We start from the raw sequence: 144,179 nt of genomic DNA on the forward strand, positions 1-144,179 counted from the left end.
ATTTATTTATGGGTGGAGAAGCACATATCAGGATGGGGGACCAGGACAGGGGAGCGTATAGCAGGATTGGGGAGCATGGACCAGGATGAGGGGGAAGCATATACCAGAATAGGGGACCAGGATGGGGGGGAAGCATATACCAGGATAGGGGACCAAGATGGGGAGGAGCATATACCAGAATAGGGGACCAGGATGGGGGGGAGCATATACCAGGATAGGGGACCAGGATGGGGGGGGAGCAAATACCATGATAGGGGGCCAGGATGGGGGGGAAGCACATACCAGGAGGGTATCAGCATAGGGGAGCATATACCAGGATAGGGGACCAAGATGGGGGAGCATATACCAGGATGGGGGGAATGGGGGGAAGCATGGACCAGGATGGGGGAGCATATACTAGGATGGGGCAGGGGGAAGCATGGACCAGGATGGGGGCGCATATACCAAAATGGGGTAGTATATACCAGGATGGGGGAGCAGATAACAGGATAGGGGGCCAGAATGGGGGATCATATACCAATAAAAAAGCTAGCCACCCGGGCGTAGAACGAGTACAATAGCTAGTACGCTATACTGTGATACAGACATCAGACGTTATATACTATACACATTGTTATATCCCATCTGATGTCTGTACCACAGTATACAGTAATCTGTATACTGGATGACATTTTTTGTGCAGGGATATACACTGTACTGATCACACCTGGACCTGCACACAGGACCTCACATATTATATATGGAGCAGTATAGTATGTGATGTCCTGCAGGTTCAGGGTTGATCAGTCAGTGTAGGATCCTGTATGCTGATGTCTGTGGTCACTCTGCTGGGGCTCAGTGTGATTTATTGCAGCACTCTGAATTTTTCTGCAGATCTGCAGCAATAAGTCACATTGAGCCCCAGCAGAGCGGCTGCGGACCTGACACTAAGGGATCCATGTGAACTCCTCAGGAGGGGAGCAGCGTCCTGCAGCCTCCTCCTCACTCCAAACATCCTCCCCAGACCTCATATTTACCGCCATTCACTGAGGCCTGATCCGCCAGCTCCTCACCGGCAGGATGATGAGCTCCAGGCGCCGCTGTGTGACGTCAGCTCTGGAGACGCAGCACACAGCATGTAGGGGGCGTGTCTGCCTCCCTGTGATGCGGCAGGCCGGCGTCTAAGGCACAGTGCGGTCCTTCTGCCTCTGGAAAACATTATAATGAGGGCAATCTGGCCATGGGCCCCCCAGGAGCCTCGGGCCCCGGGCGGTAGCCCAGATTGCCCTCATTATAATCCACCTATGCTTAGCTGGCATTAACATCCTAAGTCAGTCTGGTGTCAAACAGCCCGGATAGGGTACAGTAGACCGGATTAATTAAGAATGGGTTGTAGGAGAGATGGCTATAGGCAATGGCAACAAAGGAGTCAAAATCAATTTGTATCAGACAGGGTAAAACAAGGAGCTGGAGATTCAGGATGGTAGGTAAGAAGGTTGGTAACAGAGGTCAAACAGAATCAAGATGCAGTACAGATTAAAGTCTAAAGAGTTCTCAGAAATGTTTGATCACAATCTTCAGGGTAATATCACCAACCAAATCAGGGTAATAGCACTGATATGTGGGACACAGATGAAAATGAGGCTGGTTTAAATAAGCTACCATTGATTTTAGTTGGCCAGATGGCATTGCAACCTTTTTCCAGAACCATCCAGCATCCCTATGAGCTCCATGAGACTCACTGTGCTGGGAGCCGGGAAAGAGAAGATGCCACTCTGGGTTCTAGGGAGGTTAGCTTGTGACAACTTGCTATTAGCAGTGCCAGATATTGTGCAGGTTTAGCTTCCCTACTGGAAGCCAGAAAAGATTCCCTTATTAAGCTTTTATAGCAAGAGCTCAATAGAGTAGTCATCTCTATTTTTTATAGCTGCAATATTCTTATCACTATGCAAGTAGGCAAGTAGACTGCTGAAAGTTACAAGGGCATAAAAGTGATCCTCATTCTAGTATTTCCTCCTCTTTGTTCTTCTGATTTCAGCTTTTGCCTGTGATAGAAATGTACTTGTGAATTTTCATTCTCTAGTGAAGCACATTTAATTGCACTAAGTGAATTACCGTACTCTTCTTTTTTAGGCAAAAAACCTCCTCGGTTAAACAGATTCTTGAATCAGCTTACTTATAGGAACAATCAGAGAAAAGGTATAATAGAAACAAGTGCACCAATTGTGCATTTATAACCACTCCTGGTTTTGGCTCCCACTCCTGAGAAAAAATACTGACCGAATACTGACCAAATACTGATAGTGGGGCCGTGGCCTATTACTGAGTATCATCTTGTATAAAAGACTTCCTCTCCCTTAGGAGTCGCTGAAGCAACAGCTTTAATTAGTATGTAGTTTCCCCTACTAGTGAGTTGTTATGTCCTCTGGTCCCGGTGTGGCCAGCGTCCTGAATCCGAATCCCTGGTCCCCGTGAGGCCAGTGTCCTGAACCCGAAATCCTTGGTCCTGGTGTGGCCAGTGTCCTAAACCCGAATCCCTGGTTCCGGTGTGACCAGGTCCTTAACAAATATCCCTGGTCTGTGTGCGGCCAGTGCCTAAACATTGTCCCCTGTTCCTGGTGCAGCCAGTCCTGTCCCCAAAGTCCCCTGGTCCCGGTGCGGCAAGTGTCTGAACATTGTCCTCTGGTCCTGGTGTGGCCAGTCCTGTCCCCAAAGTCCCCTGGTCCCGGTGTGGCCAGTGCCTGAATATTGTCCCCAATCCTGGTGCAGCCAGTCCTGTTTCCTAAGTCCCCTGGTCCCGGAGCGGCCAGTATCTGAACGTTTCCCTATCTGAATCTCTGTGTCAGTAACCGTTCTGCAGTGATCCTGAACTGAACCTATTAGTCTGAATGGAGCTCTAGTCTGTGTCAGCTAACCTGACCCCTGTGGTCAGCTGCTGCAGTACTGGCATCTGCCTAGGAGTTGTACCTGGCGGCTACCTGCAGCCCAGTCTGTCTCCACCATCTGGAGCTGCAGTGAACACCAGGTAGCCGCTTAGCTATGTCCATACCTAGCAATGCGCACCACTGTCTTCCTGCTCACTGCCGCGGAGCATGTGCACATGTAAAAAGAAGCTGGGGACGTACACCCAGACTCAGTGCGCATGCCTGGAAAGCTGATGGGCAGTGCGCAAGCGCCGGATTTCCGAGGCTGATGCTGTGACTAACAACACACAGGGAGCAATGTAAAACAGGACATAAGAGGTTCCCTTTAAGTATAGATGAGCTCACGTGGCACTGAGAAGTGTAACTTAGTGCATAAATATATTAATCTCTTTTACTGTGGGAACAAAAGGATAATTATGCGGTGGGAAAATTGGAGATTGTGATTAAAGGAGGTGAAAGTCTGATTTTATGTACAATTATTTATACAACATGTTAAATGGCAAAAAGAAAAACCTAAAATTTTTTCCTTGCCGCATTTCCACCCCCCCAAAAAAATTGAATTCACGGCTAGCAAAGGGTGTCAATAAAAACAACAACTTGGCGTGCAAAAAAAAAAGTCCTCCATTGAAGAATTAAAAAGTTACAGATCTCAGAAAGTAACAACACAAACTAATACTTGTTAAACAAAAACCCAAAGTTTAGAATTTTTTAACCCCTAAAAAATTATCTTTTTGGTGCTGCAACAATCATAATGACCTGGAGAATCATACTGCCAGATCGAGTTTTATAGCTCAATAAGAACAAAACTGAAAAAACAATGGCAGCATAGCGGTTTTTTTTCCCCATTTCATCCCACTTGGATTTTTTTTTCCTGTTTTTGAGTATGTTATATGTTAAAATGAGTGATGTCCACTCCAATTTGTCTCCCATAGATCAAGCCCTCTTATAGCTATGTCGACAGAAAAATTAAGAGAGTTATGGCTCTTGAAAGAAGAGGAGGAAAAGTCTGGTCATCAAGGGGTTAAACAATGGGCATTTTTCAGATCTTGTTTGTTCAATGCATAGCTGACATAACTCTTCATGGTAAACACTAGTCAGTCTAGTTTTGCACTTTATTTATTGTAAGACACTTCCTGATTTCTCCTAAAAGAGACAAGAAAATCAAACAACTAAAATTCATACTGTTGCGATGAGCTACGGTCAGGTTTCATGTCTTCTAAATGACTGCATCATTCATGGTGAAAATGATGAATTACAGCACCGGGGTGAAACAGGCAACTGAACACCTCCTGGAGCCGTTTCCCAATCTTCTTCCTTGTACCATGCCCTTTTATGAAGCCACAGACCTCGCTGATTACTGCTGGCCTCCTGACCCCTTATGCAGGCTTACAAGACTTACATGACCACCTGTAATATCCATGACCCAATCCAGCATTTGATACGCTATGGACTTGACTTCCATTGTGTTGTTGTCCAAGCCTCGAAGTAAAGCAATCTCCCCATCGAGCCTGTATTCAGCAATATCAAATGTTTCCAGAAGTGAGACTTCTGAACCTGAAGAGCTGCCAATGATACTGCACCCCCCAAATACATCCATGGTAAAGGAGAAAAGAGATGCTTAGATACAGCAGAATGAAAGCACCACTCCGGTGGTTTTTAATTTTACTGTTGTAGTGGTGTTGCTAATGTCTGTTTCCTGTCCCTAGTAAAATACTTACCAGCCACCGTCTTCAGCCCTTCCCAGCGCCGCTACAGTCCCGTTCTGCCATTATGGGACCGCAACTCCTGACTGACCAGAAGTCACAGTTAACAGTCACAAGTTCCAAATGTAAGTCTATGAGACACTGGTTCTGTCTCTCATAAACATACATTGAGAAGTGACTTCCGAGTCGCTCAGCAAACACTAGAGCAGTGATGGCGAACCTTTTAGAGACCGAGTGCCCAAACTGTAATCCAAAACCCACTTATTTATCGCCAAGTGCCAACACGGCAATTTAACCTAAATATTGAGGTTTTAGTTTAGAAAAAACAACTGATACAAAGAGCAGGCGAGCGCAGCATAGAGCAGCCACAGAAAGGAGCAGCGGTATGACACTGCAGAAATAAAAAATGTGCTCAGCCCCATCATGGTATATGCCCCCATCCTTGTATATATGCTGGCCTCCCCCCATCCTTGTATATATTGCTGCCCTCCCCCATCCTTGTATATATGCTACCCTCCCCCATCCTTGTATATATGCTGGCCTCCCCCCATCCTTGTATATATTGCTTGCCTCCCCCATCCTTGTATATATGCTACCCTCCCCCATCCTTGTATATATGCTGCCCCCCCATCCTTGTATATATGCTGCCCTCCCCTCATCCTTGTATCTATGCTGCCCTCCCCCAATCCTTGTATATATGCCCCCCCAATCCATGTATATATGCTGCCTTCCCCCAATCCTTGTATATATGCTCCCCGTCCATGTCTATGCTTCCTCCCCCAGTCCATGTCTATATGCTCCACCATCCTTGTATATATGCTACCCTTCCACCATCCTTGTATATATGCTACCCCCCATACTTGTATATATGCTGCACTCCCCTCATCCTTGTATATATGCTGCCCTCCCCATCCTAGTATATATGCTGCCCTCCCCATCCTTGTATATATGCTGCCCTCCCCTCATCCTTGTATATATGCTGCCCTCCCCCCATCCCTGTATATATGCTGCCCTCCCCCCATCCTTGTATATATGCTGCCCTCCCCATCCTTGTATATATGCTGCCCTCCCCTCATCCTTGTATATATATGCTGCCCTACCCCCATCCTTGTATATATGCTGCCCTCCATCATCCTTGCATATATGCTGCCCTCCCCTCATCCTTGTATATATGCTGCCCCCATCCTTGTATATATGCTGCCCTACCCCGATCCTTGCATATATGCTGCCCTCCCCTCATCCTTGTATATATGCTGCCCTACCCCCATCCTTGTATATATTCTGCCCCATCGTTGTATATATGCTGCCCTCCGCCCATCCTTGTATATATGCTGCCCTCCCCCCATCCTTGCATATATGCTGCCCTCCCCCCATCCTTGTATATATGCCCCCCCAATCCATGTATATATGCTGCATTCCCCCAATCCTTGTATATATGCTGCCCTCCCCCAATCCATGTATATATGCTCCCCCCGTCCATGTCTATGCTCCCTTCCCCAGTCCATGTCTATATGCTCCCTCCCCCAGTCCATGTCTATATTCTCCCTCCCCCAGTCCATGTCTATATGCTCCCTCCCCCAGTCCATGTCTATATGCTCCCTCCCCCAGTCCATGTCTATATGCTCCCTCCCCCAGTCCATGTCTATATGCTCCCTCCCCCAGTCCATGTATATATGCTCCCTCCCCCAGTCCATGTATATATGCTCCCTCCCCCAGTCCATGTATCTGGGGGTGTATATGCTTCCTCCCCCAGTCCATGTATATATGCTCCCTCCCCCAGTCCATGTATCTGGGGGTGTATATGCTTCCTCCCCCAGTCCATGTATATATGCTTCCCCCCCCAGTCCATGTATATATGCTCCCCACAGCCTGCTAGCGCCGCTGTTCATCGCATATAAAAAAAAAAACATAATAAACACTCCTACTCACCTTCCTTCTTTTCCCGCGCAGCGTCCTCTCCTGTAGCCGGCAGCTGATTCCAGCGTCCTAGCCACGGGGGCGCTTGACATCACAGCTATGCGCCCAGTCACTTGTATGCTGACGTCAGCTGCTAGGTGCTGGCCTCTGATTGGCCAGCAGCGTGTATTGCGGCGCACGGGCCTGGCAAGTTCATGTGCTACAATACACAAGTAGCGGGGCTGGAGTCGGCACTCGGCGGGCTCAGAGTACGCACCCACCGGGCCCGATCCAGTAGATCTAGTGCGGCGGCAATGGGGCGCGCGCCCACCGGGAGGGCTCTGCGTGCCCCCTCTGGCACGCGTGTCATAGGTTCGCCAGCACTGCACTAGAGTGATCCGACAGGTCAAAACTAGCAGAAGACGACTGGAGCAGTGCCGAGAACAGAAGAAGACGGCGAGTAAGTATTTTACTTTTGGCAGGGAACTTTTATTAGTGACACCACTCCAGCAGTGAAATAAAATAAACAACGTCGGAGTGGTGATTTAACACGCGGGACAGAGAAGAAGAAACTACTGCTCTATAGAGAAAATAATAAAAAGCAAAATCTTCACAAAAATATCGAGGACAGATAAACCACTGCTGCGTTGGAGAGACTCCACCTGTTTATCCATAGGTTTCTTTGTCCTTGCAGGTGGAGCCTTTCTAGAGATGAGCGAACATGCTTGGAAAACGTTCGGTAATTTTCAAATTCAGAACATTGCACATTCGGATTCGTGTTCTTGCTCATCTTGCTCAAAATCGCCAAAAGTCGGCCGAGCCCGAACACGAATATCCCTGGGCTCTGATTGGCGGTAACAGAGCACTGCGGGATCACGCTGTCAGATGTCAGCTTGATCCCGCAGTTGTGACTGTGAACTTTCAGGTTACCTGAGTTCAAGCCACTGGGTCTCACGGTAGCTCAAGTGCCTGACTTTTGAATGCTAGAGTGCCGAGTGTCGGGTACTGAGTGCAGCTCAAAATCATAGTCACCTGGTCTCCCTGAGATCAGCGCGACCAGGCAACAATGATGGGAGTTGTAGTCAGCACCCACAGTGTACATTAGGTCTAAAATAAAGAATTTAATAAAAAACAGCTTGAGTTCCCACGTGGTTTTCAAAACCAGCAGAGTGAAAGTCGACCACTGGGGCTGATATTACAAGCCAATGTCCTGCTATAAAATCTAATCTGGTTATGAACCCCAATCATGTAACTGACAGCACCACGAGGCACTGAGCTGTGCTAGCATGCATAGTTCAGTGTCTCTGCTGACTGACAGGCTGAACGCTAGCATCATGCCAGCATTCAGCCTGTCAAGCGGATGTAGCAGAGCTCTGCTGGACACGCCACAGGGCACAAATGGATTATTATCTGAACGTGGGAAAGGTGTGGAATATGGTTGTTTATTTTTTTTAACTCATTTACAGGGGACAAGGGCAACTGGAGGATTATTTTCACGTCGGGAACAGGTGAGCATTATGTTGCTTTATTATTTTAATTTTGTTACAGGAGACGTGGGCTTCAATGGAATGGTCATATAGGCGAGTATAAGTATTTTTTTTTTTTAAAAAAAGGAGTCTGTCATTATTTAAAATAAAGTACTTTATTCTGTGTGTTTTTTGTTTTTTTACAATTTGACTATGGGGTTAGCAACTACTCCATTACTAACCTGGGCTTCATGTTAGCTTCCAAAACAAGGCTGACATGAATCCCAACTCTGTTACCTCACTTGCCACCGCATCAGGACAAGTGGGAAAAGAAGAGGCTAAGCACCAGAATTATCGCATCTTATGGATGCGACATTTCTGGGGAGGCTGAGAGCTTATGTTTTTAGCCTCGGAGGGGGCCAATATCCATGGCCCCTTCCTAGGCTATTAATATCAGCCCGCAGCTGTCTGCCTATCCTTCGCTGGTTATTAATTATAGGGGGGCCCCACATCAATTTCTTTTTAGGTCCCCCATTTTAATAACCAGTAAAGGCTAAGTATACAGCTGTGAGATGATATTAACCCCTTTACCCACCCAAGATGGTTTGCACGTTAATGACCAGGCCAATTTTTACAATTCTGACCACTGTCACTTTATGAGGTAAGAACTCTGGTACGCTTCAACGGATCCCCCTGATTCTGAGCTTATTTTTCGTGACATATTGTACTTCATGATAGTGGTAAAATTTCTTCGATATTAGTGGCGTTCATTTGTAAAAAAAATTGTCGAAAATTTTGAAAATTTTGCAATTTTCAAACTTTGAATTTTCATGCCCTTAAATCAGAGAGCCATGACACACAAAATAGTTAATAAATAACATTTCCCACATGTCTACTTTACATCAGCACAATTTTGGAACCAAAATTTTTTCATTTTCCATTTTTCCAACAAAATTTACAAAACCATTTTTTAGGGACTACATCACATTTGAAGTGACTTTGAGGGGCCTTTATGACAGAAAATACCCAAAAGTGACACAATTCTAAAAACTGCATCCCTCAATGTGCTCAAAATAACATTCAAGAAGTTTATTAACCCTTCACGCGCTTCACAGGAATTTTTGGAATGTGGAAGAAAAAAAATGAACATTTAACTTTTTTGACAAAAATGTTACTTTAGATCCCATTTTTTTTTTTTTTGCAAGGGTAACAGGAAAAAATGGACCCCAAAATTTGTTGTGCAATTTCTCCTGAGCACGCAGATACCCAATATGTGGAGGAAAACCACCTGTTTGGGAGTACGGCAGGGTTCGGAAGGGAAGGAGCGCCATTTGACTTTTTGAATGTAAAATTTGCTTGAATAAGTAGCGGATGCCATGTTGCATTTGGAGAGCCCCTGATATGCCTAAACAATGGAAGCCCCCACAAGTTTTGGAAAATAGACCCCTCAAGGATTTTATCAAGGGCTATAGTGGACATTTTGAACTCAGAGGTACGACACAGAATTTGATAACATTAGGTCATCATATTGAATAAGTTTCATTAGTCTTGAGCGCAAGTGCTCACTACTTGAATTTGCATTGGGTACTTGGGTATGCACCAAGTATCGTGGGTGCTCGAGTGACATGCTCAAGTCACCGCCCCGCATGTTTCACGGTTATTAGACACCCAAAAAAAACCATGCGGGGATCGCTCGTGCATGGCAATCCATGCAACTTTTTTTGGCCATGAAGCATATGGGGCGGAGAGTCGAGCATGTCACTCCAGCACCCGTGATACTTCGTGCATACCCGAGTACCCGATGCAAACTCAAGTAGCGAGCACATGCGCTCAACACTGGTCGCCATATTGTCATCATTTTTTTTCTTTACTTTTTAAAAAATCCCAACCCTAACACAACCCTAAACCTAACCATAGCACAACCCTAATCCTAGCACAACCCTAACCCTAGCATAACCCTAATTTATTTTCTCTTTCCCCATGACGGCACCACGGAGAGAGGGGATCCGGCCTTCAAGGACAGGAAACCTACAGATAAAAAGGGCGGCACCTCTCTCCCGCATCAGTTGGTTTCCTGTCCTTGACGGGGACCTACAGATGAGAAGAAAGAAAGAAAAGAAAAGAAAAGATGGACTTACCAGGCCCGGCCAGACCGGCTCAGGCAGCGGGGGTTCCCTGCCTCGGCTGGTGCGGTAGCCTGTAGCACCACCGCTGGGGTCAGTGGGCCTCTAGGGTGGCAGGGAGACGTGACGCAGGGATTGGACTGCCGCGGTCTCCAGTGGTGTCGGGGCCGAGGTTGGTAAGTATGGCGGGGCTTCCGGGGCTCAGGTTGGTGAGTAATGAACAAATAAAGTAGCACACTGTAACACTGAGTATATAGATGTGAAATATGAAATATGAATAGCATAACTGCTGTAAAAAATAGAAATAAATGAAAAATTTTTTGAAAATTTTTTTTAGCGCATGAAATATGAAGTATGGAAAATGAATAGCATTACTGCTGTAAATAAATGAGAAATCTTAGCGCATAAATTGGCCAATTCATGTGTACCTGACAGCCGCGGTAAGGCGTTTCTCGATGTCAGGACCTACCAATGTGAATACCTCTCTAAGAGACCTCCATCTGCTTATGTGTGGGAAAGACAGATCCTGATGCATTTAAAACCACCTGCGGCATGGGGGTGGGGGTGGAGTGCTCAGTCAACGCTAAATCTAGTAACAAAGAGAATGACGGCACTTCCACTACAAAAACTAGGTGTGAACAGGTGCTTACTAAGAGCAGCTACCTCCATATATAATGAACAAATAAAGTAGCACACTGTAACACTGAGTATATAGATGTGAAATATGAAATATGAATAGCATAACTGCTGTAAAAAATAGAAATAAATGAAAAATTTTTTGAAATTTTTTTTTAGCGCATGAAATATGAAGTATGGAAAATGAATAGCATTACTGCTGTAAATAAATGAGAAATCTTAGCGCATAAATTGGCCAATTCATGTGTACCTGACAGCCGCGGTAAGGCGTTTCTCGATGTCAGGACCTACCAATGTGAATATGACGCGCCCCCTGGGCCAGTGTTGTTGGGGATACCCGGAGCCGGATCAGATGGGGGTTGTAGTCTCCGAGTGGCTGTGACCCGGTCCGTGCCCAGGGTGTCAAGCTCAGTGTGTGGCAGTCCTTACTGATGTTACTAAAGTTCTTTATGTCGACTACGCCACCCGTTGAATTGCGGTCACTACGGCCGCCGCTGCAGCAGGGTCCGCTGAGGCTGATGGTGTTTGTGCAGCTTAGGTAGTATAACCCCCAACGGGAGGGGTATAGCCTCAGGGGGTCAGTTGCAGAGGATGGGGGTTGTGGTGGCGCAGCGGGGATGGAAATGAGAGTCAGAGTCGGGCTGTGCAGTTCAGGGTTTGTTTACTTACTGCAGTTGTTCTGGTCACTCCGGCCTTGAGTGACCACCCGAGCCGTGCTGCGTCCACCAGGTCCTGGACTCGGCCAACCCCCAGGTGATTCTGGAGCGTGGTCCTGAGCTCCCTTTCTGTCCTGTCCTCTTCTCTGGCCTTCCCCACCAGGGATCCACCTATGTCCGGCTCCCTCGGGCCTCTTGGTGGTAAACCCTTGTCTCTGGGTTCCCTGACCCTATTCCTGGTCTGCCTTCCGGGTGGATTTGGTGGGTGATCGTGGCAGATCGATCCTGCCCACGACCTCCAGTTCCTGGCTAAGGTGTGCTGTAGCCTCTGCCAGCTTGGGATCCGGTACCCTGTTGCCAACTCTTCACCCTCTGATCTAATTTGGGCTCTTGGAGTTCCTTCTTTCTCCCCCTCTGGGTCTTTCTTTCTCCTCTCTCTCACTGGGCCTTGGAGCTGCTCTTCTCCTCTGCTTTCCTCCACTGCTCTGCAAAAGACTGACAGACTGACCAGCCTTCTACAAAAGACTCCTCTGCAAAGACTTACTGACTGACCCTGATCTAAGATGGTTCCCACCTTATATACTCCCTCTATGTGTGAGCTCAGGTGACCAGCACCCAATGAGCTCCTAGCATTACCCAGACTGCTCCCCCTATCTGCACCTACACTACTGGGATCTTCCACCCCCCTCCCACTCCAGCCAAGGACAGACTCGGTCGTACCTGCACATTATTAAGTGGGAGTACCATTGGTCTGTCCTCCGGAAATGGGATGTGTGTAGTGCATGCAGCTAACTGAGCTCAGTTCCACACTCCATCCTTACCCGGGAGTGGAATACCACACCTCTGGGTTGAGGTGCAATACCCCTGTAGCAGCCGAATCCTCAGGGTGCTACATTCCCCCCTGGTAAATCACAGCACGTCCTCGGGCTGTAAGATATAAAAACATCCACAAACATACATTTTTTTTTTTTTTTCATAAAACATCAACATATAAAACTTTTCATAAAAACTTTTCATTAGAAACATTCTTGTCTTCTGGTTCCTCCGGTCACTGTGCAACTTGTGACCGGGTAAAGTGCGACAGTCTCTTGAAGAAACACGGTTTCCTATAAAACCGGTAGGGGGCGCCTTAGGAAGCGCAACTATATACAAGGGAATTATGGCCGCTCTCAGTCCTCGGCCAGGTATTAGGAACTAGGGACACACGGGGTTAACAGTTCACTTTGCTGGTCCCAACGGGGACTATATTTTAACTAGAACAGTTCTTATACCCTGACGGGCAACTATATACAGTCTCTCTCTACCGTACTTCAACGACGGCGTCCTCCTGCTCTTTCTTTGTGGACAGTTTCAGTTTCAGACCCGTCCGGGTCCTCTTGCTCCTCCTCACACCGCAGCTCCTCCTCCGTCAGGCGATGCACATGGAGGGCGTAGGGTCCTTTGGCACACTTGTGCCGGGTGAAGGTGACCTCGTCCCCTAAATACAGGTCACGACCTCTGTGTCCCTCCGGTAGGTGGGACTCAACGTCTCTCCTGGTCACGAAGACGTCGCCTGGGGTGCGGTGATCCCTGATGAAACCCCACCCATGCTGCAGATTGAACTTTATCACAGTCCCGATGGTACGGGGACCATGCGCTGCACGGGGGTCTCTCCTGGTCCGGCTCTTCTGCTCCGCGCTCCTTATTTGGGCTTGTTGTTCCCGGACCCGCCTCTCTCTCCGCTCCCTCTCAAAGACCTCGAGCTGCTGGCGGCAGCACTCTGCACGCTCCGCTGCGGCTGCCCGAGTCTCCTGAGTGAACCCCATGAGGTCTTCTCCGGTGGGATCCCACTCAAACTGGGTCCCTTCTAGCGGGGGCGAGATCCTCTTTATGGGCTTTGGAGCCGGGATCAGGGGTTCGCACATGGCCCTTGCTTTTTGCAGCTCCAGCTGGATGTATTCCTGGGGCCATACGAAGGGCTGCCCATCCGGGCACATATGCTGGGCGAACAGGTCCTCACCCAGGTGCGGTACTTTAGGTGTTATGGGCGCCGTGGTGGTAGCGGCGCCCGGGTTAACCAGGCCTTGCGACCAGGCCTGGGGCACCTTGAAAGTAAAGGGCACCGTAAGAACGGCGGCGCCCTGTGTTACTTGGCCCTGCGACCAGGCCGGGGGCTCCACGGAGGTAGGGGGCGCTGTTGGTATTGCGTCGCCCGGGGGTACTAGGCCTTGCGACCAGGCCGATGGTACTTCCTGCTTGGCCACACTCGGGGTCGAGGCGTGTGACGTCACAGGGGTCGCGGCTTCCGTTTGAGGCCTAGTCTGCGGCGGTGACGTTGCAGCGACGGGCACGGCAGGGGGTACTTCGGGCTCTGCGACGGGGAGCTGGGGCAGGCACGCGGTTTCCCGGCTCGGGGTAGTGACGTCCCCTTTACCTGCCTCCATTCGTTCGGCTCCCTTCTCGGCGCCGTCTCCGGCCTTCAGTCCTCCTGCGCCATCCTCAGAGGCGGTCTGTCTCCTCGTCTCGGGTGGCGTGCTCCGCTGACGAGTCTCGGTCTGCTGGGCCATCTCTCGGCTCCACTCCGCCAACGTCTCTCGTTGCACCCGGGCCAACCTCTGTGCGAGGCCCTCCAGCGCAGTCTGTGCACACTCCCGATCTCGGGGGAGCTGTGTTAGGATCTCCAGCAGGCCTTCTGGAGTGGCGACCTGCAACAGGCTCCTGACCACTGGGTCGGTGCTGCCTGGAGTGGCGGCCCGCATCAGGCTCCTGACCACTGGGTCGGTGCTGCCTGGCTCTCCCTCCATCTCCGGGTGTGCTTTCTCTGGACTCTCTTCCAGACGTCTTGTCTCCGGGTGCGCTCTCTCCAGACTACTCCAGGCTGCACCCATCTTCGTTCTCTTCTTCTGTCTCCGCCCACATTGAGGGTGGTCCCGGGGCAACTTTGTGATTGTCAGTTCCAGGGGCAGTTCTCTTACGCTGATGGACACTTCCAGCATCACAGTCTCTGTTGGTGGGCGCGGTTTCCGCTTTTGGCGCCATTCTTCGACCTGGCCCACGATGGGAGGTGGTCTCTTGCCACCCTCTGGCATGCCCATAATGGCGTCCGCTCTTCCAAGGCGGGAAATCTTCAGAAATGGCGGGAATCGTCTCCCAGTGGCGGGAAACTCCATGGATGGCGGGAAAAAGCTGCAAATGGCGGACAACCGGCGGGAAACGACCTGTGATGGGGCCCGATGGCGGGGACCCTCCGGAACCGGCAGGAGACTTCTTTTTAAGGTAACGATGTACTTTTCTTCAGGCACGCAGTACCCGGTTGTTGCGGGCACGTTATCCTGCCAACTACGCCAAAGTTGACGCGCCCCCTGGGCCAGTGTTGTTGGGGATACCCGGAGCCGGATCAGATGGGGGTTGTAGTCTCCGAGTGGCTGTGACCCGGTCCGTGCCCAGGGTGTCAAGCTCAGTGTGTGGCAGTCCTTACTGATGTTACTAAAGTTCTTTATGTCGACTACGCCACCCGTTGAATTGCGGTCACTACGGCCGCCGCTGCAGCAGGGTCCGCTGAGGCTGATGGTGTTTGTGCAGCTTAGGTAGTATAACCCCCAACGGGAGGGGTATAGCCTCAGGGGGTCAGTTGCAGAGGATGGGGGTTGTGGTGGCGCAGCGGGGATGGAAATGAGAGTCAGAGTCGGGCTGTGCAGTTCAGGGTTTGTTTACTTACTGCAGTTGTTCTGGTCACTCCGGCCTTGAGTGACCACCCGAGCCGTGCTGCGTCCACCAGGTCCTGGACTCGGCCAACCCCCAGGTGATTCTGGAGCGTGGTCCTGAGCTCCCTTTCTGTCCTGTCCTCTTCTCTGGCCTTCCCCACCAGGGATCCACCTATGTCCGGCTCCCTCGGGCCTCTTGGTGGTAAACCCTTGTCTCTGGGTTCCCTGACCCTATTCCTGGTCTGCCTTCCGGGTGGATTTGGTGGGTGATCGTGGCAGATCGATCCTGCCCACGACCTCCGGTTCCTGGCTAAGGTGTGCTGTAGCCTCTGCCAGCTTGGGATCCGGTACCCTGTTGCCAACTCTTCACCCTCTGATCTAATTTGGGCTCTTGGAGTTCCTTCTTTCTCCCCCTCTGGGTCTTTCTTTCTCCTCTCTCTCACTGGGCCTTGGAGCTGCTCTTCTCCTCTGCTTTCCTCCACTGCTCTGCAAAAGACTGACAGACTGACCAGCCTTCTACAAAAGACTCCTCTGCAAAGACTTACTGACTGACCCTGATCTAAGATGGTTCCCACCTTATATACTCCCTCTATGTGTGAGCTCAGGTGACCAGCACCCAATGAGCTCCTAGCATTACCCAGACTGCTCCCCCTATCTGCCCCTACACTACTGGGATCTTCCACCCCCCTCCCACTCCAGCCAAGGACAGACTCGGTCGTACCTGCACATTATTAAGTGGGAGTACCATTGGTCTGTCCTCCGGAAATGGGATGTGTGTAGTGCATGCAGCTAACTGAGCTCAGTTCCACACTCCATCCTTACCCGGGAGTGGAATACCACACCTCTGGGTTGAGGTGCAATACCCCTGTAGCAGCCGAATCCTCAGGGTGCTACAAATACCTCTCTAAGAGACCTCCGTCTGCTTATGTGTGGGAAAGACAGATCCTGATGCATTTAAAACCACCTGCGGCATGGGGGTGGGGGTGGAGTGCTCAGTCAACGCTAAATCTAGTAACAAAGAGAATGACGGCACTTCCACTACAAAAACTAGGTGTGAACAGGTGCTTACTAAGAGCAGCTACCTCCATATATAATGAACAAATAAAGTAGCACACTGTAACACTGAGTATATAGATGTGAAATATGAAATATGAATAGCATAACTGCTGTAAAAAATATAAATGAAAAATTTTTTGAAAATTTTTTTTAGCGCATGAAATATGAAGTATGGAAAATGAATAGCATTACTGCTGTAAATAAATGAGAAATCTTAGCGCATAAATTGGCCAATTAAGCAGACGGAGGTCTCTTAGGAGGTATTCACATTGGTAGGTCCTGACATCGAGAAACGCCTTACCGCGGCTGTCAGGTACACATGAATTGGCCAATTTATGCGCTAAGATTTCTCATTTATTTACAGCAGTAATGCTATTCATTTGCCATACTTCATATTTCATGCGCTAAAAAAAATTTTTCATTTATTTCTATTTTTTACAGCAGTTATGCTATTCATATTTCATATTTCACATCTATATACTCAGTGTTACAGTGTGCTACTTTATTTGTTCATTATATATGGAGGTAGCTGCTCTTAGTAAGCACCTGTTCACACCTAGTTTTTGTAGTGGAAGTGCCGTCATTCTCTTTGTTACCAGGTTGGTGAGTAGGCCTGAGCTCTGGGGCCCAGGTCGGATGCTTGCCTGGGCTTCCGGGGGAGCACTCCCCTCTGACACGGCTGGGGCACGCTCCGGAAGTTCCGTGTGCCGCGGGTCCCTCTGGGAGCGGCGTTTGAACGTGCGCGCGGGAAACCGAGGGACGGCGCGCACGAGGGGTGGGGGGCGTCCCCCACGCTGGAGGTGCACAGCGGTGGCCTAGCCAAGGGGGGGGCGCTCCTCATGGCTCAGAGGTGGCAGGCCAGAGGGGGGGCAGACCCCTATAGAGATTAAATTGCCAGGGAAGCACAGGGGAAGTGCTTCCTGGCAGACTCTGGCACTCTTCAGCTATGAGCGAGCAGGAGCTACAGGAGGTGCAGCCCCTGCACCCCCACTAACCATCACCATCACCTCAGAGACGCGGGAAGCGTACAAAAGGACCCTCCAGTGACCTTTCACGCCAACACAGCCAAGGTGATGGCGGGAGCTGACGGTCTGGCAGGTCTTCACAACGCGGCAAGGACTCCAGCGTGGCGTCAACCTTGAAGAAAGACCCAGCTACTGGAACGGGTTCCTGTTCAAATCCGGTATTCCCTCTTACAACGGGTCGGTAAGTGATCTTCGTGAAAGCTCACTTGTAACTTGGGGGCCCCCCTCTCTTTTCTTATCAGGGAAGGAAGAGTACGGGCAAGTCCAAGCACAGGACCTGCGCACTTTGCGCAGAGGATCTGCCCACCACGTGGCAAAAAAGACTGTGAACCTCAAGCATCGAACAGACAATCTGTGAGGAGACCCCTAAGTTCGCTTCAGAACTCAGATCCCTGATTAAGTCTCAGGTTGAGGATACCTTTAAGTCCCTGCAGAAGGGGGGGAAGAAACAAGGGAAAACCAGACACCTATCCCCGGTGTCAGAATCTAGTAGTTCAGACGAGGAGGGAGTAGTATCCGATTCAGCCTGCTCATCGTCTTCGTCATCTTCGGGGGATGGGGGTCGTAGCTGTTTCCCTATAGATGGAACCGATAGCTTGATTAAAGCAGTTAGGTCCACTATGGGGTTCGTAGATCCTCGCCCTAAAAAATCAGTCCAGGATATAATGTTTAGTGGCCTGGAACAGAAGAAAAGGAGATCCTTCCCTCTTAATGATAAAGTACACTCTCTGATTAAGAGGGAATGGAAAAAAACAGAGAGGAAAGGATTGTTGTCGCCCAAAAGGAAATACCCCTTTGAGGACCCAGTATGCTCCTTCTGGAGGAAGGCGCCTAAAATAGACGTAGCAATAGCCAAGGCCTCTAAAAAAATTTTCCCTGCCGTTCGAAGACATGGGGGTGCTGAAAGACCCAATTACAAAAAAGCAGACTCCTTTCTGAAAGGAGCTTGGGAGGCGGCAGGGGGGGGGGGCTAAAACCCGCGGTGGCAGCCACATGCACAGCCAGATCTTTAATGATCTGGGTGGATCAGCTGGAAACGCAATTAAAAAGTAAAACATCAAGGGATAACATAATAGGCTCCATCCCAGTAATGAAGGGCGCAGCAGCTTTTCTGGCTGACGCCTCAGCCGACTCCGTCAGACTGGCAGCCAGGGCTGAGAGTTTTTTCTAACGCAGCTAGACGGGCCCTCTGGCTCAAATGCTGGCCGGGCGACCTCCAAAGTCTAGGCTGTGCTCCATCCCTTGCGAGGGGGAGTTCCTATTCGGATCTACCCTGGACGATATCCTTGACAAAGCCGGGGTTAACAAAAAACGCTTCCCGGTCCTCTCCGGTACTTCATTTAGGAAATCCTTTCAGAGCAGGAAATTCATGCGGAGAAAACCCCCCAAAGACCAGGACAGGTGGGAGGACAGGAGACAAAAAAAGGCTAAGGGGTTTATGTTTAACAGGCCCCCCAGTGACAATTGGAAACCCGCCCAATGAAAGGCAGCCCCAGGTGGGGGGGGAGACTTCTCCATTTCCTCCCGGCCTGGGAAAAAAATTCAGTTGGTGGATTTTAGACCTGATAAAATCAGGACTAAGATTCCAGTTCCTCTCCATTCCCGGTCCAAATTTCGTCATAACCCCCGTGAGGTCTTCAGGGGTAGAACAACTGGCTCTAGAACAGGAGGTTCTAGGCCTAGTAAGCAAAGCAGTCCTTCAGGAAGTCCCAGCTCAGGAGGAAGGCGAAGGATTCTACTCCCCTCTGTTCCTCAGGAAAAAAACGGACGGAATATTCAGGAATATTGTGAACCAAAAAAAATTTAACAGATTTCTAAAGGTACAATCATTCAAGATGGAATCAATAAAAACATCAGTGAAATTGTTGTTCCCAGACTGTTTTATGGCTGTCCTGGATCTGAAGGACGCCTATTATCATGTTCCCATACACAGAGACTACCGGAAATTCCTGAGTAGCGATACCGCTGAGTTGCATAATCAAACACTACCAATATGCGGCTCTTCCCTTCGGGTTAGCGATAGCCCCAAGGGTCTTCACAAAGATAGTGGCAGAGGTTATGGCCCATCTGAGGGAGCAGAACATCCTGATAATCCCGTACCTGGACGATCTGCTTATAATAGGCAACTCGTTCAACCATTGCAAGGACCATCTAGCAAGAGTCATGGGTTCCTTGTCGAATTTAGGCTGGCTTCTGAATCTAAAAAAATCCAGGTTGGAGCCGGATCAAGTGCAAGAGTACTTGGGTATCCTATTAGATTCGAGGAATCAGGAATGCCGTCTCCCGGCAGGAAAAATCCAGAGTATGATGACCCGAGTATCCCATGTAAAGAGCCATCCCTATATGACTGCGGGGAGCAATGTCCCTCCTAGGTTCCATGACTGCCTGCATCCCGGGGGTCCGCTGGGCTCAGTTGCACACCAAGGACTTACAATGGGAAATCTTGGGGGCGGAAAGGTCACTAAGAGGGCACTTAGAAGGTCGGCTGACTTTATCATCAAAAACCTTGCTTTCCCAGACATGGTGGACAGATGGGGACAATTTAGCCAGAGAAGTTCCATGGACAATATCAGTGTCACAGGTCCTAACGACAGATGCAAGCCCCAAGGGGTGGGGGGCTCATCTAAACAACCAGGTAGCTCAGGGAGTCTGGTCAAAGAATTCGGAAGGTGTATCTTCCAACATGAGGGAACTTCTGGCGGTAAAATATGCCCTCTTAGAATTCTTAAACACTCTACAGGGGCATCATGTAAGAGTTTTTTCGGACAACAAGGTAGTGGTGGCATACTTAAATCGCCAGGGGGGGACTCGGTCACATTCGCTTCTACAAGTGTCAAGTTCCATCCTCCAGGTAGCAGAGAACAATCTAGAGTCCCTATCGGCACTCCACATAAAAGGGACAGAGAATATCACGGCAGACTTCCTGAGCAGAACCCAGCTGAAACAGGGCGAGTGGGAGCTGAATCAGCTAGTGTTCAACCAAATCACGAGGGCTTGGGGGAACCCCTCCATAGACCTATTCGCCAACTAGCAAAACAAAAAAGTGGACATGTTCTGTTCAATCGACCCCAAGGGGAACCCAGCAGCACTAGATGCCTTCTCAATCCCATGGAACCACCAGCTAGAGTATGCCTTTCCTCCGATTGCTCTCATCCCGGCGGTTCTGAGGAAAATCAGGGAAGACGAGGCAAACATAATTCTGATCGCCCCCTTCTGGCCAAAGAGGCCTTGGTTTTCCTGGCTGAGGATAATGTCCACCACCGGCCCCTGGGTCCTTCCGGAAGTTCCGGATCTCCTGTGTCAGGGACCAGTCCTTCACCCTCAGGTAGCAAACCTGCACCGGACAGCCAGGAGTTTGAGAGGGCACTCTTAAGGGATAGAGGGTTTTCCCCCAATTTAATCTCCACCCTACTGCAGAGTAGGAAACCCGTAACCACCAGACTCTACGGTAAAACCTGGGGAAAATTCCTCTCATTTACGGGTTTGAAAGTATTAGGGGATGCCGACGTTACTGCCATCTTGGAGTTCCTTCAAAAGGGGTTGGAGCGGGGGTTGGCCACAAGCACTTTAAAGGTTCAGGTGGCGGCACTGGGAGCTCTATATAACTGCGACCTGGCCAGGGATAGGTGGATCTCCAGATTCATCAGGACATCTCATAGGTCCAGGCCCATCCCCCTCCCGGAATGCTCCTCCTTGGGACTTAAATTTAGTTCTTTCAGCCCTGACCAAGCGTCCCTTTGAACCTCTAGCGGATGCATCCCTTAAAATCCTATCTCTTAACACGTCCTTTCAAGTAGCCCTCACATCGGCTCGTAGGGTTAGCGACATACAAGCCTTATCAGCGGGGCCCCCCTTTACGCAAATTCTAGACGACAGGGTGACACTTAGGACTGACCCAGCATACCTTCCTAAGGTGGGATCACTTTTCCACAGGTCGCAGGAGGTCACCCTCCCTTCCTTTTGCTCAAACCCAAAAAACAAGGGGGAAGAAGCCCTTCACACCTTAGATGTCAGGAGGTGCATCATCCAGTACTTAGAGGCCACACGGGAGTGTAGGAAGTATAGGTCTCTTTTTGTGTGCTTCCAGGGATCTCGGAAGGGACGGAAGGCTTCCAAGAGCACCCTGGCTTACTCCTCAAGTGGGGAAACCGCGCCAGAGGATTTAAAGGCTCACTCGACTAGGGCAGTGGCAGCCTCCTGGGCAGAGAAAGCTGGGGCTTCAATCGAGCAGATATGTAGAGCTGCAACCTGGTCTTCCCCTTCTACATTCTTTAAGCACTATCGGCTGGATCTAACCTATTCCTCGGACCTTACCTTTGGCAGAAGAGTTCTGGAGGCGGTGGTCCCTCCCTAGACAGCACTTCTCTGCAAATCTCTCCGTGGTGCCATCATGGGGAAAGAGAAAGACGTAGTTACTTACCGGTAACGGGATTTATCGGAACCAATGACGGCACCCGTACATTCCCTCCCTTCACACATGGGTGTGCACATTTACTTATTACCTACGTTTAGTCACAGGATGTGTCTGGCAAGCTCCTTTTTAAGAAAAATGTTAAAATTTGTGATACTCTCTGTGCTCTGAAAACAACTGATGCGGTAGAGAGGTGCCGCCCTTTTTATCTGTAGGTTTCCTGTCCTTGAAGGGCGGATCCCCTCTCTCCGTGGTGCCGTCATGGGCTCCGAGAAATCCCGTTACTGGTAAGTAACTACGTCTTTTTACTCCGTTCCTCGTGCGGTATATGTGATTAGACGACTTTATTCTTCAGGTCGGTGCGATTACAGTGATACCAGATTCATATCGTGTTTTTATGATTGACATCTATCATACACTAAGGCTGTGTGCCCACGATGCGTTTTTTAAGCGTTTCTGCAGCGGCAAAAACTCTGCAGAAATGCTTAAAAAACGCATGGTAGAAGGCCTGCCATGTCCCCCAATGATAATCCGCATGTGCTGTGCACATGCTGCGGAAATTCCCGCTGTGGATTATCATTGCGGAAAAAAACGCAACACTACCAATTATTTTGCGGAAGTGCTGCGTTTTCGCCACCATTGACTTGCATTAGAAGGCGCCAATTCAGCAAGACTGCATCTGTACTTGCATAATTGGCGCGTTCTAAAGCGCGGATGGTACCCGGGTGTGGAGGAGAGGAGACTCTCCTCCACACCCAGGTACCATTAAAAAAGCTGTAAAAAAAGAATAAAATAAAAAATAAATGTATACGTACCTTCTGGCGGCCCGCGCTGCGCTCCTCCTTGCTTCCCGGCACTTCGCGATGGAATGAAGAACCTGCGCCGAGGTCAAAGTCATGTGACGGATCACGCGACGCTGACGTCGGCAGGTCCTTCACTCTACCGATGCCGGCAGCTGGGACCGAGCGAAGCAAGACAGCACGGGCCATCGGAGGGTAAGTATATATTTATTTTTTTACATTCTCTCGGTCACAGTATATAAATCCATTCCTTTTGCATGAATTTATATAGTGTGACCAAGTTGTCAAGCACTTTCCAAGTGATGCTAAAATTGCTTGGAAAGCGCTTGACAACTCGCATGCGGAAATGCAAGTGAAGCACGCTTCACTTCCGCATGTCCCTGGCAGGAAAACGCATGTACAATCCGCATGCGTTTTTTTCTGCCAGGGAGAGTCTTTTAGGCTATGTGCCCTCGATGCAGAAATATCATTTTTCCATATTTCGGTCGACAGAGTCATGTGATGGCTTGTTTTTGCGGGGCAAGTTGACGTTTTTATTGGTACCATTTTTGAGCACATGACATTTTCTGATCGCTTTCTATTCTGATTTTTGGGAGGCAGAATAAACAAAAACCAACAATTCAGGAATTGTTTTTATTTTTATTTTTTTATGCCGTGTGGTAAAATTGATAAGGTAGCTTTATTCTAAGGGTCAGTACGTTTACAGCGGTTCCACATTTATATTGTTTTTTTATGTTTTGGCGCTTTTACACAAAAACTATTTTATAGAAAAAAAATAATTTGTATCGCTTTATTCTGAGAGCTATAACTTTTTTATTTTTCGGATGATGGAGCTGTATGGCAGCTTGTTTTTTGCGGGACAAGATGACGTTTTCAGCGGTACCATTTTTATTTACATTCATCTTTTTGATCGCGTGTTATTCCATTTTTTGTTTGGCAGTATGATGATAAAGCATTTTTTTCTGCTTCATTTTTTATATATTATTTTTTTCCGTGTTCACTAAAGGGGTGAACTAGTCAGACTATTTTATAGGTCAGGTCGTTCCAAATGCGGCGATACCAAATATGTGTACTTTTATTGGTTTATTTATTTTTTTCATAATAAATAAATATTATGGGTACAATATATTTTATTTTTGGGGGATTTTTTTTTCTTCATTTTTTAAAATATTTTTACAATTTTTTTTCACTTTCTGGCACTTTTTTTTTTTACTTTTAAACTTTATGGAACTTTCATTTTTTGCAGCCTGATCGGCTGTATAGCATAGAGAGCAGCAGCTCCCTATGCTATGCAGCCTGTCAGCGCTGCACAGGGAGAAGGTACTTTGGTCATGCACTGCGCATGACCAAAGTAACTTCCTACTCCCTGGTGACCCGGATCTTGTCATGACGACATCGGGTCACCATGACAACATAAGGAAGACGCCGCAGACAGCGCGGGACACCGGCACAGGAGCTAATTATCGGCGCTTACCTCCTCTTGCCACCGCAATGCTGCTATCAACTTAGATCGCAGCATTTCGGGGGTTAATGTGTCAGCAGGACCGCTCCTGGCACATAGCACCGGTGTCAGCTGTGACAATCAGCTGACACCCGGCGGCGATCGCCCTACACCACGTAATATCACGTATCTGGTCCATAAGGCCCAGGGCGCAGCTATGTATTATTACTGACAGGGTCGTAAAGGGGTTAATAGCTTGGGAAGCTCCATGGGTATTACCCTCTTCCTGGGCTATAAACATCAGCCCCAGCTGTCCGCTTACCCTCTGCTGGTTTATAAAATTTAGGGGGATCCCACGCAATTTTTTTTCTGAAATGTAATCATTTATTAATAAATAACATGTACAGTAAGCTACAAACACAAAGCACTGAATATATATCTCACTCACATATTTCTATCTATCTATATATCTATTTATCCATATATCTATTGTGGTAAAGCGACTTGCTCGGCTCTCCGGAGGCAGACACAGGACACACGGGTTGGGTAAACTTCCTGCGGGTTTATTGTGCGGCATAAACTCCAGCAGCGTCCAATAAAAATAAACAGTCCCTCTTGGGGTTAACAGGAAAACAGAAGATGAAATATAACAGAGTCCTCTAGCCAGCAAGGCCTTTGCCGGCTGCAGATTGTCCTGTGAAGTTCAGCAACACCAGTCCTTCGGTGTTGCTCTCTGGCGTCAGTCACACACAGCCTGGAGACTTCAATCTCTAGACCACACACTCCACACAAGAAAACAAACTCACTGAACATTTAAACCTTGTTCAGTCACACCCTGAGGTGGAGGTATGGGGAATGACTTCCCTCCCATCTCTACATCATTCCCATAAAACCACACCCTTTAAAAGAGTTAACCTTCAGCATATAACGTGCTGGCAAAAATTCAGTAGGTCTTAGTTCACACAGGAGAGCATCCGAGTGACACATGCCTCCCCTTGCATATAATACCAGTGACTCTGTCACACTATCTATCTGTCTATCCATCTATCTATGCATGGTTATTAAAAAGGGGGTCCCCAAAAAAAAATTGACGTACCCCGCCCTCCTGCAATTAACAACCAGCAAAGGCTAGGCGGACAACTGCGGGCTGATATTAATAGCTGTGGTAGAGTTGCTCGCTCTGCTGGAGTCGAAGGTAGACACAGGACACTGTCTCTTTAAATGACTTGGTGGGATATTATAAGAAGCAGTATAAACCACGGTCAAGTGCATAACATAAACATGGCCTTTCTGGCATAACAGGAAACAAGAAAAAAGGTACAGAACAGTTCTTACTTCGGCCGAGGTCCGGCCACTTAGGGTTATAAATAGCACACGGTCTAGTTTAGCCCACAAACACAAGCTCCTCTCTCAGGAGCTAGCGTCCACACACTGAAGAACACCTGAGTGAAAAGGCTGGCTATTTAAAGCTCAGACCACATCCTGGGGCGGAGATATGGGTAATGACTTCCCGCCCGCCCTATGTTCATTCACCTATAAAACATACCCTTTTAAATGACTGATTAACCCTCTCTGCACCTGCTATGCAGGAAAAGACTTCCATGTTTCACATCACTGAAGCTAACAGCCAGTGGCAGCATTCTGCCCGTGACTTTGTCACATGGCCCCCTCCGAGGCTAAAAACATTAGCTCTCAGCCGCCTCAGAAATGTTACATCAAAAAGATGCGCCAATTCTAGCACTTAGCCTCCGCTCTTCCCACATGCCCTGATGTGGGGGCAAGTGGGGCAACAGGGTTGGGGTTCATGTCAGTTTTGTATTGCCAGCTGACATGAAGTCCAGGTTAGTAATGGAGAGGCGTCTATAAGACGCCCCCATTACTAACCCAATAGTAAAATTGTAAGTAAAAAAAAACCCAAACACCCAGAATAAAGTACTTTATTTGAAATAATGACAGACTTCTTTATTTATGGTTCTTAATTTACCAAAAACAATTATACTTACCTAACGCCTAATCCACCTAAGCCCATGTCTCCTGTAACAAAAATAAAATAATAAAGCAACATAACACTCACCTGTCTCCGACGTGATGAAATAATCATTGATAGAACAGCCACATCCGGAGATCTGACTGCTCTATCTGGCAGCAGGCGATAGATACACTGACAGGAGCGTCATCGCTACCGTAGTGTATCACGATGAGCTGCCGTGAGAGGTCACACGAGTTCATCAGCTGTGACTTCAATTATGGCACCATCGCTGCATGAGAAAATTCTCCGGATGTGGCTGTTCTATCAATGATCCAATTGCTGTGGGACAATCTGGATTACGGCGGATAGGTGAAGATTATTGGAGTTTATTATTTTTTCTTTATGACAGGTGGCATGGTCATCGGGGTTAGGCGTTAAGGTGAGTATATGGTATTTTTTTATTTTTTACAGGGGACATGGGCATTGGCGATTAGGTGTAAGTGAGTAGAATGTGTTTTTTATTTTTATTTAAATAGTTATAACTTTTTTTTTATTTTCAGCACAGGCACGGCTGATAAGAGACTACGCCTCTCATCAGCGGCGCTTGTGCTCACTGTTAACAGTGAGAGCAGGTGCCGGTTGATGGGAGCATTCACATCAGCTGGCGCCTGTGACCTGCGGTAAGCTTTTTACCATGGGTCACTGCCACAGCTGCGGGATCACGCTGCCATCTGACAGCATGATCCTGCAGCACTCTGACTGGTGGTAACCATGTTACCGTCGATCAAAGCTCTTGTTTCCCGCGATGTCACGCAGAGGACAGCATGGGAAACTACTGATGTTTAGGCCACCGTTCGGGTTCGTGTTCAGGTTTGGGTGCCCAAACACAAACCTGTTTTGATGTTCGGGTTTAGTCGACGAACCCGAACATCAAAACGTTCACTCATCTCTAATCCTTTCTTCTCTGTTGCTGCCATGGGTGAAAGGAAAAACTAGCGTACAGGCATCAATAAAGATACCTACTCACAAACTGAATGGGGCACATCGACCAAGACTTGTGCTAACCATAAACATGCAACTATGAATAAGTGAGCCATGGTGTCCGTAAACTGCAACACAACTCACACATATCCTACATGCTCCTGCACTGCCAAGTACCCCCCTGTAAAATAAAAAACTACCTGTCCTCTCTGCTGACTTGTGTGTTTTAGTAAATACTAGTATTTTTCATGAAATAACAATTATGAGGCATTTTTCCCTAGAAATTTGCACTGTGCTGTTCCTCTGCTACTCCTTCAGGAAATGTATGTATATAGTTCACATGTTCAGCATTTGGTCAGTATTTTACCTCAGTATTTGTAAGCCAAAACCAGGAGAGGAACAATCAAAGGAAAAGTATAATAGAAACACGTCACTGCCTCTGTATTTTTTACTCACTCCTGGTTTTGGCTTACAAATACTGATGTGAAATACTGACCAAATACTGAATGTGCGAACGTGGCCTAAATTGAGAATTGGGTGATACCAGCTGTGGGTGTGTCTCTGCACAACCTGTGGCTGCGTTAAAACGTTGCAGTCACGTTCAGGATTTTTTTTTTCCACAAAAAAAAACTGCATGGCGTCTGGAAGGTTTGCAGCTTTACACTTTTTAATAAAATTAATGAATGCACTGAAATTCAAGTTCAATGCGAATCAAATGTGCTTTATTATACTCTGAGGCATAATAAACTTTTTTTTTTTAAATCTAAAAAAACATTTATACTCACCTCTTCTAGGCCCCCTCTGTTCTGGTTTTTCATCTTCAGAGTGCTCTTCAGTGCACACTAGACCTCACGTGATGTCTTCAGATGTGCCAAAAAGCTCTGTGAAGATGGAAGACCAGATTTTAAGACACTAGTCACACAAAGGTTCAGGCAGGGAGCTGGGGGGCGGGGGCGGTGGGGAAGTACAATTTTTTTTAACCTTTTCCCAGCTCTAAATTGTTTAATGTTGCTCGGTAGCCATGGGTGAGGTACTCGTGCTTCACGCCCTGGCCCCCTACATGAAAATGGGGGTCCTGGCTAGGTGTGCGAACCTTAGCTATAGGGGTGCTACGCCCTTGCAGAGCACATGATGCTGGTGACTTCGGCTTGCCAGGACCAGATGTACAGTTCTATGAGGGAGACCACCACTCAGAAATAAAAACAGTCTTTTACTCAACATTAACTTGGTGGGAACTATCTACAATAGATAGCGGGTGCATAACTTCACAAAAGGTTCTTTCAAAATACGGAGCTTCTTCACACAGTCTCTCTACCTCTTCAAGTTTCTTGTTCCAGCCTCAAGTTTCTCTGTCTTCACCACCACCCAGCACACTACTATAGTCCAGTTAGTGACAATCCCATTCCATGTCCTCTTCCCTCTTAAGGGAACTAGTTTGCCAATATGCCCGGCCCTTACCTTTTCAGCTTGCTGACATCTTGGAACTCCCGCCCAGGGGACTCTTCATTTCATGTTCACTGTACCCTCCCGGCCTGTTACCTCTCTGAGTTATAAACTTGGGGCTGTACTGCTAGGCGTCCTGTCCATGTACCCATCTCAGTGCAACAATCTGTCCTTCTGTCACTTTTCCTTTCTCTTCTCAGGATCACGCTATCCACTGCCTCGGTCTCCACTCACTTTGGGAACAACCAACTTATGTGGCTCTGCTGAGTACTCAGACCTAAGGTCTGCTCTAGCTGCAAGCTAGGCCCTGTCTGACTCACTATCAGGAAGTTCTCTCCAATTATGCTTCATAGCCGCTCCCTCTCTGGGCTAGTCCCAACTCTTAAATCTATCGATACCTACTCACTACCTGTTGCCGGGCAGATTACGACTCCAATACTAATAACGCATACCACAATACGCATTATAATAGTACTCGTGTCTTCAAGGGGGAACGTGAGCAGTATGTTCATTTTCTTACAATTGAACCCAACAAAATGGCAAATGTCTGGCCATGGTTTTACTGGATTCTTAATTTCTTGTGAAATTCAAAGTGAAATTGATTTGTTAAGTCAATTCATACATCTCTAATGTACAATAATTGCTTATGCTATCAGACTCTTTACAGACAATCCCCTTTGATTAAGGAGAATACTGACACCCAGGTGTCAATTTATTCATAGAGTTCCTAAAGGAATAACAGAGGAAGGACATAACACAGAGATTTGATAAGAGATGATCCAGAATTATTATTTCAGTGGGAATAAAATAGTTTAGTGAAACAGACATGTCATGAGTGCTTAGATAATAGCAGCTGTGCGTCCTGGCTCCTCTTAGATACCCACAGAATAGGTGTGAAGTGTATGTACATATGTATGTCGGCTGAGCATGCACATGTCCAAGTGGGGAAAAAGGCATAAGCCTCAGCCAGACACCACCTTCTGTGAGAACAAAGGCTCAGTCATTTGGGAAAAGTAGGGTCACCTTTAGGCCACGGCCCCACTATCAGTATTTTTCTCATGAGTGGCAGCCAAAACCAGGTGAGGAACAATCAGAGAAAAGGTATAATAGAAACAAGTCACCAATTCTGCATTTATCACCCACTCCTGGTTTTGGCTCCCACTCCTGAGAAAAGAATTCCCTAATAACATTCCCAGTTGTTCAATGCGGTGTTTGATTCGCCGGCCTGCTGTGACATCATCTCTGCGCAGTGCGGCACAAGGTGATGACGCCAGCACAGCAAGACATAAAACGAGCCTGGGATCCCGGAAGATCAGGAAATTTTCACAGATCCTGTCTACAGCCAAAGAGCACTGACCTGGACCGTGGTTGCGTAAAGCAATCCACTCATCTTTAGTCCCAATAACTGCTTGGAGGCCAAAAGTGTGTTCTTTCAACCTCCATCTGGCAGATATGGGTCTGTATACAGTTTGTTTTACTGTATAGGAAAGCCCAGTTGACTGCATTGTTGTATACACTGGGCCACAGTAAAGAAAAGTATACCATGCACTATACGTTTTTAATAAGGAGTCTGTAATGTGAACAGATGCTTAGACATCCATCCCGACTGGCCATTGTAGAGCATGTGCCCAAAAGTGGGTACAAAAGCAGTGTGTGTACCTAACCTAAGAGAGACTTTTTTAAAAACTCTATGTTGCGTTGTCACATTCACTCATAGTATCTGCTAGAGCAGGGAACATTTTTTGCATAGCGCATAACATATACTGCATTCATTTTTCTTTTTCAGACCATTCCTATCAATAAATAAGTAACCATCTTGGTCGATATAACAAGCTATTATCATACATGGGTGACTGACATGGAATTAAACTGGATGATCTGTAAAAGTCACTGTATGATGAAAACATTAAAAAAAAGATTAGAAAGTCAAATTAGTTTAAAAAGCAAACCTTTTATTAACATATTTTCACGTATTTTCCATTTCAAACAAGTGCAATATATTGATTTCGCTTCACCTGAAAAATTCTATGAATGAACAAATGAGGAATGACAAACTGAATGAAGACATAAAATCACACCCAAAACCCTTGAAATCGTTCCAGAAAATGAAGTATTTCTCCTAGCAAATTATTGCACCATGTTTTGCTATACATGTTTATTTCCTTTTCCAACAGAAATAAAAGAGGAAAAAAGGCAAATTAAACATATCACACAAAACTCCAAAAATGGGCCAGACAAAAATTGTTGGCACTCTCAACTTAATATTCGGTTGCACACCCTTTGGAATAAATAACTGAAATCAGTCACTTCCTATAACCATCAACAAGCTTCTTATGATGTATGTAGTTATAGGAGAATGATATGTTTTGACATTACAGGATTGTTTACCTCCGCAGTTCGGTATAAAATTTGGCAAGTTGACCCGTGTTCCCTGAGCCTCCTAATCCTCAGGTATTGTTGGCGGCGTCTTTCTTGCTCCTATAGAAACATGAGGTAAATGTAAGTCTTTGAGACTTCGTAAAATACCAGATATTTAATCCCTTAGTGATGGAGCTAATTATGTTCTTAAAGGGAACCTGTCACGTCCTAGTTGCTATGTACACTGCCCCCACTGGGGCGGCGCCAGCACTGACTGAATGCGGCGCCCGCCCATGACTGAATATGAGAATCACACCCCTATGACTGAATACAAGCAAGTAGGATAAAGTATATAAAACGTTATAAAATCATTATACTACCACCGATATTCATGAAAACAGCTTGTTAGTGATGCACATAGCAACTAGGACGTGACAGGTTCCCTTTAATGACCAGGCCAAATTTTACAATTCTGACCAGTGTCACTTTATGGGGTAATTACTCTGGAACACGTCAACGGATCCCACTGATTCTGAGATTGTTTTTTCATGACATATTGTACTTCATGATAGTAGTAAAATTTATTCAATACGACTTGCATTTATTTGTGAAAAAAAAGGCAAAAATTTTGAAAATTTTGCAATTTCTTATGCCCTTAAATCACAGAATTATGTCACACAAAATAGTTAATAAATAACATTTCCCACATGTCTACTTCACATCAGCACAATTTTTGAAACAAATTTTTTTTTGTTAGGAAGTTAAGTGTTAAAAGTTGACCAGCGATTTCTCATTTTTCCAACAAAATTTTAGGGACCACATCACATTTGCAGTGACTTTAAGGGGTCTATATTACAGAACATACCCCAAACTGACACCATTCTAAAAACTGCAACCCTCAAGGTGCTCAAAACCACATTTAAGAAGTTTATTCACAGGAACTGAAGCAACGTCGAAGAAAAAAATGAACTTTTAACTTTTTTTCACAAAATATTTTTTATTTTCACAAGGGTAACGAGAGAAAATGGACCATGAAATTTGTTGTGCAATTAATCCTGAGCACGCCGATAACCCATATGTGGGGGAAAACCACTGTTTAGGCGCACGGCAGGGCTCGGAAGGGAAGGAGAACCATTTGACTTTTTGAACGCAAAATTGGCTGGAATCGAGAGCGGACGCCATATTGTGTTTGGAGAGCCCCTGATGCATCTAAACAGTGGAAACCCCCCACAAGTGATCCCATTTTGGAAACTAGACCCCTCAAGGAATGTATCTAGATATCTGGTGAGCACCTTGAACCCCCAAGTGCTTCACAGAAGTTTATAAGGTAGAGCCATGAAAATAAAAAATCAATTTTTTTTTCCACAAAAATGTATTTTTAGCTCCAATTTTTTTTTATTTTCACAAGGGTAACAGGAGAAAATGGCCCCCAAAATTTGTTGTGCAATTGCCCCCGAGTACGAAGATACCCCATATGTAGGGGAACACTATTGTTTGGGCGCACGGCAGGGTTTGGAAAGGAAGGAGTGACGTTTGGAATGCAGACTTTGATGGAATGGTCTGCGGGTGTCATATCACGTTTGGAGAGCCCCTGATGTGCCTAAACAGTGGAAAACCCTGACAAGTGACACCATTTGGAAACTACACCCCTCAAGGATTTTATCCAGGGGTATAGTGAGCATTTTGAACCCACAGGTACTACACAGAATTTGATAACATTAAGTCGTCATATTGAAAATTTTCATTTTTCTCATGAAAATTTAGTTTTAGCCCCAAATTTGGAATTTTTACAATGGATAAGAGGAGAAAATGGACCCTATAATTTGTTATGCTATTTCTCCTGAACGCGATGATGCCGCACATGTCTTCAGAAGTTACTGTTAGGCCACACGCCAGGGCTGAGAAGGAAGGAGCACTATTTGTCTTTTGGAGAAAAGATTTTGGTAGAATGCTTTGTGGGTGACATTTGCAGAGCCCCAAAGGAGCTAGAACAGCAAAAAAAAAAAAGCCCAAAAATGACCCCATTGTAGAAATTGCACATCTCAATGAGTTCATCTACTGCTGCAGTGACTATTACAGTGCATTGTGAAAGTATTTGGCCCCCTTGAACTTTTCTACCTTTTGCCACATTTCTGGCTTCAAACAAAGATATAAAATTCTAATTTTTTTGGGAAAGAATCAACAACAAGTGGGACACAATCGTGAAGTGGAACGAAATTTATTGGATATTTTAAACTTTTTTAACAAATTAAAAACTGAAAAGTGGGGCGTGCAATATTATTCAGCCCCTTTACTTTCAGTGCAGAAGTTCAGTGAGGATCTCTGAATGATCCAATGTTGTCCTAAATGACTGGTAATGATAAATAGAATCCACCTGTGTGTAATCAAGTCTCTGTATAAATGCACCTGCTCTGTGATAGTCTCAGGGTTCTGTTTCAAGTGCAGAGAGCATCATGAAGACCAAGGAACACACCAGGCAGGTCCGAGATACTGTTGTGGTGAAGTTTAAAGCCGGATTTGGATACAAAAAGATTTCCCAAGTTTTAAACATCTCAAGGTGCACTGTGCAAGCGATCATATTGAAATGGAAGGAGTATCAGACCACTGCAAATCTACCAAGACCCGGCCGTCCCTCTAAACTTTCATCTCGAACAAGGAGAAGACTTATCAGAGATGCAGCCAAAAGGCCCAAGATCACTCTGGATGAACTGCAGAGATCTACAGCTGAGGTGGGAGTCTGTCCATAGGGCAACAATCAGTCGTACACTGCACAAATCTGGCCTTTATGGAAGAGTGTCAAGAAGAAAGCCATTTCTCAAGATATCCATAAAAAGTCACGTTTGAAGTTTGCCACAAGCCACCTGAGAGACACACCAAACATGTGGAATAAGGTGCTCTGGTCAGATGAAACCAAAATCGAACTTTTTGGCTACAATGCAAAACGATATGTTTGGCGTAAAAGCAACACAGCTCATCACCCTCAAAACACCATCCCCACTGTCAAACATGGTGGTGGCAGCATCATGGTATGGGCCTGCTTTTCTTCAGCAGGGACAGGGAAGATGGTTAAAATTGATGGGAAGATGGATGGAGCCAAATACAGAACCATTCTGGAAGAAAACCTGTTGGAGTCTGCAAAAGATCTGAGACAGGGACGGAGATTTATCTTCCAACAAGATAATGATCCCAAACATAAAGCAAAATCTACAATGGAATAGTTCAAAAATAAACATATCCAGGTGTTAGAATGGCCAAGTCAAAGTTCAGACCTGAATCCAATTGAGAATCTGTGGAAAGAGCTGAAAACAGCTGTTCACAAACGCCCTCCATCCAACCTCAATGAGCTCGAGCTGTTTTGCAAGGAAGAATGGGTAAGAATTTCAGCCTCTCGATGTGCAAAACTGATAGAGACATACCCCAAGCGACTTGCAGCTGTAATCGCAGCAAAAGGTGGCGCTACAAAGTATTAACTCAAGGGGCCGAATAATATTGCATGCCCCACTTTTCAGTTTTTAATTTGTTTAAAGTTTAAAATATCTATAAAGTTCGTTCCACTTCACAATTGTGTCCCACTTGTTGTTGATTGTTCCCCAAAAAATTTGAATTTTATATCTTTATGCTTGAAGCCAGAAATGTGGCAAAAGGTAGAAAAGTTCAGCTGGGGAGTTCTGCTGGGGAGAGCAGCAATAGAGAGGCGCCAGTGATATTCACATGACCCCTTGTGAAGGCTTGGAGCAAGTGCAGTTCTTACTTCCTCTCTGGTGCTAAGAGGACGTGTGTGCAATCTGTCTGAAGTCGACTCAAGCTAAGCTACTTCCCCTGTGTCTGTCTCCCCTGGTTGTCTTTAGTGTTAGTGGGGACTGACTAGCGCTCATCACCCACCCCTCCTCCCACCATTCCCTAGCCAGACCCTACCTCTAGGGAGAGACAGGGTTTTAGGCTCCTGCTCGGTGATTGGTGAGCAACCAATATAGGGACGGTAGGGAAGGACAGGGTGATATCAGATCAGCCTAGGAGGTCTCCACCCCCTCTGTCCTAAGTGTCTGGGCTCCCTTCCTCTCATCCCTTTGTGTTTCACTTTGTCTTTCCTACACTGTGAGTGACAGCGCCTCCATAGTAAGTCTATCAGCCCATACTGTAACTCTCAGAGCGGCTCCATAGTAAGTATCAGTCCATACAGTAAGGCTATGTGCCCATGATGCAGAAATGCTCCGGATGTTTCCTGAGCGTTTCTGCATCTCCCTGGCAGAAAAAACGCATGCGGATTGTACATGCGTTTTTCCTGCCAGGGACAAGCGTTTGTCACGCGTTTTGCACATGCGATTTCCAAGCGATTTTAGCATCACTTGGAAAGTGCTTGACAACTTGGGCACACGGCATGGATTTTATATAGTGTGACCAAGTCAGTTAAAAAAAAAAGAATAAAAATGGTAAAAAATAAAAAAATTATACTCACCTTCCGATGGCCCCCGGTCTCCTTCTCCGATACGTCCGGTCTTACTGGTGTCTCGTGGTTGTGTAAAAGGACCTTCCATGACGTCAGTCATGTCACCGGTCGCGTGACCCGTCACATGACTGAATGACGTCATGGAAGGTCCTTTTACTACTCCATCGCGAGCCACCGGGGTGCCAAGACGTACCGGAAAGAAGACCAGGGGACACCAGAAGGGGAGTATAATGTGTTTTTTTATTTTAATTATTTTTTTTTTTTTACAGGTTCTATGGGAGTCTCCTCTTCTCTAGACCTGGGTACCATCTGCACATTGAATCGCTTAATATCTGCATGTGCACATGTAGTCATTCGGATATTAAGCGATTCAATGCAAGTCAGTGGCGGCGAAAACGTCACGATTACGCAAAATAATTGGTAGTGCTGTGGATTTTTCCGCAATGATAATCCGAAGCGGAAATTTCCGCAGCATGTGCACAGCACATGCGGATTATCATTGGGGAACATGGCAGGCCTTCTACCAAGCGTTTTTTAAGCGTTTCTGCAGCAGAATTGCCGCTACGAAAATGCTTAAAAAACGCATCGTGGGCACACAGCCTTAGGGTGAAAAACCGCTGAAAAAGGTGACACGCTCTATTGTCCAAAAAAAAACAACCAAGGCACAAAACACTGAACAAAAAAGAAACAGTGTGACGAGAGAATTCTGGTTTCTCATAGACTTTGCTGGTACTGCAAAACGCAGCTGAAAACTTGCATAAAAAACTGCTGGAAAAAACATGTGTGAACATAGCCTTACTCTATAGAGTAAGACCTGCGTGTGAACAACGCCAGTCAGACGACACGGGGCCAAGACTAAATACAAGCCACAGCCATGCACACACAACCAGAAGCGAACACCCAGGGAACCCTTCACAGCTGCCACCGCCCCATAGTTCATTTTTGTAAAGCCACTGTTAAGCCCTTTGCATTTCTCCCATGTGGACAGCCCCTTTAAGCCCGTTAGCGCCAGCCACAGGTGGGAGGAGGCCGCCTCCCCTCAGCGCTCTCCCGGCTGCTAGTGATGGGTAGCTCCTGAACGAGCCGGCTCTAAGAGCCGGCTCTTTATAGTGAATCATATGAGTCGGCTCCTGGCAGGGAGCCAATTTAAATTTAAACGGCTCTTTGCCAGTTCACGTTCCACAGTCAGTCCCCTCTGGCCCCGCCCCTCCCCTCTGGCCCCGCCCCACCCTCCCCCTCCCCTCCCGGCAGTAGTCACTCTGATCTTATCCAGGAGACTGAGAATGCCTGCTCCTCCTGCTGCCGCACATAGCACTGACTCACAGCCCCGCCCCCCTCCAATCTGTGACAAGCAAGCAGCAGTCAGGCACTTTATTAAAGGAACACTGACATCTGGATTTAGCCTGATTATAGTTATTTACCGCCAGCTTGTAAATCCTCGCTGAGCGAGGGAGAAACAGCGGATGTAAATGTGCGTCCCTTGTTCTCTCTCATTCACTTGAATGGAAGAGAACAAATGATCCAGCGATGCATATGGGCAGGGCAGATAAGGATCTCCTCTGCAAACATACCATCGCTGGATTGAGCATCACTGGATCGCAGGCTCGGGTGCTGCATGGTCCATGCGGTCAGTCAGCGAGCGCTGGCCGACAACATGGTCGCATCCTGTGTGTCTTTTGCTGAATAGGGCTCCGGCACAGGACAACTTCCATGGAAACCCATGTAAACAGTTACATAGGTTTTTATGGAATACCAGCAGGATTGAAGCAGAATTTTTAAAATAAGTATATGGAGAATATACCTATTTTAAAAAGTTCTCTTCAATTAATGGCACTAATGCCCATGTGATCCAACCCCTTTAACCCCTTAAGCCCCGCGGGTGGTTTGCACGTTAATGACCGGGCCAATTTTTACAATTCTGACCACTGTCACTTTATGAGGTAATTACTCTGGAACGCTTCAACGGATCCCCCTGATTCTGAGAATGTTTTTTCGTGACATATTGTACTTCATGATTGTGGAAAAATTTCTTCGATATCACTTGCGTTTATTTGTGAAAAAAACGGAAATTTGGTGAAAATTTTGAAAATTTTGCAATTTTCAAAATTTGAATTTTTAAGCCCTGAAATCAGAGCGATATATCACACAAAAGAGTTAATAAATAACATTTCCCACATGTCTACTTTACATCAGCACAATTTTGGAACCAAAATTTTTTTTTGTTAGGGAGCTATAAGGGTTAAAAGTTGACCAGCGATTTCTCATTTTTCCAACAAAATTTACAAAACCATTTTTTTAGGGACCACATCACATTTGAAGTCACTTTGAGAGGTCTTTATGACAGAAAATACCCAAAAGTGACACCATTATAAAAACTGCACCCCTCAAGGTGCTCAAAACCACATTCAAGAACTTTATTAACCCTTCAGGTGCTTCACAGGAATTTTTTGAATGTGGAAGAAAAAAATGAACATTTAACTTTTTTCACAAAAATGTTACTTTAGACCCAATTTTTTTTATTTTCTCAGGGGTAACAAGAAAAAATGGACCGCAAAATTTGTTGTGCAATTTCCCCTGGGCACGCAGATACCCAATATTTGGGGAAAAAATACTGTTTGGGCGCACGGCAGGGCTCGGAAGGGAAGGAGCGCCATTTGACTTTTTGATTGTAAAATTTGCTTGAATAATTAGCGGACGCCATGTTGTGTTTGGAGAGCCCATGTGTGCCCAAACTTTGGAGCTCCCCCACAAGTGACCCCATTTTGGAAACTAGACCCCCCAAGGCACCTTTCTAGATGCATAGTGAGCACTTGGAACCCCCAGGTGCTTCACAAATTGATTCGTAACAATGAAAAAGTGAAAAAAAAAAACACTTTTTCATTTTTATGAATCAATTTGTGAAGCACCTGAGGGTTCCAAGTGCTCACAATGCATCTAGATAGGTGCCTTGTGGGGTCTAGTTTCCAAAATGGGGTCACTTGTGGGGGAGCTCCAATGTTTGGGCACACAGCGGCTCTCCAAACGCAACATGGTGTCGCTAACAATTTGAGCCGATTTTCCGTTAAATTTGTTAGAGGACACCATGTTGCATTTAGAGAGTCCCTGTGTGCCCAAACATTGGAGCTCCCCCACAAGTGACCCCATTTTGGAAACTAGACCCCCCAAGGCACCTATCTAGATGCATAGTGAGCACTTGGAACCCCCAGGTGCTTCACAAATTGATTCGTAACAATGAAAAAGTGAAAAAAAAAAACACTTTTTCATTTGTATGAATCAATTTGTGAAGCACCTGAGGGTTCCAAGTGCTCACTATGCATCTAGATAGGTGCCTTGGGTGGTCTAGTTTCCAAAATGGGGTCACTTGTGGGGGAGCTCCAATATTTGGGCACACAGCGGCTCTCTAAATGCAACATGGTGTCCGCTAACAAATTTAACGCAAAATTGGCTCAAATTGTTAGCGACACCAAGTTGCGTTTGGAGAGCTGCTGTGTGCCCAAACATTGGAGCTCCCCCACAAGTGACCCCATTTTGGAAACTAGACCCCCCGAGGCACCTATCTAGATGCATAGTGAGCACTTGGAACCCCCAGGTGCTTCACAAATTGATTCGTAACAATGAAAAAGTGAAAAAAAAAAACACTTTTTCATTTTTATGAATCAATTTGTGAAGCACCTGGGGGTTCCAACTGCTCACTATGCATCTAGATAGGTGCCTTGGGGGGTCTAGTTTCCAAAATGGGGTCACTTGTGGGAGAGCTCCAATGTTTGGGCACACAGGGACTCTCTAAATGCAACATGGTATCCGCTAACAAATTGAATGGAAAATCGGCTCAAATTGTTAGCGGACACCACATTGCGTTTGGAGAGCCCCTCTGTGCCCAAACTTTGGAGCTCCCCCACAAGTGACCCCATTTTGGAAACTAGACCCCCCAAGGCACCTTTCTAGATGCATAGTGAGCACTTGGAACCCCCAGGTGCTTCACAAATTGATTCGTAATAATGAAAAAGTGAAAAAAAAAACACTTTTTCATTTTTACGAATCAATTTGTGAAGCACCTAGGGGTTCCAAGTGCTCACTATGCATCTAGATAGGTGCCTTGGGGGGTCTAGTTTCCAAAATGGGGTCACTTGTGGGGGAGCTCCAATGTTTGGGCACACAGGGACTCTCTAAATGCAACATGGTATCCGCTAACAAATTGAATGGAAAATCGGCTCAAATTGTTAGCGGACGTCACATTGCGTTTGGAGAGCCCCTCTGTGCCCAAACTTTGGAGCTCCCCCACAAGTGACCCCATTTTGGAAACTAGACCCCCCAAGGCACCTTTCTAGATGCATAGTGAGCACTTGGAACCCCCAGGTGCTTCACAAATTGATTCGTAATAATGAAAAAGTGAAAAAAAAAACACTTTTTCATTTTTACGAATTAATTTGTGAAGCACCTAGGGGTTCCAAGTGCTCACTATGCATCTAGATAGGTGCCTTTGGGGGTCTAGTTTCCAAAATGGGGTCACTTGTGGAGGAGCTCCAATGTTTGGGCACACAGGGACTCTCCAAATGCAACATGATATCCGCTAACCATTTGAGCCGACAATTTGTTAGCGGATATCATGTTGCATTTGGAGAGTCCCTGTGTGCCCAAACATTGGAGCTCCCCCACAAGTGACCCCATTTTGGAAACTAGACCCCCCAAGGCACCTATCTAGATTCATAGTGAGCACTTGGAACCCCAGGTGCTTCACAAATTGATTCATAAAAATGAAAAAGTGTTTTTTTTTTCACTTTTTCATTTTTACGAATCAATTTGTGAAGCACCTGTGGGTTCCAAGTGCTCACTATGCATCTAGAAAGGTGCCTTGGGGGGTCTAGTTTCCAAAATGGGGTCACTTGTGGGGGAGCTCCAAAGTTTGGGCACAGAGGGGCTCTCCAAACGCAATGTGGTGTCCGCTAACAATTTGAGCCGATTTTCCATTCAATTTGTTAGCGGATACCATGTTGCATTTATCGAGTCCCTGTGTGCCCAAACATTGGAGCTCCCCCACAAGTGACCCCATTTTGGAAACTAGACCCCCAAGGCACCTATCTAGATTCATAGTGAGCACTTGGAACCCCAGGTGCTTCACAAATTGATTCATAAAAATGAAAAAGTGTTTTATTTTCACTTTTTCATTTTTACGAATCAATTTGTGAAGCACCTGGGGGTTCTAAGTGCTCACTATGCATCTAGATAGGTGCCTTGGGGGGTGTAGTTTCCAAAATGGGGTCACTTGTGGGGGAGCTCCAATGTTTGGGCACACAGGGGCTCTCCAAACGCAACATGGCGTCCGCTAACAATTTGAGCCGATTTTCCATTCAATTTGTTAGCGGACACCATGTCGCGTTTGGAGAGCCCGTGATGTGCCTAAACAGTGGAGCTCCCCCACAAGTGTCCCCATTTTGGAAACTATACCCCTCAAAGATTTTATTAAGGTGTATAGTGAACATTTTGAACCCAGAGGTACGGCACATTATTTGTTTACATTAGGTCATCATATTGAATAAGTTGTCATTATTCTTGAGCGCAAGTGCTCGCTACTTGAGTTTGCATCGGGTACTCAGGTATGCACCATGTACAGCGTGTGCTCGAGTGACATGCTCGAGTCCCTGCTCCGCATGTTTCACGGTTATTATACACCCAAAAAAAAACATGCGGGGATCGCTCGTGCATGGCAGGCAATCCCCGTAAAGTTTTTTGGCCGCGAAGCATATGGGGCAGAGACTCGAGCATGTCACTCAAATACCCACGATACTAAATGCATACCAGAGCACCCGATGCAAACTCAAGTAGCGAGCACTTGCTCTCAACACTAGTCGCCATATCGTCATCTTTTTTTCTTACTTTTGAAAAAAATCCCAACCCCAGCCCTAACCCTAGCACAACCCTAGCCCCAGCACAACCCTAGCCCCAGCACAACCCTAGCCCCAGCACAACCCTAGCCCCAGCACAACCCTAGCCCCAGCACAACCCTAGCCCCAAACCCAGCCCTAACCCTAGCCCAATCCTAACTCAAGAGTTTATTTTTGACGCCGTTCCTTGTGCGGTATAAGTGATTAGACGACTTTATTCTTCGGGTCGGTGTGATTACAGCAATGCCAGAATCATATGGGGTTTTTATGACTGACAGCTGTCACACACTAAAAGACGCATTTTTTGTAAAATCTAGTTTTTGCATCGCCATATTTTGAGAGCTATAATTTTTCCAGATTTTGGCAGACAGTCATGTGACGGCTCGTTTTTTGGGGGATGACTTGACATTGTTATTGGTGCCATTTTCAGGCACGTGACATTTTTTGATCGCTTTCTATTCCGATTTTTGGGAGGCAGAATAAACAAAAACCAACAATTCAGGAATTGTTTTTTTTTTTTTTTTTTATTCTGTTCCGCGTGTGGTAAAATTGATGAGGCAGCTTTACTCTTCGGGTCAGTACGTTTACAGCGGTACCACATTTGTATCATTTTTCTATGTTTTGGCGCTTATACACAATAAAAGCTTTTATAGAAAAAAATATTTTTTAGTATCGCTTTATTCTGAGAGCTATAACTTTTTTATTTTTCGGCTGATGGAGCTATATGGCGGCTTGTTTTTTGCGGGACGAGATGACGTTTTCAGCGGTATCATTTTTATTTATATGCGTCTTTTTGATCGCGTGTTATTCCACTTTTTGTTTGGCGGTATGGTGATAAAGCATTGTTTTTTGCTTGTTTTTTTTTTTTTTTTTTTTTACCGTGTTCACTGAAGGGGTTAACTAGTGGGACAGTTTTATAGGTCAGGTTGTTCCGGACGCGGCGATACCAAATATGTGTACTTTTATTGTTTTTTTTTTTTTTTTTTATAATAATATTTATTGATGGGTACATTATATTTTTATTTTTGGTGTATTATTTTTTTTATAATATTTTTGCACATTTTTTTTTTTTTTTTTCCCACTTTCACACAGTTTATACACTTTATTACTTTGTCCCACTCTGGGACTTTCACTTTTTTTTTTCTGATCGCCTGCATGGCACAGGAATGGAGCACCATCCCTATGCCATGAAGGCTGTCAGAAGTGCACAGTGTGAAGATTGCTTGGAGATGCACTGCGCATGTCCAAGCAATCTTCCTGCTCTCTGGTGACCCGGATGTTGTCATGACGACATCGGGTCGTCATGGCAACACCCGGGAAGCCTTTGCAGACTGCGCTGGAAGCCGGAAGAGGAGGTGAGTATCGCCGATCACCTCCCCTTGCCCCCGCAATGCCGCGATCGACTTCGATCGACTTCGATCGCAGCATCGCGGGGGTTAATGTGCTGGGAGCGGTGCGTGACCGCTCCCTGCACATAGTACCGGGTGTCAGCTGTGACAATCAGCTGACACCCGGCGGCGATCGCGCCCGCACAGCCTGTGTGCGCGCGCGATCGCGATGACGTACTAATACGGGTCTGGCTCTTAAGTCCCAGGGCACAGACGCGTATTAGTACGTCAGATGTTATTAAGGGGTTAATGACATTATATTAGTGATGGCAAAAGACATTGGTCCTTGATGGGACACCAAAAAAACAGTCTTTTCCAAAACAGATAATAACAGAAGAAATAAACTGAATCAGTCCATCCAAGCTATGGCACTTAGTTTATCTATCCAATGGGCCCTAAAGACAATTTTAGGCTGCCTTCACACTTTGTGGATTTGCAGCGGAGTTTCCATGCAGATCATCAGCGTGGAAATTCCATGGCATTTACAGAAGCCAACAGTGGCAATGGTTTTTATCCAAAACACATTCTCACTTCGTGGAAAAATTCAGAATCTGACAGGAGGTGTGAAATTGGCTTCAGCAGCAGCATGTGAATATGTGCAGAATATCCGATATGCGAAATTCATTGCAGTCAATGGACGGGTGAATTCCGCAGCAAATTCCTTATCTAAATCCGCCTGGATGCAGATGCGACATTTGACACTGCAGTTTTTCTGCAGACTGTTTGCAGCAGACAGCCCACAGCGAACTCGCCAAGTGTGAAGGTAGCTTTAAAATGTGGCACTGATAATTAGTAGCTTGTTGGTATTTTGCATCTTCATTTTGTGTTTGTTAAAGTTTTTACAGCAAATAATATAAAATCTGGTTATTCTGGAAACTATTCTGTTTTATGTCATAAATTGGCACATGTGTAGATTTTTACTAAAAGGTATACAATCATGGGTTAAAACATACCAGAATTTGGCTTCAAATTTAAAGCCAAAGGCAATAGAAAATGAAGAGCCATTTTCGGATCCAAAAGAGCCGGCTCACCAAAAAATCGCATTTTACCCATCACTACCGGCTGCAGCCCTGGCAGGAGAAGAGACACAGCGCAGTTCGTACCTGCCCGGTCACTGCCGGAACGCAGAGTGGGCGGGGCGATAACTGGAGGGCGGGGCTACGTGCGCGGGCAGTGTGATGGTATGCGCCGACGTGTGCGCGCGCACAGCCTGTTTTCCGCGTTACGTCACGTGACAGGTCTTGCCTGCCTCCTGCTTGTTCCGTCGTCCGCTCCGAATCGGTGCTATAGTGGCCCCAGGCCGGAGCGGCCAGATAGCGGAATAGAGGTCCGCGTCTCGGAAGGGAATGGAGCGCGGTGACAGCTGAGAGAGGGCCGATACCGTTAGACGACACGGCGACACGCGGGGGCCAGGTGCGGGCAGACTCCCCCGGTGATGGCCTCCGGGTGTCGGTGACACGCCCGGACGCCTGTAAGGAGGACTGCGGCCTGGGAGCTCAGGCTCTGCACGGTACTTCGGCTCCTCCTTCCTCCGTGCACACAGGCGGAGACTGCTGCTGGTGGAGGATGTCGGGCCGCCGCTGTGCCGGGGCCTCTGGCTCCGCTGCAGTCAACGGAGACACCGGAGGAAGCGGGGAGCCGGCCCGCGAGCTGTTCGAGGCCTGCAGGAACGGGGACGTGGAGCGGGTGAGGAAGCTGGTGACGGCCGACAACGTGAACAGCAGGGACATCGCGGGCAGGAAATCCACCCCCCTGCACTTCGCTGCAGGTAAAAGGACCGGGGGCGTGTATATAAGGGGGACACACACGGGGGAGCGTATATGAGGGGAGGGGGACGCGTGGGGGGAGGGGGAGGGGGCGCAGAGTGTATATGGGGGACACACACGGGGGAGCGTATGTGGGGGGAGGGGGTGCAGAGTGTATATGGGGGACACACACGGGGGGAGCGTATATGTGGGGAGGGGGACACACACGGGGGAGCGTATATGAGGGGAGGGGCCGCGTAGGGGGAGGGGGCGCAGAGTGTATATGGGGGACACACACGGGGGAGCGTATGTGGGGGGAGGGGGAGGGGGCGCAGAGTGTATATGGGGGACACACGGGGGGAGCGTATATGAGGGGAGGGGGACACACACGGGGGGAGCGTATATGAGGGGAGGGGGCCGCGTGGGGGGAGGGGGAGGGGGCGCAGAGTGTATATGGGGGACACACACGGGGGGAGCGTATATGTGGGGAGGGGGACACACACGGGGGAGCGTATATGAGGGGAGGGGGCCGCGTGGGGGGAGGGGGAGGGGGCGCAGAGTGTATATGGGGGACACACACGGGGGGAGCGTATATGTGGGGAGGGGGACGCGTGGGGGGAGGGGGCGCAGAGTGTATAAGGGGGACACACATGGGGGGAGCGTATATAAGGGGAGGGGGACGCGTGGGGGGAGCGTATATGAGGGGAGGGGGCGTGGGGGACACGGGGGTGTATATGGGGGACATAGGGGGGGTGTATATGGGGGGAGGAGGACACGGGGGGAGTGTATATGGGGGAGGGGGACACGGGGGTGGGGAGTGTATATAGGGAATTGTGTGTAATAGGGTATGACATGGGAAAGTACAAATGCGGTGGTGGTGGCACATGGAACTACAAAAATCAGGCCTTGAATTGTTGACTTTCATATAGTGTTCCTAATTTCCCAAACGTGTGTGACGAATATGTGGGTGGAGAAGTATTTATGAGGAATGATATGGGGGATGTATATATATGGGGGGTATGACGGGAGTATACTGTACTGTATATATATGTGTGTGTGTGTGTATGTATATGTATTTGGGGCTCTTGGGATTATGGTGGGGACTTAATCTGAGAAGGATACAGTATATGGGGGGAAATAGAGGCGGAGCGTGTGTATGTAAGCTGGAGGGGGGATAAGGCTGACTATTTTCACAACTGAGAAGAGATGTTTGGGGTTAGGACATGTCACTTCCTGCAGACTCGCCTGTCACCCTCGCATTAGGCCTGGGCTGCACATTACAGCAGTGTGCTCCTATTAAGTGCTTGTTAACAGATGCGATTGGCAGTTTGTCAACAGAAATCGGGTTGCCCTGGGCAGCAGTGTAAAGTGAGGTTTCACCTTTATATCCATTTAATAATATTCTCAGCCAGATCTTTTCCCAGGAAGCTGGGTGACATCTGTAATAGAAGCTGCAGGCATAGGTGTGTGACTGTGCACTTGGCTTTTCCCAAAATCCAGCCTACGGTTTTGGCTGTGCACGGACCCATTCCTGACATTTGGGCTTCTCTTAAACCTGCTGTACATTGCTGTGTCAGTGAGGCATACTGTCCGTTCAGATGTAATGGCTGCTATGGGCTGTGTTTCATCGTTCGTGTTCTTTGCTTTTCGATAACAAAAATGTTCCCTGCAGCTCTGTTTCTACTATTAAATGAGCAGAGAAGTCAATGAAGAATTTCAGGTTTTGTTGAAATCCATTGAAACTGTTATGTCTATCCTTAGGGTAATAATATTTAATTAAATTGATTACTAATTACTAAACTGCTGTAGATGTTGGCATCATTTTAATAAAGGTGTGGGGGTGGGGTGGCTGATTCTAATACAAATCCTAAAATCTGTTCTTATGTAGTAGGGTTGAAAACAGATGTAGGTCCATCAAGATCAGCAGCGTTCTTTTCTGGGTTTGTAAATACCGTATTTTTCGGACTATAAGGCTGTGTGCCCACGTATCATTTTTCAAGCGTATATGCTGCGGAATTTCCGCAGCGTAAACGCTTGAAAAACGCATGTATATCCGCACCCCATGGTCCCCAATGGGATTCCGCAAGTTCTATGCACATGCTGCGGATTTTTCCGCAGCGTTTATGCCGCGTTCAAAAATCCGCAGCATGTCATTTAATTTTGCGTTTCCGCAAGCGGAATTGCCTTTGTCCAATGCATAAAAAACGCAAGGCAATTCCGCATGTGGAAAACGCGTGATAAACGCGCGAAAAATGCGCGATAAACGCGTGCGGAATTCCGCATGCGTTTTTCCGGGAGAGGACTTGCATTTATGCAGCAGAAATTTTCTGCTTCATAAATGCAACGTGGGCACATAGCCTAAGAAGCACCGGACCATAAGACGCACCTAGGTTTTAGAGGAGGAAAAAAATAAATAAATAAAAAATTAAGCAAAAAATGTGGTCATGATGCACTTTTAAGGGGGGGGGGGGGGTCTTCTGCTGACACTGGTATAGGGGTAATATCTCCCAAGTCTGACAATATCCCCCATCCTGGTATATATATGCCCCCCCCCCCTTCCTTTTATACGTTTTCCCCGTCCCCATCCTGGTATGCATGGCACCCCTCATCCCTGTCCTGGTATGCATGGCACCCCTCATCGCTGTCCTGGTATGCATGGCACCCCTCATCCCTGTCCTGGTATGCATGGCACCCCTCATCCCTGTCCTGGTATGCATGGCACCCCTCATCCCTGTCCTGGTATGCATGGCACCCCTCATCCCTGTCCTGGTATGCATGGCACCCCTCATCCCTGTCCTGGTATGCATGGCACCCCTCATCCCTGTCCTGGTATGCATGGCACCCCTCATCCCCCATCATGCTGCACATAAAAAAAAAATAAACACTCCTACTCATCTCTCTTCTCTCCTCCAGCGCTGCGTCCTGTCTGCCTGCACTGATCTCTCCATGTGAGCCGCGCATGACATCACTGCCATGCGCGGCTCACAAGGAGAGATCAGCTGCCGGAAGTCACTGCTCCCCACGCCGGGTCTGTGTGTGCGGGGAGCAGTGACTTCACTCTCCTTCATAACCGGCGCACAGCGGAGCCGCGCTGCGGCTGCTGCTGCCGGCTATCTCCTGTGCCCGCTCATTAAAGGGCATGAATATTCACACCCTCCCCATGCCTATGGGCGTGGAGAGAGGTTGAATATTCATACCCTTTAACAGCGGGCACAGGCGATTCCGGCAGTAGCGGCAGCGCTGTGGCTCCGCTGTGTGCCGCTATTAAGGAGCATGAATATTCAGTGCTCCCCACGCCCAATGGGCGTGGGGAGCAGTGAATATTCATTTTCTTTAGCAGCGGGGACAGTGTAGGCTGCAGCGGGCGGCTGCTGCCTCCTGTGCCCCGCTCCTCCACAGCTCCCCCCACAACCCATATATATATACCCCCCCCAACATTCGGACTATAAGACTCACCCCCCATTTTCCTCCAAAATTTTGGAGGAAAAAAGTGCGTCTTATAGTCCGAAAAATACGGCAAGTTTAAAATCATTACCTGGGTGGTTTTAGAAGAATCGTGCGGGGCTGTGGAGTGGGTAAGCCAAAACTCCAACTCCTCAATTTCCATGAATCCAACTTCGACTCCCTCATACATGGCTCATGTTTAAGGCTGTGTGCCCACGATGCTTTTTTCAAGCGTTTTTGCTGCGGAATTTCCGCAGTGGAAACGCTTGGTAATACGTGCCCCATGGTCCCCAATGAAAATCTACATGTTCTGTGCACATGCTGTGGAATTTTCCGCAGCGGATTTTCTGTGCGGAAAAATCCGCAGCATGTCCATTATTTGTGCGTTTCCGCATGCGGATTTGACTACTCAATGCATTTGAAAAACGCAAGTCAAATCCGCATGCGTTTTTACTGCCAAGGACATGCAGAAATGCTGCGGAAATTTTCTGCTTCAATTCTGCATCGTGGGCACATAGCCTCAGTGATAAATTTACTGTACCACAGATTCATCTCAGCTAAAAGTCTAGACCCTTAGATCAGGAATAGGACAGACATTTATAGGACATTTCATAACTTTCCCAAATTCTTATGAAAAAATATTCCCCACAAACTGCATTGAACTACTGTACCCAATTTATTATATATTTTAGGAGTCGGAGTTGGTCCATTTTATACTGACCTGACTCCACAAAATGGGCTCCGACTCCACAGCCCTGGAATCGTGCATCATAAGATTCACAGTGTTGCCAAATAGTTGTAAACACAGTGTAAACCTGACACATTTGTAGACATTCATTGCATTTGAGACTACATTGATATTTGGGGAACGTTCAAAACTTTCTTTTTAAGCAAAATCCATTCCAAAATCTGCTTAAAAAACCTTTGCCCTCAGCTATAGCCAGGCTCTCAATTCAGTTGTCTGGGTCAAAACTCCTTCTATTAGGGGCTGTGCACACGTTGCAGATTTGTCACAAAACCTGAAACCTTGTTTCCTGATGCCAGCAAAGTGAATGAGAATCCTGAAGTCTCATGCAAACTTTGCTTATTTGTGACTTGCAAGTTTGGAGCAGATTTAGACCTGCAGGATGTCAAGTTTTTCAGTGTTTTTGCTGCAGATTTCACCCAGTACTAATGAGTCGGGAAAAATCTGCACCAAAACCACTCTTTTTTCCTGCCAAGAAATGCAGAAATTTCAGCGCCAAATACTTTACGTGTGCACATAATCTTACCGTCCTTTTAGCCATTTATAGATATCTTGGCTGCATTTGTGTTCGACCACCACATGCTTCATTTTGATGTGAAAATCTGAGTTAAATCCGACTTTTAAACAGACCCTTTAGGGAGTGAACATCTGCATTGGGAGCTCAGTTGCACATATTTATAAAAAAAAAATAAAAAATAACACGCTTTCTTTGGGAAATGGATGGAAATCAATGAACTCCGTAATTTATTGTTGTCGGAGTCTTAGTTATAAAGTGCAGGCAAATAGAGATGGCTTGCAGATGGTGGATTGCTCAGTAATCCAACTGTGCAATGTGAGTTTTTATGACTAAGGAAAATGAAGCTTTGCAGACAAAAGTGGTTATGGCAATAAAGCAATTAATAGCTAATAATAGTTGTAGCTGTGTATTCAGTCATTGCCCACTGTAAGTGATGTAGGCCTTAATTACATTAGGCAATTTATCTCCAAATGAAATGTTTCCCATTGCCCAGCTAATTGGGGCATTTGTTCCAGTAGTGTGGTCTGTGGTCATACACTTTGGACTGGTCCAAACGGCCTGAAAGACGCCCCTAGTGAACGCTGGAGCCGTCGTGTTTACAATGAGACTGATTGGGAGTGAACGTTATACAATCAGCCTGTATAAACGGGTCTTTATGTGTATTGGGTTCTTACCGCTGGGAGGTTGCTGTGTCCTACACCTCTGGCTTTGTGATACTTTACTGAAGTGTCATTTTACAATAGAGGTAAATGCTTCTTTAAAATTAGCTGTGAAGACTTTGATTCTAAGGATGATTGATTAGACTTGGATATGAATCTGTTTTTCATGGGATGTAGTTGTCTCCCTATACCCATCACAAGGTATCACCTCTCTATATAACCAGCGTTTTTAACCATATCTGACTTTTGAAGTGTTTTTAATGGCCAAAGCAATGATCTTGGACTAGATTGGTATATATGGCTTGCTATGAAGAAGGCTAACAATGGGATTTTTTTATACTTAATCAGTTCCCATTAGGAATACGCTACAACTAACTGCTGTGAAACTTGTACCAACTGCTATCCGAGTTAGTCTTGGTTCAGTATACCCTTCATTGCATGCAGATGTTTTGAGCCCATTAAGTGCCCTTCCCAAAGAGCAAAAAATAAGAGGGCAAGCTGAAACATCACTTGTTCATGAGATTTGACTTTAAAGGAAGTTAGAGTATTGTGTGACCTGACCACTTTTGTCCTAGTCTCTATGATTCAGGTTTTGTTGCTGGCTATGTTAGGTGCCAGCCACAACCAGGGCTGTGGAGTCAGTAAGCCAAACCTCCGACTCCCTCATACATGGCTCATGTTTTAGTGATAAATTTACTGTAGCACAGATTCATCTCAGCTAAAAGTCTAGACCCTGAGATCAGGAATAGGACAGACATTTATAGGACACTTCATAACTTTCCCAAATTCTTATGAAAAAATATTCCCCACAAACTGCATTGAACTACTGCACCCAATTTATTATATATTTTAGTAGTCGGTCCATTTTATACCGACTCCGACTCCACAGCCCTGGCCATAACATACTGGGTTCAGGCAAACCAGAAAAGGAGCAGATTCAACCCATTAATCAGTAGTTTGAAAGGGTGCATTGACGGAAGAGATGGGTCTGATTTTTGAAAGCGTTTTTCTTAAATGAAACAATATCATCTTCACATTGGATAACGTACTGATTGCTTGGAGTCTGACTGCTGGAAGCTGCTGGTGACTGGTCCTGAGGATGTGGCTCAGTGGTTAGCAGCACTGTAGCTTTACAGCACTGGGGTCCTGGATTCAGATCCAACCTAGGACAACATCTGTAAGGAGTTTGTGTGGGTTACCTCCCAAACTCCTAAGACATACTGATGGGGAATTTAGATTGTGAGCCCCAATGGGGACAGTGATCATGTCTGTAAAGCTCTGTGGAACTATTGTTGCTAGATATATAAACGAATAAATGTGCCATCAATATGTGCATGCTTAATGGTTTAATTTAGTCCTGAACAAATCTACCAAGAAACTGTACTAAAAGTTAACATCTGGCAGAGATGCTAGATGCTTTTTTTCCCCCAAAAAATTATATTTTGATCAATAAGGTGTAAAATGACCCTGTTTTGTACAAGGCTAAAAAATGAATAAGTAGAATTAGCCTATGTGCCATGAATTGATGCTGTGACCCCCCCCCCCTCCCTAATCTTACAGTAACTGGTGCCCCCTGTTTGCCCCAGTCACAGGCAGGGCTTGTTCCCCACCCACAGTTGTACCATCTGCTGACAAGTTATCTTCTGTTAGTCAAGTGAATATAGATCTCTGTTCATTTACTCACAGACCACTAAAATCAATAGCCATGATTTTATTTCTTTGTACAAAGGACTGTTTCAGTTTATTGTTTCTCATTGATTTTTCTAGGTTTTTTTTTTTTATATTCCCTCTTGGATTATCCTTTCACCCTGTTAGCTGTTCTGTACCAAGTAACCGATTTAGTATGTTATTACAGTGTACAAGATTGTAATACATTGTGCATATTCATTTAGATGTGGAAGAGGTGATTTAGAATGACATCAGGGCTCTAGAGTTCGGCTATGTTCACACGTTGCGTTTTTTTTTCTGCGGGCAAAACATGCTCTCTTGGCAGTAAAGAAGCTGCATACAAAAGCAGGTTTTGCTGTTGTCTCTTGTGCATAGTAAAAAAAAAAAAAAAGTTTAATGCCACCCCCCCCCCAAAAAAAAACGATGCAACTTCCTTAGGTATTTACACCAAAAACGCAACGAAATGTGATACCTGCGTTTTTACACTTACTCATTGCTTTCTATGGGAGAAAAAATGCTGAAAGTGACATGCTGCAGATTGCAGAAACGCAGCCGTTTTCCAAATCAGTCAGGAAAAAAGTCAATATGTGTATGCATGAAATGTCTGAAATCTCATAGCTTTTGCTGGTACTGTAAAACACAGCTTAAAAGTTGCATAAAAAAACTCAACATGTGAACATAGCCTTCACAATGATCCTGGACCTGAAGTAAATAAAATAAAAGCTCCTGTTGTGCATTAACACCTGGAGGAGGCACTGCGTTCTGCCAGATATGGCCGCACCAGGGAGAAGCTTTGTTTTTTATCGCTTACTTTTGGGCTACAGTGTATTGGAAAACTATTTTAATGGACAGGGACAGATGAAGACCAAACCATTTTGAAATTGTGTTTTAGACTGGGTGCCCACGTAGCGTTTTTCAAGCGTTTATGCTGCGGAATTTCCACAGCCTAAACGCTTGTGAAACGCTAGGTAATCTGCACCCCATGGTCCCCAAGGGCATTCCGCATGTTCTATGCACATGCTGCGGATTTTTCCGCAGCGTTTATGCTGCGTACAAAAATCTGCAGCATGTCAATTAATTTTGCGGAAGCGCGGCGGAACTCCCGCCATTGACTTGCATTGAAACGCATAGAAACCGCGACTGTACATTTGTACAAGCGACTTCTATGCGTCTCTATGTGCGGATGGTACCCAGTTCTGGAGGAGAGGAGACTCTCATCCAGACCTGGGTACCATTGTACCTGTAAAAAAAGAATAAAATAACAAATAAAGTTTATACTTACCTGTCCGGCGTCATCTCTCTGAATGCCGGCATCGCTTGAGGACCTGCGGTGACGTCACAGTCATGTGACCGCAGGCCCTTCACCGCTCTGTCTCGCGATATGCCGGCAGCCGGGAACCAGACAGGAACGAGCGCTGCTGCACACACCGGGGCCTCGGGGGTGAGTATAGGTTTATTTGTTTTCATTTTTACGGTTCACACTGTATAAATCCATGCCGTTTGCATGGATTTATACAGTGTGACCTAGTTGTCAAGCACTTTCCAAGTGATGCTATCGCCTGGAAAGTGCTTGTCAATCTGCATGCGGAAACACATGTGGATCCGCATGTATTCTGCAGGAAAAACACATGCACAATCTGCATGCGTTTTTTCTGCCAGGGAGATGCAGAAATGCTGCAGAAATTTTCTGCTTCATTTCTGCATCGTGGGCACATAACCTTAGATGTAGATTTTATTTTTTTTGTGTCGATGTGATTATGGTGTTGCTAAATTTTAATAGCTATTGTATAATAAAAAGAATTGTTTGTTTGCGCCGTATTCTGAGAGCCGTAACTTTAATTTTCCTGCTAACGAAACTGCGAGAGGACTTTGTTGCAAGATGTGCAATAGTTTTGATTGCTATCCAATATGACTTTGACCCCTTCACGCCACGGCCAATGTCCGTGTTTTGTTTTTTCGTTGCCTTCTTCCAAGAGCAATAACTATTTTACTTTTCCGCCCACATAGCCATATGAGAGCTTGTTTTTTGTGGGATAAGTTGTACTTTTGAATGACACCATTCATTTTATCATATGATGCACTTGAAAGTGGGAAAAAATTCTGAGTGTGTTGAAATTGAAAAAAAAGTGCAATTACATTAATTGTTTTTTAGTTTTTTTATTTACCATGTAAAGATTGAAACTGATCTGGCCAGATAGTTCTCCAAGTCAGTTTGAAGCGTGTGTGTGAGATAGATATATACAGATATAGATGTTTATTTGAATACTTAAGAAAATTTTATATATATATATTACATACACCTTCCCACCTGCTTGGTTTCCATCTATCTACGCCTTTCCCTGGCAGAACTGTCCATTAAAGAAGAGGGGGGTGCAGATGGATGCTGACAGTCCCTATAACTGGGGTTAAACTGCCAGGGTCCAAATTCTCTGATCCCACCTGTTAACAGCTGAGGGACATCTGTGGCGTACAGCCATCACCCACTTACAGATAGAGCAGACGCATTTCCTGCACTTTCTCTGCTCTATACATTTTCATTATTTGGCACTAACTACATAGAGCCAGTGCCATTAAATGCAGTGCAAAGTGTTGAAGGTGTTAATATACCACATATTTGCTCTTATACTATACTAGATGGGCACCCTCACTGCTTAGACGCATTGCAAGCAGTGTTGACAGAAGCCTGATATCACTGGGCACAAATATCAAGTGGTGGCTGAAGTGGCGTATAGCACGTCATCGCTAATCACTCACTTCACTCTCTGGCAAACAAATCTGGGTTTGGTAATTACCAACGTGATGCAAGTGCCAATGTAAACTTTGGTGGGAGAGGAATAATAGCCTGGGGCTGTTTAATGTTTGGCATGAGACCGTAATCCCCTATCACTGGAAATAAGTTATTGTGTACAATGATAACTTAGAGCATTTTGTGGCACTTGGTTGGTAGACATACTTGTCTCTGCATTGTGGCTTAGTGGTTGTGTAAACCTCAGATATAACCTGTGTTCTGGTCCTAGTGATCAGGGCTTTCCCCTCTGGGTAAATTAGATGGGTGCTGCATGGTGGGGGCCTGTGGTAGTGGGACCTTCCATGGTTTTTTGTCCATGCAAGGTGGATAAAGCCATGTATTTGTTGAGTAATGTAACATATTTTAATCATCTTTAACCACATTTCATACTTTTAAATATAGCAAAATATTAAGTGTTTTTTTTTTTCTTACATTCCAGGATTTGGACGCAAAGATGTTGTGGAGTATTTACTGCAGAGTGGTGCCAATGTCCACGCTCGTGACGACGGTGGTCTTATTCCGCTCCACAATGCCTGCTCTTTTGGTCATGCTGAAGTTGTCAATCTCCTGTTGAGACATGGCGCTGATCCAAATGCCCGTGACAATTGGAATTATACCCCTCTCCATGAGGCCGCCATTAAAGGCAAAATAGATGTCTGCATAGGTATGCTAATCTCACTCTAGTACCACAGGGTAAAGGGTGAATTCCCAGCCGCAGATTTTAACACAAATGCCTGTTATGATTTTCCTTTAAATCTAATATTGTACATTGGAAAATATAGATGCTATAGTATGAATAAAGACAAGTTTGCATTAATAAAAACTTGGGTAGAATTTATATAATTTCCCCATGACTGGAATTGCAAATATTTTAATTATCCACAAATAAAATATAAGAAGTATGATTCTATAATATAATATCAAACCATCCAACAAGCTCATTATACATATTTTCTTCTTGTGTTCATAGTGCTGCTTCAGCATGGAGCAGATCCAACTATCCGCAATACAGACAGCCGGACAGCTTTGGATTTGTCGGACCCATCGGCAAAAGCAGTGCTGACAGGTAATAGTTTCAAGTGACTTGAGTGTCTTAATTTGCAGATTATGTCCGCTGATCTTCAGTCTTGCAAGTCAGGGGTCATTTGTAATCTGTTTAGAGTGCTTAAAGGCATCTTGGCAGCTGGTTTTCACCTCCTAAAGTGCCACCGCTCTCTGTTACTTCACCATTAGTATTTTAAGGACCCCCCTATACTTTAGACAGCTGTCAGCTCTCAGCCAAACCAATCTTTCAGCTATCTTTCCCCACTCGCGCATACAGCAGAGCGATCATACCTGTGTTCTCTATGAGAGAGCTGCTACCCAAAACAGTCTGAAATTGGACATAACTGATCCTTATCTCCTCATGACATCATGTTATGGGGCCACAATACGCATTAGACTGTCAGTCAAATTTGGCTTTTATCGGAGAGTTCATCCAATGTTAGTGTAATGTCTATGGGTGGCTTAATGGGGTAGATCGAAGCACAAATTAATTTAATTTTCATTCTAAATGCCTGTCTATTTAATCTCATCAAATCTATTTTCTAATATACTGTAAAGTCCCTAACTACACTACACTTTATTTTTTATTTTTTACTACTTCCTTTTTGGTGACACTTCTTTTGAGTATCCCAGTGCATGCTGGGATACTCGAAAAAGCGTCATTAGGGGGTCGAGGCTGTGGTCACTGCCACAGCCTCTGCCCCCACCCTGAAGTGTCATCAGTGACCTTTGTTTCAGGGGCTGGGCTAGTCCCTGCTCTGCTGAAAATGCTTCGGTTTTCAATTCCGACGGATACTCCATTATTAGCAATATGCACAGTGACAGTGTGCTGTATTAGCGACTCTGATAAGAAGTAAGGAGCCAGCAACAGAGCGCACGGTCAGTGTATGTTGTAAGACGAATACGCAGCTTGCAGAGACCATCGGCACCCCACCAAAAAGTGACGTCACTGCACGCTGGGTAATCCTACAATGTGCACTGACAGTCCGCTCTGTTGCCTGCTCATTGCACAATGGCAAGAATATACTGTGCATCTGTCGTAATTGACAACTGATGCATGCTCAGTAGAGCAGGGACTAGCCCAGCCCCTGAAATGGATGACGCTTCCGTTCAAGAAGGGGGCAGGGGCTGCGGCATGCACTGGGATTCTCAAACTAAGCGTTATCAAAAAGGAAGTAATAGATAAGAAAAAGCCATTCGGTAGTGTAGTTAGGGAAGGATGTGGACTTTTTGAGTAAAGTATATTAGAAAATGGATTAGATTTTGGCATTAAATAGATATTAATTTTCACTATAAATGTCTGTGTTTTGGACCACCCCTTTAAAGATTCTTTCATATTCTAATCATGCTTTCATATGTAATAGCAGGATTGATTTAAAAAAAGGCTTTTAAGCCAAAGTGAAACTAGCTCTACTTGCCGTAACGTAATCCACTGACTGTGCACCAGACATCTCCATCCTCTCAGAATTTCTCATGCAGTTACACCCACATTCACTGCACAGTTGACAACGACACTTGAACATGATTTCGGATGGGCGTGACATGGCACTCAAGGACTCAATTAAGGCAGATTGGGTGGGTTTTGGGTATGGCCACTCTTCACTATTTTATCGAGGAGCTCCACCTTCTTGTAGATACTCTACATATGATTTTTTTTTCTTTAACCCCTTTACAGCTGTATTAGTACGCACAGGCTGTAATCCCCCGGTTCAGTGAGGGCTCCGGCGCTGAGCCCGCACTGAACCGGGCACATGTCAGCTGATTATTACAGCTGACATGTGCCCGCAACAGCCGCGGGTGGAATTGCGATCCACCCGTGGCTGTTAACATGTTAAATGCCGCTGTCAATCTCTGACAGCGGCATTTAACAGCGCCGCTCCGGAAGCGCGTCACTTACCCCGCCCATCGGTGACCCCTTCACATGATCCCGGGTCACCGATGGGTGGGCATGGCAACCCAGGGTCTGCAGCAGATGCCTGTGGTTGTCATGAGCTGGTCGCTATGAGCGCCACCTAGTGGTCGGCGCTCATAGCACAGGACCATTTCTGCTACGTACAGGTGATCTGCTGATCATCTGTATGTAGCAGAGGCGATCGGACAGTTGCTGCTTCTAGTTTTCTATGAAGACTATAGAAGCAAGCAAAGAGTGAAAAAAAAAATTACCCCCCTTTTGCCCCATTCAAAATAAAATAATAAAAAAAAACTACATACACATATTTGCTATCGCCGCGTTCAGAATCGCCCGATCTATCGCAAAATTGCAATAATGGGCGATCAAAACATCGGATCTACCCAAAATGTTATCAATAAAAACTTCAGCTCGGTGCACAAAAAATAAGCCCTCAACCGGCCCCAGATTCCGAAAAATGGAGACGCTACAGGTCTTAGAAAATGGCACTATATATATATATATTTTTTTTTTTTACCAAATTTTGGAATTTTTTTCACCACTTAAATAAAAAAGAACCTATACATGTTTGGTGTCTACGAACTCGTAATGACCTGGAAAATAATAATGGCAAGTCAGTTTTAGCATTCAGTGAATGTGGTAAAAAAATAAATAAAAAACTGGTATTGCACTTTTTTTTGCAATTTCACCGCACTTGGAATTTTTTTCCCGTACACGATATGGTAAAACTAGTAATGGCGTTGAAAAGTACAATTCGTCCCGCAAAAAATAAGCCCTCACACTGCCATATTGACCAAAAAATAAAAATGCTATGGCTCTGGGAACAAGGGGAGCAAAAAACGCTACCCAGTGTTCGGGCTGCATGAATCAGCCATCCTATTCCATTTTATCAATCCTCTTCCTACTGTTACATATCAGGACACCTTTTGAATGAAAAAAGAGGTGAATTTACAGGCAGTAGTTGTGGTTTAGCAGGAAATACCTCTCAGGTGAAATGTACACTTTAATGGGCTTTTTTGTTGTATGTTGTAAGATTTGAAATAAATATTGTAATATATGCAGTATTTTCCGTAAAGTAAATTACAGTCATGGCCACCAGTCAGAAGTTGCAGCAACTATTACCATTCTGATAAGATAAAACTACATTTGACTTCACCTCTTTTGGAAGTTATTTTAAATAAAAAATAGGCTTACACTGTGGCATTGGCCAGAGTTACATTACAGGGAACCTGCCAGCCCATTGTTTACATATGGAAATAGTGCTAGATGCTAGTCCCCCCCCCCCCAATAAAACAATGCCTTTTTTTCTTTTTTTTCTGTCACCCATGACGGCACGACGAGAGAGGGGATCCGCCCTTCAAGGACAGGAAACCTTCAAGATAAAAAGGGCGGCGCCACTCCCCGCTTCAGTGGTTTCCTGTCCTTGATGGGGGACCTTCCTTCCCGTCGGGCGCAAGGATGACAGAATCAGGATCGTCTTACCGGGGCCGGTCGGGTTTGGCAGGGCACAGTCTCTGCTGCGGCCGGTCCCGTGTATCCTGGAAGCGCCGCGGGGGGCGCCAACATGTGGTCTCCCCGCGTGCGGGCGGTGGTTTTGCGGCACCTGCGCAGCATGGTGGCCGGCAACCCCGCGTCCCGGATGTGACGTCACGGGGCACGACGGAAGATGACGAAACCGGAAGTCGCGCCCCGATGACGCGCGCCGGGACCTCCTGAACCCCGGCGGGGGCGGTACCGGAAGCTGCGGGGACGCCGGCGGTGATCTCCCTGGCACAATGAGGTACTTAAGGGTAGATCACCGGCCAGGCAGCGGCGCAGTGCAGCGTAATGGCCTCACAGCAGCCCTCCCCACCACATCAGCAGCAAGAGCAGACCATGCTGCAGCAGCACGAGGAGACGGAGCAGCCTCGGCGCCAGAGGCGTACCCAGGAGCAGCGTCCAGCGCAGAGTAGGAGCAGTGGACGTTCTGGGACATGCAGCGCCAAGGATTCCAGATCCAGCCGGCATAGCTCCAGCAGGGTTGATGATTCCGCGGTCTCCAGAGGAGAAGTATCGGATACCGTCCTGCTTCCCATTCCGGTACCTTGTCTTTATCTACTGGGTGGTGAGTGAGCTACATGAAAGTCGACGTATTAATGTAGACTTTTTCTGTTTTGTCTCTCTCTCTCTCCCTCTCCTTCCTCCGGTAATGGGCAGGATGTCCCTAAGAAGTGTAAAGAGAAGTCCAAACATAGAGTATGTGCCCTGTGTGAATGGGGCCTAACGAGTGATTGGCCCAAGAGGTTATGCCAGTCCTCTATTGAAGAGACAATTGCGGAGGAAGCCCCAACTTTTTCTTCAAATTTAAGGACTTTGATTAGGTCTGAGGTAGAGAGATCGTTAAAATCCCTTTCCCAACCATCCCAGGCCCATAGAGCAAAAACTCCACCCCCACTTTCAGAATCTGAGTCCGACGAGGGAATGTTGGATGACTCCACTGACTCTTCCTCCTCGGATAGCGGAGCAGGGCCAGGTCATTGTTTTCCCCTGGAAAGTGTGGATGGCTTAGTTAAAGCCGTCAGATCCACAATGGGGTTGGTTGACCAGAAAACAAAGAAGTCAGTGCAGGATATTATGTTTGGCACCTTGGATCACAAGAGACAACGAGTTTTTCCTGTTAATGATAAGGTGCAGGGTCTTATCAGGAAAGAGTGGGATAGGCCGGATAAAAAGGGCCCTTTCCTTCCTCCTTCAAAAGGAAATATCCGTTTAGTGAGGAGGATACCGCTTCCTGGAGTAAGGCCCCGAAGCTGGATGTGGCAGTATTCAAAGCTTCTAGGAGATCTTCCCTCCCTTTTGAGGACTCGGGGATGCTGAGAGACCCGCTGGACCGGAAGGTAGATACCTTCCTTAAGGGTACTTGGGAGTCGGCGGCGGGGGCATTGAAGCCAGCCATAGCGGCAACTTGTACAGCGAGGTCCCTTATGGTATGGTTGGATAGGTTGGAGGACCAGATTAAAAACAATGAGTCACAGGACTCCATTCTGGCCTCTCTGCCGGTATTGAAGGGAGCGGCGGCCGCCTTACCAGACGCCTCGGCAGATTCCGCCAGACTAGCGGCAAGATCTGCGGCCCTGTCTAACGCCGGTCGTAGAGCGGTCTGGCTGAAGTGTTGCCCAGGGGACATACAGGCAAAAGGAAGACTATGCTCTCTTCATTGTGAGGGGGATTTTCTGTTTGGTACCTCTCTGGACTCAATCCTAGAGAAAGCGGGGTACAGTAAGAAAGGGTTCCCTAAGCCTTCCATCCCATCCTTCAAGCAGTCCTTTCGGAGGAAGAAATTTGGCCGCAGGAGGGCGTCCGGGGAACAACCTAGATGGGAGGATCGTTCCAGGAAAGGGAAAGGATTTTTGTTCGGCGGGCCCTCCCAGGATAGTCGCAAGCCGCCGAAGTGACACTCTATCCCAGGTGGGGGGGAGGCTCTCTCTCTTCCTTCCAGCCTGGGAAAAGATCTCTTCCAGCAGGTGGATCCTCAACTTAGTGAAATCAGGACTAAAGCTAGAGTTTCGGAGGAATCCACCAAACAAGTTTATTCTGACTGCCCTAAGATCCTCTCTACCAGAACAACGGGCACTAGAGGAAGAAATATCAGTTCTCCTACAAAAGAATGTCCTGCTAGAGGTGTCTCCACAAGAAGAAAGAGGGGGGTTTTATTCCCCCTTATTCCTTATAAAAAAGCCGGACAAGTCATACAGAGTCATCCTCAATCTGAGAAGGCTAAATGCATTCAAGATGGAGACAATAAAATCAGCTATAACCCTTCTATTTCCCGGCTGCTACATGGCAGTATTGGACCTAAAGGACGCATACCATCATGTGCTGATCCATCGCAATTTTCAGAAATACCTCAGGGTAGCCGTAAATATGCAGGGAATTATCAAGCACTTCCAATACAGAGCGCTTCCCTTTGGACTGGCAGTGGCGCCCCGCATATTCACAAAACTGATAGCGTAGGTTACAGCCCATCTCAGGGAGGAAGACAGACTGGTCATTCCGTATCTGGACGACTTCCTGATAGTGGGCAGAACATACGATCACTGTCTGGGCCAGGTCGATGCACCAGGTATGCACCATCTTAAAAGACTTGGGATGGTGTTTAAACCTAGAAAAATCCAAATTGATCCCTCTCACTACTCAGATCTTTTTGGGCCTTACGCTGGATTCGATTCGGCAAGAATGCCGCCTCCCCGACCAAAAGAGGGAGAAAATAGAGTCTAGTGTCAGCAGCAATAGCGGACCCAGTCATGACTCTCAGGGGGGCAATGTCTCTGTTGGGATCCCTCACCTCCTGCATCCCCGCGGTACCCTGGGCCCAATATCATTCAAGAGAGTTTCAATGGGACCTACTAAGAAACGAAGTGATCCTGAGGGGACATCTAGAAAGCAGGCTAATTCTCCCCCCTGAATGTGATTCAGTCTCTGTATTGGTGGTTGGAGACAAGCACGTTCCAGACAGGCGTTTCTTGGGTTCCCCAATTCACCAGGGGGATTACTACAGACGCCAGCCCCAGGGGGTGGGGGGCGCACTTGGACAACCGCCCGATACAGTGAACTTGGTCTACTAGGAGGTCATCACGTGAAGATTCTGTCCGACAACCTGGTTGCGGTGGCTTATGTGAACCATCAGGGGGGAACCCGTTCAAGGTCACTAATGCAGGTTGCGGGGAGAATATTTTCTCTGGTAGAGGGCAAAGTTCTCTCGTTAAGGGCCCTTCATATCAGAGGAGATGACAACATGAAGGCAGACTTTCTAAGTCGCAGGCCATTATTACAGGGAGAATGGGCTTTAAAATCTCTCGATCTTCCGCCAGCTAGTAGCCATGTGGGGGTCTCCAGAGGTCGACCTGTTTGCAACCCGTCAGAACAGCAAGGCAAAGAAGTTCTGCTCGCTGAATCCCTTAGAGAACCCGCTAGTAGTAGACGCCTTCCAGTGCAGGTGGGATTTCAGTCTGGCCTATGCCTTTCCCCCAACGTGCCTAATTCCAGCGGTGTTGAGGAAAATTCGGGAGGATCAGGCTCTAGTGGTCCTCATAGCCCCCTTCTGGCCCAAGAGGCCGTGGTTTTTCTGGCTAAGAAACATGTCCATCATGAACCCCTGGATTCTTCCAGAGATTCCCGACCTTCTTGCTCAAGGGCCTATATTCCATCCTCAGGTGAAAGGATTGCACTTAGCGGCCTGGAACTTGAGAGGTCGTTGCTAGAAGGTCGGGGTTTCTCATCAAATTTAGTCACTACTCTTCTAAAGAGTAGGAAGCCAATCACTACCAAGATTTACAGTAGAGTCTGGAAGAAGTTTTTGTCGTCATCTCAGGGAGTTTCCCTGGGGGGGGGGGAGGGTTCCCATTACAGCCATTTTAGAGTTTCTCCAAAAGGGGCTAGAAAAGGGTCTAGCGGTGAGCACCTTAAAGGTCCAAATCTCTGCCTTGGGAGCCTTACACCGTTATAATCTGGCTGGTAACAAGTGGATTTCCAGGTTCGTGAGGGCATGCAGTAGAGCCAATCCAGTCCCTACAGTAAGGGTCCCTTCTTGGGATTTAAACTTGGTGCTAAACGCATTAACAGGTTCTCCCTTTGAGCCCCTTAGCTTAGGGTCCATAAAACTACTTACCCTAAAAACAATACTTCTGGTGGCCTTAACATCAGCACGGAGGGTTAGTGAGTTACAGGCTTTGTCGGCAGATCCACCTTTTACTCTAGTACTAGACGATATGGTAGTTTTGAGACCAGACCCTGCATACCTACCTAAAGTGGTTTCTAGGTTTCATATGTCTCAGGAGATAACCCTACCATCCTTCTGTCCTGAACCCAAAAATAGCAAGGAGGAAAGGTTTCATACCTTGGATGTCAGGAGATGCCTTATACATTATTTAGCATCCACAAGCTCATGGAGGAAGGATAGGTCTCTCTTTATCTCCTTCCAGGGCTCCCGAAAGGGATTGAGGGTCTCAAAAGGCACTCTGTCAAGGTGGATCCGGGAAGCCATTGCGAGGGCCTACACGGGGTCAGGCAGAGATACCCCTGACAATTTGAAAGCCCACTCTACTCGGGGCATGGCTGCTTCCTGGGCAGAAAGGGCGGATGTGCCCATTGAGCAAATATGTAAGGCGGCCACATGGTCATCTCCGTCCACTTTCTATAATCACTATAGACTTGACCTTTCTGCCTCCTCTGATCTCACATTTGGGAGAAAGGTTCTGCAGGCTGTGGTCCCTCCCTCACATACTTAGTTCTCTGTAATTCTCTCGTGCCGTCATGGGTGACAGAAAAACACGTATATTACTTACCGGTAATGTGTTTTTTCGGAACCCATGACTGCACCTTTATATTCCCTCCCTGTCACTGTGGTGTACACCTTCCGGTGGGTGGGTGTTGAGTGTTCACATGGGTGAAATTCGTTATAGTTATTAAAATTATGTGCTCTAACCGGAGAGTCCTCTCATGCTCTGTAATCCACTGAAGCGGGGAGTGGCGCCGCCCTTTTTATCTTGAAAGTTTCCTGTCCTTGAAGGGCGGATCCCCTCTCTCGTTGTGCCGTCATGAGTTCCGAAAAAACACATTACCGGTAAGTAATATACATGTTTTTTATTTTTTTCCCATTGATACTCGATGTGCCAGTCATGAGAAATCTAGTGTAGAAGCCAAATAAAAATCGGACTGGATGGCCTCTTCAGGCCCAGTGATGACCCCGGTGCACTCTAAGCCTGATCTGCATATAGCTTCTACGCCAGATCTCTCATTGCCGGCACATCTCATCTCTACAAAATAAAATAATTTTAACTGGGGAACAAGCGCCATACCACTGTTTCTATATGTGAAAGCTTGGTGACGGGTTACATTTACGTTACTGTCCTGAGCAGGGCTGTGGAGTCAGTAAGCCAAACCTTCGACGACTCAATTTCCATGACACCGACTCCACGACTCCCTCATAGATGGCTCATGTTTAAGTGATAAATTTACTGTAGCACAGATTCATCTCAGCTAAAAGTCTAGACCCTTAGATCAGGAATAGGACATTTCATAACTTTATGAAAAATTATTCCCCATAAACTACATTGAATTACTGTACCAAATTTTAGGAGTCGGTCCATTTTATTCCGACTCCACAGCCCTGGTCCTGAAATATAGTGCTTATTGATTATAACAATTATGTCTTTATTTTTTGGTTCATTTTTTTTATAATTTTTTTTTTTTTTTTTAGGGGAATACAAGAAAGACGAGCTGTTGGAAAGTGCTAGGTGTGTAAGCTTGCATGATTTATTCAGAATGAATACCCACTTTCTATATACACTCCTAGAATAATCAGCCTATTAGCTAGGGCTTTTCCCTGAACCACAGGGGTGAGCCATTAACTAAAGATGTTGTCTACTACTTTTACATTGATGGCCTATCCTTAGGACAAGGTCATCAATGTCTGATCGCCCAGAGCCTGACACCCGGCACCCCTGCCGATCAGCTGTTATCTGTGGCGGCAGGCAAATGTGCAGTACCCTGCGGCGGTCACTACAAGTAGACCGCCAGCTCCTCAAGTAAGTACTTCCGGCTGGCGGCCGCAGACATCGATGACAGCTGATCGTCAGGGGTGCTGGGTGTCGGACCCCAACCGATCAGACATTGATGACCTATCTTAAGGATAGGCCATCAATGTAAACGTAGTGGACAACCTCTTTAAAAACTCTATATGAATGGCTGCCTGTGGACACCGCTACAGGCTCCGTTTCAGACAAGCCAAAATAAGGATATAGGTCTGGGCCCAACAGCTAGTGTAATACCCCGAATACCCATGAACTGCATCATAAAGATTTATAGTTCTGTAATTAGACCCACCATAATGTCTGGAGTTGGGCATACTCTTCCAAAAATGCGGCCTTATTACACTTATGCGAAACTGTCCAAGGGAAATAAGATCAAAATAACTTCACTTTGCAAATTCATCTGTTTACTGGGGTCTCCGTAGATAGTGGCATCTTTGTTAATAGTGTTGTCTATGATACACTGCCACTGACTTTTTTTTCCCTCAATCTTTTTTCTAAAACTTTGTTTTTGTAGAAGTGGAAATGATGAGAAAATGATGTCTCTGCTGACGCCCCTTAATGTTAACTCCCATGCCAGCGATGGAAGAAAGGTAATGGTTTATACATTATCACTGATGTCTCTAGTTATTGCACTGCCATCTGCAGCCAAATCTCAGGATGTTTATACATACATGCATTAGATAAAGATTTTACACTTTTTTTTTTCTTTTTTTTTTTTTTTTTTGCAGTCAACCCCGCTTCATTTAGCTGCTGGCTACAATCGTGTCAAAATCGTACAGCTGTTACTTCAGCACGGAGCAGATGTACACGCCAAGGATAAAGGGTAGGGGCTCACTCATTACTACTTATTGGGGTTCTTATCCAGGCACGATAGTTATAGTCTGGGATTTGTTATCAAATGTTGTTCCTTATTACATTTTGGATGCTATAATTTACATCTTTTTTTGTTATTTCTAATAATTTTATAATGGCACATGCTGTAACTAGCCATTGTCAGATGATAAATGGTATTAAAATGGTTATTCTACCAAAAATATTACTAAGAAATGTCAATATCATTTGAAGAGAAGTAATTCATTGGTTTAAAATTATTGCTTTTGATTGCACAAATTGTCCACTACTGGGACAACCCCTTCTCATACTCCACGTTTTGGCCCCGATTTAAAATAAAAAAAATATTAATTTTCACGTGCCATCACCATTCCTGCGGTGTCGGCACTCATTCTCCCTGACGCCGCTATCCCTGCCTTCATACGAATTGAATGAACGATCATGAAGAGGACGGCAGGGCTGCGCTACTCTCGCTTCCTCTTCATGTTGAATTCATTCAAAGGCGGGGACAGTGATGCCAGGGCTGATTGGGCGCAAGGCTCATGTGTCATAACAACCGCACGAGAGCCCCGGGAGAATGAGTGCCGACACCGCTGGAACGGTGCCGGCACGGGAAGGGAGTATGACCTTTTTTATTTTATCAGGGCCAAACATTTAGATCAAGACGGGGTTGTCCTAGTAGTGGAAAACCCCTTTTAAAGGACATTCCAATCTCCAAGCTCCTATCCCAACATTTAGTAGGTGTAATAATATTAGCAAATACCTCCAATTGCAAATGTAGTATAGTTTTTAAGATTCACTATGTCGCTTACCACATGTGCAGGGCATTGCAGTAGCTTAGGTATCTATGGTTATGACCACTAACAGCTAACTAAGTAACTGTCACTTTGAGTGGTAGCAACCATGGATACCTAAGCTACTGCAATGCCCTGCACATGTGGTAAGCGACACAGCGAGTCTTAAAAACTATACTACAGTTGCAATTGGAGGTATTTGCTAATATTATTATTACACCTACTACATATTGGGATATGATCTTGGAGATGGGAACACCCCTTTAATCAGTTGCCATTAGGAATACACTACAAGTAACCAGGGCTGTGGAGTCGGAGTCGTGGAGTCGGAGCCCATTTTGGTGCAATCGGTATAAAATGGACCAACTCCGACTCCTAAAATATATAATAAATTGGGTACAGTATTTCAATGTAGTTTGTGGGGAATATTTTTTCATAAGAATTTAGGAAAGTTATGAAATGTCCTATAAATGTCTGTCCTATTCCTGATCTAAGGGTCTAGACTTTTAGCTGAGATGAAGCTGGGCTACAGTAAATTTATCACTTAAACATGAGCCATGTATGAGGGAGTCGTGGAGTTGGAGTTGGTGTCATGGAAATTGAGGAGGTTTGGCTTACCGACTCCACAGCCCTGCTAGTAACTGCTGTGAAACTTGTACCAACTGCTATCCGAGTTAGTCTTGGTTCAGTAAATGTCTATACCCTTCATTGCATGCAGATGTTTTGCCCCCATTAAGTGCCCTTCCCAAAGAGCAAAAAATAAGAGGGCAAGCTGAAACTTAGCTTGTTCATGAGGTATAATATTATTTAAAGGGAATCTGTCACCTCTTTGGAGTTATCAGACCTCTAATATGGCCATACAGGTTATAGAAATGTAAATCTATACATACCTGTATGGCCCATATTACAAGTCTAATTGCAGAGAAATCCGTCTTTCTAGGCTTGGTGTCCGGGGGACGGCAAGAAATGCCCACCTATATGCCTAATTTAAATATTCCCCCTACCCGGAGGAAAAAAGGGCCTACAGCTATAGGCGCATGCGCGGGATGTTCAGCTCTAGACTGCACGTCACAGAGCCCTGTGCCATGCAGGGGAGGGGGGAATATTTAAATTAAGCGTATTGGCGAGCATTTCTTGGCGTCAAGCCTAGAAAAACGGATTGCATAAAAAGATTTCTCTGCAATCAGACCTGAATATGGGCCATACAGGTATGTATAGATTTACATTTCTATCACCTGTATACCCATATTAGAGGTCTGATAACTCCAAAGGGGTGACAGGTTCCCTTTAAATTATAATAATGGTTTATAGGGTAAAATCAAAAGATTATTCTGTATTCACGTGGATGGCAGCTCTTGAGCTCCAGCCTGGCTTTCATTGTTCTATGTAGAACTATACTGGTACAAATCTAATGTTTTTGCAAAATTCCTCTGCGTTTTTTTATCAAGATCATGGTAATTCTGGCAAAATTGCAAGATTTTGCTGTGATTATGGCAAACTTTTCATTTTCCATTGGACTATGTGACTTAGTAGCTGCATGTGGGAGGCTCCAATGGCTTTTAGAGCTGTTAGATGTTTTGCCAACCCTGAGGGTATAAAAAGGTAGATCTTCCTATTAACACTATCAGTTGTTATAAAAACCATTGAAAAACATCTGTATACAGGATGTCATTGAAAGCAGACTAGTCAAGGCTTAGGCATCTTTAGCAAGAAATGACTGAGAAATTAGTGTCTAGACTAGATTTCTTGGCAGATCTAAGATTACAATTTATTTTTTTTTAATTCTCAGGGTTCATATTCCCACATTTAGCTAGTGATGGATACATCTCCTTTTTTGCTGCTTCCAAAAGTGCAATAATCTGTTAGATTCATAAATAAGTTGTCAAGTTGCCATTTAGTGATGGACGGCGCGATCTCTCTGCTAACATAATGGGAATTGTTCACATCTTCCCTGATAGTTCCTTTATAAAAAGATTCTCTTCAGCTTCATCTTTGCATGTGGTTCACTGCTGCTATTGGATCACAGAATAAATTTGACATTTGGTTAGCACTGCGGCCTCATGTCAATCACCTAGTATAGGGGCGGAGTCAGGCTGCGGATGGAGCTGGGAGCGAAGCAGTGCATGTGCTCTGTCCCGCCCAGAGCACTTCCAGCCTCATTTACATAACACTTCTAAAGTCAGTTTCTCTACAATGGAGCAAGGTTTTTATTTTCTAAAGATGTTAATTCACTTTTGTTCTTGTAACATACACTCATGTAAGTGGTTTGAGGGGCTAGAATGAGCTGAGTTTTACCCTTTCATATGTAATAATGGAAACCCCCTTTAATATCGTAACCAAGTTGCATCATATACTTCATCTGAAATCTTGCCTCATTGCTATCCAGCTTGAACAAAATATACCCCTTGTAGACACAGATAATTTGAGCATCTTGTAGTGAACACGACATGTATGGACTAAGAATGTGCCGTGTTTCGTGCTGATTATAGGGATACAGGACCACCCTTTTTCCCACAGGGAGCTCCGATTGGGGTCAGCTGTAAATGTGTGATGTCCCTGTAGAAATGGACACCGCAGCTAATTTCACCATCTGTTTATTTCAGCATTTTCTGAAATGATTGTAGTTTAACACAAACTTTACACATGAATAAAGATTAGGGCTTCGTGGTTAGGAGTATGAAATGGCAGAAAATATTAGTGTTACAGACAACTTGTACTATGAGAGAATACATCACTTGTCTCTGGAAAGTGCAGCATTACAATTGTTGTATGCATTTAATTGTACTATGCTCAGACCATTCTTTGTTTCTCTGCTTTTTATAGGGATTTGGTGCCTCTTCACAATGCTTGTTCGTACGGCCACTATGAAGTGACAGAACTTCTTGTTAAGGTAAAGGTGATTTATTGTTTGTTACATTAAGGCAAGGGTGGGCAACCATTTTCTACAGAGGGCCATTTGATTATTTCGACAATATATCGGGGGCCGTATCAACTTAAAAATGATCCTGCTATATTTGATCAGGTAATTACCTCCCCCCTAATGTGATAGCTGGAGCTGCTTCTTTTAGGTGAGACTGATGTTAGGTGGTGTTGAGGATGTCGCTACTCGGAACTGATTTTCCAGGTTTGCGTCAGTCTGGAGCGCAGTTGACTCTTTACAAGTTTTGTAAAGAACAGCTTGCAGCCATAAAGTGCTCCGAACACAGAGATACAGTGGGTATGGAAAGTATTCAGACCCCTTTAAATTTTTCACTGTTTCATTGCAGCCATTTGGTAAATTCTAAAAAGTTCATTTTTTTTCTCATTAAAGTACACTCTGCACCCCATCTTGACTGAAAAAAAAAAACAGAAATGTAGAAATTTTTGCAAATTTATTAAAAAAGCAAAATATCACATGGTCATAAGTATTCAGACCCTTTGCTCAGTATTGAGTAGAAGCCCCCTTTTGAGCTAGTACAGCCATGAGTCTTCTTGGGAATCATGCAACAAGTTTTTCACACTTGGATTTGGGGATCCTCTGCCATTGCAGATCCTCTCCAGTTCATGTTGGATGGTGAACAGCAATTTTCAGGTCTCTCTAGAGATGCTCAATTGGGTTTAGGTCAGGGCTCTGGCTGGGCCAGTCAACAATGGTCAAGAGCTGTTCTGAAGTAGGAGATACTGAGCCTCTAGCATATGCATCACAGAGGAGACGCTGAAGCATGTACATCACGTAGGAGACTGGGGCTGGAGCTTATACATTTCATAAGAGACGCTGGGGCTGGAGCATCACATAGGAGATGCTGGGGCTGCTGTCTTTAATGGAAAGGGAGTGCAGCACTCGCTGACACCTCCTGCAAAGTACGTCCTAATACTGGCCAGGATCAGGGTATAATCCTTCATTGCATGCGCTGCAGTGTTCAGTAGTGAACGTTGTTTGTGTGCTCACAGTGTAAGGAATATTTAAAGGGCCGGCAAAACGGGGCCGTCAGCCCAAGCACTGCAGTCCCTGGGAGTCTGCCTAGGAGCCGGAGAAAAGGTCTATTTCGGTTCGCGGACCAGAGGTTCCCCACCCCCTGCTTTAAGGGAACATGTCATGGTGGAAATGGTATCTTAACCGCAGGCAGGATGGTACTGAGCAGGAGCTGATCAGATTTGAAAACATTTTTGTGGAAAAAGCTGCAATAAAACTTGAATTTTGTTCATTTAAATCTCCATTTTTTTATGCACGAGTCCAGTGGGTGGTCCTATCAGTGATCGACAGTCTTCCCTCTTTGACTGTGCATGCAGAGATAACTGTCGATCGCTAGTAGGACCACAACTGGACAAGCTAATACAGACGCCAGCGATTTCAATGAATAAGATAAGTTATATTGAATCTATTCCAACAAACCTATATATCATTCTTCTCAGTTTCTCTTCTCTTTGCTATGTTGTCCTCAGATGGGATGGCATGTACAACGTGGCAGGTTCCCTTTTAAAAATGTTGTCCTATCAATAGAGAAAGCGAAGTGATGTATGTATTGTTTTCTAGCAGTCCTACAGGCTGTGAATGGAGTAGACATGCACGCGTCCACCCCCTGTTGGAGTAGACATGCACGCGTCCACCCCCTGTTGGAGTAGACATGCACACGTCCACCCCCTGTTGGAGTAGACATGCACGCGCCCACCCCCTGTTGGAGTAGACATGCACGCGCCCACCCCCTGTTGGAGTAGACATGCACACGCCCACCCCCTGTTGGAGTAGAGGTAAACGTGCCCACCCATTGTTCCTCTCACACAGGACACTTCAGGGCTGCGTTCTTTGGACCTCCTGTGATCAGCATCTTGTCACCTATCCTGTGGATAGGTAATAGCTTGTGAAGTTGAGACCACCACTTTAACAGAATACTGAACGATGAAGTGGTTGTCAGAGTTTATGAAATAAAATGTAGTATAGGAATATAAAATGAAAAACACATTACTCACATGTAAAATGCCCAGGTTTTCTGACTGCCTTTGCTTACTTCCTTGTAGTGACAATATGTAGTGACAACTTGTGACTTCTGTAGCCAATTACCAGTTTCACTGGTGATGCTGGTATGTACATCATGGGATTTCTAAGACCAGTGACTGGCAGCAGGGGTCACATGGATGCGCAGCATGTCACCGCATTTTTTGTGGCGGTGGGAAAAAAGGGCACATATTCTGTAGTCTATTTCCCTCTTGAACTCTCAGACAACCCCATCAGACCCCTTTAAAGTCAGTGCTTCCCTCAGTGCGTATGTGGGATAGTGTGATGGCTTCTGTTACAGCTGCTGGTTGTGTTCCCCCTTTCAGTAAATCATTGCCATAACCAGCCATATAGATGTCAATAGACTTTATCTTACAGCATGGAGCCTGTGTAAATGCCATGGACCTGTGGCAGTTTACTCCTCTTCATGAAGCTTCCTCCAAGAACCGTGTGGAGGTGTGCTCCCTCCTGCTCAGCTATGGAGCCGACCCCCACATGCTCAACTGCCACAATAAAAGCGCCGTGGATTTGGCCCCAACACCACAGCTAAAGGAGCGACTAGCATGTGAGTCCTGATGTTTTCAACCTTACCTCACTATAGATTTACCTTATAGATTTTATATGGCTAATGGGACTATAGGTTGTTATTCCTGGGGAAAGTGTGGTGGCATGAAGTCACTGGCAAAATCTCTGCCTGGTAAGGTAAAAGTGGCAGTCCTCAGAGTCCTAGAACTAGTAGGTTTACTAGGAGTTATCACAAATGTGTATGTATTATGATGAAGGTGCTGGTTACAGACCTTTCTAAGAACTCTAATATGACCGTCTAGCCCAGCACTTAGTGTCCCTCTTGGCATATATTGAAGGCAGATCTGACATCAAACATGTAGTAAGGACCCTGCCTGCTGGGTGGGACACACAGTGACTGGCTAATATTGTTCTTTGGTCTTATACTGCAGTGACGTACACTTTAATACACTGCTACATAGGCATGTATTGCTCATCTTGGTGGCTCACTATATCCAGTTGCTCACACTTTTATTTTTGTTTAATCCATTTTCTGTTTTTTTTCAATTTAGATGAATTTAAGGGTCATTCTTTGCTACTAGCAGCGAGGGAAGCCGATGTCGCCCGCATGAAGAAACATCTATCGTTGGAAATAGTTAACTTCAAACATCCTCAGACTCACGAGACTGCACTGGTAAATTTCTCAATCAGATTATTTGTTCTTCTAAGTGAGCAGAACAGATATTAAAAGTAATTTCTGTACTTCTCAGGGTACATTGCTTTTAGCAATCTCACTGTTTTAATACTCATTTTCTGGTTGATAGTATAGAATAATATCAATTGGTCACCTATTCACATTGGAGAGGGGAAGAGAGTCTTAGGAAATATTAGACTGTTTCTCCCTAGGATCTGGAGGCATACAGGAAAACCTTTGTCTACAAATGTGTTGTGAATGGGGCATTATGGAAGAAATTGAGCCACCATTAATTGCATCCTTTTGGAATTTTTGTTTATTAACATTGCGATAATTGCTTGAATTTATTAGAACTAAGTTTTTGTTTGCTAACTGTAAGGGAATTTTTTTTTTCCATGTGCCGTCTAACAAGTAGTTAAACGTTTCCCTTAAAGCACCTCAATTGCGTTTTTGTTTTTTTTAAACTTTCCCATGAGAGAATTTCCTAACGCCTCTGCTAAGCCTGGAAAATCGATGTATGTCAGTCTGTAAAAAGAAAAAACACACATTCAACATTTCTCTCCAGTAAGCTATTCACAGGTCATCTGTCTGACCTCACTTCCCAGTAAACCAAGCCTTTAGGGAAAACATGCTTATCTTCAGTCATTTCTAAAATAAAATTTAAGTGTTCAAGAAGGAAACTTTTGGGAGAAGTTCTATTCATTTTTGTTACAGTTTTAAATGTAATTATAATAATCCACAGTATATACTACTTCTCATCTTGCATAAAAAAAAACTGCTGAGTGACGTATTTGCCTTCACTTTGCGAAAAGTGCCCCTTACTGATTGACCTGTACTAAATAGACTAAAAAAAGGAAATTGTTGAAGATCCTCTGTTTGATTATTCGCTTGATTGAGACTTTGAAAGCTTTTTTTTTTTAATTCATGAGTTGTAAGCTCCCCCAGATTGACAGCTTTCAATAATAAGACTATGTTCACACGTTGTGTTTTTGCTGCTTTTTTTTTTCTGCAGGCTAAGCCTTCTCACTTGGCAGTGAAGAATCTGCTTAAAAAAAGCAGGTTTTTCTGCGTTTTTCCCGTGGTTCTTGCTGCGTTTTTTGCTGCGTTTTTCAGATACATTTGTATCTTTTGCTTGCTGATACAGTTTAGTGCCTGTTATTACTGAGTTTTCTGCACCAAAAAGGCAGCAAAACCTGATTCCTGTGTTTGTGCTGCGTTTTTGCACTTACTCATTGCTTTCTATGGGTGAAAAAACGCTGGAAGAAGTGACATGCTGCAGTATTAAAAAATACAACAGTTTTCCAATTCAGTCAGGAAAAAAACAATGTGTGCATGAGATTTCTGAAATCTCATAGATTTTCCTGGTACTGTAAAACGCAGTTTTTATTTTGCATAAAAAAATGCAACGTGTGAACATAGCCTAAGAGAGGACACTGTCAGTCATTGGCAGCGGGGCTCTCACATTTCATGAATAGCCCAGGCTCCCAAATTGACAGTCACAGTGTCCTATAACTTAAAAACTTAGAGGCCGATTCATCTAGACTGTTTTTTCTTGCGTCAATCTTGAAAAAGTCCAGTATAGTAAGATGCACCCAATTCATTAATGAGTACCTGTTATCTGAGTCATGCTGCTCAAACCTCCAGCAGCATGACTCAAAGTCTGACTACTATATTACAGTTGTAGTGCAAAAAGAAGAGGATCCAGATTGGGAAGGTATGCATAAACACATAAATAATTTATTCCATTTGATTAAAAGAATTCAAAACTGTCCTTGATGGGAGAAGATGGAGTTACTCTTAGTTACTTACTCGTCAGAGTAACTCCATCTCCTCCCATCATGGGTATTTTTTAATTAAATGGAATAAATCATTTGTGTTTATGGACACTTCCGGATCCGCTTCATTTTGCACTATTACCGATGGTCTGCGGGTTTCATTTGGATTGGAGTGTGTTTAGTATACTAGCGGTTTCTTTACATATAACATGGTGAGACGGAATTTCTTTTTCTGTATCTCCATATTGCAGTTGTGTATACGTTACCCCAAAGTACTGCAGCATTTCAGAGGAAACATACTTTTAAAAGTAGGCTAGTGATGATGGAATTTGGATGACTGGTCTGAGGCAGAGCCCCCAACCCGACGGCTTCTCTCCTCACACCTCTCCTACACGGACAAGTCTTTCCCTATACAGTCACATTGAGAAGACCTGTCAGTCATGGGGAGCAGGGCAAGGAGAATCCACTGGGGACTTGCTTCAGACTCGTTATCCAAGTTGCATAGTCCTCACCCAGCTTTCCAGGGTATGTTTTCACTGAAGCACTGCTAGATTTCATGGTAAAACACAGTGCCTGATTCATGCTGCACGGGATTCAGGTAGCATGGATCAGCTGAAAGGTTCCCTTTTAAAAAGCACCTGTCACCAGGTCAAAAGTGGCCGGTTTTTGTTATGTTGTTCCCCTGAGTTTACATTTTTTTCTTAATATTCTATATTTACAAAGAAAACTAAACCATTTCCTCTGGGGAGCAAAGTGAATAAAATATATAATGCATATAAATCTGTTACACGGTTCCAGAGATTCCTTTGTATTTAGTGCAAATTGTTGTGCCACAATCTTTTAGTAAAGACCATATTAGATTCTCTGTGGGTGTGTCCTTAGGCTGTTTTGCATAATTAGAGAGTCACACCCCCTTGGCAAAGATCATACAAAAACATAGCACTATAAAAAAAAAAAAAAAAAAAAACATACTCTGGAACCATTCGGGTTATTGAAAAAAATAATAAAAAGTAATACTTAAAGGGGTGGTCTGGTACTTTTTTATTTATTTATACTATGTGTCAAAAAACTAAGAGATTGACTGCTCCTGCCGGCGATTCAGCTGCTCCATGTTAACAGCAGCTCTCCTTCTGGGCTGCTCTGCTGACGGGGCCCGAATGCTGATATCATGCTGATTGACTCCCCCAGTTAGGCCGTGGGGAGCCCGGCTGTCAATCAGCATAATGTCTGCAGTCACGCCCCATCAACGCAGCAGAGGGGGAAAAGAAGCCTCCGCTCTGTTGACTTCACGTCATCAGAAGCAGCTGAATCGCCGGCAGGAGCGGCCTGTGTGCCGGCAAAGAACGGTGCCGAGCACAACAGGCAGTTTTACAAAGTTCTGGACATCCCCTGTAAGAGAGCAGTGGGAATAAAAATCTGAATCTGGCCACTTTTGAACCGGTGACGGGTTCTCTTTAAGTAGCGGCACTCTCCAATCTCTAACGCTTCTTTAATCCAGAATGGTCTTGAACGACCCAGGGCTGGAGCGGGCTCCCTTCTGATACATCATGACGGCCATTTCACGTCCGTGATGGTGTTTCCTTCGGTGGCACCATGATGCAGGCATCAGATTAAGCATCATTAGTGATGCGAAACTGTCACTGTGCTGTTTCAGGAGAAAGGAGCCCGCTCTTGTGTTGTGTAACTCCCCACTGGATTAATTAAAGTAACATTGTAGATTGGTGAGTGCTACGTGAAGATGTTCTATATTGCTGTGGACTTTTGCTGAGCACCACACACTTAAGCTTTAATACTGCACTAACATTACAATCTCTGTAGCCCAGCACCGTATAGGTAGTGCTGCCATGTTTTGAGTTTATGGACTATATGGCAGGTCCTCTTTAAGAGCTGCACGCCCTTTAATGGGTTTGTCCACCTCTAGGGCCAATTTTTCTTTTCTTTTACTAAAATGAATATATTTGGGGCTAAAAATCATTGATCTCAATTCAGTTTCATTAAAAATTATGCACCATTTTGCTTTCACATGCGCGGTTTCCCTTCACATTAAATTTTCATGTGGTCTGTGGTCCTAAATTGGCTGAGGGGGAGCTAAAGAAAGGCAGATTAAAAGCTCCAATATCCCCCATTGCACAGTCAGAACAAGCCTAGTGACCGATTCTCAGTTAACTCTTTCTGTAGCCAGCAATACATAATGCAACACAGAGGCTATTGAGGGATCAATGGTGGAAAATTACAAATGACTCCCAATGGCAAAAATAATTTTTAGCCAAAATGACATGCACTTAAGTAAAATTTTATATATATAATATATATTTGCAGTTTACACCACTTTCTGAATTATGATGCCTCTATTCGTTCTCTGCTCCACTCCTTTCGCTACTGCTCACTTTTTAGAATAAAAACCGGCATAAAACACCAATAGTCACTATTTTGCGCAGCTACATGTTGCGCTGAAACTTGAAACTTATACACCAGATATCATGGCAAAAACCATTCAAGCTGTAATAATGCATTTTTCCACTGATTTTCTACATGTTCTTATTTTTGTGCTTCAGAGGCTAAGTTCACATGAGCGTATTAAAAAAAAAAGAAAAAATTGGCCAAGTTTCAGCCAGAAAACTGAGACTATTTTAATGCACGTATGCAATCTGTGTGCCATCCATGTGTCTGTTTTTTACATCCATGTGGCATCTGTTTTTATACATCATTATTGTAAATTATACATGATCAAATACAATTTCCTATGTTATTTACAATATATTCGTAAAAATCTGATGCAATACGGATAATCCATAAGGGATCTGATTTTTCTTTTTTTGCATATCCATAGACTTGAATAGGCAAGTCTAATCCAACACATGGAAGATCCTAGTACATGTTGGTTTTTTTTATATACACATGTAGTCCATTAAAAAACAAACTAAAAAGGCTCATCTAAACAGCCGATAGAATAACATTGGTCCTAGTGCTGTGTGTGGTCAGTTAGAAAATACAGTGGTGTGAACTTGGCCTCAGACGGTATGTAATCTGCACGTTGCTTGAAATGATTGTAAACTTACGACAAAATTGTACTTGAGATAAAGTGTCTCTCTTGCGTATTTCAGCATTTTGCTGCGTTTTCTCCGTACCCCAAGAGGAAACAAATATGTGAACTTCTACTTAGGAAAGGGGCCAATGTCAATGAAGAGACTAAAGAGTAAGTCCGGTTATAAGTGGGATGTTTGCGTTAGTAAAATCCTTTTTTTTTTTAAGAAATCCATTTTTCTTTCTCTTTTGTGCACTAAAGCTTTCTGACCCCACTGCACGTCGCAGCAGAGAAGGGCCACAACGATGTTGCAGAGGTTTTGCTAAAGCACGAGGCAAAGGTAAGGATTCCGCCATTCGGGAATATCCGTGATCTGTCTTGCTGTCCAAGCAAGTGTACATTACTATAATCATGAGAGCAATACATTTCTATAATGATTGCTTTACGCTATTTGATTCTGAGTCTGTTTGTTTGCACTTCTATAATAGATGAATGCAGTGGATAACTTGGGGCAGACATGCCTCCATCGTGCTGCACATTGCGGCCATTTACAAACCTGCCGAATTCTCTTAAACTCTGGATGCGACCCAGCAATAGTATCACTACAGGGCTTCACTGCCCTTCAAATGGGTACAGAGAGTGTGCAGCAGCTCCTCCAAGGTACACACATTTCATGGATTTGTTCTAGATTCTCAAAAATGTTCTTTATTTAATTATACTATTCAGTTTTGCTCTATTTTTTAAAGGGAATCTGTCACCCCCTGGAAGATATCAGACCTCTACTATGAGCATACAGGTAACATAGTTTTTAAGGTTGAAGGAAGACTAAGTCCATCTAGTTCATCCCATCACCTAACATGTTGATCCAGAGGAAGGCAAAAAAAAAAAACATGTGGCAACACTAAGCTCCACATTGGGGGAAAAAAATTCCTTCCCGAATCCTTACGACAATCAGGTGATAGAAAAGTAAATCTATACATACCTGTATGGCCCATAGTAGAGGTTTCATTGCAGAGAAAAGTGTTTTTATAACCCCCGTTTTGCACAGGCTTGGCATCCCTCGGACTCCAAGAAATACCCGCCTAACTGTTTATTATTTCCCTAAATCCCCACCTATACCATATTCCCTCCTCCCCTGCATGTCATAGGGCTCTGTGACGTGCACTGTGCTCCCTGACTTCCCGGGCATGCACTCACATAGAGCGTGCTTTGTTCCCTCCTGCCCCATTTCTCCCGTGCACTACGCTGCAGGGTTCTATTGCGCAGGCCCCGGGGACTCACTGTCACTTCCCGGCGCCTGCGCAATAGAGCCATGCAGCGTAGTGCACGGGAGAGACGGGGCAGGAGGGAACAAAGCACGCTCTATGTGAGTGCATGCCCAGGAAGTCAGGGAGCACAGTGCACGTCACAGGGCCCTATGACATGCCGGGGAGGGGGGGACATGGTAACTAAGCATATAGGCGGGGATTTAGGGGAATAATAAACAGTTAGGCAGGGATTTCTTGGCGTTCGGGGGACGGCAAGCCTGTGCAAAACAGAGTTTATAAAAACACTTTTCTCTGCAATCAAACCTATGGGCCATACAGGTATGTATAGATTTACTTTTCTATCAACTGTATGGCCATAGTTGAGGTCTGATATCTCCCAGGGGGGTGACAGATTCCCTTTAAATGAGGTCAGTGACAAGTGCATTAATGTTGTTTCTTTTCACCAGAAGGCTTATCATTCAGTAATACAGATGCAGATCGACAGCTGCTAGAAGCTGCAAAAGCTGGAGACATGGAAACCATAAAAGTGAGTGGTCGTGTCTCTTTCGGTCTATAATATTTTATTAAAGGGAATCTGTCAGCATGTTTTTTTTCTATTTAATCTGAGATCAGCACAATGTAAGAGCTGAGAGCCTGATTCCAGTCATGTCACTTACTGGGCTGTGTTGCTGTTTCAATAAAATCAGTGTTTTATGAACAAGAGATTATTACTACAGGACTAGGTGTCTCGTGCCTCTTGGTCAACAGCTGTGTGTAACCGCCCCCACCACTGATTTAGCAGAATCCTATCAATGTACAGTGTACACAGAAAGCTGTCAATCAGTGGTGTGGGCAGGGTTATACACTGCTCAGCATTCTGAGCTCTGCTCCATCTACAGCAAAGAAAACAAAGATTCTATCAAAATGACAGTATGCAGACCAGCAGGTGACACATTTCTGGAATCAGGGTCTCTGTCCCTACATCATGCTGGTGACAAATGCCCTTTAAATTCTCAAATCTATGCTTCAGCCATTCACTTCAATAGGAGCTGAGCTGCTGTCTCTGAGAGCAACTAACACACAGCGTACTGAGCTACGGTGTTCGTTATGAACGCTGTACTTTGGCAGTGTCTGGTCCCGATAACAGGTGATAGGATATTGATGACCTATCCACAGAGTAGACCATCAGTTTTGGACAACCCCTCTAAATCGCAATGTCATATCTGATAGATTTATTACACTAGTCCCTACTAAATGAATGAAAAGTGTTTGCTTTACCCTGTAAATTGCTATAACCTTGTAATGTGACGAGCAGCCTCACTTTACTTCACCTGATATTGCAGACATGTCTGTATGCGACTGGCGAGCAGAGCTCCCCAATAGTTTGTACGGGAAAAGAGTTTATATAAAACGACCTTGTTCTTTCTACTAGAAATGGTGTAACACGCAGACGGTTAACTGCAGAGATGTGGAAGGACGGCAGTCTACCCCCCTCCATTTTGCGGCGGGATACAATCGAGTGGCTGTTGTGGAATACCTGTTACAACACGGAGCTGACGTCCATGCAAAGGATAAAGGGTAAGCAGTTACCTGGCTCATTGTTTGTCCAGGGCGGCATTAGCAAGCTTCATGTTTTTAGTAGATGGTAGAGATGAAAATAAATTAAGTAAAATAATTACATTTTACCTTACACACCAAACTTTCATTAGAGTGCTGTTACTTACAGATGCTGTTTGTGATCTATGTAATGTTGTATTTAAAACGATAAATGCAAAACTTCTCTTTTTTTTTTTTTTTTTTTTAATATACACTGGTCAAAAAAATAAAAGGAACACTCTAACACATCCTAGATCTGAATGAATGAAATATTCTCATTGAATACTTTGTTCTGTACAAAGGTGAATGTGCTGACAGCAAAATCACACAAAAATCATCAATGGAAATCAAATTTATTAAGCAATGGAGGCCTGGATTTGGAGTCACCCCCAAAATTAAAGTGGAAAAACACACTACAGGGTGATCCAACTTTGATGTAATGTCCTTAAAACAAGGCTCATTATTGTGTGTGGCCTCCACATGTCTTTAAGACCTCCCTACATCGCCTGGGCATGCTCCTGATGAGGCTGCGGATGGCCTCCTGTGGGATCTCCTCCCAGACCTGGACTAAAGCATCCGCCAACTCCTGGACAGTCTGTGGTGCAATGTGACGTTGGTGGATGGAGTGAGACATGATGTCCCAGATGTGCTCAAACGGATTCAGGTCTGGGGAACGGGCGGCCAGTCCATAGCTTCAATGCCTTCATCTTGCAGGAACTGCTGACACACTCCAGACACATGAGGTCTGGCATTGTCCTGCATTAGGAGGAACCCAGGGCCAACCGCACCAGCATATGGTCTCACAAGGGGTCTGAGGATCTCATCTCGGTACCTAATGTCAGCCTGGCTACCTCTGGTGAGCACATGGAGGGCTGTGCGGCACTCCCAAAGAAATTCCACACCATTACTGACCCACTGCCAAACCAGTCATGCTGAAGGATGTTGCAGGCAGCAGATCACTCTGTCACGTTTGGCACATGTGCTCAGTGTGAACCTGCTTTCATCTGTGAAGAGCACAGGGCGCCAGTGGCGACTTTGCCAATCCTGGTGTTCTGTGGCAAATGCCAAGCATCCTGCACGGTGTTGGGCTGTGAGCTCAACCCCCATCTGTGGACGTCGGGCCCTCATACCACCCTCATGGAGTCAGTTTCTAACCGTTTGTGCAGGCACATGCACATTTGTGGACTGCTGGAGGTCATTTTGCAGTGCTCCTCCTGTTCCTCCTTGCACAAAGGCGGAGGTAGCGGTCCTGCTGCTGGGTTGTTGCCCTCCTACGGCCCCCTCCACGTCTCCTGGTGTACTGGCCTGTCTTCAGGTAGCGCCTCCAGCCTCTGGACACTACGCTGACAGACACCGCAAACCTTCTTGCCACAGCTCGCATTGATGTGCCGTCCTGGATGAGCTGCACTACCTGAGAAACTTCTGTGGGTTGTAGAGTCCGTCTCATGCTACCACGAGTGTGAAAGCACAACCAACATTCAAAAGTGACCAAAACATCAGCCAGAAAGCATTGGTACTGAGATGTGGTCCGTGGTCCCCACCTGCAGAACCACTCCTTTATTGAGGGTGTCTTGATAATTGCCAATAATTTCCATCTATTGTCTATTCCATTTGCACAACAGCATGTGAAATTGATTGTCAATCAGTGTTGCTTCCTTAGTGGACAGTTTGATTTCACAGAAGTTTGATCTACTTGGAGTTATATTCTGTTGTTTAAGTGTTCCCTTTATTTTTTTGAACAGTGTAGATATATCATTATGCTGGGATCTCGCATTCAATTTTTGGTGGCGTTTTCACTGCAATGCCGGAAATTGATCCAGAGAGAATTTAAGGAAAGACTATTTTGTCTCTGCTTTTGTTTAGCCCAAAACACTGCTTGTGTAATTCCAGCACAAACCTAATATTTTACCTGTGATAACACTATGCCACCATATGTCACATCTTCGAGCACCATAATCTTCATTACAAGCAATGCTCTTTAGTGAAGAATAATATGGCATTGCCATCTATAGAAATGGAGGCACTGTGTGTCTTTACATCATGGACGTGTAGTGTTGCTGTTTGCATGTTTCTTATGTATGACACCTTCAATAATGTGAATCTTTTGAAAAACTACCAGCCAACGTGGGCAATGCTTGAGAGAGTAGTTTACTGTTTTTACTTTTTCCTCCAGGGGTTTGGTTCCATTACATAATGCCTGCTCGTATGGCCACTACGAGGTAGCGGAGCTGCTTGTCAAGCATGGAGCAGTCGTTAATGTTGCAGATTTGTGGAAATTTACACCTTTACACGAGGCCGCAGCAAAAGGGAAATATGAAATCTGCAAACTGCTCCTTCAGGTACGATAGTTACAAAACTGACCAATTCTGTAAATTCCATTTTTTATTTGTTCTAAAACTTGTCTGATTTACAGATGTACAGAGATCTAAGGGCTTCCCTCAGTCCATTACATCATCAACGCCTTCACGTGGTATCATAAATTATAGTGATGACGAGTAGAAATGAGGGCTATAGTGGCTATATATTACATGTTTGTAATGCCAGCTCCAGCATCTCTAGGCTTGTATACTCTCAATGTATATCTTGTGCTACCAGTAAAGGGGAAAAATATCTGAAATATTCAGAAATGTCTGTATAGCTGTCAACATCATGTTTACTATCAGTTTTGTATCCCAAAAATGCGATATATGGAGCCCGTGGCTCTCCCCACCCCCGGCCGCCCGTGGCTCAATCAGAGATATTGGCGTGGAATTTAACCGTCAGTCACAGTGCCACGTAGTTCAGTCATGTTTACTGAACAAGTTCTGTCAGTGACAGTGCCTCGTAGTTCACTCACGTTTACTGAACAAGTTCTGACAGTCACAGTGCCACGTAGTTCACTCACGTTTACTGAACAAGTTCTATCAGTCACAGCGCGCTGAACAGATACTTCTTTACTGTACGCTATCATGATTTACACTTCCAATGGGTCGTAAGCGAAAATGAGGATGACAGAAAAGCAGCAGCAGCAAGACAACGACAACGTCGAGAGCAAGAGACACTTCTACCAACTGTCGCCAGACAAGCCCATGATGCGGAATCTCACAGACAAAGTCGCCAACAGGAAACCTCACAACAAACTGCCACACGATAGGTACAAGTAGCTGATTCCCAGAGACAACGTCGGGAACAGGAGACACCACAACACGCTGCCACTAGGCAGGAACACGATGCGGAATCCCACAGACATCGTCGGGTGAATGAATCTCCACAATCCAGGGCAAACAGACAACAACACGATTGCCAAATTCATAAAAAACGAATGCTCTACCAACTAAGGCAAGCCCAGCAGAATATTCAACAACTTGCACGTTACGTAACAGACAGCGAAACTACAATTATTGAACACTACTGTGGGAATATGAATGTAGTTTGCTCTAAATGCAACTCTGAATTTTATTGATGAAAAACCATCTGACAATCAGTTTACTCAATGCTGCCAAAAAGGAAAAGTTATGCTACCGAGACCTCACTACTCAGATCTGTTTGAGCAGTTGATGAAAGGAACACATCAACACAGTAGAAATTTGATGGAAAATATCAGAAGCATCAACAGTTCTCATGCGTTTGCTTCATTTGGTGCCAACATTGCACCGCCCCCTGGATTCAGACCGTATTGTTTTAAAATTCACGGCCAGATCTACCACCGCACTGGAATACTTCACCCAGAAATAGGACAACCACCAAAATTTGCACAATTATACATCCTTGATACAAATGAGGCTATAGAACAAAGGATGTACCTGAAAAAAAAACCAAAAAGTGTGATGCTGAACTGATGAACCAAATTGCCGTACACTTACAAAAAATCAGCCCATTTGCTGCCACATATCGCATGCTAAAAGACGAAGCTGAGGAGGAACAGTGGGCTATACAAAATGGGACTGAAATGCATTCTATTGTCATGGCCATTAAACAAGAATGTAAACAGGATCCCCGACTTTACAACAAACCACGTGTAAGTGAGGTCAAATTTGTTTTTCAAAACGATGATGGAGAGCCTCCTTTTCAAAGGGATATATTAGTCCATCTTAAGCCAGACCAAAACAACCCTTTGGTTCCTAAGACCCAACGAATTAGCATTTTGCACAGCAACCTTGATGCTCTTCTGTATCCGCTATTCTTTCCAAGAGGTGATCAAGGGTGGCATGAAAACCTACACCAGCAAGGAACTTCAAGAAGAATTACACAACTGCAGTACTACAGTTTTCTTCTGTCTGTCCGAAATTACGTCAATCCTATTTTAAACGGTGGGAAACTGACACAACAGTACTTAGTCGACGCATACGTTAAAATTGAAGCTAATCATCTAAATTTCATACGAATTAACCAAAAACAACTTAAAGTTGAAGACTACTGCATTCTAAAAGAACATTTGCAAAAAAATCAATTCAAAAGGGAATTCCAATTGGAAAAACAGTAATTCTCCCGTCGTCGTTTGAAGGTAGCCCCCGCAACATGCAACAGCGTTATGAAGATGCAATGTCAATAGTAACAAAGTATGGAAGACCTGACATTTTTGTGACAATGACCTGTAATCCTAAATGGCCGGAAATTACCGAAAATCTAGAACCCTGGCAGCAAGTTGAACACAGGCCGGACTTAGTCGCACGCTTATTTTCACTGAAACTCAGCAGCCTTTTGAAAGACATCAAAAATGGGCTTTTTGGAACAGTCGTAGCAATGGTACACGTCATAGAGTTTCAGAAACGAGGTCTCCCACATCCGCATATACTAATTATCTTAGACGCGGATTCCAAGTTTCGCGCGGAGGAAGAAATCGACAACATAGTGTGGGCTGAAATTCCTAACCAAGAAAAGTATCCTGAACTGTATAATATTGTAGTCTCTCATATGGTTCATGGCCCATGCGGTGTAGCAAATCCAAAAAGTCCATGCATGGAAAACGGAAAGTGTACAAAAGGGTTTCCAAAGGAGTTCAAACAGCACACTGTTAAAGACTTGGATGGCTACCCATCCTACCGGCGACAACACATTGATAACATTGTTCGCAACACAAAAATTATAAGTAACTCATGGATAGTTCCATACAACCCGTACTTATCAAAACGCTACAACTGTCACATCAACGTAGAAATCTGTGCTTCAATAAAAAGTGTAAAATATCTTTTCAAGTACATCTACAAGGGGCATGACAAATTTAAAGTCGAAATACAACAGAAAACAGTCAATCACGATGAATCATCAACTTTTGTTGACTCAAGATATGTGAGTGCTCCAGAAGCTGCTTGGAGGATATTTGCGTTTCCAATGCATTCACAGTCCCATGCCATTATACGTTTAGCTATTCATTTACCAAATCAACAGCAGCTTTATTTCTTTGAAGATTCTCAAGTGAAAGATGTCTCAAAAACTTTAAGCACGACGTCAACATTAATGGAATGGTTTTTGCTGAACCAACGTGACAAAAACGCAAGGCAGTATTTGTATCGAGAGATTCTAGAGCATTACGTTTGGAATAAAACTTGGAAGCCAAGACAACGAGGACTTGGCAGAATAATTGGACGCATGTATACAGTTAGTGTCAAGGATCAAGAAAGATATTGCCTTCGGCTGTTACTACTGCATGTGAAAGGAGCTACAAGTTATGACTATTTGAAAACCGTTAACGGAGTATTGCACGATACATTTAAAGCTGCAGCTTTGGCTTCAGGACTTCTATTGGATGATACTGTGTGGAGACTTACTTTAGAAGATGCAGTTACCCTACATATGCCTAAGCAACTTCGTGAATTGTTTGCCTAAATCTGTGTATTTGACCGCCTACAAATCCAGCTCAACTTTGGACAAATTTCAAAGAACATATAATCGAGGATTACAGCTTACGTCTTCACAACAGAAGTGGAAATTGTCGAAATTGCGAATCTTATGCCATGCAAAATGTCTTACCACTGCATGGAAAAACATATTCAGACTTTAATTTGCCACAGCCTGCAAGTCAAGTTCCACACGTTCCAGAGTATGACGAAGCTTACGAATTATTGTTGGCAACAGAGAAGAGAAACTCCTTAAATAAACAACAGCGGATTGCATATGACACTATTGTGAGTGCTATAGAAAACCAAGCAGATGCAAGGCCAAAATGTTTCTTTATTGACGGTCCAGGAGGGAGCCGTAAAACATACCTCTATGAAGTTTTAATGCATCACGTTAGAGGGTTGGGAAAAGTCGTATTGCCATCGGCTACAACAGGTATTGCAGCAACCCTTTTACGAGGAGGTCGCACTATCCATTCAGTCTTTGGGATACCAATTCCAGTCAACAAAATCTCCATTCCCAGAATAAAACAAGACACATTTGCAGGAAGACAGTTAAACAACGCAAATCTTTTGATACTTGACGAGTGCACCATGGCACCCAAATACGCTTTGAGCTTTATTGACAGACTTCTGTGTGAAGTAATGACTACAAATGTTGCTGAAAAAAATGAAATTCTGTTTTGAGGTAAAGTTTTTGTCGTTGGCGGAGATTTTAGGCAATGCCTTCCAATCATTCCAAATGGAACAAGAACAGATGTTATCGAGTCCAGCTTAAAAATGGCTGACCTTTGGGAACAGTTTATTAAACTCCAACTAATTAACATGCAATTTTCTGACCGAGTACAGCAAGTGGCTTCTTAAACTTGGTAACGGTGAACTTGGCAACGAATACAACCTTGGAGAAGACATTATTGAAATACCAGAAGACATATTGTGCACTGACTGCATCGTAAGTGATGTTTTTGGACAATGCGTTGAAATAGATGTGAACGACCAAAGCAGTGTTGAGAGGGCGTTCTCCCATGCAATTCTTTGTCCCAAGAACGATGACGTGGCTCTGCTAAATTCTCGTGTGATGTTTAGAATGCCTGGAGAGTATAAGTTGTACAAAAGTGATGAATCAGTGGATGTAGACAATGAAGATGAACGAGAGCATTATCCAGTTGAATTTTTAAATAGTATTACGCCATCAGGAATGGCATCCCACAGACTACAACTCAAAGTTGGAACAATCGTAATGTTGCTGCGGAATCTAAATGCAAAAAATGGTCTATGTAATGGAACTCGCCTTATTGTTACTGGACTCCATTCCCACGTAATTCAAGCAACAGTGATCACTGGATCAGCAAAAGGAGACGAAGTGTTCATTTCACGCATTGATTTATGTCCTTCAGACACCGGTCTTCCATTTAGGCTTCGGCAGTTTCCAGTAAAACCAGCTTTTGCCATGACAATAAACAAGTCACAAGGTCAGACTCTACACCGTGTTGGCATATATCCACCGGAACCCCGTTTTTAGTCATGGACAACTCTACGTTGCATTTTCAAGAGTTAAAATGAGATCCAACGTCAAAGTGCAAGTTCTTCATACCCGTTTACTAGGAAAGTTGCTTATAGATAGTCAAAACGTATTCACAAAAAATGTGGTGTACAAAAATATTTTGGGTTGATATTGTTAACAAATATTATCTAGTGTCGATGTACTTCTTTCGTCCGATTTATTTAAATACAGTTATATAAACCATTACATGAATATCTATTTTGATGTTCTGTGTAATAATTTCGTTCAGTTGTATTAAGTTCTTTGAGCAATAAAATTTAATGTTAATGGATATATTTTACCCGTAAAATCCTGTGTATTCATTGCATTATTCTTAAATCTTCATAAATAAACTACATACATATTCTAGAATACCCGATGCGTTAGAATCGGGCCACCATCTAGTATATCTATAAATGCGTTAACGTGTCATGTGCTTATCCAACCAGTATTTTGGTTACAGACACAGGACATGCTGAAGCATATCTGTAGATGCACTATATTCTCTCTATAGTCTTTCTGCATATACCGTTATGATATATGGATTGTTTGTGGATTAAAATCACATTATTTTTCCAAGGAAGTGCAGTAAATAAGGAAGCAACACTTTATGATTTTAATGTTTCTTCTGCTCTCATGTGACAGCATGGAGCTGATTCAACAAAGAAGAACAGAGATGGTAACACTGCATTGGATCTGGTGAAGGATGGAGATACAGACATTCAGGATCTTCTCCGAGGAGATGCTGCCTTATTAGATGCTGCTAAACGAGGCTGTGTGGCTCGAGTTAAGAAACTGTGCACCCTGGAAAATGTCAACTGCAGGGATACACAGGGAAGGCACTCGACTCCTCTACATTTAGCTGGTCAGTATTGGTTAGCGTGACGCTTTCCTTATTTTAAGTAGCTGAGTATATGGTTGTTGGTGCTTTATCCCCCCAGAATCATGTCGTCTTCATATTTGTTGTAGCTAAATGATGTCTTACACTTTGTTTTACTTGACTTCCAGACAAGTACGAACAACTAAGACTGCAATGATACGGAAAGCATGACCAATTTTTTTTCTGTGTTTTTACCAGCCGGCTATAATAACCTAGAGGTTGCTGAATACTTGCTCCAACATGGCGCTGATGTAAATGCACAAGATAAAGGAGGACTCATCCCATTGCACAATGCAGCTTCTTATGGGGTATGTGTCCGAAGTATTCTGCTGTAGAGATTATTAATGACCATAATGTAGGCATGTATTCACATAGATGGGTACACGTTTAATCCATAGTACTTCTGCTCAATACCCATAAATTCTACTAATGCCGTATTTAGCCATGTTGGGTTTCTGTGAGGAGGTAAGTGCAAATCTGGATGTTGGTAATGCGGCTGATGTGATTTATCTGGACTTTGCAAAGGCATTTGATACTGGATCACATAGCAGCCTTATACTGAAGCTACAGAAGAAGGGACTGGGGGAACTATATGTAGAGGGGTAAGGAATTGGCAAATGATAGGAAATAAAGAATAGTCATAACTGGAACGTTCTCTAAATGGGATATAGTCAGCAGTGGGGACCGCTGGGATCTGTGCTAGGACTTTACTAATGATCTTGGGGATGGGATTGAGAGTAAAGTGTCAGTCTTTGCTGATGACACCAAACTATGTAGGATATTAAAATCTGATCTTGACATTATCATATTGCAGAAAGATCTGGATAAGATGATTGAATGGGCAAACACTTGGCAGATGAGGTTTAATGTAGATAAATGTAGAGTAATTCACCTAGGATGGGAGTATTCCTATTACTACATGTACATTAAATGGGAGTATACTCAGGACTACAGAACAGGAGAAGGACTTGGGTATTCTGGTTACAAGTAAGCTGAGCAGCAATACTCAATGTCAGGCAGCAGCAGCAAAAGCAAGCAAGATTTTAGGCTGTATAAAAAAGAGAAAAAAATCCTGTGATCCCAATGTACTGTTGCCCTTTATAAATCACTGGTGAGGCCACATCTGGAATATGGGATCCAGTTTTGGGCTCCACATTTTAAAAAGCATATTCAGAAGTTAGTCAGTTCAAAGGCGGTAACTAAATTATTACAAGGGATGGAAGGCCTCTCATATGATAAGAGGTTGGAAAGTTGAGCTTGTGTAGCTTAGAAAAACAACGCCTCAGAGGGGATCCCATTTACATGCATAAATGTGTGTGGCCAGTACAAAGGACTGGCACATGACTTATTCTTTCCAAAAGACCATACTAAGGACCAGGGGGCACTCATTACAGATGGAAGAAAGGCGATTCTGGCACCTAAACAGGAAAGGGTTCTTTACAGTCAGAGCAGTCAGGCTGTGGAATGCCGACCACAAGAGGTAGTGATGGCCGACATAACAGCCTTTATACAAGAGACTGGATGATTTCCTCGATACACACAACATTGTGGGTTACAGTTAAATTAGTGACAAAATGTACAGTTGGTGTAGAAAGGTTGAACTTTATGGACCTGGGTCTTTTTTCAACCTATGTAACTATGTAAACCAGTTCTGTAAAGTGACAGTGTACACATATTTTACTAGTTGACAGCATTTGAGTTCCAGCTCCTCTCCAGATATTCCCATTGTGGCAGAGCTGCTTCAAACTAGTGTGAAATTGCCTAAAGTTGCAACATTTTTGTACAACTCTGACTTTTTTTGCGCAATAACATTTTTAAACCTTTTACCACTGTATTTTTGCAGAAAAGCTTTGATGAATCTCCCTCGTAGTATGTGAATTAAATGGTTTCTAGCTATAGCAGTCTATGGTACCTGTATGTATTTGTGTTGTACTAACCAGCCGAGATGTTCTTGTTTACAGCATGTGGACGTGGCCGCTTTGCTTATAAAATACAATGCATGTGTTAATGCCACTGACAAGTGGGCTTTCACACCACTGCATGAAGCCGCTCAGAAAGGAAGAACGCAGCTGTGTGCCCTGCTCTTAGCACACGGGGCAGACCCTACTCTGAAAAATCAAGAGGGACAAGCCTCCTTAGACTTGGTTGGAGTAAGTATTCGTTAATAACATTAAAGGGGTTGTCCACTACTATTAGTAATTGGCCATTTTATTTTTATGTTGACAATAAGCATCTTTGTAAAAACTTACATCACGTGACCACCAGCTGCAGCCAGCTCTGACATCCGCTGGTGTCACGTCAAGTTCCGGCTGCAGCCGGTGGTGACTAAATTCTGCGTTCCACGGCGAGTGATGGGCTGTGGGCGGGGCTACCCCGCGCGTCACACCCAGCATCCACCGCGTGCTCTCCCTCTCATTCATTGGGGTGTGATTTGCGGGGTAACACCCACCAACAGCCCAGCATCCACCGGGGGGGGGCGCGTCACTGATGTCACGCTTCACTTGACGTGACCTCAGCGGGGGGGGGGGGTCACTTGATGCCTGTGAGCGGCCAAGGATAGCGCCACTCACAGGCAGTAACTGCAAAGCAAGGTATTTACAAAGATACTTATTTTCAACAGAAAAATAGAATGGGTTGTCCACTACTTTTAATATTTGGCCATTTAATTATTCTGTGTGTTCCTCAGAAAATGACAGCATTTTATAAGAAGCTTCTACTTTGAAAATGCCTTGAGTTCTTCACTACTTTTTAGCTCAACTAAAGATTGCCTTGTGTTGTGCTCTTCCCCTTTAGGGTATGTTCACACAAGGCTTTTTTTCAGCGTTTTTTATGCAAATTTTCAGCTTCTTTTTACAGTACTAGCAAAGTCTTAAGATTTCAGAAATCTCATGTACACAGTTTGTTTTTTTTTTGTCCTTAGTATTTTGTGCTTTGCATGTTTTTTTGCACAATAGAGCGTGTCATTTCTTTTAGCGTTTTTTTTCAGCTTTTTTCACCCATTAAAAGCAATGGGTAGTGCAAAAAAAGCTGAAAAAATGTCTAGTGTGAACGTTTTGTTGCATTATTAATGGAAAAAAGCAAGTACATCAGTATGTGAAACCCATTATTTTTGTGATTTTACCATCTTGTCTTGGTCACCTGAGATGGCAGTTTGGATTAGTACAGTTTAATTAAATTAGTGATGAGTACAAAGTGAACATTAACTGCCCCCAAGGTGTGAGATTGAACAATACTTGTGGCCCAGGGAGGTGTGAAATTGAACAATGCCTGAGCAACTCAATGCAGAATAAAGTGTGAAAGTAAATAGTGTCCTGCAAACTCAATGCACTGCCAATGTCTTGGGTAAACTATTCCTGAACAATTAACCTCCCCTGCTTACATTTGTAATGTGTATTTTTTCATGAACATATGTTTTGCATTGGTTCATGCTTCTGTGGTAGAAGCAAAGCTGAACTTTGGGATCCTGAAAAACACACACAAAAAAATGCACCAAAGCCTGCGTTTTTGACCCTGCTTCTTTCCTGCCAAGAGAGCACGTGTTGCTGCAGAAAAAAACGCACTAATAATGCCCTGTGTGAACTTACCCTTACTATTTAGCTATCAACCAATAATTTTACATCACAAACGTGTGATCTCTTTTTTTGCGCTTTACATCCAAGAAACTGCATGTCTGCTAATTGTATTGTTTGGTTACTCAGGCTGATGACGTCCGAGCCCTCCTGACAGCAGCTATGCCCTCCGCTGCTCTACCAACGTTTTATAAACCTCAAGTGGTAAATGTTTCCCAGCCCACCAACCCATCAGCGGCAGCGGTGTCATCTGCGCCCTCCAGTCCGCCAACTCTCTCTGCTGCCAGCAGCTTGGACAACTTAGCTACAAGCTTCCCTGATGCACCATCAGAAAGTAATGGCATTGCTGAGGGAGCTGTCGGTATAGAGAGAAAAGAAGGTAAATGGCTGTGCAAATAATGCTGGTAAAGATACTTTGGTTACAGGGATTGTCCAACCAGACAAAAAGAGGATTCCGTGCGGTTCCAATTAAATTGGTTATGCTCTCTCATGTACTTATTCCTATGATAGCTGGAGCGATCGTTCTGCATGTGGACACCACTCCTTTTATTGTTTATAGGACTGCGTGAGGTGGCCAGGTGCTGTACTGTGTGTCTGGCAGTCCGGTACACAAGGAATGGGGTGGATATGTGTATACAGCATTGTGGCCCACTTCAAAGGTGACACTTCAGAGCCCCGTTGTCCAGATCAGTGGACCCCAGATAGGCGATTCCTTACATCCTTGGTTAGATCCCTGTAATAACTAGTACTGTACAGATTGCTATCATATGCCTTGCACTCTTTAGACTTTGTTACATAGATGATGATGCAAGTGTTTTTGTTTTTTTTTTTTTCCTTGAAGTATCTGGCATGGATCTCAGTATCAATCAGTTTTTGAGGAATCTTGGACTTGAGCACTTAATTGACATCTTTGAGAGAGAGCAGGTAAGTTAATAAGCCCAGTGTTGTACCGTTACCAGTTGAAAGCTTCTACAATGGCAATGATTTTTTGCTCTCATTAAAGGGGCAGTATAATGCTAGTAAATTAGGGAATACTCAGATGTTGAAATGGTTTGTCCCATCTTCTTAGTCAGCAATGTACCCCTCCCAGCATCCCACTTGCCAGAGAACAGTGCACTTCTGATTGTCATTTCGTCCTTGCTGTGCCACTGGCCCGAACTGCATGCAGAGGACGCTTTTGTTCTGCAGCATCAAAGACTCGTTCAGTCCAGTGATCTGCACTCCTTCAGAGCAGAACTTACCAGCTCTATTGGAAAGAGTTTGTAAGCACTGTACTCTTCGCCATTTAGATCGGCCACTGCTGATAGACTGCAGAGGTGGTCAGTAACCTAGGCAAAGAGCTTTACGCAATAAAATTAAAAAGTCCTCAGTTCACTGAGAACAGATACTATTTTTAATGAAAGGTAAATTGCAAAGCTGCTTGTTTTTACATGCATTTTGCAATTTTAACCATTTGAGATTGTCCACTACTTTGTCACTGATGACCTATCCATAGGCTAGGTTATTAATGTCTGATTGACAGTGGTCCGACATCGGGCACCCCCGCCGATCAGCTGGTGTCTGTTGCCGCCGGCCAATAGTACTGGCTTGCGGAGCTGCTCCGTCTTCAGATAGTGACCGCCGCAGGGTACTACACAGCCACCTCCTATTCAAATCAATAGGAGGCGGATGTGTAGGACCCTGCCTCGGCCACTATCGGGAGACTGCCAGCAATGCAGTTGAGTATTTGCGTCCGACATCAGCTGATCGGCGGGGGTGGCGGGTGTCAGACCCCGGCCGATCAGACATTGATGACCTATCCTAAGGATAGGTCATCAGTGATAAACTAATGGACAATCTCTTTAAGCCCCGAGGGTGGTTTGCACGTTAATGACCAGGCCAATTTTTACAATTCTGACCACTGTCACTTTGAGGTAATTACTCTGGAACGCTTCAACGGATCCCCCTGATTCTGAGATTGTTTTTTCGTGACATATTGTACTTCATGATTGTGGTAAAATTTCTTCAATATCACTTGCGTTAATGTGTGAAAAAAAAACGGAAATTTGGCGAAAATTTAGCAATTTTCAAAATTTGAATTTTTATGCCCTTAAATCATAGAGATATGTCACACAAAAGAGTTAATAAATAACATTTCCCACATGTCTACTTTACATCAGCACAATTTTGGAACCAACATTTTTTTTTGTTAGGGAGCTATAAGGGTTAAAAGTTGACCAGCGATTTCTCATTTTTCCTACAAAATTTACAAAACCATTTTTTTAGGGACCACATCACATTTGAAGTCACTTTGAGAGGTCTTTATGACAGAAAATACCCAAAAGTGACACCATTCTAAAAACTGCACCCCTCAAGGTGCTCAAAACCACATTCAAGAACTTTATTAACCCTTCAGGTGCTTCACAGGAATTTTTTGAATGTGGAAGAAAAAAATGAACATTTAACTTTTTTCACAAAAATGTTACTTTTTTTTTTTTTATTTTCAGAGGTAACAAGAAAAAATGGACCCCAAAATTTGTTGTGCAATTTCCCCTGGGCACACAGATACCCAATATGTAGGGAAAAAACACTGTTTGGGCGCACGGCAGGGCTCTGAAGGGAAGGAGCGCCATTTGACTTTTTGATTGTAAAATTTGCTTGAATAATTAGCGGACGCCATGTTGTGTTTGGAGAGCCCCTGTGTGCCCAAACATTGGAGCTCCCCCACAAGTGACCCCATTTTGGAAACTAGACCCCCCCAAGGCACTTGGAACCCCCAGGTGTTTCACAAATTGATTCATAAAAATGAAAGTGTTTTTTTTTCACTTTTTCATTTTTACGAATCAATTTGTGAAGCACCTGGGGTTCCAAGTGCTCACTATGCATCTAGATAGGTGCCTTGGGGGGTCTAGTTTCCAAAATGGAGTCACTTGTGGGGGAGCTCCAATGTTTGTGCACGCAGTAGCTCTCCAAACGCAACATGGCGTCCGCTAACAATTTGAGCCGATTTTCCATTCAATTTGCTAGCGGACACCATGTCGCGTTTGGAGAGCCCCTGTGTGCCCAAACTTTGGAGCTCCCCCACAAGTGACCACATTTTGGAAACTAGACACCCCAAGGCACCTATCTAGATGCATAGTGAGCACTTGGAACCCCCAGGTGCTTCACAAATTGATTTGTAAAAATGAAAAAGTGAAAAAAAAAACACTTTTTCATATTTATGAATCAATTTGTGAAGCACCTGGGGGTTCCAAGTGCTCACTATGCATCTAGATAGGTGCCTTGGGGGGTCTAGTTTCCAAAATGGGGTCACTTGTGGGGGAGCTCCAATGTTTGGGCACACAGGGACTCTCCAAATGCAACATGGTATCCGCTAACAAATTGTTGGCTCAAATTGTTAGCGGACATCATGTTGCGTTTGGAGAGCCCGTGATGTGCCTAAACAGTGGAGCTCCCCCACAAGTGACCCCATTTTGGAAACTATACCCCTCAAGGATTTTATTAAGGTGTATAGTGAACATTTTGAACCCAGAGGTACGACACAGAATTTGTTTACATTAGGTCATCATATTGAATAAGTTGTCATTAGTCTTGAGCGCAAGTGCTCGCTACTTGAGTTTGCATCGGGTGCTCAGGTATGCACCATGTACAGCGTGTGCTCGAGAACATGCTCGAGTCCCTGCTCCGCATGTTTCACGGTTATTAGACACCCAAAAAAAAAACATGCGGGGATCGCTCGTGCATGGCAGGCAATCCCCGTAAAGTTTTTTGGCCGCGAAGCATATGGGGCAGAGACTCGAGCATGTCACTCAAATACCCACGATACTCAATGCATACCATAGCACCCGATGCAAACTCAAGTAGCGAGCACTTGCGCTCAACAGTAGTCTCCATATCGTCATCTTTTTTCTTACTTTTGAAAAAAATCCCAACCCTAAACCCAACCCCAGCCCTAACCGTAGCACAGCCCTAACCGTAGCACAGCCCTAACCGTAGCACAGCCCTAACCGTAGCACAGCCCTAACCGTAGCACAGCCCTAACCGTAGCACAGCCCTAACCGTAGCACAGCCCTAACCGTAGCACAGCCCTAACCGTAGCACAGCCCTAACCCCAGAGTTTATTTTTGACACCGTTCCTCGTGCGGTATAAGTGATTAGACGACTTTATTCTTCGGGTCGGTGTGATTACAGCAATACCAGAATCATATGGGGTTTTTATGACTGACAGCTGTCACACACAAAAATACGCATTTTTTGTAAAATCTAGTTTTTGCATCGCCATATTTTGAGAGCTATAATTTTTCCAGATTTTGGCAGATAGTCATGTGACGGTTCGTTTTTTGCGGGATGAGTTGACGTGGTTATTGGTGCCATTTTCAGGCACGTGACGTTTTTTGATCGCTTTCTATTCCGATTTTTGGGAGGCAGAATAAACAAAAACCAACAATTCAGGAATTGGTTTTTTTTGTTTTTTTGTTTTTTTTTATTCTGTTCCGCGTGTGGTAAAAGTGATAAGGCAGCTTTATTCTTCGGGTCAGTACGTTTACAGTGGTACCACATTTATATCGTTTTTCTATGTTTTGCACTTTTACATAATAAAAGCAATTTTATAGAAAAAAATATTTTTTAGCATAGCTTTATTCTGAGAGCTATAACTTTTTTATTTTTCGGCTGATGGAGCTGTATGGTGGCTTGGTTTTTGCGGGACGAGATGACGTTTTCAGCGGTACCATTTTTATATATATTCGTCTTTTTGATCGCGTGTTATTCCATTTTTTATTTGGCGGTATGGTGATAAAGCATTGTTTTTTGCTTCGTGTTTTTTTTACCGTGTTCACTGAAGGGGTTAACTAGTGGGACAGTTTTATAGGTCAGGTTGTTCCGGATGCGGCGACACCAAATATGTGTACTTTTGTTTTTTTTGTTTTTTTTATAATATTTATTGATGGGTACATTATATTTTTATTTTTGGTGGATTATTTTATTTATTTATTTTTTTTTATATTTTTGCAATTTTTTTTTTTTTCACTTACTGACAGTTTTTATACTTTATTACTTTGTCCCACTCTGGGACTTTCACTTTTTTTTCTCTGATCGCCTGCATGGCACAGGAATGCAGCACCATCCCTGTGTCATACAGGCTATCAGTGCTGCACAGTGAGAAGATTGTTTGGAGATGCACTGCGCATGTCCAAACAATCTTCCTGCTGTCTGGTGACCCGGATGTTGTCATGACGACATCGGGTCGTCATGGCAACACACGGGAAGCCTTTGCAGACAGCGCTGGAAGCCGGAAGAGGAGGTGAGTATCTGCGATCACCTCCCCTTGCCCCCGCAATGCTGCGATCGACTTCGATCGCAGCATCGCAGGGGTTAATGTGCTGGGAGCGGTGCAGGACCGCTCCCTGCACATAGTACCGGGTGTCAGCTGTGACAATCAGCTGACACCCGGCGGCGATCGCGCCCGCACAGCCTGTGTGCGCGCGCGATCGCGATGACGTACTAATACGGGTCTGGCTCTTAAGTCCCAGGGCACAGACGCGTATTAGTACGTCAGATGTTATTAAGGGGTTAAAGAACTTGAGAATAACCCTTTAAGTAAAACATAAGATCCTTGTTCTTATTGAGCCGCCTAAAGCTATATTTATTGTACTCTGGTTATATAGCGCTATTAATTCCACAACGCTTTACATACATTATCCCCATTGGGGCTCACAATCTAAATTCCTTATCAGTATGTATTTGGAGTGTGGGAGGAAACTGGAGAACCCGGAGGAAACCCCCGCAATCACGGGGAGAATATACAATCTCCTTGCAGATGTTGTCCTTAGTGAGATTGGATCACTGGACCCCAGTGCTGCAAGGCTTCAGTGCTAACCACTGAGCCACCGTGCTGCCCTGTATAGTACAAAACTGCTATAAGATATGATGTCCAAATTGTGACAGTTGTGTAGAGGAAATGTAAAAGGAGCGCAGCAGTGTGCTTTGTGCTGCCAAGTTCAGTTCTTCCAGCTGCTCTTTCCTTATTGTATTCTACATTCTCTGTCCGCTCTGCTTACAGATAACACTAGATGTTTTAATTGAAATGGGACATAAAGAATTCAAGGAAATCGGAATTAATGCATATGGGCACAGACATAAAATCATAAAAGGCGTGGAGAGGCTGATATCAGGCCAACAAGGTAACATTTATACCTTTTTGTTCCTTTTTTTTTTATCCAATAAAATATTTAAAGTAATATGGACTCCTACAACAATGAGCTGATGACGTTCAGTTTTGATCAAAGTCCACCCTTGTGTTCATGTATTGATGTACTTCACAGATCTAAAGCAGCAGTGAGTCCTCTGTACTATTGGTTTTGATATTTTTACCTTTTTAATAGTCCATTTAGTTTTTTCTAGTTTCTGTAAACGCTAATGACAGTGTATGTGATGTAAAGGTTTTGCATTCATTGATTTATGATTTTGCTTGGATTTCCAGGTTTGAATCCATACTTGACACTGAATACATCTAACAGTGGGACTATATTAATCGACCTTGCTCCAGATGATAAGGAATTTCTATCTGTGGATGAAGAGGTATTGGTTTGTTCATGATCCTCCCATTCATCCCTCTTTCTTAATTTGGGGTTCCAGGGTCGCTTCTGGCAGAGGCAGGAGCGGGGCGATGGCTGCGGGCCCCAGGCCGGTAGGACGAGGTGCTTGATGGTGCTGGGGCTCCGCCAACATTTTGTGAAAGCCCGGAGCCCTGCACTTTACATACTTTCTTATGCGGTGGACTCAAGGAAAATGGCCGCTGGAGGCGGCGCATGCGCAGATTGAGATATTTGCTCCCAAGATCTCAATTGTGCATGCACCGCCTCTGGCAGACATTTTTCCAGAGTCCACTGCTTTACAGAGTATGGAAGGTGCAGGGCTCTGGGCTTTCACAAAATGCCGGCGGAGCCCTCGCACTGCCGAGCACCTCGTCCTACCGGCCTGGGGCCTGTAGCCATCGCCGCACTCCTTCCTCCGCCAAACACCCTGTCCCACCACCCTGGAGCCCGCAACATCTCCTGCCTCCGCCAGCAGCGACTTTGCCACCTGGGACCCTGCTTCACCGCCGCCGTCCTTCCTCCCCCACCCCTCCCAGGTAAGCTACCGTAAAAGCGGATAATAATATGCACCACCATTTTATTAAAACTTTTTTTTTTTCCTATTTTCCTTTCCAAAATTTGGGGTGTCTTATCCGCAAAATACGGTACATATATAAGATATTAGTAACTTACAAAAAATATATGTGAAGTCTCCTGCATTGAGTGACTCAAGATGCAGCGCAATCTTACCTGCCTGTTATGGCTACAGGAGCACCATGTAAGCCCTGTCGTGATACAAGACGACGATGCTGGCAGTGGGTTATTGGGGCAGAGTTTTCTTCCATTACTAAGTACTGTCCAGAACTTGTTTGGGCCACACTAGTTATTAGTAGTTATTAATGAAGTAAAACTTGCTATAAAGTGTCTTCTAAAAATATATATTATTTGATTTTTAGATGCAGAGCACGGTCCGGGAACATCGAGATGGGGGCCACGCAGGTGGAGTTTTTAACAGATACAATATCCTAAAGGTAAGGCGATGCCTATTCAGCAGCTTTGTGCGCCATGTAGACCTGGTTGATTATAAGGTAATGTATAGTAACTGTCGTTTCCTGGAAATGTGTAGATTCAGAAGGTATGCAATAAAAAGCTCTGGGAGAGGTACACCCACCGCAGAAAAGAAGTTACAGAGGAAAACCATAATCACGCTAATGAAAGAATGCTTTTTCACGGTAAGTCGCCGCAGTGTCATGTAACTTGTCTCTCTGGGGAACGTGAAGAACATATCAGAAGGTGATGGATTACCGTCCAGATCTGCTGCCACGACCTCTTGGTGTGAAATATACAATCGCATCACTGCAGGTGCAAGAAAATGTTATTAATGAGCATATGACAGGTGTGGATTAATGAGTGGTAAACACCTCCAGACAGCATTTCTAGTTTATTTTGAAGCATTTTCTACGTCAGCTAATTTATTTTGCCATTGATTAATTTCTTCTGTTTGTCCTCAGTCTCAACAATGGTAGATTATAGGAAGGCAGACGCTAAGGGGGCGATTCATTAAGGTGCTTACCCCAGAAATCTGGCGTAAACATCTTGATAAGTCACTATATTTTAGCACAACTCAACAGTTGCCCAAAAGTATTGCGATTTTTGGCATTTCTGCGCCAGTTCTGGCCAGCTACGCTACTGTGAGCGTTAATGTGATGAGTACAAAACTGTTTCCACTGGCTGCCAGCTAGTCCACGTGGAGGCACCACACCAATGGTTCCAATAAAGGATTTTAAATCTCTTTTTATTAAATTCTTGTCTGTTACAAATTAAAATCTTTTTAAAATATTTTAATTTGTAACAGACAAGAATTTAATAAAAAGAGATTTAAAATCCTTTATTGGAACCATTGGTGTGGTGCCTCCACGTGGACTAGCTGGCAGCCAGTGGAAACAGTTTTGTACTCCGCATCACTTGGATTCCTGATCCCAGTGATCTACGGTTGTGCAGCAGCTGGTACATACTTACATTAAGTTGCAAGTTGCAACCTGCTAAGGTGAGTGCATTTTCAATATTTTTGCACTGCTTTTAATCAGCTAGAGCCCTATGTTGCTCATTATTTTTCCAGTAATTTTATTTTGCTACTGTGAGTGTAATGTGGGTCGGGAGTGGTCATGCTAGCCTGTCAAATTCATCATAAGATACGCCACTAAATTGGCTTATCCATGCCCCTATTCTCTTTCACCCCTCCGTTGTCGACATCATACATTCTATTGATTGCAAACTCTCACACATGCGAGTTACTTCCTGGCACGGCGCATGCGCTGTTTTATTTTCTCTTGGTGAGACCTCCATGTCCTGAATTGCAGCTCCTTAAAAGTCCTTTGCCGGTGCCCCTGAAGACTGCAGATCGCCTTGTTCCTGGAGGATAGGTGGAGACGTGTTAGGGTTTCGGAGGTTGCCACTGTTGCCTCGTTGTGTCCTTGCAGGGGCAGTACATAGGGCCTGGCAGTGACGACACTACATGAATATTCATTACCCAGGGAAGTGCGCAGCTGAGAAGTAGACGGTCACAGTGATAACAGCATCTAATGCATCTTTTTACAGAGGACGGGGGAGAATAGAGAGAAAACGAATGCATGAATGGAAACAGCTTCACCAGAAGAATCGCATGATTTTTATCAATTATATATTGATTTTTGACCTGACAGATTCCCTTTCATAAAAATGTCCCAGCTTGACTTCATATTTTCCAAATGTCCTATTATGACAATTTGACATTTGCTCTGCAATGATTTGGCTGATCTGCAAATTCAATTGTTCTAATTGAATTTGCTTATGCTACAACTTTTGGTAACTTACAAAGAGTTAAATAGACGCCTGTTGGCATAGGATGCACCAAATGTATTAAGATGTGCCCTTCTGTTCAGACTTGTAGTGCATCTTGTCTGTCCGTACACCACAAACTGAAATCTGTACAATGTCTGAAATAATTGTCATAAATTATATAGTAAACTGGTCGGGTCGCATTCTCTTGTGCCCCTCCTGCTGCGTAGATAGTGTCCGTAAAAGTAGAGAGCGCTACTAAATAAAAAAAAAAAAAAAAGTCACAAATTTTGGCGACAAATAGTCATGCGCCAAAATATACCACCATTTTCTGTCTCAAAACTGGCTGAAATAGCATCATTAACCCTTGCCACTGATTATGATGTGCTTAATCTTTCACAGGTTCTCCATTCGTAAATGCCATTATTCACAAGGGGTTCGATGAAAGGCACGCTTACATTGGTGGCATGTTCGGAGCTGGCATTTACTTTGCCGAAAACTCATCAAAAAGCAACCAGTATGTTTATGGCATTGGCGGAGGGACAGGATGCCCAGTTCACAAGGACCGGTCTTGTTACATTTGCCATAGGTGGGTGCACTTTTGGGTAGTGTAACAGTAAGGACGGTATTGTGGTTCATTTGTAGAAGTTTTCTTATTGACTACACTTGGAGGAATAATGTATAATAAACATATAATGAATAGTTGATTTATTTGTTAAAAAAAATAGTGTACAACAGAAAATAAAATAAAATTGGACACCCAGTTAATCACAATGTGCTATTAGTTTTTCCTCCAGTAGAGGGCAGCCTTATCTTGGTTCAGATTAAATGTTAAAGTCCTCATGTAAAGAAAATGTCACAGCTCAAGATAAGACGGCTCCAGCACATGTTGGAGATGCCGATACTGCTGGGAGGAGAGCACTTTCCAGGTTCTGTTTCACCCACACAAGCCCAATAAATGTGGACCTGTGGTCACCTCTCTTCTACAAATGGAGGACACTGGACCTTTAATGCTTGTAGTGGGGAAACGCATTTTAGTCTGTGTGTGAAAAAAGTCATTCACCTCCATATTTCTGTATATTACGCTTCAGTCATTAATTGACAGAGTGTAGATAATGAGCCGGTCACTTGCATCTAACATCCATTTCTGACCACACAAATGATCTTCTAGACGAATGTGTAAAAGTTCCCACACACTTACATTACGATCTTGTAGAAAGTCTTCCCAGAAAAGTGGAAGCCATTATATAAGCCTTCATTTTAATAAATGTAGATTTATGTCTTTAAAATCCCTTAAGGTGTAAAGTGTAGGTGTCCCAAGACTTTTGTCCTTCGGTGGATCTCACACCATTTTGTTTTTGTTCACACAGACAGCTGCTATTTTGTCGAGTGACATTGGGGAAATCTTTCCTTCAGTTCAGTGCAATGAAGATGGCTCATTCTCCTCCTGGCCATCACTCGGTCACTGGCCGGCCAAGTGTCAACGGGCTAGCTCTAGCAGAGTATGTGATCTACAGGGGAGAGCAGGTAATTGTCTCACTGTCCCTGTGCTTTAAAGTGACTGTCAGCACAGAATGACTGCTCAGACCAAGTATAGGCACTCTGTGCTTCACGCCGTGGACAATCATTTCTATTCACCTTCCCACCTGCTTGGTTTCCATCTATCTCCTCCTTTCTCTGGCCCTATGAAGCCAGAGCTGTCAATCAAAGAAGAGGGGGATGGAGATTGAGGGAAAACTAGCAGGTGGGAAGGTGTATATAAATTATTGGCTGTGCCATGGTGCACCAAGCGGCTGGACTTAGTTTGGACAGTCATCCTGTGCTGAGAGTCTCTTTAAGCTGTATTCTGTAGATGTTTGATGTCAGACAGGTCTTTTGTTATAGGTATTGTATGTTGAGCGATTTCTCTGAGGGAATTATATCTTTCTGCAGTGAAGGAAGGAGATGATTACATTAAGAGTAAAATGTTACGCTTCACCCCCCAGCCTGTTTTCACCTTCCTGATCAGGCCAAAGTTTACAATTCTGACCACTGTCACTTTATGTGGTAACAACTGTGGAACGCTGCAACGTATTCCAGTGATTGAGGCTGTTTGTTAGTGACATGTACTTTATGTTAATGACAAATTTAAGTCAAATGCTTATTGCTTTTTTTTTTTTTTTTTTTTTTTTTTTTTTTTTTTTATAGTTAGAAGGGTTAAAAGTTTATCAGCAATTTCTCATTTTTCTAACAAAATTTTCAAAACCACTTTCTTTAGGGACCACATCACATTTGAAGTGACTTTGAGGGACCTATATGACAGAAAATACATAAGTGACAGCATTTTCAAAACTGCACCTCTTAAAGTGATCAAAATCACATTCAAGAAGTTTATTAACCCTTCAGGTGCTTTACATGAATTAAGGCAATGTGAAAGGAAAAAAACATTTTAATTTTTCCCACAAAAATGTTATTTTAGCCCCAAAATTAGCATGTTTACAAGGGTAACAGGAAAAAATGAACCATACAATTTGTTGTGCAATTTCTCCTGAGTATGCCGATACCCCATATGTGGTTGAAAACTACTGCTTGGGTGCATGGCAGAGCTAGGAAGGGAAGGAGCTCCATTTGACTTTTGGAGAGCAAAATTGGCTGGAATGGATAGTGAACGCCAAGTTGCGCTTGGAGAGCCCTTGATGTGCCTAAACAGTGGAAACCCTTCCACAAGTGACCTATTTTACAAACGAGATCCCACAAGGAAATTATCTAGAGGTATGGTGTGGTGAGCAGCTTGAACTCAGGTGCTTCACAGAATTTGAGCCGTGAAAATGAAAAAATACCTTTTTCCCACAAAAATCTTACATAGGTCCCAAATATTCAATTTTCACAAGGGTAACGGGAGAAAACGGACCACACCAATTTGTTGTGCAATTTCTCCTGAGTAAACCTATACTCAATATGTGGTGGTAAACTACTGTTTGGGCACATGGCAGGGTTCAGAAGGGAAGGAGCACCAATTGAATTCTGTAGCGCAATTTTGGCTGGAATACATTGCGGATGCCATGTCACATTTGAGAAGCCCCTGAAATGACAAAACAGCAGAAACCCCCACAAGTGACCCCATTTTGGAGACTACATCCCTTGAGAAATTCATCTAGCTGTGTAGTGAGCATTTTTAACCCTCAGGCGATTCACAGAATTGTATAACATTGGGTTGAGTCATTGGAAAATTACCATTTTTCCACTAAAATGTTGCATTTGGATTTAGGAGCCCATAATTTGCTGGATTTCTTTTGGGGGGTGATGAGCCATAGCACGTTTCCAGAGCCTTTGTACTACGAGTAACATGGAAGCCCCCTATATTTCCATTAACAGATGACAGATCTTAGTGGGGACTTGTTTTTTTTGTGGATTGAGTTGAAGCTTTTATTGGGAACGTTTTTCATAACTATGGGATCAAATTTATCCTGCCCTCTACACTGAGCACTTACATCGGGGTTTCCATCTAAATATTCGAGTGATGTGATTCAGATGAAACCCCTGCGGGATCCATTCACTGTAATGAGGCAGCAGAGTTACTCTGGACTCCGTCTGGCCTCTGTTCAGCGTTGTCCTATTATTCGGAAGTGCACAAAGTTGTGGATGACAGTGCTATTATGCATGCCTAAAAAGATGGACACCGCCGGATCACAGGCCAGACGGCATCCACAGTGCCTCCATCTGCCTCATTATAGGGATTTTTCCGCCGGGGGTTCTCTCTGAATCGCGTATTTTAGAGATTTACCCAGAAACCCCAGTGTAAGAACAGAGCGCAGGATAAATGCACCGTGCCTTACTGCGATCTTTGGGAGACAGAGCTAACAAATCAGCAGCAGGTAAAGAATTGATTTTATTTTTTACGCTGTTCCTCATGCGGTAGAAGTAATTGGGTCGGTGCGATTACAGCGATACAAGATTTATATCGGGTTATTATGTTTGGCTGCTGTCACACACTAAAAGCTGCTTTTTTTTGCAAAACAAAGTTTTTGCATTGCCAGTTTTGAGAACTATAATTTTCCCATATTTTGGCCAACAGTCATGTGAGAACTTGTTTTTTGCAGGACGAGTTGACATTTTTATTGGTACCATTTTCGGTCACATACCCTTTTTTGATCGCTTTCTGTTCTGATTTTTGGGAGGTAGCACGAACATTGCAGGTTTGGTGATGGCCCAAGAGTTCAGTATATGTCTGGGGTTTTTTTTGTGTTTTTTTTTTTTATAGGGGGTACTATAGCATTTAAGAAGGGCTTGTCCAATAGAGGACACCCCCTTTCATGATTGTTTTTATGCTGCTGAAGAAATTGCTAACATGTATATTAATTGTTCTGCAGGCATACCCAGAATATCTAATTACCTATCAAATAGTAAAGCCTGACACTACTGCGGAAGGATGAGCCCGACCTCTGGACTGCGTCACCTGCCTGTGCTGTCATCTGGGGAGAGAATTACCAATGTGAACACATTGTAACTTTCTCAGAGACGTCAAGCTTTATGCAGATTTTAGTATATTTCCTGAACATTCACAAAAGTACTTTATCAGCACTTTAACAGACGCCATTTTTAATGTAAATGGGTTTGTCTATATTTAATTCTACACAAAGAAATGTATTGCATTAACTTGAAATTTAGTTGTTTTTTTCCTCCCTTTTTAAATACAACGCATTGGCATCTAACTGAATCCCTGTAACAATGCATTACTAGAATTGTGTATTTTCTAACGCAGCGTTGACACTGAATCCAATATGTTTGTACAACTGTATATAAGAGCTTTTTCTACTTGCCGGGTATTTATTTACATTGCCTTGTAATATAGTCTTTTAAAATTGCAACTTGTACAAAGCAGAAAAAAAAAATGCACATGTAATTTTATTTGGCTGAGGCTGTCCTTTGTGTACCACAATGCTGGCCGTTACGTACCAAAGAGCAGGATGGTCCGAAGCATTGCAGAGGACTCATTGCTCTAAAAAAATGGACTTGGTTTTCTCCCACAATATGTCGCTTTAGGGTCTTGCACATACACTCACTTAACCCATATTTTAGGATGGAGATGGAGATTTTTAATGAAGGGAAAACCAAAATACATTTTTTTATACCAAAAAAAGGCCATGTTCCTAAGTAGTCATAGTTGTCTTAAAGACTTCATTACATTATGCACTTGACTAAATGCCTCCATACTGTATGCCCTAAATGTGTTCCTGAAGAAATGGAGGGATTGTAAAGTAAAGGAGTTATTCCACAAGTAATATTTATCACCTGTACACAGGTGATAAATGTGTCATCGATAGAGATACCTCTTCTAGGACCCGCTCTGATGGCTACAACAGGGGTTCGGAGCCCCTGGTCTTCTAGCTGTGGTTACAACTGAATGGGGTCTCCTGGTGGCACACTCCATTCATGGTCTATAGGCTGGACAGATAGCAGAGTGAATATATAACCATGCAAGCAGTTGTGACCCCAGACTTATTAGATGGTGTCAGAGATGGGAAAGTCTCTCCCAGTTGTCAAAGTATTCATTTTCATACAGTGGGGCCTATTCACGTACTGTGTGTGCACCAATATTAATGGGGGCCATAACAACGGAACAAAAACCTTGGGGGTACCAATGCAAAAGTGAAGACCATACTGTATATAACTAGTTTGATGACCGGTCCATATTTAAAGAGAACTTGTCTGTGCTCTCTGACATGACTTTTTAAAGTATTCCCCATGAAATCATGCTACAGAATCTGACATTGTGCTTTTCCCTCTGTTTCTCCTGGAAGTGTATGAATATGTATGTTGTCAGCATCCACTGGACAATGCCAGTGAGAAGTAAATGGAAACCCTCAGTTGTCCGGTAATTCATATATTTACAGGAATAATAACAGGAACGGTGCAACATTACACTTGGAAGCTTGATTACACTGACTGTTAATGTTGTAGGTTCAGATCTAAATCATCTTTGAAAAGTAGTTTACTATTGATGGACATGTGAACCGTTTTGTTTTTCTGCGCTCTCAAGCTTCTCTACCGCATATGGCTGAAACCTATGCCTTTTTGCAGTGTCGAATAAGTGTTCGAGAAACTGTTATCAACTAGGAGTAACCACATAATGAGGCGCTCAGTCGTGTCTGCAGGTGGGTGCGACTGTCCCAGCCGAGAGGCCCCCATAGACGTGAGATGAAAGTTGGCCGATCATGACAATTTCAGTGGGACTGGCCAACCATCTGATCTTTATAGGGGCCCTGACATCCGACGGATCAGACAGTTGGAATTTCAATGACCAATAATTTTCAATGACCAAAGGTGTCTGGCAGTGGCTCTCTCCTATCTTCCCATTGAACTGGCACGAGCAGAAAAATGAGCCGAGTCCTGATGTATATGGGGATGTTGAGAGAGATGGCCGTCTGCCAAATGTTAACTTGTTCATTTTGTACATGGCCTGCTTAAGACTTACCACCAGTGTGATGTGATTTACATTGCCCATTGTCAAAATAACATGGAAATTCTTATTCATGTAGGTTTTATCTCATGCTGGTAGGTGTGGAGATCCTATGAAAGAAATTAGTGAGTAGGTGTTGGATGCAGAGGGGAGGCCTGTACGCATTTGCTTCCAGCCTTCTGCTATTGATTTATTGCTCTACTTCTAAAAATATTGCCCCATATTGAAATGCTATTGATCCAGCTACATCAAGGTAGTGTTAAACAAAATCCTTAATCCCACAAGGATATTACAGCCTTTGCGACTGATGTTAAATACTGCATAACTGCTATTAATGTGTATTACTGAGCAATAATGAAAAAGGTTTGCTTGAAAATATTCTGCATTTTTTTCTTAATTGTAAATAACAATAGGTGTGGAATGCTCTACCATCCAAGTACAGTGGATTATTCCAGGGGTATTCCATGGTTACAACATTGATGGCCTGTACTTACTATACAGTAAGTACGTCATGATCAGTACCAGACCAGTGGGTGTGTTGGACTCCCACCAATCAGCTGTTTCCACTCCGGCGGTTACTGGATGTAAGCAGTGAATGGAGCCGGACAGCACAACTCCGTCCACTCTATAGTGGCCGCTCTCAGGTACTGCAGGCCAGCTCCCATTCAGAAGCTGATTGACAGTACCCAGGAATAACTACTACACATTGAATGGAGTTGTGCTTTTTGGCTTTGTTCACGGTTTACACCTGGACAGTGCTGAAACAGCTGATCAGTTGTCGTTTTGGACCCCACTAATCTTATTAATGATGACCTTTGCAAAGTGTAGTTCAATTTTTTTTATAAGCTTGGAAAACCTGTTTAGGGCTAGAGTCCCACATACAGATTTATTTTTTTTTTTACTTACATCTAAGGTTGTATACAATATACACTGCCTGCACAGGGGAGACACTCGGGGACAGAGCAGGGACCAGCCCCTGAAACCAGCGTCACTGATGATGCTTCGATTTAGGGAGGGCACAGGGGTCGTGACTGTGACCATAGCCTCTTCCCCCTGATCATGCTCCATTTGAGTATCCCAGCATGCACTGGTGATACTCAAGCGAATAATCATCAGACAGGATATGGGAAAAAAAAAGCAATAGGGTGTTAGTGTAGTTAGGGAACGTAGGGAATTTTTAAAGCAAGTATATTTGAAAATAGCTTAGATTATGGGACTATATAGAAGTTAGGAGAAAAATGCTTTGCCTTTGGATCACCCCTTTACGGATTCAAGAATGTAGTACAATTCACTAACCCCTTACCTAATGAGTGCTAACCATAGCCATACATTTTTATTTTTCTGTCCACATAGCTGTATGAGGATTTGTTTGCAGGATGAGTTGTAGCTTTGAATGACATTATTCAATTTACCAATCAAAGTACTGGAGAACAGGAGAATTTGAAGTGTGTTGAAATGGGGGTGGGAGGGAGAACATAATTCTGCAATTGTAAAATGATGAAAAAATTGAAATTTCATTAAAAAATGTCTTGTCACCATTTTCTGAGACCAGTAGTGTTAGATCTATGGCGGGGATTGTTTTTTTGTATGAAAAGATGATGTTTTTACTAATAGCATTTTGGGCTTAATCTTGATCCTTTTTATTGCATTTTTCCACAGTTGAGGTGACAAAAAATACATTTTTGGTATTTCTATTTTTTTCCCAATTAAAGAGTTCACTAATGAGGTTAATTCATTTTATATTTTGATAGATCGGACCTATACGGACACAGCAGTACCAAATGTGTTTTTTTGTTTGTTTTTTTAATAAAGGGAACCTGTTACCAGCTTTTTCCCTTATTAACTATGTCCATCACCTCTTAAGATCATAAAAAGGGGTTCCTCAGATGTGGCTTTGCATACCTCAGAAAAAGTTTTATATTTGTCCTACGCTGCATTTAAATTGCGTGGTCCAGTCTGATGGGTGTCTCCAGATTGTGATTGGAGCCACCTCTTCTAACTGCATGGAAGTGAATGACGTGTCTCTCCCTCATCCACAACATGTCCGAAGTCTCGCAGCTGCGCAGTGTAATCTGAGAGCTGCGCAGGCGCGCCTCACTATGCCCTATTGAACAGCCAGTTATTCCACTGTGCTGGCGCGAGACTTTTGAGGACTACGTGGATGACCGAGAGACGTCATCCACTTACATGCAGTTAGAAGAAGTGGCGCTGATCGCAATCTGGAGACACCCGTCAGTCTGGACCACGCAATTTACATGCGTCACAGGACAAGTATAAAACACTTTTTCTGAGGATATAAAGGGGTTGCAGGAACCCTATTTTTATGCTCTTAAAGGTGATGGGCATAGATTCTAAGCGAAAAAACTGGCGACAGGTTCCCTTTATATATTTTTAATTCCAGAATATGTGAGTGATTCAAACGTTTATATGTATTTTTTTTTAGACCATATATAATGAAAATCATGGTCTCTGAACGTCAGCCACAGGATGGTTTTCATAGGAGCATCCTCATGTCTGTAGACCCCCAGTTGTCATTGTAATCCATCGGTTTGTCTATCGTGGAATAACATGGTTGAGAAGCCCTGCTGTCTGGGGACAGAATGATCGTATTAATGATCACTTTGTGCTCATCAGTCACAGGTGGCACGAGCAAATAACTGCCAATCAACTTCTATATAATCAATCGCCCGTCTCAATGGACAATTACACTTCTACCTTCTTCACACTTACGATTGCCACCAAAAACTGCATGTGTGAATCCTGCCTTGAAGTTCTTCTTTCCTCACTGTATAATATACTTATGTGCAGTCCTTGTTCTTTTAAGAAAACTATAAATTGAGAAACATTAAAACAAACGTACGTTCAGTATGTGTGAATCTTCTATGGCTTCTGCCTGCTGACACTTTCTCCAATGTTTCTATTGCCGTATGTACGAGTTGGCGTTGTCTGCATTCTGCTGCCTCGGCTTCTCCTTACACTAGGTCTATAAGGGGGGCTGTGTTTGGTTTTGTACCATTCTACATGTAGATGCAAGTGTGTACTGTAGGTAAGACCACTGATTGTTGTTTCGGGCTCCTTTTTACCAATCTTTTTGTACTTGATGAGCATTTTGTGGTATACAGGGTCAGATCTATTGTTATAGGAGGCAGTTCCTAGGATTCTGTTAAGGCCCCGTCACACATAACAAGATCGCTAGCGAGATCGCTAATGAGTCACAGTTTTGGTGACGCAACAGCGATCTCGCTAGCGATCTCGTTATGTGTGACAGGTAGCAACGATCAGGCCCCTGCTGTGAGATCGCTGATGGTTACAAAGCTTCCTGGACCATTCCTGGGTCGTTGCGCTCCCGCTGGGCAGTGTGCATCGCTGTATTTGACACCTTATCAATGACCTCGTTAGCGATTCAGAACTGAGACATGTAGGCGTGCATAAATTGGACTTTTCTGCGCTCCTCGTCCCCGATTGGTGGTCACTACTGTGTCCTTGTTTTTCCAGATCCCACCAGCGTTCCCCGGCTGTGACTCCACTTTGAAGAAATCAGGCATCTTTAGTGAGGTAGGTATTGCTTGGGGTCTCAAATGAGTTTCCATTTTTAATGGAGACGCAGTAGAGATCTCATCTGACCGGAGACAAAGTGTTAAAACAAGGCCACCCAATCAGAACGCAGTAGCGTCCACCAGCTGGAGATGAGGGGGGCGCGGAAAAGCAATTTTATGCACGCCTTTCTGACACAGTACAGCCCTTATCAAGGTGTGGATCGTTGAAATAGCTGCTGTGTGAAAGTGTCCCAACGACCACCGAGATCGTTGGTTAGATCGCTGGGGCAGCCGAGATCGTTGGAAAGTTCTGCATGTTTGACATCTCCCCAGCGATCCCAAAACCGTCACGCAATAACGATCTCGCTAGCGATCTCGTTATGTGTGACAGGGCCTTTACACTACACTCTTATCTTTAGGGAAGGGTGGGAGTTGGTGAACCCGTCAGCAGTTTTTTAGTGTCTGAAAAAATACCACCATCTTTATCAGTGCCAATGCTGCATTCCACAGAGTTGTATATTGTCCCCCGACTCCCCTTTTACACCCGAATATATCTTTTGAATTGCCCTTGCTCTGTATGATGATGTTAGGATATGTGGTTGACGCAGGATGGGTCATCCAAATCAATCCAGAGGGTGGCGATTAACAACAAAAAGGAGGGACAGATGCCACAGTAATTACGCCCATCTCACCTGACCACCCGGTTTAGGTACAGCACTGGAGCAATTCAAAACATATTTTTGTGCTATACAGGGGGGAGTTAGATAATATACAAGTTTGTGGAAACTGATAAAGGTGGTGGTATTTGTTCAGACACTAAAAAACTGCTGACAGATTCCCTTTAAGGTACATCTACTTATTCTGCTCCGTTGTATTACAACTTTCCATACACAGTGGAGAACGTTGCATAAATTGAGATATATATGTATATATACTGTATACACTTTGCTTGGCATTTAGTCTAGCAATGGATGATTGTGTTTTGTGCTTTTTTGTGTTCATAAAAACAAATGTGCATTTGTCAAACTGATTAAATATGTGACGTTGACAAGAACTTTTATTGTGCATCTATGGACGAGGATCCCGACTTTTTGCCTGCTCTATTACATTTTTGTGATGTTTAAAATAAAAAACATTTTTGTCTTGAAATCTCTTATGGAATGATTGTGTGGATTTAAGTTATGATGCACTCATTAGATCACACTGTGCTTGGCATGCAGCAGGGGCAGTAAAATTAAAGTTCTGTCAGGTGGAGAGAAATGTGACAAATTCACATTTGTATTCCCTAGAGCCCATATTTCCATATTGCGTCCTGGTTAACTGGATGTCATCACAAAGTAAATAGAAAAACTTTTTATATGCTATAGTCTCATGTCAGTAGTTTGGATCAGTCAGGGTGCAGATCCTGAGATCTCACCCCACTCCCCTTCCAGGTATGGAGATATTTTGATGTATTTTTGAGTGGTTCCAAAAATTCCAAACTCCAAAACACACTTAAAAAAATTCTTGGAAAAATCTTCCTATTCATTTCTATGCGAAATCCAATTTGCTGTTTTTGAAGGTTTTGGGTTTTTTAAGAGGTTTTGAAAAATGCTTGGCGGAGGGAAAAAAAAAAGTCCATGTCACTTCTTTGGAGTGGATCATGAAGGAAACCACTCCAAACTGCACTGTTAAATCAAAAGGCTGCAAACAGAGAGCACTTCATTTAAAAAGAAAAAAAAATTCTAAAACCACTTCAGGAAAGGAAAAACTCAAAAAAAAAAAAAAAAAAAGCATTTTTTTTCCTACAGAAAATCCTGTTTCAAGAGAACTTGCAGCAGAATGTCGGTGTCCGCTTCTAGCTCCTCCTCTTCCTCCCCTCTCAGTGGAACTTTATGAGCAGCAACTCACATTATCGTGGTAATGGGAAATCTGTATTCACTGAAGACAGATTTTATCCATGAATTGAGAATGAATGATTGGTCCAGGACCATTGGAGAAAAAGCAGATATGATCAGGCATATTACAAACTTTCTTCACTTCAAATTCCAGGAGGAGAAAAAAAGATTTCTGATATGATACATGAGTTTCCTATTTTCATGCGCAGTAGTTTTGGCAAAAAAATATTACGCTACTATTTAACACATATTCAGCTCCTTTCTATCAATGGGAATTACAGCGCATGACGGGACAGTTCCAGCAACAACTATGTAGTTGACATTTTTAAAAGCCATGATCCTGAGGATTGTTTAAAGTTTGTCCATTTAAAAGAAAAAAAAAAAAACCCTGGCGTAACCTATATGCAAGCTGTCATAAAAAAAAAATCACTAGTTCCCTTCCACTATTATAGCATGGTGTGAAAGATATAATCATCTAAACCAACTCTATCACATCCTTGGATATAATCTACTATGATAGTAAAAGAACACCCTGATTGCAGCTGTGCGCCAGGAATGCTAAGCCATGGATATAATTCAAAAGACTTGTATTATTCTACATTAATACATTTATTACTTGTCTGACTACTTTTTAGTTGAGTTTTTAAGTTTTTATTTTTTGATGGTCAGAATTGTTTTAAAAAGATCCTGTCATGTAAAAAAAAAAATGCTATTGACTAGCAGATATGGGGTTAATCTGCAGGTTAATAGCATTCTGAATCTGCCTGGTGCCTGCACAGAGAGCCCCAGGCAGGCTCAGGCTTTCAGTCATAGAGGCGGAGCTTCAGTTATCGCTCAGTATACAGTGAGCGGCTGCTGTGACTGCGCCCCCGACACTGTCCGTTTTAATGCGGAGTCTGCTGTCTGTCAGTGTCTGAGGCGTGATTACAGCCACTGCTCATTATGCAGTGAGCGTGGTGACTGAAGCGTCATACCACTGTAACTGAAAGCTTAAGCCTGCCGGGTGGAATAAAGTTCCATTTCCTCTGGCAACAGGGCTCTGTACGGCGACAGGCAGGTTCAGAACACTATTAACCTGCAAATTAACCTCATATCTGCGGGTTGATAACGTTTTTTTTCGTTTCTTTACATGACCGGTTCCCTTTAAGAGCAATGGTGTCAATTCAAGGATCACGGTGGATAGGTCCTTTCTGTGATAGGCCCTGTAGAAACGAAAGCCATAATGCCAGTATAATGTGTTCATCTTTTTTATATTGAATGAGCTATGCATAATTTCCCCATTATACTTTTTTTTTATTTTTTAATCACACACACACACACACACACACTCACACTATCTACACTCCTCTCCCCCTCTCCCTCCCAAACTTAAATTGGTCAACTAGCTATGTGAAAGATAATTTTATCCATATATAGGTTGAAAAAAAAGACTCCAGTCTGTCCAGTTCAACCTTTCTCCACTATACATTCTTTGTCACTAAATTATCTATATCCCACAATGGTAATTCTGCTGAAGAAATCATCCAGCCCCTTTTTTAAATGCTGTTATAGTGTCGGCCATCACTACCTCTTGTGGTCGGCATTCCACAGTCTGACTGCTCTGACTGTAAAGAACCCTTTCCTATTTAGCTGCCAGAATCTCCTTTCTTCCACCTGTAATGAGTGCCCCCTGGTCCTTAGTATGGTCTTTGGAAGAAATGTCATGTGACAGACCTTTGTATGGACCACACATGGATTTATGCAAATAAATAAGATCTCCTCTGAGATGTTTTTTTTCTAAGATAAGCTCCACTTTTCCAACCTTTCATCATATAAGAAGCCTTACCTTTTAGTTATGCTGTTTCTTGACTGAAGAAAATCTGCTGTTTTAAGTCTTGCGCAAATAAGGCTGACATGCTCTGTGCATGATCGGCGGAGCACTTCCCAGGCGTCTGCCACCCTGACTTTATTCCCGCCCAGCCCCACCTTCCTCTACTTGACTGACAGCTCACTGGCTTTACTATACTGGTGGCCCTTAGGCAGAGCACTCGGGAAGTTCTCTGATCATGTCGAGAGTACTTCAGCCTAATTTACTTTTGAATTAAAGTAGATTTTTGGGGCTGTCGGGGAGCAACAGATTGCATGAGTGGACAAAATTATTTCACAGAGCAACATGACCGTTTTGGGTGGTGGTGCCGACAGATTACCTTTCAGGTCCTGATGATAAAACCTGAAATACCTTGGCAAAGTTGATGAAACTGCACCACAGTTGCCTCTTTCAGCTAGTACAGATGTTCTGGAGTTAATTTTCATATTCAAATCAAACCACGTCTGACTTAAACATGGTGAACTGAAGATAAGGGCCTCAATGTCTGGATTTTCACTGATGAGCTGTAATATGAAGGCGGGGATGGAGACTGAAATCAAATGCTCAGTTTCCCTTACTAATTCAACATAGGAAATACCATGAATTACACAGGTTGCACACACATTGGATTGATGTTGGCTAAGACAATGTGTACTTAAAAGACATCGAACTCTAACATCACTGCAAGATGAGGAAAGCCTCACCGGTATAACCAATAAGGACATACAAATAATTCCCAAAACTTTCTGTTATCCATTGCAAGCTAGAGTGCCCTTGCCTTATTCCAGACACTTGTGATTTGAAATTATTCCATGAACAGACTAAAATGTCCCATCGATTCAGAAATCTTAATCGTGCACAATTTAAAGCAATTACTGATTTACAAAGTAACCCAAATCTTACTGTACGTCAGGCTGTGTAGTTGTTCTTGATACACCTTTGTACTTTAAACTTCTCAATAACATATTTTGTGATACATCTACATCTAGATCACATCTGATCCTACTATTTCTTTTAAGCACACATTGTCTAAATGTTTAGAGGAAAGTATTCTCTTGGGGGTCTAAACAGTAAAAGATTGTTATTACCCGAGTATCATATCATATCTATGTTTCACGGTTTGCCAAAAACTCAATAAGCCCATTTTTCCACCTCCACTATTCCCCATTATCTCTGGGATAGGGACCCACAAAGAAAATTTAAGCCAATGGATTGCTGAACATCTCCAGCCCCTCGTTGTTGGAACAGGTTAAATAAAGGAAACCTCAACAGTGCTTAAAGTTTTTGACTCTTTCCTGTGGCACAGTGAGTTTTCTTTTATCACTTGTGACTAGTGTTGAGCGAACATGCTCGGTACTCGCCTGAGCATCACGCTACTCGGGATGTTCGGCGAGCACTGAGCATTTCCGGGTTACTCGAGGGGGGGGGGGGGAGCTCGGGTCTCCGCCCTGCATGTTTGGCGCTCTTTACAGAGCCAATGAACGTGCAGGGATTGCCAGCCAGTCACTGTAATGCCGCAGCCATGTTGTTTGTGGGCATTACAGTGCTTGGCTGGCCGCACAGTGTCACCTCGAGTATTTAAAACCGGGCGCCGCCATCTTGGACACAGTCGCTCCGGATCAGACAGTGTAGGGACAGCGCTGCTGATTGAAGGAGAGAGATATCCTGCAAAATAGTTAGTGTAGGGTCTGTAAAGGCTGCCAGATCAAACAAACAGTCCTTCTCAGGACTAATATCCATCCCAGGTATATCAGGCAGGCAGGCAGGCTGTATAGGAGACGCAGTGGTTATACCAGCAAACACTGCATTACACACCTGTGTGCTGCTCCTGTTGCTGAAATTGCTGGACTTAGCTCCAGGTCCCGGGGGCCAGGAAAAATCCTTTTTTTTAAATCTAAATCCTCTTTTTTTTTTTCCTCCTTTCCAATGTACAAATACCCATCTTATTAACCTTTTTGTGCCCCCCCCCCCCCCCCTCAAAAAAAAAAAGTGTGCCTCTGATTTTTCAGACACAAATATATCTGTTGAAAATAGTCTGGTGCAGGCCAGAGAAATAGAAGTGTGGTTTTGCAGTTCTATGGGCCATTTGTATCTAAAAAAAACAGTTTGAGTGTGTCGCTCACTGTTCAGCCGCAAATATATATATATTTTAAAAAGCCTGGTATACACCAGTAAATTATTACTGTGGTTTTGATGTTCCACGGTAAAACATCTCTATTATCCTGTTTTTGGCATTTTTTGCTGTATAAAAATAATAATAGTATCTCCCTGATTTTTCAGACACAAATATATCTGTTGAAAATAGTCTGGTGTAGGCCAGAGAGACAGAAGTGTGCTTTTGCTGTTCCACGGTAAAAAATCTCTATTATCCTGCTTTTTGCATTTTTTGCTGTAAAAAAAAAAAAAAAATAGTGTCTCCCTGATTTTTCAGACACAAATATATCTGTTGAAAATAGTCTGGTGTACAAGTGTGGTTTTGCAGTTCCACGGTACAAACCTCTGTATTATCCACTTTTGGGCCATTTGTATCTAAAAAAAACAGCTTGAGTGTGTCGCTCACTGTTCAGCTGCAAATATATATATATTTAAAAAGCCTGGTATATACCAGTAAATTATTACTGTGGTTTTGATGTTCCACGGTAAAACATCTCTATTATCCTGTTTTTGTCATTTTTTGCTGTATAAAAATAATAATAGTGTCTCCCTGATTTTTCAGACACAAATATATCTGTTGAAAATAGTCTGGTGTAGGCCAGAGAGACAGAAGTGTGCTTTTGCTGTTCCACGGCAAAAAATCTCTATTATCCTGCTTTTTGCATTTTTTGCTGTAAAAAAAAAAAAAAAAAAAAAAAAAAATAGTGTCTCCCTGATTTTTCAGACACAAATATATCTGTTGAAAATAGTCTGGTGTAGGCCTGAGAAATACAAGTGTGGTTTTGCAGTTCCACGGTACAAACCTCTGTATTATCCACTTTTGGGCCATTTGTATCTAAAAAAAACAGTTTGAGTGTGTCGCTCACTGTTCAGCTGCAAATATATATATATTTTAAAAAGCCTGGTATACACCAGTAAATTATTACTGTGGTGTTGATGTTCCACTGTAAAACATCTCTATTATCCTGTTTTTGGCATTTTTTGCTGTATAAAAATAATAATAGTGTCTCCCTGATTTTTCAGACACAAATATATCTGTTGAAAATAGTCTGGTGTAGGCCAGAGAGACAGAAGTGTGCTTTTGCTGTTCCACGGTAAAAAATCTCTAATATCCTGTTTTTTGCATTTTTTGCCGTAAAAAAAAAAAATAGTGTCTCCCTGATTTTTCAGACACAAATATATCTGTTGAAAATAGTCTGGTGTAGGCCTGAGAAATACAAGTGTGGTTTTGCAGTTCCACGGTACAAACCTCTGTATTATCCACTTTTGGGCCATTTGTATCTAAAAAAAACAGTTTGAGTGTGTCGCTCACTGTTCAGCTGCAAATATATATATATATTTTAAAAAGCCTGGTATACACCAGTAAATTATTACTGTGGTGTTGATGTTCCACTGTAAAACATCTCTATTATCCTGTTTTTGGCATTTTTTGCTGTATAAAAATAATAGTGTCTCCCTGATTTTTCAGACACAAATATATCTGTTGAAAATAGTCTGGTGTAGGCCAGAGAGACAGAAGTGTGCTTTTGCCATCCCACGGTAAAAAATCTCTATTATTCAGGTTTTGGTAGTTTTTTCCGTAAAGAAAAACAGTAGTGTCTCCTGACTGTTGTGACACAAAAATATATCTGTTGAAAATAGTCTTGTGTAGGCCCGACATCCCAGTGTGGTTTCGCAGTTCCACGGGTCAAATTGCTGGACTATCCAGTTTTGGGCCTTTGGTATCTAAAAAAAAAAAAGCAGTTTGAGTGTGTCGCTCACTGTTCAACCGCAAATATCTCTATTTAAAAAAGTGTGGTATACCCCAGTAAACAATAACTGTGGTTTTCCTCTTCCACGGTTCTAATCTACTCTTTATTACCCTTTTTCCATTGATAGTGCAAGTGTAAGCTATTTTACTTCATTTACAATGGGCAAGGCGCGTGGCAAGGGACGTGGAAGTGGACGTTCTGGTGATGGTTCGTGCAGAGGACGGGGCCGTGGCCAAGGTGAAAATGTGCCACAACCAACAGCCACATCTTCTCGCTCCCACTTCTTGACCGAAATACTAGGGAAGCACAGAACAACATCAGTATTGAGAACTGATCAGTGTGAACAGGTTATTAATTGGATAGCAGACAATACTTCCAGTTACCTGGGCACCACCACCTTCGGTCTGTCTTCCACACGGTCAACTCTTAGTAGCCGTGAGTCTCGACCGCATACTCCTCCTCACCCTGATACTCCTTCCTCCCACCATGCCGAGTGTCGTCAGACAGCAAGTGATCCCACATTTGGACACTCTGAAGAGCTGTTCACTGGTCCATTTCCATATTTGGGCCCCTCGCCTGATACGCTTGAAGTGGTGGAAGAGGAGATCCCATGTTGCGATGCCCAAATATTTGAACAGCCACGGCCACAGGAAGTCGACGTTGGCAATCTGTCACAAGAGGTGGACGATAACGAGACACAATTGCCAGGAAGTGAGGAGGAGGATCGTGGTGCGCAAGTGGAAGAGGAGGAGGTGGTGGATGATCTAGTAACTGACCCAACGTGGAAGGAGGACATGCAGAGTGAGGCCAGCAGCACACAGGGGGAGGGAGGCAGAGTACCCCAACAGGCAGGAAGACGCAGTGTGGTGCGTCTGGTGGCCGCAGACAGAAGGCAGGCAACCGTTCCCCATAACACCAACATGAGGGACATTGCCAGTACAAGCGGTAAGTCTTCCAGAGTCTGGAATTTTTTTAAAGACTCTGCTGGTAACCCCAAAAAGGCCATATGTTCCACCTGCCATGCCAGCATCAGCAGGGGTGACAAAACTACCAGCCTGACCACCACGAGCATGATCAGGCACATGGCAGCAAAGCACCCGACTTTGTGGGGCGAAACCCAGGGTCCACGACCAGTGTCAGCGGGTGTCACCACTGCTTCTTCCACTGTTGTGCGTGCAATAGAGCCCCCTGTTGTGTGTGCAAGGCAATCCCCTGTCCATACTGCATGTAAAGATGCCCCCTCCTCTCAGTCTTGACTTGTTATGGCAGTTTCTCAAGAAACAGCATCAACGTCCAAGTCCACGTCCCACCGCAGCGTTCAATTGTCCATATCCCAGACCTTTGAACGAAAGCGGAAATTCGCAGCTAACGCCCCACAGGCCACAGTCCTAAATTCGCACATTTCACGACTGCTTGCATTGGAAATGCTGCCTTTTAGGCTGGTGGAGACGGAATCCTTCCGCAATCTTATGGCGGTGGCTGTCCCTCGGTACTCGGTCCCCAGCCGACACTATTTTGCCCGGTGTGCCATCCCTGCACTACACAAGCAAGTGTCCCAAAGCATCGGCCGTGCCCTCAACAACGCAGTTACTGGGAGAGTCCACCTGACAAAGGACACGTGGACAAGTGCTTGTGGCCAGGGACGGTACATCTCTCTGACGGCACACTGGGTAAACATAGTGGAAGCCGGGACCCAGTCGGACCTTGGGACGGAACACATCCTCCCCACACCGAGGATTGCGGGCCCTATGTCAGTCAGAGTTGCCCCCACAGTGTACAGCTCCTGCGCATCCTCCTCCTCCTCATGTTCAGCCTCCATCTCAGATATCACCACATCAGTTACAAGCTGGAAGCATTGCAGTACTGCCTCAGCCAAGCGGCAACAGGCTGTGCTGAAACTCATAAGCTTAGGTGATAAACCTCACACTGCTTGTGAGTTGTGGACAGCTGTGAAAGAGCAGGCAGATCTGTGGCTGAGACCGCTGAACCTACATCCCGGCATGGTCGTGTGTGACAATGGCCGTAACCTGGTGGCGGCTCTGAGGCGAGGTGAGATCACACACGTACCATGCCTGGCTCATGTGCTTAACCTCGTGGTTCAGCGGTTTCTTAAATCGTACCCCGAGTTGCCAGATCTGCTCATGAAAGTACGCCGCCTGTCAGCTCATTTTCGCAAGTCGGCTACAGCTTCCACCGCCCTTGCTGTGTTGCAGCAGCGTTTGCAGCTTCCGGCACACCGACTGGTGTGTGATGTCCCCACACGTTGGAACTCTACCCTCCACATGTTGCAAAGGATTTGTGAGCAGAAGAGAGCAGTTGTGGAGTACCAGCTGCAACAAGGCCGTCGATATTCAGGTCAGACTCCACACATAAGACCTCAGGAGTGGACCTGGATGTCTGACATATGTACCATCCTGACAAACTTTGAGGAGGCCACCAAGATGGTGAGTGGTGATGACGCCATCATTAGTGTCAGCATCCCACTTGTCTGTGTTTTGCAACACTCTCTGCAGAGAATTAAAGAGGAGGCATTGCAGCCAGAGTATGATTACACACAGCCCAGCCTCATCTCATCCCAACGTGCATTGGGGGACAATGAGGGAGAGGAGGAGGAGGAGGAGGAGGAAGAACAGGAGCTGCTATCATGCGTTGTAGACGGTAGTACCTGTACAAGTGTCATACCGTCGGTTCAGCATGGGTGGCCTGAGGACAGGGGGGAGGAGGAAGAGGAGGAGGAGGAGGAGAGCATGGTCAGTCGTCATCTTGGTGAGGACACGGAAATCTTGCCCGTTACCAGTCTGGCACGCATGGCTAACTTTATGTTACGCTGCCTTAACCGTGACCCTCGCGTTGTCAAAATGTTGGGTGACAGTCATTACTGGTTGGTGACACTTGTAGACCCCCGCTACAAGGAGAACTTTCACTCTCTTATTCCTGAGGTGGAGAGGTCTACAAAAATGGGGCAATACCAGAAGGCCCTTGCTGCAGAACTCTTAAAAAAATTCCCATCTGAACACGCTAGCGGCAGAGGTCACAGTTCGTTGCCCAACCAAGGCGTACAGGCGAGAGAGAGATGCAACTCCAATCCAGCAGAGGCAGGGGAGCACTGTCAACGTTCTGGGACAGTTTTCTGACACCCGCCCAGCTTACAGGCCCTGAGGCGCGGGGTACTCTCACAAGGAGTGGAAAGTTTCAAAAGATGGTGAGGGAGTACCTTGCCGATCGTACCAGCGTTCTCCGTGATTCCTCTGTGCCTTTTAATTATTGGGTATCCAAGCTGGACACTTGGAATGAACTCGCTCTGTACGCCTTGGAGGTCCTGGCCTGCCCTGCCGCTAGCGTGTTATCGGAGCGTGTTTTTAGTGCCGCTGGGGGAATTATAACTGATAAGCGCACTCGTCTGTCAACTGACAATGCTGACAAGCTGACCCTTATCAAAATGAACAAGGGCTGGATTGGGCCAGACTTCTCATCACCACCAAATGACAGCAGAGTAACATAAAGTCAAATCCACTGTGTTATTTCAGGAGGTGTATTCACATGCACCGCTTGACACCCACACATGGGTATACGCTTCCTCGTTTCGGCTGTTTAATCTTCTTCTCCTTATCCTCAGCCTCCACCACCACTATACCACCAGGGTGCCAGCATTGCAAGTTCCTCCGTCCTAATTTTTGGCAGCTTTTGCTGGGAAAGCATAAGCAAATACCATGGGACACCCACTCCCCAATAATGGGACTTATGTTTGTAATATGCTGTACTGCATGGCTCTTGTAAGGGGCATTGCAAGTTGCTCCATCCTAATTTTTGGCAGCTTTTGCTGGGAAAGCCTAAACAAATACTATGGGAGACCCACTCCCCAATAATGGGACTTATGTTTGTAATATGCTGTACTGCATGGCTCTTGTAATGGGCATTGCAAGTTGCTCCGTCCTAATTTTTGGCAGCTTTTGCTGGGAAAACATAAGCAAATACTATGGGAGACCCACTCCCCAATAATGGGACTTATGTTTGTAATATGCTGTACTGCATGGCTCTTGTAAGGGGCATTGCAAGTTGCTCCATCCTAATTTTTGGCAGCTTTTGCTGGGAAAGCATAAGCAAATACTATGGGAGTCCCACTCCCCAATAATGGGACTTATGTTTGTAATATGCTGTACTGCATGGCTCTTGTAAGGGGCATTGCAAGTTGCTCCGTCCTAATTTTTGGCAGCTTTTGCTCGCAAGGCATAAGCAAATACTATGGGACACCCACTCCCCAATAATGGGACTTATGTTTGTAATATGCTGTACTGCATGTGACGCGCCCCCTGGGCCGTGTGTACACGTGTGTGGGATACCCGGTGCCGGGTCTCTGGGGTCTGTAGTCTCCGTGGCGGTGACCCGGTCCCGTGGCTCAGGCTGGTCAAACCAGTGGCAATCTTTCTAAGGTTTTGAGGTTAATTGTCCGACTGCGCCACCCGTGGATTACGGTCAGGGAGTACCACCGCTGCGAGGCAGACCGCTGAGGCTGGTGTTGTGTGCGCAGCATAAAATGGGATAACTCCCCTCGGGAGGAGTATAGCCTCAGGGCAGTGAGTGTGGATGATGGGGGTGATGGTGCACGAGCGCAGCAGGAATGACTCAGAGTCTTTGCAGTGCAGTTCAGGGTCTTTACTGATGATTATAAGGTAGACCCTCCCGGGAGTACTGGCTAGCATAAGAGGCCTGGTCAGTCTGTGAGCAAGCAGGGGTTCCCCTGGCCAGGTGGAGTTGTAGGCCTCCCCGTCTGTCTGCACTCTTCCTGGCTACCTTGCTGTAAGCGGGTAGAAGTAGCCCATGTCCCTGAGTGTACCGTGTAGTGCTCACCCGTATGGCTGGTGACTTGGGGCCTTCTGTTAGCCTCCGCTCCACGACGGCGGTGCTGGTCCCTTGCTTGTGACTGAGCCTCCGGGCTTCTATGGCCAGAGGACCTGAAATCCCCTGCCGGCTGGTTTCTGCTGCTGGATATATAAGTCCTCACAGCTTCGGACTCCTGTGTCCGGTTCCTATTGTCTTCTGCCAGGGCGAGCTTCCAGCCCCTCGTCTTTGGCTCCTAGCTCCTACAGAGCTCCTTGCTGTTACTTTCCCTTGCTCTCACACTGACTCTGACTGTTCTCTGTTCTCTGACTCACTCAACCCCACCCCAGATCCAGTTTATAAGGGCAGAATTCTCCCCTCCCAGGACTGGGGCAGGAGGATGTTGCATGTTTAAGGGATCCTGACCAGGAAACCTCCCACTTGCTCTCCGACGTAATCTCTATTACTGTGGTGACCAGACCCCTGGGGTGCCACACATGGCTCTTGTAAGGGGCATTGCAGTACCTCATAATTTTTGGAAAGCATTCCATTCACTGCTTAGGCCAACAGTGCACAGGAGACCCAGTTGCTATAAATGGAAAAAAAGGTTTAGTTAACGCCCTCTGACCTCCATGTCATTTCCAAGGGGCATTGGAGTGCCTCGAAATTTTTGGTAGGCATTGCACTCACTGTCTGCCCTATAACTGTGTAGCCGAACCGCTCCTTTTGTTACAGAAACATATCCTGCAAAACATATCTGGTTGACTGGCCTGATATTGATGTGAATGGTCCCTGTTCCTCCTGCTCTTTCTCCTTTGCCACTACCTCATCCATCATTTATCACCTGAAGCTTTGTTTTAACGGGAGTCATAGAACTTGGATAGTAGCAGGAAAACATCCAGCAATCCTCGGAGGAGGTAGGATATGCGCCAAAACGCTGACCTCCTCAGGCCTAGCCGCTACTACATACATGCGCTTGCATTACAACAAAACAAAGCAGATGCTAACTTCTATCATCCTCATCATGCTCCTCACCTTGGCACTCTCAACTCCCCTGATGGAGAAGCCAGGGCCCACCGGAGGAGTCTGATAGTCCGGTGGGCTCTGCCAATGCTGCCCTAAAGCAGGCCAGGCTAAGAAAAGTGTGGGAAAGGTTACCGGTACAAATAGGGGTGGCTGGGGACCGAGTATGGACACCCGGCCACCCCCTGGAGGCTGGGGAGCAAGCGGAGACACCCGGCCACCAGGCGGCTGGGGACTGAGTATGGATACCAGGCCGCCGACACAGCCATGGCGTGGTGGCCAGATTCCACCTCCACATGCCTAAAAGGCCCAATTTAAAGTGCAAGCAAGCAAGCAGTATGGTATTGCAGCCTGGGGGTGGGTGGGTGTCAGGCTGCATACTTGCGCTTGCATTGCAAGGAATGGGAGAGGTACAATTGAACACTGCCCTGGGACAAGGACTTGAATGGGGATAGTTGCAAGTCTGCAACGACAGGTGCAAGGTGGGAGGCATCTTGCATGTACCATGAACAGGGGTTTGGCATGCACACACTACAGCGGAATAGGCTCTCCTTCCCACTAAATGCACTGGGGAGGGCACAGGTAATGTTTTGGTATACGCGCTTAATCTTATGTATAAGGCACACCAGGACAAATAGGGGCGGCTGGGGACTGAGTATGGATACCTCACTGCCGAAGCAGCCATGAGGTAGTGGCCAGCTTCGGCCTCCTCTAAACTAAAAGGCCCCATTTCAAGTGCAAGCTAGCAGTATGAATTGCAGTCTGGGGGTGGGTGGGTGGCAGGCTGCACACTTACACTTGCATTAAAAGAAAACATAGCAGATGCTAACTTCTGTCATCATCATCATGCTCCTCACCTTGGCACTCTCAACTCCACCGATGGAGAAGTCAGGGCCCACCGGAGGAGTCTGGTTCTCTGGTGGGCTCGTCCAATGCTGCCTAAAGCAGGCCGGGCTAAGAAAAGTGTGTGGGGGGATGTTCCAAGGAGAAATGGGGGCGGCTGGGGACCGTTTATGGACACCCGACTGCCCCCAGGCGGCTAGGGACCGTGTGGACACTCGGCCGCGGGGCGGCTGGGGACTGAGTATGGATTCCAGGCCGCCAACACAGCCATGACGTGGTGGCCAGATTCCGCCTCCACATGCCTAAAAGGCCCAATTTCAAGTTCAAGCAAGCAAGCAGTATGGTATTGCAGCCTGGGGGTGGGTGGGTGGCAGGCTGCATACTTGCGCTTGTATTGCAAGGAATGGGGGAGGTACAATTGAACACTGCCCTGGGACTAGAACTTGCATGGGGATAGTTGCAAGTCTGCATCTTCTGATGCGGCAAGGATCACTTATGATGGGCACACTTTTAGACAGTGACCTGGGAGTCAGAGATGCTTCCAGGGGTCTTCCCCATGTTGTTCCCATGTCTTTTCAGCACTTTATGCATGTGTCACAAAGCACATGGCCAGATAAGGTTGTAAAATGTTAAAATGACATTTCCCGGTGAATGCATTTGTCATAGTTGAAAGCAATACAAAAGTGCAAAAACGCATAAAAAATGCTACTTGTGAACATAGCCGAAGGTGTGGAGGAGTATTTTTGTTTTTGGTCATTTATTTTAACTTATACACAAGTCTTTTCCCTGGAAAGGATGTTCCTTAACATATTTCACAGGAAAAAAGTTTCACTTTCGTTTTATTGTGAGCCTGTAAGAGTGGCTTAATACCTCTGACCACGTTGTTGACAGCAGTGATCTGGGGGTCAGAAATGCTTCCTGGAGCGATCCCCATGCTGTCCCCATGTCATTTGAGCACTGTCACTATCGTTTTGGGCACTTGTTAGGCTTTTAAAAGACTGCCGGGGGTGCCACCGCAAAAATGCTCGAGTCTCCCATAGACTAACATTGGGCTCGTTGCTCGGGTCGAGCACCCGAGTATCACGGCGAGCTCGGCCCGAGCTTCGAGCACCCGAGCATTTTAGTGCTCGCTCAACACTACTTGTGATGTTATCAACCTCTACTCCGCCATTTCGCATTCACTAGCACGGGTAGCCATACAACACCACATTGACCAATACAGTGCTTATTCATCTCATTTAAAACCATTCATTCTTTCTGCATTAGGTTACTTGTTAGATTACAATTTTTTCATGTTTGAGTCTAGGTTTTTCCTCCAGACATTAGGTGCCCTGATGGGTTCTAAATTTTCCCCTTCTCTTACTATCCTATATATGTCATGGTGGGAAGAATTTTTTTTTTTCTGAAAACAATCCGTTTTTCAATAACATAATTTGGTTTGGAAGTTATGTGGATGATCTTCTGTTTGTTTGGAATGGTGACATTTCTATCTTTCCAAACTTTGCATCTTATCTTAATTCAAATGACTGCAATCTGTGATTTACATTCAACAGTTCTTGCAATCAAGTTCCTTTTCTGAACTTATTATCAGTTAAATCAGTTATCACCCATATGGTTGAGACATCCCATTTTAGAAAGGACATCTCTGGTAAAACTATCCTATTGTCTTCCACTTCCCATCCACGGCACACCATTCATGCCATACCTTACGGAGAGTTTACTCGAGAAAGACGTACTTTCGCTAGTGATGATGCTTACTGCAGGGAAGGTGCAGTCATAGGTAACAAGTAACTAAACAGAGGCTACAACAGACACAATGTCAAACACGCACTGGATGACATCACTAAGAAACCTAGATCCAATGTATTATATAGGGACCATAGTCTCAATATTTTAAATAATATCTCCCCTCTAATTACTTTTTCAACTGCCTAAAGTCCTTAATGACATAAAGAGATTTATTTTGAAATACTTACCCGTCATAAACCAGGATAATACCCTACATAAAATCATTGACCGAGGTTGCAGGTGTGTTGCCAGAAGAGGTCGATCACTGGGAAATATGCTGTCACCCAGTATGGTGCGGCAATCATTTCCAACATCCGCGTGGCTTTCACTCAAAGGCTTTTACAAATGTGCAGTAAGCAGATGTAATGTCTGTATGTTTGCATTAAAAAAAAAAACACCCTTTCATAATGCCGCAAGGCATAAGTCATAACATCACCTATTATATTAATTGTGATTCTAATTATATAGTTTTTTGTATAGAGTGCCAAACATGTAGATTAAGATATATAGGTTGCACTACAAGAAAATTACAAAAGAGCATTGCGGAACATATCAGTAACGTAAATGTGGCGCCCCTGAGGGTTCGACCGCCACAGGAATGCTGCACTTCTCTAATGGAGTGTGGTGTTCCTCCTCTGAGGTAAGAACAGTGTGATAGTCGTGACCCAGCCTTGCATCCAACACCACATTTCTCCACCAGAGCGAGCTAGTATGCACTAGGTGCTGCTCCCCTGGTTACAGGGAGACTGGGGAACACAAAGTGGTAGGAACCAGCTAGTGGGTGTGGGTGGAGGACTTACAAGTTAGTTACACCTTAAATTTCGTATTTAATTAAAAGCCATCTATGATCTTGGTCCTTCCGTCCAAAGTCGATGGTTCTAGTGGTCGTACTGTGCAATCAAACTACTGTGTGTTAATGTGACTTCCCTCCGGGAGCGCAGATCCTGTGTGGGCCTGCGCCGGCAAGGGACACAGCCCTCGTACCCTGGCCTTGGGACGAGCGGTAGGTTGTAGACAAGGAATGTCTCAACCCGGCCAAGGACCAGGATCAAGAAGGCCTCAGATGCTTTAGAATGTGGCTCCCTAGCAAATGGGTCCCGGGGAGGATGCAGACGGAGCGGAGCACGCCACCTGTCCATTCAGAGGGATTCTGGCTGCAAGAGGGGTACCGGCCCCCGACACCTGACCTTGTACTCCATGTCCTGGACGGGAAAGCCCGGTTAGGCCCTGAGGATCCCACCGGGCATCGGATGGAGAGGAATTGCCACCCGTGCCCTAGTCCTGAGAGGAGCTCAGAGGGAGACCGGGCCTACCTACACACGCACAGACGGGAAAGGGTGAAGTTTGTAGTGCAGGAACACTCTGGTGTAGGGTCGCTACCGAACACTGGACTTTCTTGGAGGTAGTCGGACCCCCGTCCCTGGTGGCCGCAGGACTCCGCGGGGAGCAGGGAGTCGCCTTCCCGCTATCATCTCTAAGTGAGTAAAGCCTTGGAAGTTCACCCCTATGGCCTCCGGACTGTTCATTACGCGCCATACCATGCGACGCGGTGCCTGTACTCCTCGCACTACTACCCCCTCCATTCTGCCTGCCTGCCCTGAGGCCTTGCTCCGCCTGTGGGGAGCAGTGAGCACTTTGGCCGCCATGACACCGGACCTCAGCGGACTGCAGCGGCGCTGGTGACCCTTCACCAGGCACCACAGGTGGCGTAGTCGTTAAAATAAAGCCACTCAACATCTTCCTTTTCATGTGACAGCCCTGAGCACGGGTCGGGTCCGGGCCACGGCTACATCCCAATCTCTTCGTCACAGGACCCGACATAGAGTCCCCCATCACCCAGGGTAAACTCAAAACTAAAAGGGCTCTTTCGAGAATTGAGGACGTCACATAAATAACTGTTATTACTGTCTGTGAGTTTACAGAAAAGTGTTTCCGCTTTGCTGTTCCACTTCACTTTGCACCTATCTCCTATTTGTCATTAGGAAGTAGGCAGAGTATTTGTTTATAGTATTTGGTGTATTCTTTGTTTGGTATTTCGTTATTTACTTTACTCATTCTGGGAACTGTTCTTTGTACAGCACACTTCTCCTCTTGAAGGTAATTCACACTCTGCTCTCTCCGCCGGTTCTTTAGAAGGAACGTGATGAAACAACTTGACGGACGTTTAGACAGTTTTAGGTTCGAGTTGCCATCTCCTAGTTTAAGGAAAGGGCTATATCTCTACACGCAGTCATCACTTGGGACTGCAGTGTCAGAACTCCTAGCCTGTACAAGAATCAGCAGGGTCTGTTGCGGTTTTTAGTGTTTAACCAATTATTCCTGAGTGATCTACTACACAAGCATAACAAAAGCATTTTGTTACAATTCACAAGGGAGATCTTACACATTTTACATTTTTTGGCATTGAAAGGGTCAAGGTTTCCTTAAGGAAAGCATATTGGATTTTACAGTTGGATATCAAATACCTTAACGGGATGAATTCTAAAAATTATTTATTTTACATGTATTAGAAGTGTATATGATGCAAAAAAGATACGTGGCAAGGAGTGTCAGATTCTTAATTCTAGAAGTGTATATACTTCATATTATAAGTCTTTCATGCGTTAATTTCTTGTTAGGGCTCTTTCACAGGTCAGTGTGTCCAGTATGTGTGGTGACAGTTTTCACGTACTGGAGGCACTAACACATAAAGACCCATTCAAATGAATGGGTCTGTGCACATGTGTCAGGCAAGGTGAGGGAAGGCACAAGTGTGCAAGATTGGGAAGGGGGGGGGAGTGAGACAAACAACTAGGGAAAGGGGAAGTGGAGACCCCTAGGCTGATCTAATATCACCCTGCCTACCCTATCATTCCTATATAGGTTCCACACCTATCGCCCAGGAACCTAATCCCTGAATGTCCCTAGACCTAGGCCCTAGATAGGGAAAGGATGGGGTGAGCACTAGTCAGGCCCCACTACAAACTAAAGAGGTACATAGAACTATCACTGGCAACTCTCTGGAGAAACTGAGAGTTTTTAACTACCGAGCAAGGGTGTGTCAATCAGCAGCAGAAGGTGGAGGTCGCTTCTGGGTCCTAAAGGAAGAAGGATATAACTATACAACAGAGATGAAAGGATCAAGAAGGTGTCTGCAATGCCAAGTGCAGTGACCTTCTACAGCCGGATCCATAGCGATTGTCTGACACACCAGTGACAGTACCCCCCCCCCCCTTCTACGAGTGGCCTCCGGACACTCAGGGCCAGGTTTCTCAGGATAAGAGGTATGGAATGAACAAACCAACCTGGGGGCATTCAGCTCTGATGCCAAAACCCACATCCTTTCCTCTGGACCATAACCCTTCCAGTGCACCAAGTACTGTAGGGAACGACACTGGAGTCGAGTATCTACAATCCTTGAAATCTGAAACTCCAAATTGCCATCAACCATGATTGGGGGTGGTGGCAGGGGACAGGACTCAAGAGGTTCTACATATTTCTTGAGCAGAGACCTGTGAAACACATTGTGGATCTTAACGGCCTGAGGTAGCTCAAGACGAAACGCTGCTGAGTTAATAATGGCGGTTATTTTATAGGGACCAAAAAATCTAGGTCCCAGCTTCCAGGAAGGAACCTTCAATTTAATATACCTGGTAGACAACAACACAAAGTCATTCACACTTAGGTCCGGACCTGGCGAGTGTCAGCCATATATTTGTACCTGTCTCCCATGATCTTCAAATTATTCAGAACACCCCGCCACACAGAGGAGAGCGACGAAGCAAAACGTTCCTCCTCAGGAGCTCCCGAATCCACTCCCCCACTAAAAGTACCAAACTGTGGATGGAAACCGTATGCACCAAAGAATGGTGACCTGCTGGTAGATTCTTGGTGATAATTATTAATAGCAAATTCTGCCAACTGTAAGTAAGATGCCCAATCCTCCTGGTTTTCGGAGACAAAACACCTGAGGTAAGTCTTTAAATTCTGATTAATGTGCTGTTCAACTACATCCCGATTCAACTCCGGCCACTAAAAAGGATGAGAAAAGAGGTCCACAGTTGCCTTATCACCTGGATGACTGGCAAGCACAGAGTTGCGATGTTCCCCAATTACTTTGCGGCGCAGATTAGATGGTGCAAATAGCCTTCCTGAAGGGCAGGAGGCAGGGGCAGCCCCCTGAGCCTCGAACACCTCACCTTCCAGTTCAGGGTACAATGCTGAAATGACTACCCCCTTCTGCAAAATCAGGGCAGGATTCTCATGGTCACTAGTGATGAGTGAGCAAGCTCGCTACTGCTCGGTGCTCGCCCGAGCATCTCACTGCTCGAGATGCTCGGTGCTCGCCGAGTATTTCAGGGTTGCTCGGGCAGGAACTCGGGTCCCCTCCCTGCAAGTTTGGCGCTCTTTAGAGAGCCAATGAACATGCAGGGATTGCCTGCCATGCACTGTAATGCCATAACCATGTTGGTTGTGGGCATTACAGTGATTGGCTGGCCGCACATCGTCATCGTCATCAGGTCTAGATCAGACCTGGCGCCACCATGCTCGTCACAGTCACTCCAGATCAGACAGTGTAGGGAGAGCTGCTGCTGAGTCAGGGAGAGATTTGATCGTGTATTAGGTAGTGTAGGGAGAAAAACCGTACATTACACATATCCATCTAAACTGTCCTTCTGAGGACTAATCCATCTGCAGAGATATCAGGCAGGCAGGGTGTATATAGCAGACTGCAGTGCATATAGCACAAGAGGCTCCATTCCAATTCTGCCTTCTGCTGCTGTTAGATATTTCTATACAAAGGCCCAGGTCTCAGGGGCCAGGAATACTTTTCTTTGGCTCTTAATCCTCATTATTTGCTTAACAAGCAATCCAGAGAACACCGTTTTTCTGCGCCATTTGCTTGTTTTGGGAGAGGTGTTGCTGCGTCAGGGACAGATTTGCTTGTGTATTAGGTAGTGTAGGGAGAAAAACCGTACATTACACATATCCATCTTAACAAACAGTCCTTCTGAGGACTAATCTATCTGCAGAGATATCAGGCAGGCAGGGTGTATAGGCAGGCAGTGTATATGGCAGACTGCAGTGCATATAGCACAAGAGGCTCCATTCCAATTCTGCCTTCTGCTGCTGTTAGATATTTCTATACAAAGGCCCAGGTCTCAGGGGCCAGTAATACTTTTCTTTGGATCTTAATCCTCATTATTTGCTTAAAAAGCAATCCAGAGAACACCATTTTTTCTGTGCCATTTGTTTGTTGGCACTGCAGAATACAGCCAGGTCCTTTCCATATTAGAGCGCTAGAAATCCAGCTATTTAAAACTGTTTTCTCCGTCAAACTGATCACATATACGTTGTCAGAAAATACTGCCATTTCTGGCCTCCATTAAACATTTCCTTTAGTGTGTAATTGAAGCAATTCACAGCAGTTTGCTGTTCAAACTAGTTACCTACAGGCCATGTATTTAAAACTCTGTTTTCTCCATCACACGGATCACATATAAGTTCGCTCCAAACTCAGTCATTTGTAGTGAGCGTGGAAGATACTGTCCTCCATTTAAAATGGGCAAGGCACGTGGCAAGGTACGGGGAACTGGACGTGATGGTGATGGTGCATGCAGAGGCTGAGGACAAGGCCGTGGGCAAGCCGAAATTGTGCCACAACAAACACCCACATCTTCTCGCCTGACCTTCCTGTCCCAATTTCTAGGGGACCGCAGCACACCACTATTGAACCCAGAGCAGTGTCAAAAGGTTGTTGGTTCGATAGCGGATAATGCTTCCAGTCACTTAGCCACCACCACCACCCTGTCTTCCACATGGTTAAGTCTCAGTAGCCGTGAGTCCTCACACAGATCCTCCTTCCTCCCACCATGCCGAGTACCCAGAGACAACTGATCCCACACTTGGACACTCTGAAGAGCTGTTCACTTTTCCATTTATAGATTTGGGCCTCTCGCCCTGGTCCACTTGAAGCGAGGCAAGAGGAGATCGCACGTAGCGATGCCCAAATATTTGAGCAGCCACGGTCACACGAAGGCGACGGTGGGAAAGTGCCACAAGAGGTGGATGATGATGAGACACAATTGCCAGAAAGTCAGGAGGAGGACCAGGGTGCGGAAGTAGAAGATGAGGTGGTGGATGATATAGTAACTGACCCAACCTGGCAGGAGGACATGCAGAGCGAGGACAGCAGCACACAGGGGGAGGGAGGCAGAGCACCCCAAAACGCAGGAAGAAGCAGTGTGGTGGCCGCAGACAGAAGGCAGGCAACCGTTCCCCGTAACACCAACACGAAGGAAGTTGCCAGTACAACTGTTAGGTCTTCCCGAGTCTGGTTGTTTTTTAAAGACTCTGCCGATAACCCCAAAAAGGCCATTTGCACCACCTGCCAGGCCAGCATCAGCAGGGGTGGCAAAACGACCAGCCTGACCACCACCAGCATGATCAGGCACATGGCAGCAAAGCACCCGACTTTGTGGGCCGAACCCCAGGGTCCAGAAACAGTGTCTGTGGGTGGCACCATTGCTTCTTCCGCTGTTGTGCATGCAAGCCAATCCCCTGTCCATGGTGCATGTGAAGATGCCTCCTGCCCTGCACCTGTCATTGCACACTCTCAAGTAGCAGCATCAGGAAGCACGTCCATGTCCTTGTCCCAGCGCAGCGTTCAGTTGTCCATACCCCAGTCCTTGAAATGCAAGCGCAAATATGCAGCTAACGCCCCACAGGCTACACTGCTAAATTCTCACATTTCACGACTACTTGTGCTTGAAATGTTGTCTTTTAGGCTCGTGGAGACGGAAGCATTCCGCAACCTGATGGCGGCGGCAGTCCCTCGGTACTCGGTCCCAAGCCGCCACAATATCTCCCGGTGTGCCGTCCCCGCATTACACAAGCACGTGTCCCAAAACATTAGCCGTGCTCTCAACAACACAGTTACCGGTAAAGTCCACCTAACCACGGACACGTGGACAAGTGCTTGTGGGCAGGGATGGTACATCTCGCTGACGGCACACTGGGTTAACATAGTGGAAGCCGGGACCCAGTTGGAGCTTGGGACGGAACACGTCCTTCCGACGCCAAGGATTTCGGGTCCTAGGTCAATCAGGGTTGCCCCCACGGTCTACAGCTCCTGCATCTCATCCTCCTCAGCCTCCTCCTCCTCCTCTTCAGCCTCCATCTCCGAAATGACCACATCAGTCACAAGCTGGAAGCACTGCAGCACTGCCTCAGCCACGCGGCAGCAGGCTGTGCTGAAGCTAATATGCTTAGGTGAAAAAACGCACAATGCTGAAGAGTTGAGGACAGCTCTGAAAGAGCAGGCAAATCTTTGGCTCACACCGCTGAACCTACAGCCAGGCATGGTCGTGTGTGACAATGGCCGGAACCTGGTGGCGGCTCTGAGGTGAGGCGAGCTCACACACGTACCATGCCTGGCCCATGTGCTTAACCTCGTCGTTCAGCGGTTTCTCAAATCCTACCCGGAGCTTCCAGATCTGCTTGTTAAAGTACGCCTCCTCTGTGCCCATTTTAGAAAATCACCTACAGCTTTCGCCCCCCTTGCCATGTTTCAGCAGCATTTGCAGCTTCCGGCTCACCGACTGGTGTGTGATGTCCCCTACACTGCAGATGTTGGAAAGGATTTGTGAGCCTTGGCCAAGCGGCAACAGGCTGTGCTGAAGATAACATGCTTAATGCTTAATTGACAAACCGCCCAGCAACTGCAGAGTTGTTGAAAGCTGTAACACAGCAGCCTAATCTGCGGCTATCACCGCTGAACATACAGCCAGGCATGGTCGTGTGTGACAATGGGCGGAACCTGGTGATGGAGAAATGACAGCCGGGGTAGATACGGTTTCCCTCTATGCCAGTCCTTTCACCGAGCTAAAGAATATGGCTGTGGTGAAATACAACTCCCACTGAGAAGCAGTTTCAGATTGAAAAACATTGTGCCCACCAGAGGATTTGATTCTGAGGGCTAACCTTTCTCACCCGCTCAAGAGCCCCATAGCAGCTGCCAAGTTAGCGCTATCATGAACTCTCCTGAGGTAGAAGCCAAGGCACACCAGAGGATTCTCTGGTGGGACCGTCCAACCCTGCCGAGAAGCAGTCCTGGCTAAGAAAAGTGTGTGGGAAGGTTCCCGAACACGCTATGGCTGCTTTTTTACTGAGGGGGAAACACACGCAAACACGGGGAGAACATACAAAGTCCTTGCAGATGTTGTCCTTGCTGGGATTTGAATCCAGGATCCCAGCGCTGCAAGGCTTCAGTGCTAACCACTGATCCAATGTGCTGCCGTTCACCCTCTAATATCTAACAGGCTGGAAAAACTTGCACCTACTGCCACTCTATCTTCAGCCCCTTTGTGAGAAATTGTATTTGGGCAGCCACTCAGTCTACCAAATAAAATTCCTGAGAAGGAAATTGGGGATGGCTTCGCTACTGGTACTGGGGGCAGTGCTTATACCATCCATGGCGTCGTACCATAGTTTGCTGGAAATATTCCAGGCTGGTAGGAGGCAAGCAAATTCCCACAGAAAAGTACCAGCAGTAATGTTCAGGCCACATTTCAAGTGCAAGCAGCTTTAGAGGACTTCCTGGGAGAAATGACACGCAGGGTAGATACGGTTTCCCTCTATGCCAGTCCTTTCACCGAGCTAAATACAACTGTCAGCAAAAAAAGTTGTGGACTGGCTCCGTTCCGTCCCTGGCCACATTCACCTGTCCACGTGTTTGTGGTTAGGCGGTCCTTCCCAGTAAGTGCACTGGGGAGGGCGCGGGTAATGTTGTGGGACCCGTGCTTGTGAAAGGCGGAGGCGATATCGGGAAATATACTGGCGGCTGGGGACCAAGTATAGACACTCGGCCGCCGCCGGCATGAGGTTGTGAAAAGTTTCCGCCTCCACGAGCCTAAAAGGCAACATTTCAAGTGCAAGCAGCTGTCAAAAATTTGCCAGTATAGTATTGCAGCCTGTGGGTGGGTGGGTGGCTGCCTGCATACTTGCGCTTGAATTCCAAGGAATAGGGTAAGGACAACTGAACGCTGCAGTGGGACAAGGACGCGGACTGTGATTGTTGCCAGTCTGCAACAACATGTGCATGGTGTGAGGCATCTTCGCATGCGCCAAGGATCACTTATGATGGGCACACTTTTAGGCAGTGACCTGGGAGTCAGAGATGCTTCCATAGGTCTTCCCCATGCTGTTCCCATGTCTTTTCAGCACTGTATGCATGTGTCTGATGATGATGTGTCACACACCATATGGCCAGATAAGGTTGTAAAATGTTAAAATGACATTTCCTGGTGAATGCATTTGTCTTGGTTGAAAGCAATTCAAAAGTGCAAAACCGCATCAAAAACGCTACGTGTGAACATAGCCCAGGTTTTGGAGGAGTATTTTTGTTTTTAGTTATTTATTTTGCCTTATATTCAAGTCATTACCCTGGAAAGGATAACATATTTTCCCAGGAAAATCCATTTTGGTTTCGTTTTCCTATGTTTTATTGTAAGTCCGTAAAAGTGGCGTAATACTCTGACCACGTTGCTGACAGCAGTGATCTGGGAGTCAGAGATGCTTCCAGGGGTCTTCCCCATGCTGTTCCCATGTCATTTGAGCACTGTTCCCATTGATTTGGGCAATTTTTAGGCCCTCTGCAGACCGCCGGGGGGAGCCGCCTGAAAAATGCTCGAGTTTCCCATAGACTTACATTGGGCTCGTTGCTCGGGTCGAGCACCCGAGTATTCCAATTTGATCGACCCGAGCAATGAGTACCCAAGCATTTTAGTGCTCGCTCATCACTAATGGTCACCACCACCAGCTCCGGAACAAAGCATCAGCCTTGACGTTTTTGACACCTTGATGGAAAGTGACAACAAAATTTAACCTAGTAAAAACAGAGACCATCTAGCTTGCCTAGGGTTAAGACATTTAGCCGATTGGAGATGTGACAGGTTCTTATGGTTCGTAATAACAGTAATAGGATGGATAGCCCCCTCCAACCAATGTCGCCATTCTTCGAACGCCAATTTAATTGCTAAAAGCTCCCTATTAGCCACATCATAATTTCTCTCAGCCGAAGTTAATTTCTTGGAAAAGAAAGCGCATGGATGCCATTTACTAGTGGGCTGACCCTGAGACAACACAGTACCAACCCCCACCTCCAATGCATCAACTTACACGATAAAAGATTGAGAAACATCAGGTTGACTGAGTATAGGTGCAATGGCAACACAACTCTTAAGGGAGGAAAAAGTCTGCAGGGCGGTATCCAACCATTTAGAAAAATCAGACCGCTTCCTTGTCATGTCAGTGAGGAGTTTCATAATTACCAAATAATTTGAGATAAATTTCCGGTAAAAATTAGTAAAGTCCAGAAAACGCTGTAAAGCCTTCAGGTTCTTGAGATGGTCCCAATCAAGGACAGCATGGATCTTCTCTGGATCCATCCGAAAACCCGAAGATGACAACAGGTACCCTAAAAACTGCACCTTCTAGATGGCGAAAACACATTTTTCTGGCATCCCTTAATATCTGAAGCACCTGTTTAACATGCCCCTGATATGTCTCAAAATCAGGTGAGTAAACCAAAATATCATCCAGATAGACCACCACAAACCTGCCCACCAAATGATGGAAAATATAATTTATTAAATGCTGGAACATCACAGGTGCATTGGTCAAACCAAAAGGCATATCCAGAAATGCCCCTCAGGGGTATTGAACGCTATTTTCCATTCATCCCCTTCTCTACTTCTATGATTCTAACCAGATTGTAGGCTCCCCTTAAATCCAACTTGGAGAGCACCTTAGCTCCCACAATGTGGCTGAACAAATCTGGAATCAGAGGAATAGGGTATGGATCTCGGATGGTAATTTGATTAAATTCCTGGAAATCTAAACAGTGACGTAGACCGCCATCTTTCTTCTTCACAAAGAAGAAGCCTGCTGCCACGGACGAAGATGAGGGTCTGATATGTTCCTTCTCCAGACTTTCCGCAATGAAATCCTTCGTGGCTTGTCTTTCATGGCCAGAAAGATTATACAGTCTGTACTTTGGTAGTTTAGCTCCTGGGGCCAGGTTAATAGGACAGTCATATGCACGATGAGGAGGCAAATCCTGACACCCCTTCTCAGAAAAAACGTCCTCAAAACCAGACAAAAATGCAGGTAAGGTCTCTGTAGAGACTACAGAAAGGGAAATGTTTAAACAGTTCTCATGGCAGAAATCTCCCCATTCAATGATCTCTCTGGATTGCCAATCCAGTATCAGATTATGTTTCACCCACCAGGGTAGACCCAGTACAGTTGGAGTGGGAAGGCCATCCAGGACATAACAAGGAATTAAATAGACCCCACCCTCAGTCTTACATTATGTACAATCTGAGTCAGAGCTTTCTGTGCTAGTGAGGCTGAGTTGATGGCAAAAATAGGAATGGGCTTAGCTAAAGTACAGAAAGCAAGCCCATGAGTTCTCACAAACTCAGTATCAACCATGCTGACTCCACCTCCTCTATCTACAAACACAGAAATTTTCTCAGTCCTGCTCTCTAGCACCAACTGCAGGTTGACGACAAACACACCCCTTGATTATCCAACTCCAGACTACCAGGGGTAATCGAGTTTTATTTTGCTTAGGAATCAAGGGACAGACCCCAAGATCCCTTTTTTCCACAAAAAAAAACACACCATTTTTTTTTTGCTGATCTCAGAGGAAATATATGATGCAGAGGCACCCCTAATCGCATGGGTTCTTCCACCTTCATCAGTACTGGTTCACCCCCAGACCGCTCCACTGGCAAAGGGGCATTATCCCGAAAAGAGGGCTTCGGAGAAGGTGGTCTCACCCACCTATCCCAAAGGCATCAATCAACACGTCTAGCCAATGACATGGCAGCCTCCAAGGACTTTGAGGTTTCATACACTGCCAAGGCATCTTTCAACCTTTCAGTAAGGCCCTGACAAAATTGACTTCTAAGAGCCGGATCATTCCATTTGGTATCAGTTGCCCATCTGCGGAATTCGGAGCTATACGTCTCCACTGACCTATTTCCTGCTGAAGGCCATGCAGCCTGGACTCAGCCAAGGAGATTCGGTCAGGATCATCATAGATGAGGTCTAGAGCCCCGAAACACCCTTCCACTTATTGGAGAAAAACAGAATTCTGTGGCAAAGAGAAAGCCCAGGATTGAGGATCTCCTTGCAACAGTGAGATTATGATCCCCACTCGCTGCACCTCATCTCCAGAGGATTAAGGACGAAGTTTAAAATATAACTTGCAAGCTTCCCTGAACACAAAAAAAACTCCTGAAAACCTGTCTGTGAGGGCAATTTTAGGTTCAAGCTGGACTGGCCTACCCACAGAGACCACAACATTAGGAGTCTGCAGCCACTGCCGTTGCAGCTGAACCTCAGAGCGAAGGTGAGTCACCTCCAGAGACAGCTTGTGCAACTGCTCTGCCGGCATTGCAATGGGATCCATGAACCAAGGGAGAATGAAAAAAAAACACACAAAAATAAAACAAAAAACCATGTGTCAGTTGTTTTTTTTCATTTTTATGCATGGCCGGTGGTAATGTCGCGCAAGGTGAGGGAAGGCACAAGTGTACAATGACAGGAAGGGGGAGGAAGGAAGCCCAACAACTAGGGAAAGGGAGATTGGAGACCCCTAGGCAGATCTAATATAACACTAATATTCTTCTTAAAAATTAGACCATTATGATATACATTTGCACAAATAGTTTATGATATTCTGTGAGAATAAGAACAACGTATATATCTGATAGAAAAAGCTCCCAAATAATCATATCTGTTACCAGTCCGATGGAGCGCGCACCGCGCATGCGCTGCGGCGTCCTCCGGGAGGGAGTGCTCCGGAACTACGACGTGTCGCCATGGCTACGGCTACGGTCATGTGACCGGATCACGTGGAGATGGTGGCGAGAGTAGGGCGCGCGGCCCCCCTGGATGACGCGGCAACATGGCGGAGGCGCGCCGCTCACATCGGACCTATCATAATAGAACAGCACATATAAAACCCCGACACCTTAACGCATTCAACACCTCCTGACGAAACTGCAGCAGCGGTGAAACGCGCGTCGAGGTAACAAGTGAGCCATCTAAGACCACATCCCTATGTCCACAGGTAATATACCTTTCCTTATTGTATACTTTGATATTGCTTCTATAATATTATCAATAGTACTATCTCTATTGAACCTTACATAAAGACTATAAGGAAGGAACCTACTAACTTTTCTATACTAAAAAAACATTGTCTATTCTATAGATCTAGGGTACAAATAAAATAGTGGTCTGGCTCATAGGTCTCCTTTAACAAACCTTTTGTACTAAAGTTTATGTCCTATATCCATATGTATGAGAATATTTATACCATAACATATTTTAAAACTTTTGATAAAATATTTTTTTTTCTGATATATAAATTACTGTGATCTATTACTCCCTCCTTACCTCTATAAGTAATTAGATCTAATATCAACCTGCCTACTCTATCGTCCCTATATAGGTTCCACACCTATCGCCAAGTAGGAACCTAATCTCTGAATGTCCCTAGAGCTAGGGCCTAGATAGGGAAGGGATGGGATGAGCACTAGTCAGGCCCCACTACAAACTAAAGACAATAAGGTAAACAAACAAAGAAGATACACTTAGCTTGAGCAGACACCAGAGCGATAAAGCTAACTGTCCTCCAAGGGCACCAAAGAAGAAACTAGCTGACTGCTAGTGCTCCAAGCCTGCATAGAGGTACATAGAACTATCACGGGTGACTCTGTGGAGAAACTGAGAGTTTTTAACTACCAAGCAAGGGTGTGTCAATCATCAGCAGAAGGTGGAGGTCACTGCTTGGTCCTAAAGAAAGAAGGATATAACTATACAACAGAGATGAGAGGATCAAGAAGGCATCTGCAATGCCAGTGACCTTCTACAGCCAGATCCAGAGCAACTGTCTGTCACACCTGACACACCAGTGACAACATGTCAGTGTTTGATATGTACTGGCGCCTGGGAATCAGCGGTACAGTTAGCGCTGTTCCTAAGTGCCAGGTGCTAAAGGAATCACTCATCATTGTCCCCTGCTTGTGCTGCGATCAGGGCTACCAAGGGACAATGTTGAGAGTAGGGCTACCAAGGGACAATGTTGAGAGTAGTATTCACCTCCTGATATCTCTAAAACCTGTAAAAATAAGAATAAAATTTAAAAAATCATTATACTCCCCTGGCTTGAGGTGACCGCACACACTGAGAAGCAGAGGAGAATAACTCGCTGCAGTGAGCGGGCCCCTGATGTGCACTGAGCTCAGTGAGCGGTGTCCTGTCACTCAGTGAGCTCAGCGCAGTTCAGGGGCCCGCTCGCTGCAGTGAGTCATTCTCCTCTGCTTCTCAGCATGTGCGGTTGCCTCAAGCCAGGTGAGTATAATGATTTTTTTATTTTATTCTTATTTTTACAGGTTTTGGAGACATTGGGAGCAGAATGCTACTCTCAACATTGTCCCTTGCTAGCGCTAATTGCAGCGCCAGCAGGGGACACTGATGAGTGACTCCTTCAGCACCCAGCGCTTGGGAATAGCACTAACTGTACCACTGTTTCCCAGGCGCCGGTACGTGTGATCCTGATGTGGCACATGAGCAGCACACGGTTTCCACATGTATGCCACAAAGGTACACACTGACACACGGACATGGAGATCTCCGGTACTGGTTTTTCCAGTAGAGGAAATATCCGGACGTGTGAAAGAGCGCTTACTTTGCATTTCTGTATTTCTATCTTGACTAGTGTTGAGCCACCCCCGTAGTGTTCGGGTTCGGTTCGGTTCGTCGAACACCGGGATGTTCGAGGAACTGTTCGTCGAACACCTTAGAACACCGTCGAACACCGTTAAAACCAATGGCAGGCAAACAAAAACACATAGAAACACATAGAAAACACCTGCAAAGGTGTCCAAAAGCTGACAAACTGCTCAGAAGACACTCTCTTTAAAAAAGCCGGCCGGCAAATTCAGCAGCGGCATACACCGGTACCCGACAATTTAGACAAGAAGGAATAGAGCATCACACATAGATTAGATAGATAGAAACATGTCAGTCACACATATAAGAAGCACAGTGACAGTGTTGGTTACTGCACTTGTCATTTAGTGTAAAGGATTTATTAAAAAAAATATTAGTGTTTTCATGCACCGTCTCTTTAAAAAAGCCGGCCGGCAATTCAGCATCTGTACCCGACAATTTAGAACAGAAAGAATAGAGCTTCACACATAGATTAGATAGATAGAAACATGTCAGTCACATATATATGAAGTACAGTGATAGTGTTGGTTACTGTACTTGTCATTTAGTATTAAAATAAAGGATTTATTATTAAAAAAATTGGCGTGGGGTTCCCCTTAATTTTAGGCTCTAGCGGAGGTTAAGCAGACGGCTGGGGCAGATGTTTGAAGCCTGGGAAGGGGGTAATACCCACGGAGCTTCCCAGGCTACTAATATCAGCCCCCAGCTGAATACATAGCCTTTACTAGCTATTAAAATGGGGGACCCCCCAAAAAAAATGACGTGGGGTCCCCCCTAATTTAATAGCTAGCAAAGGCTAGGCAGACAGCTGGGGGCTGATATTAATAGCCCAGGAAGGGAGCCATGAATATTGGCCCCCTCCCAGGCTAGAAACACCAGCCGTCAGCCGCCCCAGAAATGGCGCATTCATAGGATGCGCCAATTCTGGCACTTAGCCTCGCTCTTCCACGCTGCCCTGGTGCGGTGGCAGGGGGTAATAGGGTTGGGGTTGATGTCAGCTTATAATGCCAGCTGACATCAAGCCCAGGTTAGTAATGGAGAGGCGTCTATAAGACACCCCCATTACTAACCCCATAGTCAAAGTTAAAAAAAACACAAACACCCAGAATAAAGTCCTTTAATTGAAATAAAGACACAATCCTTTATTGTTCTAAATTAAACCATACTTACCATCACGCCCATTCCAGCTGAAGCCAACGATCTCCTGCAATAAAAGAAAAATAATAAAGCAACCTCATCCTTACCTTTCCATGGTTCCCACGACAGCTTCAGCTCTGCTACATCGAGATGACAGGCTGGACCGCAGCAGAACGCTGCCATCCAGCCTGTCATCCCGCAGACACTGAGAAGCGCAGGCTTGCTTGCGCTGCTCAGCGTCTCTCTGTGACGACATCCAGATGAGCCGAGTTCATGTCCAATGAACTCGGCTCACCTCATGCACGTCACTGACAGCGTGGGAAAATTCTCACGCTGAAGCGCTGATTGCAGGAGAATTTTCCCACGCTGTCAGTGACGTGCAGGAGGTGAGCCGAGTTCATTGGACATGAGCTCACCTCATGCACATCACTGACAGCGTGGGAGAATTCTCCTGCACTCAGCACTTCAGCGTGAGAATTTTCCCACGCTGTCAGTGACGTGCATGAGGTGAGCCGAGTTCATTGGACATGACCTCGGCTCATCTGGATGCCGTCACAGCGAGACAGTGAGGAGCGCAAGCATGCCTGCGCTTCTCAGTGTCTGCGGGATGACAGACTGGATGGCAGCGTTCTGCTGCGGTCCAGCCAGTCATCTCGATGTAGCAGAGATGAAGCTGTCGTGGGAACCATGGAAAGGTAAGGATGAGGTTGGTTTATTATTTTTCTTTTATTGCAGGAGATCGTTGGCTTCAGCTGGAATGGGTGTGATGGTAAGTATGGTTTAATTTAGAACAATAAAGAATTGTGTCTTTATTTCAATTAAAGGACTTTATTCTGGGTGTTGTGTTTTTTTTAAATACTTTACTAGAAATTCATGGCGGTCATGTCTAATACTGGCGTGACCCCATGAATTTTGGGCTTGGGGCCAGCTGATAATACCAAGCTGGCCCTAACCCCTTTATTACCCAGTGAGCCACCGCACCAGGGCCCTGGATGAGTTGGGTACAGCGCCAGAAGATGGCGCTTCTATGAACGCGCCATTTTCCGGGGTGGCTGCGGACTGCAATTTGTAGCGGGGGGGGGGGGGCCCAGAAAGCTTGGGCCTCCCTGCGCTGCAGATTCCAGCCCCCAGCTGCCTAGTTGTACCTGGCTGGACACAAAAATAGGGCGAAGCCCCACGTACTTTTTTTTTAATTATTTCATG

General features: G+C 45.0%; 1 protein-coding gene and 1 long non-coding RNA gene across 3 annotated transcripts; one reads left to right on the top strand and one right to left on the bottom strand.

The window, feature by feature from the left end:
• Window positions 1-27,541: 27,541 nt before the first annotated feature.
• On the bottom strand, window positions 27,542-43,418 carry LOC141271294 (uncharacterized). Its single transcript, XR_012321883.1, has 3 exons — window positions 43,371-43,418; window positions 30,581-30,670; window positions 27,542-27,630 (listed from the first exon to the last, which is right to left on the bottom strand). It is a non-coding gene; the product is annotated as an uncharacterized lncRNA (long non-coding RNA).
• Window positions 43,419-43,451: 33 nt separating this feature from the next.
• Window positions 43,452-112,098, top strand: TNKS2 (tankyrase 2). 2 transcript variants are annotated; one of them, XM_073685560.1, is made up of 27 exons: window positions 43,452-44,035; window positions 54,273-54,497; window positions 54,804-54,899; window positions 64,024-64,060; window positions 64,872-64,947; window positions 65,086-65,180; window positions 68,806-68,872; window positions 71,333-71,519; window positions 72,031-72,152; window positions 77,032-77,123; window positions 77,214-77,292; window positions 77,441-77,612; window positions 78,667-78,746; window positions 79,632-79,777; window positions 81,969-82,134; window positions 87,800-88,019; window positions 88,233-88,342; window positions 89,996-90,184; window positions 91,733-91,982; window positions 92,445-92,527; window positions 97,644-97,764; window positions 98,064-98,161; window positions 99,114-99,188; window positions 99,284-99,389; window positions 101,377-101,563; window positions 102,345-102,501; window positions 105,324-112,098. In XM_073685560.1, the coding sequence occupies exons 1-27, from the start codon at window positions 43,834-43,836 to the stop codon at window positions 105,384-105,386; spliced, it is 3,501 nt and encodes a 1,166-aa protein (XP_073541661.1). In that variant the 5' UTR covers window positions 43,452-43,833; the 3' UTR covers window positions 105,387-112,098. The 2 variants fall into 2 exon arrangements, with proteins under 2 accessions (XP_073541661.1, XP_073541662.1); XM_073685561.1 differs by having other exon boundaries at window positions 78,670-78,746.
• Window positions 112,099-144,179: the final 32,081 nt, after the last annotated feature.

The sequence above is a fragment of the Phyllobates terribilis genome, unplaced genomic scaffold, assembly GCF_046119375.1.
Source record: "Phyllobates terribilis strain yellow unplaced genomic scaffold, ASM4611937v1 Scaffold_5__5_contigs__length_657084704, whole genome shotgun sequence".
Lineage (NCBI taxonomy): Eukaryota > Metazoa > Chordata > Amphibia > Anura > Dendrobatidae > Phyllobates > Phyllobates terribilis.

Coding starts and splice junctions, on each gene's coding strand:
- TNKS2 (XM_073685560.1), top strand. CDS start 43,834: ATGTCGGGCCGCCGCTGTGCCGGGGCCTCTGGCTCCGCTGCAGTCAAC. Junction 65,181..68,805: donor GTACACGCCAAGGATAAAGG/GTAGGGGCTCAC, acceptor TGCTTTTTATAG/GGATTTGGTGCCTCTTCACA. Junction 68,873..71,332: donor TGACAGAACTTCTTGTTAAG/GTAAAGGTGATT, acceptor TTTATCTTACAG/CATGGAGCCTGTGTAAATGC.